Below are 137,986 nucleotides of genomic sequence, written 5' to 3' on the forward strand. Positions count from 1 at the left end.
AAGGGGGTCTCAGGGACCCAGGTGCTCCAGAAGCGAGTTGGGCAAGCAGGCTGGCAACCCCACCAACAGGTACCAGGGTCCCCCACCCCTGGAGTAGACCCCAGGGTGCTCGCCAGGCACTGCTGAGTGCCAGCATCCACTTGGTGGCTCATGTGGCAGAGACAAACCCAGCCCCTCCCCTCACTGTCCAGCAGGAAAAGCAGTGGGACCGGCAGTAACAAGAACACCCCTCACGCATGCTTGTCCCCCGACATGGGGTTCCCTGTGGCACGGATGGGGGGGCTCCCCACAGCATAGTGAGGAGCCCAAGGCTCCCAGAGTAGAAACAAGTTGCCACAGGCCCTTGGTGAAACCTCAAGATTCAAACCCTGAGGCTGAGCCCCACCACTCACCTTGAATTTACCAATCCCGATGACAGGGACTGTTTTGCTGAAGCCCTGCATGTACCCCGATTTGTTTCTACACCCCGCCCTCCGCACACACACCCCGGTCCCTTGTATGAAATCAGCAGTTCTGTCTGGGAGAAATGGTCCCTGAGGCTCCATGAAGAGGTCATTTACAGGAAAGGCAATGTCAGGACCCCACTTCTGACCTGACTGCAGAGCCATAGCTGCCCCCAAACCTGCTCCGGAAGTCTCTGTAATTAGGTCGTGGGCGAGCGCTGTCCGGAGACGGGAGGTGGGGTCAGGGCCTCAGCCAGTGGGCCTGCACCTCTTGCCCCAGGGACAGCTGGAGAGCGGACCTCGGTGGACACTGGACCTCGTCCCTGCCTCTCCTTTTAAGCAACAACGGTTATAATTTCAGCATTCTGAGGAGAAATGAGGTCCACACATTTTCTCTCTTGTTCTTTTCTCATTCACGCTGAAGGCAGACTTGATTGCTGTGGTGGGAATGCAGTAACTCAAAGTGAGAATGTCTAGGCAGGGACTCGGGGCCAGCTTGAGTCCCAGTGCATCCGTCAGGCTGGGCCAAGTTATGCTTCGTAACAAGCCACCCTCAACCCTCGTGGTCTGGACAAGGCTAGCTTCTTTGCTCTCACTGGGTGTCCATCCCACCTTGAATGAAGCCTATTCATCTTGGTGGGCAGGGACCCAGAGTGACGAAAGCTGTTGCTGACATATAGCTCCCCCCTGTCACCATCACTGCTGGCTCTTCAAGCTTCTGCAGGGCAGTGATGACCACCTCTGACCTCCTAGGGTCGAGAGGTACATCCCTGCCTAGCCTGGAGAAGGAGCCTGCATGGCGTTACCTGCACTTACTTAGCCCACTCTGTTCCTAAGGAGAGGGGTATGGCTGGAGTGGGAGCCCGAGGGACCCAAGAGGACAGGAACTCCAGGACACACACACACACACACACACACACACACACACACACACACACAGGCCCACAGACGGGCGTGAAAGCGGCTTGGCCCCACAGGGGCCTTTCACTTGTGTACCCATGTATTTGTGCTGGCTGAGGGTGGGGAGGGCGGGGGGAGGGGCGGGCAGGCCCCTGGGTGGCTGGCTTCCCATCGCAGTTTACAAAGCCGGCTGAAGAACTTGGAAGCCTGAGTCTAGGGGCCTCCACCATGCACCAGGCCGGCATTCGCTGGGTCAGGAGTTTGGAGTACATCACAAAGGCCAGGGGGCCCTCACCACCGAAGCATCCCATGCCACTCTCAGAGTTTGGGGATGAGATTTAGGACTGGAGATGAGGGGAAGGAAAGTGGCTCCATAAAACAATGACGGGCGTGGGGCCGATCAAGGAAGCCCGGCTTGTGTTTGAAGCACATTCCTCAGCCCAAACGCAGAAATAAAAAGTGCTCCCTTGTCTGCGAGCTGGAGAGACAGCAATATGATGGGGTAACTAGGACCAGATGGGCTGCGAGAATTTCCAGAGGCCTTTTAGCATATGAGACAAAATAGCCTCTCACACGCACGCCACAACGTTGTCTGGCTGTCTGGGTATCAGTTACCCAACGGCCAGCCTGGTCTGTGCACACACTGGAGGCCAGGGAGGAGGTGGGTTCCTGGTGTCCCCCCCTGCAGGAGCGCCCAGCCAGCCCCCTCTTCCCTAGGGCTCCCTGTCCAGGCACACACCTGCAGCCTTACAGCTCGGGAAGGAGCTGGGATATTCCAAAAGCTACCAGGCCAGACTGGCTCACCTCCTGATAGGAGGGGAGCCCAGAACTCCCCCGACCCCCCGACACACACACACCCGACGGCAGGCAGACAGCCAGGTACCTGCCAGGCTCTGAGGAGCCCAAGACCCTGGTTCCACATGGTGTGCAGAGCTCGGGCACAAGGGGACAGCTGAGGCCCGGGGTGGCCGCCAGCACAAACCGAAGCTCTGACCATCCCAGATCCTTCCCTGAATCCCAGGCAAACGGCACAAGGGAGGCGAGAGAACTGGGCCAGGAGCCTTCCACGCTAGCCCACGTCCGCTCAACTCCGTACCTGTGTCTTGAGAGACACTCCAACTCCAGCTCCCAGAAGAGCACACAACTGCCCTGCCTGCCCCGTCCAGGACGCCCCTGCCCCAGAGAAGAACAGGCTGGTGGGTGGTGGTGAAGCCCCCCACCCTGCCAGTCAGCCATGGTGACTTGGGTGAGTTCCCAGCTGTTACAGGGCAGTCATGGGCCCTGCCCTGCTGGAGGACAGGGCTGGATTTTCCAGATTCTCACACTGACCACACCAAGTGTGAGGGGTCCCTGCTTCCCAGAAGCCTCCCTGGGCCTCACATTCCCCGTCAAACCATCTGACTGCAAAGAGCGAGTGCAAAGCCCGGACACCAGCAGGCCTCCTCCTGGACGGCTGGCCGCAGCCCCCAGCGCAGGGTGGCACAGATGGTCTCCAGGGCAGCTGGCTCCCACTCTGCACATGCCAACCTACGGGCACGCCGCAGCGGCCCACTGCTTTATTAAAAACCATCACTTGGTACTTTGAAAATCGCAGCTGAAAGCCAGCCGGGCCTTCAGGAAGCTCAGTTTTCCAGCCAAGCAGCATTTCAGCGGCCCCAGCCCTTGCAGCCTCTGCTCCTCTCCACCCCCTGCCCGCTCCTCCCCTCCGCTCCCCGTCTCTCCACCTGGCCCTGCCACCCCTACTAGGGTCCAGATGGAAAACCGTAGTGTCACTGGGGCGCTTTACCCAGCTCGGAGGGACAGCGCCAGCATGACCAGTCACCAGCACATCACCCCGGCTTTTCTCACAGGAGCCGCCATGCTGTACTTGGCAAATGCCAAGCCGCTGTCATCCCATTTTACCGAGGGGTAAACCAAGGCACAGGGAGGCAGTCACCCGGCCAGTGAGGGGGTGGGCGAGGCTGGGCTGTCCCCTCACTGACCATCAAGTGACAGCTGCTGTGGGGTGGCAGGGAATCCCCGGGCAGGGCCAGCTGGGCTGAAAGGATCCCAGTCCAGGGCAGTGGCTTGGAGGGCCCGGACCCCACGCAGAATGTTTGGCTGAGGGAACAGAGGCAGACGGCCCAGAAGTCTTCCTCCAGATCTGCCGGGGAGTCCCGCTAGGCAGGGAGGCCCTGCCCACACCAGCCTTTGTTTATGCCCTAGACGTCTGGGTGGGTCCATTCTTTCCCGTGCCTGCCCCCCTTTCCACTGGGTCTCTGTGAGCCTGGACTCCCTGGTGTCCCAGTGGGGGGGCTGCACATCTGGACACTGCTGCTTCCTGCTGGAAGGCTCTCCACCTTGCTACATGGCAGGCAGAGCCCTAACTCCTGAGACCCTTTCCCCAGGCCCTGGCAGCTCACAGCCAGCTGTGCGGCTAGGTACACGGAGGCAGCTGCCCCAAGTCAGGTCCTGTGCTCTGTGAATGTTAAAACTTTATTTCCTGTAGTTCTTGGAAGGCAGGGACTGTTCACTGCAAGAACACACAGCAGCCAGTCCAACCACGCTTTGCGACTCTCTAGGGCAGAAACACCCCACGACAAACTGTCCCAGCGGGGACCTGGAGTTAGAGAGAGGACCTGGCAAGGGGATGACACTGTGCAGTGTTAGAGCCACGGGGTCTGGCCTAGTAGCTCAAGATGTGGGGCCGCCGGTGAGCCCCCGGCACAGGGGGCATGAGAGACACCCCGGAAGCAGGGAGAACCCCAGGTGGTAACAACACAGGCCCTTTGGGTGGGCTGGTGAAGGCTGACAGCCTGGCTGGCCTGCTTCTTCTCCCCTTTTCTTCTGTTCAGGAGGGCAGGCTCGCCCTGCTCAGCTTCCACAAGGCCCCACAAGGCCATTCTCCTCAGAGCGGTGTGGAGGGCAGACATGCCTGGTCCATGGACAAGAAGAGGTGGCAACTGGATACCTCGGGTGAGGGCAGTGGAGACCACAGCCCCCAAGCTGCTCCCCTCCCCTACCTGGCTAGCCCCAGCTGTCAGGAAGCCCCTTCCAGGGCCACATCACCTGCAGACCTTGGGGGGCTACTGGCCCCCTCCAGACTTTTACCTGCCAGGCCTTACTTCCTCTGCCCACCTGGTCAACTGCCTCCTCCAGTACCAATGCCAAGAATTCTTCCCCTAAAACTGCCTCCAGGACCCAGCAGGGGGACTGGGGGGGTACATGAGTGAACATCCTCAGGACCCCCATCCACAGCAGGCCTGGGCCTTGCTTTATTGCAGGGCAACCCAGCTGAGAGAACCCCTGAACTGCTTTCCAAAGGCCCCCACATCCGACCTGGCGCTTGCCTGCTGGCTGGGAGCTCAGGGCCCACTGAGGCCGTGCCCGGAGCTCCCGCCAGGCTTACCCACACCAGCCCTCGGAAGGAGGGAAGGCCCCTTCCACACCATCAGAAAGGAAGAGATGGCACCTCCTCTACTGGACCTGTTACCCGGACACTCCCACGGCCTTCTCCACAGCTGGGGCCAAACCTGTTCTCCTCCAGGCACGGTGATCTACCCACCATCCCACGCAGAGGCTTTCCTGGAACTGGCTCTGTCTTCTGCCATGCCAAGAAGCCTAGAGAACTTGGCAGCCAGGGGGTTAATGGAGAAACAGCCAGGCCCGGCCCTTCCTGCCCCTCCTGGCTCATTGGTGCTGCCTCCGCAGCCCCAGGAAGTTAGACAACAGTAAGCAGCGAGGGCAGCCCGTGAGGGTGGAGGCGGGCAGGGGCGCTGAGCAGGCCCGGCGGTCAGGGCACAGCGCAGGGGAGCAGTGGCGTGTTGGAGCTCTGCGCGGAGATGCTGGGAGCCTCGGGGCCGATAAGGCCCAGGTCATGCAGGTTCAAGATGGAGTCTGCGATGATTCTGGCCGTGCGTTTCTGATACCCACCCGACGTCACCATGAGGATGGGGATCTGGTGGCCTCGGACTGCACGGAACACCAGTTCATCCCTCTTCACGATGCCCTGTGGGAATGGGGAGGGCAGGCTCAGACAGAAGTCACCTCCCTCCCTGTCCAGGTCCACCCTCTGCCGCTGCTGAATCCCGAGCACCCTGAGCCCAGGGATGACCCAGGGCCAGCATGCACCCCTGGGTGAGGGACAGCCCCAGGGGCCCTCCTGAGCAGGCTGCTGGACGCACCCCCGGGCTGATGGACAGACCCCCGAGGCGGTCCCCCTCCAGGATGTCGGTGCCTGCGTTGTACACCACCACGTCGGGCAGATGCTCCTGGAGGGCCTTCTCCACGTTCCTCCCCACTTTACTCAGGTACTCCTCGTCCTCCGTGCCCCAGTCCAGCTCCACCTTCCGCCGGATGGCCTCTGGGAGGGAGACACGCGCAGGAGAGCGAGGCCCCGTCAACGTCAAGGCAACCAGGGCTGCCAGAGGAGCCGCTGCCGGGCGGCGTCAGAGCCACTTCCTCCTGGGCACGCTCACGCGGTCTGAAAGCGCTGCCCTTGAAGGGGCTCCACACACCTCCTTGGTGGTCTTGAGGAGCCCCAGCCAGGCTCCCCGGGGAGGCTGTGCTCTCAGAGGCCTCTGCAGGGCAGGCGGGGAGCAGCTGGGCGCAGGCCGCTCACCTTTGGCCAGTCGGTCTCCGGGGTAGATGTGGCGGTTGTACACATCCATGATGTACACACGCCTGTCCCCCATGAAGTCTCGCTCGTGCCCGTTGCCCTGAGGAAGGACACGGCTGTCACTACTGCAGGTACCTCAGGACCCAGGACCCCCACACCTGGGGCATTTCCCACCTGCCCTAGACCCCTGGCCCCAGGGCCTCTGGATGGCCCTGCCACAAGCACAGCGTGAATCTTCTGTGGAAACTGAGGCAGGATTCCTGGCCTTGCCACTCTCTATCTGCAGTGGAATTAAGTGGGCCAGGAGTGAGTGAAGTAAACCGTGCAGGCCTTGCATGTGCGTGTTATGACTGTGTGAGTGGCTGTGTGTCTGTATATGCCTGGCTGTGCGCTCTGAGTACATGTATGTGCACATGTGACTACATGTGATTGTGTGTACATGTGACTGTATGTATGTGTGCGTGCATGTGTGAGAGACTTGGTTCTGCGGCTCAGTGTCATGTGAACTTGGAACAGGGTCCACGGCATGCAGGGGGTGCGGGGCCCCCGAAGCCCACTGCACCCCACAATCACCAGAGAACCGGCCCTGGGTTTAGAGTCCCGCAAAAGAAGCCTTAATGTCACAAACTGGCAGCCTCGAGGGGCCTGAGAACCCCGGAACTGCGCCTGGGGGCAGATCCACAGTTGTACAAGCTCGGGAGACTCACAGGAGGAGGGAGCTGCCGCCAAGGCCAGCCACGGCTGGACTGGCCATCACGGGAGGGGCACTGGGTTCTAGAACCACAGGATCCCCTTCCCCATGGCTGCAATGCAGCCTGAGCAAAGCAGGAGGCAAAGGTGGCCACCACGGGAGCCCACGGAGGGCGGGGGGGCCCTGGGGACGTGGAGGGGGGGCTTCATGGGACACGCACCTGATGTGCATCCAGGTCAATGATGGTGGCCTTCGAAACGCCCTCTACCCGTTCAAACAGAAACTGCCCGGGGAGGAGAAGAGACGTGAGGACGGCACACAGCGAGGGGGGGTCACACCCCCCTCGGCCTGCAGGCCCGCGGGGAGACCCCGCTTGCCCAGGGGTGAGGGGGTCTGGAGGAGAGCAGACCCTGGGGCACAGGGGACTTCTCCCCTGCTGCAACTTCATTCCCCAAACTCGGCCCCCTCCTTCAAAGACAAAGGCCAGAGCCCCTCCTCCAGGAGCCTCCCTCCCTCCTCTGCCCTGCCTGGACAGGGGTGCAGGATGGTGCTGGGGCCACCTGTCCAGCTGTGACCACACTGGCCGGAGCCCCACTTCCTTTCTTTGGGGCCCTGGGGAGAACTCGGGGCGAGCTCTTGGCAGTGAGGCCGCACATGCTCAGACACACCTTGATGGCGAGTGTGATGTCCGCGTAGGCACAGAAGCCGCCACCTCGGTCGCTGGAGCAGTGGTGGAAGCCGCCCCCTGCGGAAGGGAGGATGGGGCACTGCTCAGGTCCCCACCTCCTCCAGGCTTCCAGGCTACCCCGAGGGAGAAGCACCAGGGCATGCCACACGGGCCAGTTCAGAGCCAGGGCCAGCTCTCCTGGAGAGCCCAGCATGCAGGCCACAGCGTCCACTCACAACCCCCCACAGGGAGCTCGCGATCCCCGCAGCAGAGAACAACTCCTGTCCCACCAAGCAGGTGGGAGGGGTGGCCCAGAGCCGGTCTGCCTTGGGCCCAGGGTCCGCTGGGTGGCTGGGGTGTCTGGGGAGGGTGTACTCGATTGGACATGGCTGCCCAAGGCAAAGGGGATGGCTGTCCTCCTCCAAACCTGAGATCAACCTGAGCCTGGACCCCAGAGGCCTTTCCCTGGCAGGCCTGCCAGCCAGCAGGAGTGCAGACAAGGGACATGTCTCCACCCACAGGCAGAAACCATGCCGACCGGGACAAGGGACGGCCTCCACCCACAGACTGCAGGGCTGGGCTTGGTCTCGGCTCGCAGAAGCCTCTCACAGCCAGAAGAGGATGAGGTCATCACCAATCTCAGAGGGCACCTAAGCTGCTCAGACTCAAGCACCAGCAGCTCAGCACTTGCCCAGGGCCACACGGCCAGGCGACGGCAGAGCCAGGACTCAGACCCAGGGCCCTCTCAGGGCCTGCCTCTCAACCTTACCCACAGTGTTTCCCAGGGTGGAGGCCCCCGGGCCCTCCACGCTGTGGACAGAGATATGAATCACTCCTTTGTGCAACAAACTATCAGACCACCACAGTAGGCCAGACGTAAACAGGCCGTGCCAAGCAGCAGGAGAACCGGCGCTGGCCATGCAAGCTCTCAGAAGAGCCAGAGGCTTCAGGCTCTCAGGCTCTGTGCCGTTCCTCATTGGTGAGATGGCCTGATGACAATTATGCAGCTCAAACCAGAGGCTGGGAGGGGAGGTCTGTGCACCTGTGACACGCTGAGCTCTGTGAGGGACAGTGAAGGGGACACGGTGTGTACGACCCTCCCAGGAGCCCGTCTTGTGAGACTAGACTACAAGAAGTACCTCTTCAGGCCCCCTGAGATGGTGGTATGGACCCTGAGCACTGACCTGGGCCCTGGATGCAGGTGGTAATCACTCCACACACAGGAGGGAAGACGACTGGGAGGGGGAACGGGAGTCACTGTGCGTGGGAAAGCCGGGCTGGGAGCCGTTACAAGGTCCCACGCTGGATGGAGACACCAGGAGGCTGCAGGCCCACCTCGGGCCTCCTCCTAAGGAGTCTAAGGGGCCCTGGGGTCCTCTTGGCCCTCCCTTCCCCAAGGCCCCTTCCAAGCCTGCCAGACGCCCTCAGGTGTATCCACTCACCTACATTGATGGCCCAGCCTCGCTCCACAGCCAGCTTCCCTGCCTTGGAGACAAGCAGAGGGTGAGAGAAGCAGGCAGCCAGTCCCTTCTCTCACTCACGGACCCTTCCCCTCGCCCAGGAGGGTTCTGGCCGGCTCTGGGGTGGGAAGAAGCTGCCAGGTGAGGTACAGGGGCCCTCACCCACCAGCACAGCTGGTCAGTCTAGCAAGCCAGAACCATGGCTGGCCTAGGAGGCACACAGCTTGAGGCCCTCTGTGACTTGCAAGAAGTGGAAGAAATTCATTCCAGTGACCTGAGGACTTTAAGGTGGCGCTCAGAGGGAAAAACAAGAGCATGTTTCACCATGGAAATACGGTAGGCCTGTTGCTGTAGGAATACGTAATTTGAAGTGAGTGGCCCAACGCTATTTTCACAGTGGGTTAAACATTCCTGGGTTGTGCTCAGTTTTACCTTTGAGCCCCAGGGGTAGAATATGCTTTGTGGAGGGGGACCTGTGGAGTTGTGTCTTATATACCAGCAAATACGGTAACTGTGCTGCTGGCCATGGGGGAAGAGCCAGGAATTCCCGATTCCTGCAGAAAGGTTCATTGTTGGTGGGTCTGGAGGAGTATCTGGGATTGTGCTAGACTACCAGAGGGAGGAGGATGGGCACTGCAGGGCAGAGGAGGGGCGTGTGGGGAGGGCCGGGCCCCAGCCTGCCTACCATGATGGTTCCTCCTGTCTGCGTCCGCAGCGGTCTCAGCACCTTCCTCTGCACCAGGAAGTTGGGAAGGAAGATGACAGGTGGGATTTCAGTGATGGTGGCAACTGCAAAGGACCACTGCAGAAGGAAATGGAAGGGAGCCCCGGTCCGGCCTGGGCAGGGCTCAAGGGGCCTCTGGGACCCCTTCTGGTCTGCATTCTTCTTCGTTTGGAAATAAGAGCCCAAGCCACCCCAATACCCACTGGGCCAGCCAAGCCTTGGGGCTGGGCAATTCCCCAGCGCTCGGGAAGCACTCGGCTGCCCTCTTGTGCCCAGAACAAGGGCTGCAAGTCAGGGGACAGACCTAGGATGGATGGGGAGACCCCTAGTACAAAAGGCCCACTGGAGCCTGGAAGGAGAGCCTCTCAGTCCCCTTTCCCCGTGGGGGATGGCCTCCAGCCACCATCTCTGCCCCCAGTGCTGGGGGTCTACAGAGCATCCAGACGGGCCAGGAGCAGGGCATGCCCTGCAACCTCTGGTCCACAGCCCTGGACAGATCCCACCTGAGGACGCCACAGGCTCTCCTGTGGCCCCGGCAGAGCAGGCGGGACCTGGTGACACTCCCTGGAAACAGTCGGGGCCTGCCAGACCATGCCAGGCAGACATAGGATCCTGCCATGCTGGGACCTTAGCAGGGAGAACAAGCCGGCAGAGCTGATGTGGGCATGGGAAGCAGGTCAGACAGGACTGAGAAGGCGTGTGAGGAGACAGGGAGACGGCTGGCAGGTCTAGGGGAGGAGCGCCCCCTGCAGGCGAACACTGAACAGGAGTCAAGGTAGGAAGGAGGAAGGCCAGGATGGAGAGAAGTAAGTGGGCAGAGCTAGGACCAGTCAAGTGAGCAGTGGAGAGCCGCACCCAGTGCTGTCTTTAGGGATGGCGGGGGAGATAAGAAGCCAGGAGGCTGAGATCTGAGGATCCTGGCTCAAAGCTAGCCTAGGCAGGAAAGTCCCCAGGAGACTCTTATCTTCAATTAACCACTCAAAAGCCACAACTGGAGCTGTGGCTCAAAGTGGTGGAGCACTAGTCTCGAGCACAAGAGCTCAGGGACAGAGTCTATACCCCTGAGTTCAAGCCCTACCAAAAAAAAAAAAAAACAAGACAAAACCAAACAAACAAGAAAAAATGTACTCATTATCTGACGTATGCCACCATATCCCCTCGGTACATCACTTTTACTATTAAAAAAAAGTTTTAAAAAAGAAAATCTAGAAACAAGTCCATATTTTTATCCAACCTGATTTTTTACAAAGATTACGAGAACGCCCATTGAGGAAAATTCAGTCTTTAACAAAGGACGCTGTGGACACTGAATGTGCACAAGTCTACAAAGAGGGGAGAGGTGGGAAGGAGGAAGGGCGGGAGGGAGGGGAGGAGGGAGGGGAGAAGTTGGGCTTTCATTTCATACCATATTCAAAAATTAACTTCAAGATTTATCCAGACTTGGAAGCAAACTGTGGCTCAAGTGATAAAACACCAGCTTTGAGCAAAAAGGCTGATGAGAGAAGGAGGCCCTGAGTTCAAGCCTCAGTACTGGCACACACTTAACAAGACCGACGATCAAGACTGGCTCGCAGCCGTGGCTCACACCTGGCCAGGCCCTGTCACCAGCAAGTGCACTGCGTTCTAGTCCATCAGAAAATGGGTGTGGCTGCTCTGGTGCCATGCTCACGGGCCCTTGCTGCCAGACGTGTCCTGAGCACTGGCTGCGCACAGAGTGCAGGGACACACTCTCGAGTGCCACATACACTGCCCTGCTCCTGAGGGAGCAGAAGATAAGGACTCAGTGCTGGCCTTTGCACACAGTAGGTGCTTAAGACGCCCCTTGCATGCATGTGTTACCTTGCAAACAATTCCACCTTCAATCATGCATTAATCAGCTGCAAAGGCCATTATAGTGAAAGACCAGAATGGGGTGGGACAGAATAGGAGAGCCAGGAAGGGAGGGCACTCGTGGTTGTAGCCTGAGTGTCAGGAATACCTCCCCTCATCCCATCTATGGTACCCAGAACAAAACCCACACTCCTCCCACAACCTGTAGGCCTGGAGTGTTAACCAAATTATCGTGTGCCTTTCGCTCTGGCTGCCATAGAGTTCAAAGGCACATGTGCAGCTCAATTGGTACCTGTGAATCCCTCTGTGCTGGCATGTCTAAATTCTGCCCTTGACCTTGATTTTCTACTGGGGACACTACCTGTTAGTGCATTTGAAATTATTTTTCTTATTACAGAATATACTCCTGCCAGAATAGGGCAAGGGCCAGGCAAGACATGCAGCCTGCCCTGCAATTTTCCCTAAGGTCCTTCAAATAGGGGGTGGGTGCTAGAGGCTATCCCCTCACTCTTGGCTGCATCCTGTTCTGCTCTGACCTTGCCTTGGCTCATAGACCCCAGCCCCACCCACCCCTCACCCTCAGGCAATGTGTCATTCTGACCTGGCCCCTGGGCTGTGGACTCCCTGGGCCCCAGGAAACCAGGGCAGCCAGTGCCAGGCGTTCTGCCAATGCCTCACACACCTCTGTCCCCGGGGAGGCAGGCAGCACCCTTCTCCTGGTAATCTTCCAGGAGTTCACAGCTTCAGCTGGAACTGCCAGCGTCGGGGATGGGTGGAGGAGGAAGAGCAGAAAGCATGGCCGAGCCCTGCAGACTGGATGGACACTCTGGCAGAGCTTCCTCCAAGCTTGGCCCAGGTGAGCCTCAGCAGACACAGGCTGGTTCCGGGCCATTGAGGGCAGGGTGCAGTTAAATTCCGGTACCCACTGGGGATATGCCAGGAAGCCTGGGGACAGAGAAGCTGTGCACACCAGATGCCGTCCCCACTGGGGAAGGCTGGACGCTGCAGGTTCTGATAACCCCTGTGCCAGTTCTGGCCCTCACCCACAAAAGGATAAATTGAGTGTGGGCCCAGGGTGGGCGGGCTCCACTGAGCCCCGAAAGAGAGTGCAGCTCAGCCGCTGAAGGCCTGGTTTAGAGCGGCAACTCGAAGGAATCGGGACTGTCTCCTAAGTATGTGCGTTTTAAGTTTCTCTTGGAAGGCGGGCGGTCTGGTCACGCGGGGCCCGCAGAGCAGCTCTGTGGAGGACACCCACCCCAGGTACCTCCTTCCCAACTGCTCCGATAGTCTCCCCGACAGACCTGGGGGTTCTTCCAAACCAGTCTTGAGCCCAACCATTTCCAACCAATCTTTACAAGCAGTCCTTAGGACTTAAACTGGAGTCCAGTATAAAAACAGGCCAATGTGGTCATCCAGACAGGGCTCGGGGAGGCTCAAAGTCACTAAAGCAGAAGCCCCAACCTCCCAGAAGATGCTGCCTCCACAGGGGGCCAGGGACACCATTCCCTGGGAGCAGACGTCCATGTTCCCAGCTGGCTCCCTCCCGCTCCCACCCATGCTCCCGGCTGGCTCCCTCCCCCTCCCCTGGCCGCTGCCCTGTACCTTCAGCTCGTTGAGGTAGCGCCTCGTGTGCACCACCAGCAGGTCCTCTTCCGAGGCCTCCCGAGCCTCCACCAGCATGCTGTCCACCAAGAGCTTCTCCTCTGGAACCACAAAGGGTGCTGCTGTTTCCCTCTGCTATCTCAGGGCCAGGCCCAGCCCCAGCTCCCCACCACCCACCCCTCCCACTACCTCCAGGCTGCAGGCGCCACCTCAGTAGCCCCAAGCCCAAGGCCAAGTAGGCACTGCTGGCTTACCAGCCTCCCACAATGCACTGCCAGCCAGGCCAGTGGATGTCGGCCAGGCCCTCGGGTCCAGGACACTGACTATCAGGCTGCCCATAGCCACCAGGTGAGCTCTGGGGCAAGTGGATGGCTTCCAGGGGCAGGCGACACGTGGTCACCATGCAGACTCTTCCTCACACTTCTGCCTACACCTGGAGCCTCAGTGACCTCTGTACAGCCTGGCCCACCCTTTGCTCACCTCTCCTTATAAACAAAGGACAAGAGCGGCCAGTCCATGGCTGGCAGACATCAGGAGAACCAGGGCTGACGTACACAAACAGGACCCAGCCCCTGCTGAATTACTCTTGTTTTCATGGCATTTCTTTCTTCCTTTTTTTAATCATAGCCTTCTGTTTAAAGCAGGTAAAACTGCCTTTTCCCACTCAGATTACATGATGTTTCCTTTTAAAACCAGTTTAAATTAGTTTTTAAAACAGAGGCAGGCAGTAACAGTGTGCAGTAAATAATGGAGCAAGTGTGTGAGGGGACAGCCAAGCCCCAAGGGAGACCAGCAACGTATGCGTGAGAGGCCTGCATTGTTCCCACGCTCCTCACAACACCATTTTTGATGAAGAAGAAACGGAGGCCAAGAGCAGGCAGTGTCTTCTGTCACCACGAGGCTAGACCAGAATGCTCTGCATCCTCAACACATCGCCAGCTTCCCTGAGCTGTGACTAGAAACCAAACACGGCAGATCAACCGGTCCCAAACATTTCCCACATATAGATCCAGGTGGGGCACCCCTCCCATCACACCCCATGGAGGCCAGAGCCTCCAGCAAAGGGCCAGCTCCTTTCCTGGGTTGGCATCCTCAAGCCATACAGCCCCACCTCCCTTCCACCTCATTCTCAGAGGAAAGAAGGGAACAGACACAACTGTTGGCTTCTATGAGCATAAGTGGAAGACAAGGAACCCCTCTGGGGAGCTGCTGGGAGATGCAGAAGCCCAAGAAGGGCAAAGGAGACAGGGCAGGAGGTGTGTATTTAGGAATCTCAGGCAAGAGGCAGAATGGTCCCCTCCATCGTCATCTGCTATCCCTGTTCCCTCCTCTTCATCTTTTTCTTTAAGTGCTCCCTTTGCTCACTACTGTAAATGGAAAACCAGCATACCTTGCTATAAATAGAAGAACCAGGAATGAAAAATACAACAGAAGCAAACCATGTTATTAATCTCTGAGCTGACCCTATTTTTTTTTCAAGATGCAGAGCCTACCACGTGCTGTAGATCTGTAGAAGGGAGATGGGCTTAGGTGTTAAAGATGGACTAATACGAGGCAAAATGTCCTCCCCGCTGATCAGAAGGGGTGCACTTTTAACACATGCAGTGCTTCATTCTATGTCCAACAACACTTTCCACTTCTGCCACATAAGGGACTCCCGATGCAGGGAAATCCCTCCCCAACTCAGACCACAGGTGACTTGATGTGTTCCTAGCAGGACCATTGGAGCCATACCCAAACATAAGCCAGGAATCTTGGTCCCCCGAAGCTGACTTCCAGACTAGAATCCCACGTGGTAGCTGGGTGGCTCTGGACACGTTCTAATTGTTCTAGCTCCAGTTTCCCCTATGGGATAATCAACAGGAACAGACTCTCCAAAGGGACACTGGCCATGTCCAAAGTTCAGCCTCCTTGTGTACATGTGCCAGTCGTGAAGCCTGAACTCAGGCTGAGTGCTGTCCCTCAGCTTTTTAAGGCTAGCATTCAACCTCTTGCGCCACAGCTCCACTTCTGATTTTTTACTGGTTAACGGGAGGTGATGAGTCTCCCAGATTTTCTTGCCTGGGCTGCCTTTGAACTGTGATTCTTAGATCTCCTGAGTAGCCAAGCTGACAGACATGATTATATACCAGTGCCCGGCCTTCTATGCCCAGCTTCCACGAGCTCTTCTTCTACTGGGCCTCTGGGGCAGAGGCAGGACACATGCCCACTGTGACAGGAACCCGATAGGAACCGAGACACATCATGCTTCAGAGTCCACCGCAAAGATCTTGTTGGGTAGGGGGGTCTGCCGCTGGGGTGAGGGTTCTGAAGCTTGTGTGGAGATGAGTGTGGGAGGACAGGGGGTGGGGAGCCAAGCAAGCCAGCTGCCAGTAAGGGCTGGGAGTGGAGGGAGCTTGCATACCTTTTAGGAAATTAATCACCTTGCCCCATTTTCCAGCGTCGAAGGGGTGCAGTTTCTCCAGGCCCATGAAGGTGATGTTGTAGCGAGGCGAGTACACAATGGGCCAGCGGTTTTCTGACACATGATGGTACAGCTGGGTGACGTGTGGCCTTCCGCGTGCACGGGACAGACAGGAAGCCCTCGGTGTGGACGGAGGCCTGCCCTCCCCCTCCAGGATCCTCACCGAGCCCGGGCTGCCCTTCCCCGACCGCCCAGCCCACCGGGGGCGCCCAAGGTCACCCGGCGGGCTGGAGGCGCGTCCGGCCCTCCCCGAGGCCCGCCGCTGCGCCCCGGCTCCGCGGCGCCCCGCCCGGAGCTCCTCCACCCGGGGCGGGGAGGGGCGCGCGGAAGGCGCTCGGGGAGCGCAGGCCCCGCGTGCCGCCCGCGCCCCGCGCCCCTGCAGCGGCCGCACAGGGGCCACCCCGGTGCGCTCCAGCCACCCCACCGCGGGGCGTCTCCCAGCCGGGGCCCCAGCCGGGCGCCAGGCCCCCCGCGCGCCCCCCGCGCGCGCCCGAGCTGGCCAGCACCTGTCCGCCGTGGGCCGCGCGCTCGCTCCCCCCGCCCACGAGGACCCCGGTGTCCCCCGGGACTGGGCCCAGCGCCCCAGCCCGAGCCCGGCCCAGGCCCCGCGGCACTCACATCCCCGGGCCGGCCCTCCCAGCGCTGGCCGAAGCTCGGCGACCCGGAGGGTGGAGCGCGGCGCGGGCGGGGGGCGGGGCCCTCCCGGGACACGCCCCCAGGCCTCCCTGGCGCCTCCGCTGGGGGCGGGGCCTCGGCAGGGTCGTCACCTCGCGTCCCACCCCCGCGCTGCGTCACAAGACCCAGGAATTCCCAGCCTGGCTCCCCCGCCGAAAAAGGCCACGCCCCCACAGCCCATCATGGCCGAAGACCCGCCTGCCTCAAGCCAATACCCAATGGGATGCCACTTGGCTTAGCAGGCCACGCCCCTCGGTGGGCGGGCCGCATGGGTTGCGCCTCGCTCGTCGGGGGTGGAGCCTGCGGTGTCGCCCCGCCCCGGGGGCGTGGTCAGCGTCGCCCCGCCCCACGCTGCCAGTCTGGGTTTCGTCTCTCCTGCCTGCAGCTGCGTGGAAACCAGAAGCCAGGACGCGGCTCTCCTCCTCCTCTGAGGCCGGCTTAGGGTAGAGCCGGGTAATCTCTCCGTCCCAGCCCCCCACAGGCGGAGCAGAGGGACAGCTGAGGGGCGGGGACTGCGGAGCCCCGAGGCCTGAGACAAGGGACCTCTGTTGGCCCGGCCAGCAAGCAGAAGCAGCTGACCAGAGGCCTGCCAGGGCCAGGAGCGGGCGCTGGGGCAGCTGGTGAATGGGGGGCTCTGTGTGCCTTCCACCCCTGACTGCCCCTGACTGCCCCGAGGCTCCAAACCCTCTCCTACCAGGGGTGTACCCCGAGACTCGGGCCTGGACTGAACACGGCTTAACCCAATGCACCATTTTCTGGGGACCCTGTCCCCCCCCTCTCTGTGTGTGCAGCTCAGTCACCCCGAGGTGAGTGGTTTCCTCACCATTGTGAAGTAATGCCACCTGACCCTGGGCTGAAAACGTGGAAACCACCCGTTAAACGGGCCTTTCCTCTTTCTAAGTTGCCGTGGGGATGGAGCTGAGTAACACATGCTACAGGCATGTGTATGTGGTGGGGCCACTCTGGGTCCTGCCTTTGGGGGTGATGTGGGAGCTGGGCCCCTCCTCACCTTCTCCTTTGTTTCCTGATCATGAGCTGAGTTTGCTGCCCTGCCACAGGCCTCAAACCACAGCCCCAACAGATCGTGGCCTGGAGCCTCCAAAACTAGGAGCCAAAATTAATCTTTTTAATTTTTTTTTTAACTAAGTGGTCAGCTCAGACATTTGTTATAGGGATGGAAAGGTCACACACGTGGCCAGTGAGGCGCAGGGTAGGAGTTAAGAAGAGGAAAAAGTCTCTGGTGTTCTGGGCAGTCTTGGCCCAGTCAGCAACAGGAGGGAGCTGAGCTTTCACAGTCTCCTCCTGTCTCTTGTATTTCCTGCATTGGCAGGGCCTGTCACCAAGGAAACCTGGGCCTAAGTCCTAGCCACATCTACCCACTATCTGTACCCTAAGGGAAGGAACTAGTCTATCCTGGTGGCCAGGTAGTGCCCCCCTCCCCCGCCAGAGCTCCTGCCTCCACCATAACCCCTGGTGCAACCTGTATAGGCTCCTGCCTTATCCTCAGGGATGTTGACACACTCAGTGGGGTGACTCATCCATGCTGGCTCTCAGCTCCTGGCATCCAGAGGCTTGCTCTGCCTATGAAGACTAGTGCTCAGGGAATTTCAGGGCTGTGGAAACTCATTAGTGCACAAGGCTGCCAGCAACAAACACGACACATGCTCCCCCAGCTGCACCAACGGAGAGAGACATACACCCCATAACTGCATATACCACCTCAGATGCGCGCGCGCGCACACACACACACACACGCACGCACACTGCCTGCTGTTTTGTGTTTGCCTTTTAAAATCTAAAGCCCCTCTTTATAGATATTGCAACCTCATCAGGACCTGATCTACTGCCACTTTTTAATGGCTGTGCCACATTCCATTGTGTGGCTGACTTTTGTCCCATGCATTTCTAGGTTCTTTGCTCTCAGGATGCCTCACAGGATTCTTGGTGTTGGGCATCTGGCCATATTTCCACGGGGTCTGGTAGAGATAGCTAAAATGTTCTTCCAAAAAGTAGTGTTACTTCAATGGGAGGAATGTCTGTACTTGTATTTATTTTGCTAATATGAGGAGTGCGGAGTCCTATGTGTGCATTTAAAAATATACTGATATGAATAAAAAAACAGACATTCTCAAAATATCCACGAGGAATTGGTGCCATGTAAACCCAAATCATGTAGGTACATGTCCCTTCCCTATTGTCACGTAGAACTTACCCACATCCTGCCATGTACTTTCAGTCATCCTAGATGGCATGTGATAATCACAGCATGTCAGTGCTCTGCAAACAGTTGTTAAATTCTGTAGTTGTTACATTATTTAGAGAATAGTGGCAGAGAAAGAAAAAGTCTGTACATGTCCATTTGCCAAAGCAAGCATTAAGGTTTGAACTCAGGACCTTGCACTTGCTAAGCACCCACCCGTTTTTGCTTTGGTTATTTTTTCAAATAAAAACTTACTTTTGCTGAGATCAGCCTAGATTTGGATCCTCCCACTTCGCACGTAGCTGAGATGATAGGCACATACCAGCATACCTAGCTTCTTCATTGGTTCCGATGGGCCCTCGAGAACTTCTTTGCCTGGGCTGGCCTCAAACCATGATCCTTCTGCTCTCCACCATATGAATAGCTGGGATTGCAGGCATGCACTGCTGCACTTGGCACAGGGGCAATTTTAAAGGTGTTTATGGGCAGTGTTTGGGTTTGAACATACACTGGTTCTTCTATTGTAACCTCAGAAATAAAAAAGTTTAAAAGCAAAGCCAGGCTCATTCCTGCATTTCCAGCTACTAATGAGGCAGAGATTAGGGTTTGAGATTAGCCTGGGTAATCAATAGACTGGACATGGTATAATGTGCTGTAGCCTAGCACATGAGAGGTGTACATAGAAGGATCAGAGTTCATGCATACGCTAGCATACACATGAGGCCCATCTGAAAAATAACTAAAGCAAAAAAGTCTGCCTAGCACCTGCCTAGCAAGGACAGACCTGAGTTGAAACTCAAACACTGCAAAAAATAAGGTTCTGAAGCCAAGGCATTAACTGCTTCATTTGTCTGTTGGTCCTCTGTGCTATTAATCTGGGTGGTACGTGGCTGGTGTTGACTGGACAGCAAGGGGTCAGCCTTGGCTGGGATGCCTTCAGGGTTAGTATTCTATTAACCTGTACCTTTTACATTGCTGCAAACAGCTAGCCCCCAGTAGGATTCCACAGCCACAGCCATCAAAGGCTTTTCCAGGTTTCTTCTCAAATTCACTCCCCTTGATTCCATTCACCAAAGCAAGTCACATGGTCAAAGCCTACAGCCAGTGCTAAAAAGGGGCATTGCTAATGTATGTGAACACTGGGAAGCAGGAATTACTGGGGCCCTCCATGTTTTGTTTTGCTTTGCCTTGTTGGTCGTGGGGTTTGAACTCTAGGCCTGGGCATTGTCCCTGAGCTCTTCAGCTCAAGGCTACTGCTGGAACCCTGGAGCCACAGCACCACTTCCAGTTTTCTCGTAGTTAATTGGAGATGAGTCTCACTGACTTTAGTGCCCAGGATGGCTTTGAACTACAATCCTCAGATCTCAGCCTCCTGAGTAACTAGGATTACAGAGGTGAGCCACTGCGCCCAGCTTTCTTGTTATCATCTGTCACTAGCTACATACTCACAGACTGAAAGGTGATCTCCATAAAAACCAGCCTTGGACCACTCCTTAGCCAGAGTAGAAAGGATGTCTCATGGAGGCTGCTAACTTCTGCCTGCAAGAGACTTGGAACCACACCGAATCCTGGAGTGTGGGTGCATCCAGAGAGAAGGAAGAGGGACATCCTTGAATTGTCAGCTTAAGAGACATGAGATCTGGAAAGAGGAATTAAGCTGGAGTATCATGCACATGGACACACACACACAAAGCTTCTAGACTAGAATTTAAATCTACAACTGAGATAATAATACTTGGCCTGCTGTTGAAAGTGGAGAGGCTAACAGATGGGAGAGTGCAGAGGAAATTTTTCCAGTGTTGAGGGAAGCAATTCTCCCGCAGTGTGAGGTCCGCGGGGTACATTAGTACCGGCCGGCCCGCTGGCCTCATTTCATAGCCCAGGAAGCAGCAGCCTGAGTGCTCTTGCAGGGTGCTAATGCCCAAGTGAACATACGGTTCTGCCACACAGTGGCTGCTAGAGTGTGCTTCAGACCATCAAATTATTTCTTAATTGGAGCCTCCTGCTTAATTAGCTGCTTCCTGAGCCTGTGTGCTCTCAGCAAATCCCAGTCTGCACCGCCATCTCTAAACTGCTGTGGCCTTGCTTCAGTTTCCTGTCCGGAACGACAGCTGGGAAGGGAAGGGCATGCAGGCCACCTTGAGAGAGAGGAAGCAGCTGCTCCCCTCAACCAAGAGTGACCTCACAGGGCTTCACAGCCAGTGGCGGGGTGAGCCCCAGGGGTCAGGCAGCAGATGTGCTGGTAGCTCCCCATGTCTCTTGTTCTCTCTGGACCTCGGTGACCAGGAAAAGTCTCTTCCAAGTGGGCACTGGTGGCTCGCGCCCATAATCTAGCTCCTCAGGAGACTGAGAGCTTAAGGATGGAAGTTCAAGGTCCACCTGGGCAGACACATCTTTGAGACTCTTATCTCCAATTAACCAGCAAGAAAGCCAGAACTGGAGGCATGGGTCAAGTGGTAGAGCACCTATGGTGAGAAATCAAGAATGCAAGGCCCTGAGTTCAAACTCCAGGAAAAAAAGGGGGGCACAGGTGGAGTGTAACATTAACTGTTAACTCTCAAAGTTCTCTCAGCTTTCCATCACTGTAACAACACCAAAGACAATGAACTTATGAGACAAGGTTTAGTTCAGCGCATGGCATGGATTCAGCTAAGACTGAATGTTCTGTCTTTGGACTTAAAGGTAGTACATCCTAGTGAAAGTATGTGGTGCAGACCACTGACAATGTAAGCCCCCAGAGCCCAAGGATGACCCCACCCCACCCCACCTCACCCCCAGTGAGATGGTCAGGAGCAGGTGAAGTAATTCACCAGTAGGCAGATAATATGATGCAGCATCGTTTATTCATTTAACATAGCTTAGTAGCCTTGACACCGTATTCTAGTTCCCATCTTCTAGTCCTAATTGTCTAATCCTAATCTGCCCATCCAGCTCACCCGCTGGACTCACCGCTCTGACATCTCTTAGCCCCAAAGTGGAACAGGGCCTGCCCGTCAGATGTTAGACGCAGCTCCAGTCCTGCCAGGGTGTGAGCTCCGGGGCCACACGACGACGAGTCTCCATCCTCGTCCCTCTTCTCGGGCAAGGAGCAGCTTCTGCATGGCCAAAGATCCTCGAACCACAGTCTCGGTGAAGGCCAGCGGAAGTGCTGCTCCTCGTTCTGATTCCTTGGTTTGTATTGGTCCCTGCTCCTCTCCGGCCCAGACTCCTTCGTGCTGGATTTGGATTGGTGACATCTTGGATTGGTTGCTCGGTCTGGATTGGTGACACCTTTTGGTCAGTGGTGCTGAGATGTGCTGGTTGCTTGCTCTATCTATTCTGCTTAGGTGTCTGGGCTCCTATGATACTTCATCTTGTAAGCCAGGCTCCTGGTCGTTTCTATGGTTACAGTCACACGTGTCGTTACATCATAGTTTATCTCCCATGTCCATAAGCCTTTAGGTACAAGTTTGTATTGGCAATATATTTCTTCATTACTGTATTTCATTTAATTACTCTACTCTTCTCGTATTACTACATCGCTATTTTATATCATATTCATTTAGCATTCACAATACGTTCGTCATACACCATTTTCATATTGATTACATCCATCATGCTGATATTTTCATCCTATTAAATGCTCACAACAAGGATGAAGCTTGCACTACATGGGCCTTCGAGGACGGTCAACCTCCAATGATAGGAGGTTAATTGAGGGTATGGACTACACAGTTCCTAACTCCCACCCACCAAAGGAAGGGCCTTGTCTATCCTCTTGACCTGTTCTTCTCGTTGCTGTCTCCAGGTGGCGCTGTGGACCAGCAGTCCTGCAGGGCGGTGAGGTCCCTGGCTGAGCAATGCCTTCTGCTCTGGTCCTGGGAGCGGAGCCTGCCCCTGGGGGCAGCCAGGGTCCACATCTACAGCTTTGCTACTTGGTGATGGGCTGTCACTAACTCCTGTCACAGGCATCTTGTTCCAGTGGCTTGTTACAGAAATGGTTTTGCTAAATGATCCAAAAGAAGTCACTGAGTGCCTCTGCTTGGGTGAGTAACACACATACACACACAGCCTCTAACTTCCAGGAGGGTGGCCTGGTGGTAGGGTACTTACCTAGCATGCCCGAAAACTCTGGATTCAATTCCTTGGTACCAATTACACAGAGGAAACTGGAAGTGGTGTTGTGGCTCAAGTGGTAGATCTATGGCTGTGAGAAAGCTCAAGGACAGTGCCCAGGCCCTGAGTGCAAGCCCCAGGACTGGCAAAACAACAGCAGCAACAACAAACAAACAAAACCTCAAGAATTAGCTGGGCACTGGTGGATCATGCCTGAGACAGGAGGATCGAAGTTCAATTAGGTATGAGTGTCCTATTTTTTTTTTTTTTTTGCCAGTCCTGGGCTTGAGCTCAGGGCCTGAGCACTGTCCTTGGACTTTCTCAAGGCTAGAGCTCTACCACTTGAGCCTCAGCACCAGTTCCAGCTTTTTTCTATGTATGTGGTACCGAGGAATCGAACCCGGGTCTTCATGCATGCTAGGCAAGCACTCTACCACTAGACCACGCTCCCGGCCCCGAGTGTCCTATTTTTTAAATAAACTTTTCTATCATCTTTATTATGTTGTCTTGCCTGAATTCTTTTCTTGCCAGGTATGAGGGCCAAGGTTAAGTCAGCTGCCCTAAATTCCTGGTAACATATCTGGTGCTTTGGCTGGGGATTTACGGATGAAGTATACCTTTTTCTGACTTGGACTGACAGAAGGGTAACAGTATATGGAAATAATCACAAAACTCCTTTTGTACATTTAATATGCAATAATACTAATGATAAAGCCTAGTGTCTGGTAGTTTTAGTATATTTAAAGTTGTGCCGCTGTGACCACTCCCTGGTATTAGAGCATTCTCTTTGACCAGTGAACCCAGTCTGTCACTCACTATCATCACACCCGTCCTGCCCCTCCCCTCCCCATCCTGCCTTGGCAGCCATCCACCATTCTCTGTGGAGTTGCCCACTCTGGCATCTGGCAGACATGGAGTCACAAGGGATGTGTTCTTGTTTTCTTTGCTGTCAAGGCCCTGCCACATCATCTCAGGGACCATAACTTACTTTATTGTCCAGCAGGACCCCCCCCCATGCCATGCCATGCTTGCAAACCCATTCATTTGCAGACCTAGCTCCACCTCTAACTTTTTGGTGGTTAATTAGAGTAAAAGTCTCTCAGACTTTCCTGCTCTGTGTGGCTTTGAACCCTGATCCTCAGATCTCAGCCACCTGGGTGGCTAAGATTACAGGTGTGAGCCACAGGTACCCAGAATAGCAAGAATCTTAGTTATACCACAGAAACCCCAGTGTGCCGACACGGGGAGCTTCTCCTAAGCCCCCTGGAGTAGAAATGTAAGGATGGTGTCCATACACCCGCCGCCTTCCAACTAGAATGAATACATTCTGTGGCACATCTGGTCTCAAACATTTTCAATAATGGCTACAGACCAAAATGCTCCCAGAAACTGGAAGAACTAATTTCATTTCCCACAGGTGAAAGTCTCCCAGTGTTTGCCCAGGCTTGCTACAGTCTCACTCATGAAGATTCTTCATAAACAAGAAACACGCACGAACACACACACACACACACACACACACACACACACACACACACACACCCTGCCGTGTTTCTGCGACTTCCTTCTGTGTGTTGGCAATTCGACCTTTTTTCTTCTTGGAGAGTGAAGTTGTCCATTTCTTGTCAGCACCAGTATCTTCCCCAGAGAACAGCTTTGTTCCGGGTCACTGTGTGTTCTCCATGCCACTGACACCACTGACCCCCCATAAGAAGAGGGTCTACAAGTTTCTGGATCGTGTTGGGCTGATATGTGATCCTGTGCTATGATTACCCTTCCTTCTGGACATTAACAAAGCATTTCCTCCTATTTAATCCCATTGTCAGTTCTCTGCAAACGTTAGGGAGTGTTGGCTCTGTGTGTGTGTGCGTGTGTGTGTGCACGCCCGCGCGTGCGCGCGTGTGTGTGTGTGTGTGTGTATGAGATTCCCTTTGCCCGTGCACTGCACCCCTCAAGATCATATTCACATCATGATCTCCTGTGTTGTTCTGGCAGCACTGGATTTTAACTTGGTGGGGCAGGCACTTTTACCACTGAACCATGCCTCTAGCCTTCTTACACTGTTTTTGTTTTGGTCAGTCACAGGGCTTGAACTCAGGGCTCGGCATTGTGTGCAGGCTTTTTTGTTTTTGTTTTGAGATAGAGTCTTCTTCCTGCCCAGATGTGCAACTTGACTGTGCTCTGCCGATTTGGGGTTTCCTATAGTAGCTGAGAGGACTCAACTTCTTCCTTGGAGATGGCGTTACATGGGTTTCCAGCCCAGGGTTGGCCCACAACCACAACCTGCCTCCCGAATAGCTAAGATTATAGGCCTGGGCCACTGGCAATCTTGCTAGTAACTCAGTACCTTTCTCAGGCCCACAGCCAATAGGTAACGGAGCCTGGACCTGGCTAGCATGCATACAGGGTTTTACTGTGAGCTGTCTAGGTGTGGGTGGGGGACTCAGCCACTCTGGATATGGCAGTAAAAGTGGGCACTGTCCATGAGGTAATCTACAACTACACAAATGGACTCAGCGTTAATTTATGGCCATGCGCAGACAGAATTAAACAATGTTAGAAGAAAGTAAAATAGGGGCTGGGAGTGCTTGCCTAGCGTGTATGAAGACCGGGGTTCAATTCCTTAATACCACACACATAAAAATGCTGGAAGTCGTGCTGTGGCTCAAGTGACAGAACACTAGCCTTAAGGAAAAAGCCCGAGGACACTGCTCAGGCCCTGAGTTCAAGCTCCAAGACTGGCCAAAAAGAAGAAAGTAAACTACACACCCCTAAAAAAATCCTAGTATAAATTCTAAAGCTGCAGCTATGTTTTTACCAAATCTTCCCCCACTTCCAGTCCTGGGCTTGAACTCAGGGCCTCAGGCTCAGCACTGTCCTTGAGCTTTCTCAAGGCTATAGCTCTACCCTTTGCTCACAGTACCACTTCTGGCTTTTTTTTTTTCTTCTATGTATGGGGTACCAAGGAGTCGAACCTGGGTGTTTGTGCATGCTAGGCAAGCACTCTACCACTAGGCCAAACTCCCGGCCCCTTTACCAAATCTTTTTTTTTTTTAATCCTGATAAAATATACCTAACAAATTTACCATCCTTTTGATGTATTTTTTCTGATCATGGAGATGGAAGTCTGGGACTGGTCATTGTCTTGAGCTTCTTTTACTCAAGGCTAACACTCTATCACTTGAGCCACAGCACCACTTCTGTCTTATTTTGAGTAGCTTATTGGAGATGAGTCAGCCTGGCTTCATGATCCTCATATCTCAACCTCCTGAGACGCTAGGATTGCAGGCATCAGGTGCCAGTGCCCTGCTACCACCTTATTTTTAAATGTATCCAGTTCAGCATTATCCAGTATTATGTTCATATTGTTTTCTGCTGGGAACCAAATAGCGGTTACTATGACATCCAGAAACTTTTAGTTTCTGTAAACTGAAAGAACTTAGTAACTGTAAGACTCTGTCTATAAATTGAAAGAATCACCTATTGTTTCTACTACCCCTTCCATGACGACCCAAATGCAATATTCTGTTAAGCAAAAAAGAACTTGATTTATGTATCCTGTTTAGCAGAACAGGTTGACCACCTCCTGACCTCCCCCTCCCCAGGTTTGTTTCAGGTATGTGTTGTATAGAGATAGTTACTAAGCAACCTGCTTGCGTCAGTTACCTTTCTGCTAAACATATATATTCTGCTGTGCAAAAATAAAGATTGAGACCTTGATCAGAATACGGTCATGGTTTTCCTCCTTGTGTCTGGTTTGTCTCTCTCATTCAGGTCTGCTCCTCCTCAGGCTCTAGTTGACAAACCCCACCGGCCGGGGCAGTTTTCCAACCAATCTCCTGATTTTTTTTCTTTTTCTTTTGCCAGTTGTGGGGCTTGAACTCAGGACCTAAGCATTTTCCTTGGACTTTTCTCAAGGCTAGAGCTCTACCACTTGAGCCATAGCACGACTTCCGGCTTCTTCTATGTATGTGCTACTGAGGAATTGAACCTGGGCTTTCGTGCATGCGAGGCAAGCACTCTACCACGAGGCCAAACTCCTGGCCCTCTCCTGATTTTTTCAAACTCTCCCCCCATTAAGGAACAACTCTTTCCCTGCTGACCATCCAGCCCTTGGCAATCACAATTCTGTCTATGGATACAAAGATTCTGAGAAGCTTGGGCAAGCGGAATCATAGGTGGTCACCCTTTTATGGCTGGCTTCCTTGGCTCAGCCTGGGTGCGTGAGGCTCAGATGTGCAGAACTCCTAACTTTCCACTGTGAGGCTGCCTACCATACGTGTGCACACGGCAAATCCCCGCTTGCCTGTTTGTGGATGACCCTTGATATTCTCTACCTTTTGGCTACTGTCAGTGACTCTACAAATATTTAATCATGCTTTCTGTCCTTGAGAGAAAATCTCCAAAGGTGAGATTTCTGGCTAAAAGCCAAGTATGCAAAAGGCCCTCAAGTAGCATTGTGGCTGTAAATATGCAGGGTTCTCGTCTTGTAGAGATCCCAATGGAAGGAGTTCCGAATGAGGCAGTGGAAGACTGGCTGCAGAAGGGGCAGAGCAGGCCATGGACTGGCCACATCCCGACCTCTTGTCGTTAGTCTACTTCTATAACTGTTGGAGGCTCTTCATTGTAAATTATCCTCCCTCCTTCACACCATGGAAGATGCAAATTGGGAATTAATCCAGGCCCTGTGCATGCTAGGCAAGTGCTCTATTTCTTGAGCTAAGTCTCCCAGCCTATTTGTTATTTATTTGGGGACAAGGTTTCACCATCTCTCTTTTCTGGAGCCAGCCTCAAGCTCTCAACCCTCCTTCCTCAGCCTCCTGAGCTGCTAGGATTACAGATGGACCCTAGTTCAGCTAGGAAAATGATTCTGGAAAGTTACTAACTTGTTCCTAGTAGGAAAAAGTTAATTGCCTTTCCAGTTCTCTCAATCCTGACATGCTATAGACTGATTGGTGGGGCTGGGTCTTGTGCTTGGCATCTTCCAACTGAGAGCCCTGAGGAGGAAGCCTTGGACTCTGAAAGGTACCACAGGGCGCTAAGCGCAGGCCCCGCCCTGAGTCTGCATCAGGAAACAGCAGGTTGGTGTAAAGGGCTGGCATCTCTGTTTCCTTTATTTATTTCATGGCTATATCTATTTTTATTTTGGCAACAGACTGGTTTTCTATTTATAGAAATCGTAAATCTTGCATCTTAAACATTTGCAAACACTTTGATTTAGAGACAAATAGGAAATAACAGTGCAGGTGGTACTCAGATATTGTAAAATTTTTTTTGGGGGGGTGCTAGGAAATGACAGAAGTTTGGGAGGCACTGATAACAGCTTGCAGGAAATATTTCCTTATTTTATTTGTCAGGGAGACAAACTGTCTTCCACCAGTGTGTCATTTCTCCTGCACCCGAAGGTCTCTGTGCTCTGGGGCCAAACAGTCTGCTAGGCTCCCTTCCTCCTCCCAGGGAGACAGTGAAGAGGGTCCAGTGGAAGGCAGGAGGGTTTGTTAGGAGTCATTTTATGTATGGATGTGTTGTGACTCTTAGTTTTCCTTTCTTTGGGCTACCTGTCCACTCATGTGAATGCCTCTTTTTGATAATTTACTTGCCATAATTTGCAACCAAGATGCTTTACCTTAAAATCCATGTTACTGATTTCTCTTTGATAGGGGATCTGGTGCGACAGGGACTCCAGAGGCCCGAGTGGTTTTCCTGACTGGCTCACCTTCAGGCAAGGGGTATGGCATCTGCGTTTGCTGGAACACACGTGGATTGTGTATTATCCGCGGAGCTCGCCGGCTGCCCACAGGGAAGGGACTGATCTTCTTCAGCCCTCTCACTCGAGTGCCTGTGGAGAAATGAATCAGAAAGGGCGGGGGGGGGGGGGGCTCAGTGCTGGGACAGCTGCTTGGCTGTGTTGAAGGCCCTACCTGCTCCAGAGGAAAAAATAAACGAAACGCCAACGGAAGAGCTGGGTTCACCGCTGCTCCGTGGAGGCAGCCGCACAGGCGGGCGAGGGCGGGCGCTGAGAACCCCACGATCGGGCACGCGCGTGTGGGAGGATCAAAGCCCAAGCTCGCCTGGGCAGAAGGCGAGAGCCGGTGCCCGGGCCCGGCCGGCAGCGTGGGGCCAGGCGTGGGCCCCGCCCCGGGCCCCGCCCCCGACCCCACCCTGCCAGCCCCGGGCCCCGCCCCGCCCAGGGCCCCGCCCCGCCCGCCCCGGGCTCCGCCCCCGACCCCACCCTGCCAGCCCCCGGGCCCCGCCCCGCCAGCCCCGGGCCCCGCCCCCGACCCCGCCCCGCCAGCCCCGGACCCCGCCCCCGCCCCCCACCCTGCCAGCCCCGGGCCCCGCCCCGCCAGCCCCGGGCCCCGCCCCCGCCCCCGCCCCGCCAGCCTCGGACCGCGCCCCCGACCCCCACAACGCCAGCCCCGGGCCCCGCCCCCGACCCCACCCTGCCAGCCCCGGGCCCCGCCCCGCCAGCCCCGGACCCCGCCCCCACCCCGCCCCAGGAGCCCCGGGCCCAGCCCCCGCCCCGCCAGCCCCGGGCCCCGCCCCCCACCACGCCCCGCCAGCCTCGAGCCCCGTCGCCGACCCCCACCCCGCCAGCCCCGGGCCCCGCCCCCGACCCCGCCCCAGGAGCCCCGGGCCCCGCCCCCGCCCCCGCCCCAGGAGCCCTGGGCCCCGCCCCCGCCCCCGCCCCAGGAGCCCCGGGCCCCGCCCCCGCCCCGCCAGCCCCGGGCCCCGCCCCCGCCCCCGCCCCAGGAGCCCTGGGCCCCGCCCCCTACCCCGCCCCAGGAGCCCCGGGCCCCGCCCCCGACCCCGCCCCAGGAGCCCCGGGCCCCGCCCCCGACCCCGCCCCGCCCGCCCCGGGCCCCGCCCTCGCGCTGTCACCTGCCGGCCGGGCCGGGCGCGCGGGCCGAGGCGCCAGGGGGAGCGCGCGCGGGGGCGGGCGGGCGCCGGGTCGCCTGAGGAAAGCGCGGCGCGGCCGGCGGGGATGGCGGGGCCGGCGGGGAGGGCGGCGCGGGCCCGCGGGCCGCCGCTGGCGCTCTGGCTGTGGCTGGCGCTCGGCCCCTCGGCCGCGGCGGCCAAGCTCAACATTCCCAAGGTGCTGCTGCCCTTCACGCGGGCCACGCGCGTCAACTTCACCCTGGAGGCGTCCGAGGGCTGCTACCGCTGGTGAGGCGCGGCGGGCGGCGGGCGGGCGGCCTAGCCGGGCCTCCGCGGAGCAGGTGCGCGGGCGGCGCGGGCGGCGCGGGGCGGGGCGGCGTGCGCGGGGCCCGGGGAGCCCGGGGAGCCCGGGGCGCCGGCCGGCCGCGGACGCCGCGGGTCTGCTCCGGGCCGGGCCTCGCGCCTCGGCGCCGGGCTGCGTCGGTGGAGAAGCCGGTGTGGGGATGAACGGGAGGGGGAGGAGAGGCCGCCTCGGGGACGCGGCCCGGCCCGGGCTGTGGTCCAGCCCTGCGGAGGGCGGCGGGGGCGGGGTGGCAGCGCGAGGCCGGCGCGGCGGCGGGCGAGGGCCGATCCGGCCGGGCAGGCGCCCCGCCCTTCCCGCCGCGGCCTGGCCGGGCTGAAGCCAAGTGAGGTGCGACCACGCACGAGTGGGTGTGTGTGAGTGTGTGTGTCCGTCCGTCTGTCTGTATCCGTGTCTTGTCTGTCTGTTCGTCCCTCCGTCTGTATCAGTCATGTCTGTCTGTGTCTTGTCTGTCCGTCCGTCTGTCTGTCTGTATCTGTGTCTTGTCTGTCTGTCCATCCATCCGTCTGTCTGTATCTGTGTCTTGTCTGTCTGTCCATCCGTCTGTCTGTATCTGTGTCTTGTCTGTCTGTCCATCCGTCCGTCTGTCTGTATCCGTGTCTTGTCTGTCTGTTCGTCCCTCCGTCTGTATCAGTCATGTCTGTCTGTGTCTTGTCTGTCTGTCTGTCCATCTGTCTGTCTGTATCTGTGTCTTGTCTGTCTGTCCATCCGTCCGTCTGTCTGTATCTGTGTCTTGTCTGTCTGTCTGTCCATCCGTCCGTCTGTCTGTATCTGTGTCTTGTCTGTCTGTACGTCCATCCGTCCGTCTGTCTGTATCTGTGTCTTGTCTGTCTGTCTGTCCATCCGTCCGTCTGTCTGTATCTGTGTCTTGTCTGTCTGTCTGTCCATCCGTCCGTCTGTCTGTATCTGTGTCTTGTCTGTCTGTCCATCCGTCTGTCTGTCTATATCTGTGTCTTGTCTGTCTGTCCGTCCATCCCTCTGTCTGTCTGTATCTGTGTCTTGTCTGTCTGTCCGTCCATCCATCCGTCTGTCTGTATCTGTGTCTTGTCTGTCTGTCCGTCCATCCATCCGTCTGTCTGTATCTGTGTCTTGTCTGTCTGTCCGTCCATCCGTCTGTCTGTATCTGTGTCTTGTCTGTCTGTCCGTCCATCCATCTGTCTGTATCTGTGTCTTGTCTGTCTGTCCATCCATCCGTCTGTCTGTATCTGTGTCTTGTCTGTCTGTCCGTCCATCCGTCTGTCTGTCTGTATCTGTGTCTTGTCTGTCTGTCTGTCCATCCATCCGTCTGTCTGTATCTGTGTCTTCTCCGTCTGTCTGTCCATCTATCCCTCCATCTGTCTGTATCTGTGTCTTCTCCGTCTGTCTGTCCGTCCGTCCCTCCATCTGTCTGTATCTGTGACCTGTCCGTCTGTCCGTCTGTCTTTGTGGTCTCCGAGTATTAGCTGTGCTCACATACAGGGCGTCCCGGCTCAGCCCCCCGGCTCTCTGACACCAGGTGCACTTACTTGTGTTTTGGGAGTCTTGTGTGTCCAGTCCAGCTTGCTCTGCATGTTTTGTGCATTGGCAAGCCTTTGTCTCTGGTTTCATATCGGAGGCTAAACTTCTGAGGCCTTGTCTTTCTTGTGTGGGCAGATGGTCGTGCCTGGAGAAGATGCTCTTTCTACAGAGGGGGAAGCTGGGTAATAAAAACACATTTCAGGTGAATCCCTGTGGATGTATTTGTGTGCTACTTCCTATGAGAGTCTGTGGAGAGAATAGGGAAAGGAAACCTGCCTCTCAAATGGCCCTTTGTCTCTTTCTTGTGTTTCTGAGATCCATCCCTCACACTTTTTCCATACTTTTTTCTTTTCCGCCCCCTCCCCTTTCTTTCTCTAGTTGAACTTTGTTTTCTGAAAGGAGATAAGCAATGTGGACACTTTTGTTTACTTGATAGGAGGACGGGGAAAACCACTAGTCTCCAATGCATCACTGAAGTGCTAAGAACCTAATGTATTGAGTGCGTGATCCTTCGTTTTATTGTAAACGTGACTCCTTAGCTAAGTGCTTTAGAGGTTTTTTAGTGATTGCTGTTTTGCCTTCACAGGAAGATGTTCTATCAATCAAACAGTAAAAATGTTAGCATTATTTTTAGAAATGCTGTTTATTCTAGTGCAATCATTTATTGCCTTAGTTTTGAAGACTCTCCTTTGGAGATTTTGAGTTGATAGACAAGCTCTATCCTGCAGTCACAAAATCCTAAGAGGAAAAAAAAATCTCTTTATCTGCGAAGTTCATTGTTCAGTCTCTGAGATGAAAACAAAGATCCTGGGGACTTTTGTTGTGGCATTCCAGCTGTCCTAAAATCACTGTGTGTTGGAGCCAGTGGCTTCAAAGTTATTCTTCCTAGTTCTTCATTTGTAGTATCAAATAATAAGACACTTTCAGGTCAGGGAAACTATAGACATCATCTAGAGCAAACCGCCCATGTGTGAGCTGGGAAGGCCCAAACCTCAGACAGAGAACTGATGGCCACAGGGTCCTGTAGCTTACTGACAGAGAAGCATCTGTCCAGGTAAGAGCTGCTGGGAGGCCTCCCATCTACCACCACCTCCTCTTCCCCCTCCTCCCCCTCCTCCCTCTCCTTCCCTTCCTTTCTACTTCCCCCTCTTCCCCTTCTCCCCCTCCTCCTCAGACCAGGGGATGTGCTCATTGGAGGTCTCCTTATCCATCTCATTGGCCACACTAATTAGTTCGTCCAGCTGTATCCAGCCAGCCAGCGTTGCTGGCTGTGAAACAAATTCCTGATTTGTTTAGGTAATGTGCTCTATTGAAAACGATTTGTAAAGTACATTTTCATTCTTTCTTTTTGAAGGCATGGATTCACATGCAGAATGACACCCTGCAAGGAACTTGAGAGAATAAGGAAAGGGAAACCTGCCTCTATCCTCTATCCAGTGTAAACCCCAGCACCATTTTGGTTTTCTTGAAGAGCTGGCTTCCTGGGGGTGATGAGGGAGGTACCTTCCCGAGAGACAGGTCAGGGAAGTTAGGGTGAACGAGGAGGTTACTCTAGAGAGAGGCAGGCCATCCACTGGACTCTGCCATGAAACTGTACTGCGGACTGCCCTTCCTAGTGCAAGCCTGACCCTTCTGACTCGTGTTCGCCATTGGCTGTCCTTGGGGAAGGATGCCATGCTGCCTTCAGGCCCCTCCCCTAGGCACCGCACCCACTGTAATTGGCCTGCTTTCTTGTCTCCTAAGCTGCTTGATGTGTTTGCCAGGCTTGGGCCCAGGCCTGAACATACCTTCTCTAATAGCGCAGAAGCACTCAGCCAGGGGGTAAAGGTGCTCAGTCAGAGCTCTTTTTGGGTGGGAGTCTGTTACACATAGGTGAAAAATATAATGGTGAGTCTTTCCTATGAGCTGGATACTACTCAAGGTCCTGGGGATGCGTCAGAGAAGGAGCAGATGGTGTCCTGCTTTCACAGAATGTTGATTGTAGGAGCTCATTAGGAGGCTGCAGGAATAAGTGTGCAGGAGACAAATGCCGTGGGACACGGTGGTCAGGACACACACGCTGGAGTCCAGCTGGAACTCGAGTGGGCCTTGCTGGAGGAAGTTGCAGGTTCAGAAACCGTGGGGTGGGGCTGAGTTCATTGGAAGAGCTCACAGGAAGCAGCTTGGGTGAATTTGGGGTGAGGCTTAAAGAGGTTGTAGAGGCCTCGGCCACATGGGACCTTGTGGGCTTTGGTGAGGGAGCAGGAAGGGGTTACCAGGTCAGGTGTTAGGTGGGGCTGGGTAGGTGCTGGTTCTCCGGGGCCTTGCCCTTTCCTAAATGCCCTTGGCCTTGAGGGCAGCCTGTATGTATCTGAGGCTCCCCCAGGACTGACCATGGCTGTAGGGTGGACCGGGACCGTGCTCAGCTCTCATCCTCCAATAGGCTGGCAGCAGAGGCCGGGAAGTGTCTGTTGACTGAGTTGAGCTGCCACTGGAGTTGTTTCCTTTGTGGGTTCCAGCAGCCTCTGGGGGGTTGGAGATGGATGGGGTGCTACTGCACTGCAGACTCTGCCTCAGTCTCCATGCAGGGTGGTTTCTGTAGGGGCATGGAGGCGGCTGGACTGTCACCAGCTTTGCCATCCTGGTTCCTTGCACAAGTTTTACTTCTCTTTTTTTTCTCAGGTCTGGCCTGACCTTCTGGTACCCTGGGTCCCTCTGGCCCTGCCCAGCTCTCCTGGGTGCTGGAGAGGCAGCAGCCCTCTCTCAGGCACCTTCTGTGTGCCAGCCTGAGAAAGTCACCCTTCCCTGTTCACTTGCCTTTCGCTGGGGTGGGGATGAGACCCCTGGCCTTTCACACGCTAGGCATGCACTCTTGTCTACAGACGTTATCATCAGCTGCCCCCACCTCTCCATTTGTGAAACTGAAACTCAGCATCCGTTAAACCCAACTCCCTGCCCACTAACCCAGCGTTTCCTCCTTTCTTCACACTTGTGAAAACGAGCCTGTCTTCTGAGAGCCTTTGGGGCCCAAGGATATCTCTAACTCTGGGTGTCAGAACACTGGATGCATCTGGGCGTTTGGCAAACCACACACATCGTCTATTTCCAGGCGTCTGTGAGACTTCTTGTTAAATTGGTTATTCTGAATGGAAAAATCAAAAGAAAAATTACAAGTAACACTTGGATGTGATGGGACTGAGGAAATTCAGAGGGCCGCAAGCGGGTATTAGCTTTCTGTCGCCATGGTAACTGATACCCGAGACACAACTTAGAGAAGCAAAGGTTTTCTTGGTGCATGCTTTCACAAGTTTCCGTTCCTGTTGTTTGGCCCAGATGCTTTGGGCCTGTGTCTTGACATCGCATGATGATAAGAGTGGGTGACAGAAGTCAGTTCTTCTCATGGTGGCCACCCAGGGGCCATGGCCTTTAGTTCTACCCACTGCAGCTTTTGGTGGAAGGACATTTGGTGTGTGGACCCTTGGAGGGTTGTTGGGGACTCACCTCCATGTCCTTTTCCTCTCATTTCTGCCCTGAAGTGGGCCTTTTCCAGAATGTGCTGCCTCTCACAAGCCAAGCCGAACGGAGCTAAAGGCCGTGGACCAAACCTGAAACCGTGAGCCAAAACAAACCTCTCCTCCTCATTAGGTGACTTCCTCATGTGTTCTGTTGCAGCCGTGGAGAGCTAACACATGCAGATTTCAAGTGGCTACATTAAAGACCCCCTCCACCCCAGGCCCAGTGGTTCCCCAGAGTAGGAGGGGTAGATGAGATGAATGAGGGAGTCCATGTAAGAGTTACCATGTGTCTGAGCAACAAAAGTGGGTAAGGATGAGTCCTGGCCAGAGGGCCTTATGGAAGTGCAAGGGATAGATACCATAGCAGAGGAAAGGAGGTGGAAGAGCCGGGAGCCAGGAGAGGTTTCTGAGCAGAGGTTAGACTTGATATGAGATGGTTTCAGCTCCCACCAGGGGTCCAACCTTAGGCCAGTAACTTCACTCCTTTACCAGTGGCTCTGAGAACAGCTGTGATTAGATGGTGAAGGGGCTTTATTATTACTACCACTGCTTATTGTTATTATTATTTTATTTACTGTGTCATTCCTAGGTTTGAAATCAGGTCTGGGTACTGTCCCTGAGCTTTTTTGCTGAAAGATAGCACACTACCACTTGAGTCATAGCTTTATTTTCAGCTTTTTGGTGATTAAATGGGCTGGGCTGGCTTCAAAGCTTGCTCCTCAGATGCCAACCTCCTGAGTAGCTAGTCCAGTGCCTGGTGGAGAAGGGGGTTTATAAGGAGGGCTTAATACCAGGGGTTAAGGGCAGGCCTCGCTTGGGGAAGAGGATAGACAGGTTCAAGCATGAGTAACCCCAATTTTGAAGGGCACGCACTCCTTTTTTGAGAAAGTAAAGTTCGAGTGGTCAGAATCATACTGGACTGCAAACCCCCCTCTTTTTCCTAAACTTGGGAGCTGTGACAGGATCCTTCCGTTTGCTACCTCATCCAGTCCACCCGGACCTTTGTAGTTAGACACTGTTTTTAATTCTCGTTGTTTGGAGAAGGAAATGGAGGCCCCAGGAAGTTAAAATGGTGGCACAAGGACACGTGGCTGGCTGAATGGCAGCCCCCTGTACCATACCTTACCTGCTGCTGAGAGATAAATTGAGGAGGTCATGCTCCCCGCCCCCCCCCCGGCTCCTGCTATCCCTGTTATCTCTGCACTGTACCCTGGTTCCCAGAAGAGACAGGTACTCCATTCTGACGTGTGTTTCTTGCAAGATGGTGGTGAAGAGGGAGGCGGGGTAATAGTGTCAGTTACTGGTGGTGTGTGCAGGAGGAGACATGCCTCCCGGGTGAATGATGATTCACTTTATCTGGGCAGCCAAGAAGCGCTCTCAGCAGAAAAGCCACCAGAGCCAGGCTCTGTGGAATGTGACACTGTCCACATGCATGGGGCAACGCCTACAGACCTGGCATCTGTGGGAGCAGGTGGCAGCGTCACTGGCCAGCCTGGCTGCAGGCCTTGTCTCTCTGCTTGGTTAATGCCTGGCTGGCTGGAAAGTGTGGACAAGCCGGCTTTGGATGGCCCAGAACTTCTAGCTTTATGATGGTGGAAAGTGTACCCATTCAAGCATTCTGCTTTTCACCGTCAGTGAGGTGTTCAGTCTGTCACACCAGACACTCAGCACTTGGTTATAAAACAGGCTTTCCTGGGCGAGAAGCTTGGCGTAGTGGTAGAGTGCCTGCCTAGCATGCATGAAGCTCTGGGTTTGGTTCCTCAGTACCACGAACATAGAAAAAAGCCAGAAGTGGTGCTGTGGCTCGAGTGGGAGAGCGCTAGCCTTGAGAAAGCCCAAGGACAGTGCCCAGGCCCTGAGTTCAAGACCCAGGACTGGCAGAAAAAGAAAAGAAAAAAAAAACAGGATTTGTGTTAGGTGACTTAGTATCACTGGCACATGCCTCTCACCTGAAGCTTCCGAGGAAGTACAGGGCTGGTGCAGTAGCACTTGCCTCTTGTTTCAGCGACGTGGAAGCTCAAATGGGACTGCAGTCCTGGCAAGCCCAGGGGTAAGTCGAGAACCAATCTTGAAAATACCAACTCAAGAAGGGGCAGCGTGACTCAAGTAGTAGAGCTCCTATCTAGCAAGCACGAGGCCCTGAACTAAAGCTTAGTATTGCAACAACAACAGAAAAAAAAAACATGCAGAACAAAGAATGATAGAATGAATGCCCATATTTGACGTGAACCCTCGGTACTCAGGAGGCAGGAAGAGGTCAGATTCAAAGCAACCCCCGGAAGTTAGCAGTAGCACAGACAAAAGACAATCTGGGGAGTAATTCAGCTGGTAAGAGTGCTTGCCTAAATTGTTCAATCCCCAGTGGTACCGAAAAAACAAGACAGAGGTGGGCAGGCAAAAGTCCAAGAGAGGGAGAGAGAAAGAAAATTAGCTTACATACAAAAGTAAACTTCCTTTTCCCACAGTCTCTGCTTTCAGTTTGGAACATACCTTTCCCCTGTACTTCTAATAAACACTTGATAATGTTCTTTGCTCCCTCCTTCCGACATTGGACTTGAACTTAGGGCCTCATGCTTATTCAAGGTTGGAGTTCTGCCACTTGAATCATACTTCCACTTCTAGTTAGTTGGAAATAAGAATTTACGGATCTTTCTGCCCAAGTGGGCATCAAAATTTAGCTCTCAGATCTTAGCCTCCTGCATAACTAAGATTACAAGCTTGTGCCACCAGTTCCCGGCTATAATTTGTTACAACATTTTTTTTTCTTTTTGGTACTGAGAACGAAACCCAAAGCCTCTCATACATGCTAGAGAAGTACTTGCTGAGCCAAACCCCACCCCACTTTATAAAATGCTTCTTTTCTTTAACAAGGCTTTTCCAAACTTTATTTTTAATTATTTTCTAGGATTCATGTTTCCAAGTGTCTGTAAAACTTTCTTTTCTTCTATAAATGTCTTTAAGTAGTTGTGCAAAGGGATTTCAGCTCAACATGTCCGTGTATGATATAAAGTGCATTTTTATCTTATGAGGAAGGCAGAGCAGGTGGCAGAGGCTGAACTGCAGAGGAGGGCATTTAAGTTCACTGACACATAGCTGAACCTGCAGACCTCAGTGGTTCTTCCATACCCCTCAAAGCTGTAAAGCTAAGGGGCCTCAGAATGTCCAAGGAGGAAGTAAGCCATCCTTCAGAGAAAGCTAGGGTGAGCGTCCCTTAGTCAGGGCAGGGTCTACACAAGAGAAGAGATCCCTGCAGAAGTGAGATTGGGTAAAGGGGAAGTGCTTTGGTCTTGTGGGGGTCCTGCCTGCCTGCCTCGTCTGCTGCTGCTGGGTCTTCTCAGGGCTTTACCATTTGTTTCAACCCCTCTGTACAGAGCTTAGTGGGACTCATGCCCCAGTCCTATTTTCTGAAGGTAGAGATGGAGGCAGGAGGATAAAGGTAGGGCTTTTATCTTATCTGCTGGCTGCTTTTATTGCTCTGTTATCAGCTCTGGGAGCTAGGAGGATGGATTGATTTAAGATTATTAGACTACTCAGCACCTCCCACTTCCCAAGATTGCCCTTTGGCTGAGTTAGAAGATACCCACTATGCCCCTGTTGAATGGAACACGGCTGCTCCAGGAAGCCAGGCACAGGTGGTCTGAACCCGTGTGTACCCCAGGTCCATCCTCCGAAACCTCATCGCCATGGTGATAGTGCTAGGCCCTGGGAAGAGGATTGTGAAGGTCTGGAGGGCGGGGTCCTCTGGATTGGAAGTAATGCCCTTACCAAGAGGCTCCAGGGAGCCCCCTGCCTGAGCGAAGGCCGGGAGAGGAGCTGGCCGTGGCCTGCACAGCAGGCCCTTGGTAGATGTCAAGTCTGAGGATGCCTCACTGGTGGAATAGGGAGGCAAAGATAGTGAAATTGATGTTTGAAGCCCGTGACTGACGAGTCATGGCATGTGCCTGTCCTCTGCTATAGGCAAGCCCAGTGGCTGGGCTTGGGGTCACACTTGTGATCTCAGCCACAGGGGAAGTACAAATAGGATGATGGTGATCCGGGCTGACCCAGACACAACAGGAAACCCTACCTCACAAATCGCCCATGCACAAAAGCCTGGCAGAGTGGCTCAAGTGCAAGGGCCTGAGTTCAGTCGTCATTACCACCAAATATCCATGTGTGGGTGAACAGGCAGAGCCCAGAGGGCTGTTCAGGACAGTGACGCCGCTCTGTATTCTATTGTATGAGAGGGGACATCTGTTGAGCATCAGTGGCTCAGGCCTGTAATCCCAGCTACTCAGGAGGCTGAGACCTAAGAATCACAGTTCAAAGCCAACCCAGCCAGGAAAGTCCATGAGACTTACCTTCAATAAATCACCAAAGAGCTAGAAGAGGAGCTGTGGCTCAAGTGGTAGAGATCTAACCTTGAGCAAAAAAAAAAAAAAAGATCAGGGACAGCACCCAGGCCCAGAGTTCAAACCCCAGGACCCACATAGACCAAACCAGCTGTGTCTTTGTCTAACCCAGAGCCTGCAGCACCAAGGCTGAGCCCTGCGTGAACTGGGGTGGCTGTGACCTGGTGGTGTTCATGCACCACAGCGCACAGTGGTGATGTGGTTCGGGCCTTTCGTCTCCTGAGCTCACTACCAGTTCACAAGTAATGAGAGCAGGGTTTTTGGAGATGGGGGTTATGCATTATGCCAGGCCACGTGAGGACTTCAGTGAGATGCCCCTGGGCATCCACCTCCCCATTGTGGGTGGTTGGGGGGGCTTAGTTTCACTGGGGTGTTTCCATCATATATGTATCCAGTGTACCCTGACCAAACCTTTGCCCTCTGTCCTTCCCTCTTAGCCCCTGTGGCTTTAGGCCTTCTTAGAGGCCTGCAGATAAGGGGGTCTAAGAAACTTCCCTATCTGTAGAGTTGAGGCCAAGGCTGTTTCCAGGTGTGGGGTCTCCTGATTGATTTGCATTGGGGGACTCTGTACAGGCACTCATTTCTGCAGCGTGCACGTGGTCTGATCGCGGGGCCTTGGCTGGCCCTGTTTTCTCCTCTGTGTGTGAGGCTGCTCACTTCTATCCTGTGTTTGAATCCAAGTCAGAGCCGCAGCAGGAGAGCACGCTCTGGCTTCCAGCTTGGCTGCATTTTGCAATGTGTATTTCTACTTCTTGCAGGTCGTCTACCCGGCCAGAAGTGGCCAGCATAGAACCACTGGGCTCCAGTGAACAGCAGTGTTCCCAGAAGGCCGTGGTGCAGGCCCGACTCACCCAGCCCGCCCGTCTAACCAGCATCATCTTTGCTGAGGACATCAGTAAGGCCTGGGAGTGCCACGGCCTCCCTGGGAGCAGGGGGACTGGCGGGGAGGGAGCCAGAGCAGCGTCCTTGCTGCATCCCGTCCCTGAAGCTGGCTTTGCGAATTTTTAAGTGCTTTGTTACTCTAGCTACTCTTAATGGGTATCAGATTGCACTCAAGAAAGTTGTCCCAATCTAGAAGTCCACTCTTTTCCTTCCTGAGTTTAACTTACCACATTGTGGTGTCCATGGAAGACTGGATCCAGAGCCCGCGATACCACACTGCACAGTGTGTGCACAGAGGCTGGGCAGACTCTCCTCAGGTCTGGTCACCCCCCCTGTACGCCGCTAACACACCACACAACGAAAGTGCCGTGGAGATGGCTGCTCTGTGTGGTTTAGAGTATATGGCAAGAAAATGTTGGAAGCTAGAGTGTGACTCGATGGGGGAGTGCTTGCTTAGCCTGTACAAGACCCATCCCAATACTATCCATGCCCCCCCCAAAAAAGTGAAAAGCTTTACATACAGAGGCATTTCCTTCCTGAATATCACTCCTTCTTCCTCTTCCTCTTCCCACTTCTCTTCCACTCCCCTTCCCTCCTCTCCTGTGCTAGTACTGAGGTTATGCACTTGCTTATTATTATTATTATTTTTATTTTTTGATCGTCAGTCATGGATCTTGAACTCGGGACCTGAGTGCTATCCCTGAGTTCTTTAGCTCAAGGCTAGCATTCTACCCCCTGAGCCACTTCCTGTTTTCTGGTGGTTAATTGGAGATAAGAGTCTCACAGGGTTGGCTTTGAACCATGATTCTCAGATCTTATCCTCTGAGTAGCTAGTGTTATATGTGTGAGCCACCAACACCTGTTTTGCTTTTTTGCTCAAGGCCGGTGCTCCTTGAGCCGCAGCTCTCCTCTTCTTTCCGTTTTCAGCCTATGGTTGGTTGAATCTCCACTGTGGAGCTTGCAGATCCACAGGAAGGACTGACTGCACTCATCAGACAGCACTAAGTGTTGCCATGCTTCCCTCCGCCCCAGCTGACGTGATAGTTCCCATTTTACCACAGAATTACTACCCTTGTTTCTTTTTCACAATGCTGGGAATTAACAACAGGACTTATGTATGTTAATGAAACGCTCTGTACCACTGAGCTATACTCATAATTCCTGCTGTAGAATTGTTTTTAGTGCCAAATAATATTTGTGCGTGTGTATGTGCGCGCACGTGCCTGTACTGGGACTTGAACTCAGGGTCTGGGCACTGTCTCTTAGATTTTTGGCTCAAGGCTTCATCACTTGAGCCATACCTCCACTTCCAGCTTTTTAGTGGTTAATTGGAGATATGAGCCTCTGGTTTCCCACTCCAAAAAATATTCTTAACAGGAGATAGTCGTGAAAGCATTTCCTTATATTGGGCATTTAAAGTATTTTCAGATGTTTATTTCTACATTTATAAATACTTTTCTTTGGCCACATTGGGGTTCAATCTCAGGGCCTTAAGCTTGTCAGGCAGGTGTTCTAGGCTTTCATTGTATTTCTAGGGTCTAGCCTTTTTTCTGGGCTGACCTGGATTATTGTCTTCCCCTATTTACATGGTAGTTGAGATGACAAGCCTGTAGCACCACGACTAGCTTTTTTTTTTTTTTTTTTTTTGCCAGTCCTGGGCTTGAGCTCAGGGCCTGAGCACTGTCCTTGGACTTTCTCAAGGCTAGCACTCTACCACCTGAGCCTCAGCACCACTTCCAGCTTTTTTTCTATGCATGTGGTACTGAGGAATCGAACCTGGGTCTTCGTGCATGCTAGGCAAGCTCTTTACCACTAGGACAAACTCCCGGCCCTACGGATAAATATTTTTATAGAAAGAAAAATTTGGCTCTTTTAGTTTGTTTCTTCCCTAGTATCACTGAGTCATAGCATATGAGGCCTCACTGTGTTCTGACCCTATAGTCTTTATACTCAGGTAATCTCCTGCCTCAGCTTCCCAAGTAACTAGTTGGTTTGTTGTTTGTTAGCTTTTCACCTGGGCTGTCTGTGAGCCATGATTCTCTGAATTTCTGTCTCTAGTCGTTGGAATTATGAGTGTGAGCCACCAAGCCTGGCTGTGATGGTGTTTCCTTGGTCGCTCTCTTCCGTGAGGCCCTGGAGGTTGGGCAGGGCTGGGTGCTGTCCTCGGCGCTGACCTCTCTCTCTCTCCTCCAGCCACGGGCCAGGTGCTGCGCTGTGATGCCATTGTTGACCTCATCCATGGCATTCAAATTGTCTCCACCACCCGAGAGCTCTACCTCGAAGACTCCCCTCTGGAGCTGAAGATCCAGGCTCTGGACTCGGAAGGTGACTGCCCTCCCTGCCTCCCATAACCTCTGCTGTGGCTGTGGCCGCTCTCTGTGACCAGTGATCACACCTTGGGGCAGTGATGAGGAGTGGGCGAGCTGGCTGGGCAAGCACGCTGCGGCCCACAGAGCTCTTTCTTCTTGGCTTCCAGGGCTGGTTTGGTTTCCCGATCCATTGTGAGCGTGTGTGTGTGTGTGTGTGTGTGTGTGTGTGTGTGTGTGTGTGTGTACACATACATGTGTGTACGTGTGCACCGGGGGACGCCTTGGCCCTGGGATGTTGCTCTTCCCTTCCTCATTACTTTAGAATAGGAGAAAAGATTTATTTTGGCTCAGTGGTGTACAGATGCTATTGCTGCAGGCCTCTGCTGGCACAGTAGTAGATCATGGCAGGCCTCCATGGCAAAAGACGGCAGTTCATCTCATGGAGAGCTTTCCTGGGCATGCCCAGTGACTTAGCTTTTTCTTCTGTCCCACCTCGTAAGGTTCCAGGCTTTTCAGCAATGCCACAGTCTGGCAACTAGATCTTCAGTGCCTAGGCTTTGGGGGACATTTCAAAATCCAGGCTGTAGTTCCTGGTGTTGAGTGCCCTGTTACTACGACTGAGGCCACATGCACGGTGCTTGTTTTCAAAAGCGTTTCCTAGTTGTCACAGGCCTTGTGGCTCTGTCCACCTGGATGAGCTGAGACCCCGTGCTGCCCGCCCCACCCGTGCAGGAGCCTTGGAGGTTTCTCCCAGCGGGCCTCTGTGCCTGCCCAGGATGAGATGCCCCCCTGCTAACCCCTCTCCACCCGTCACGGCCCTGCCTTTCGAGAATGGCACTTCACTACTTTGTCTCATCAGGTTTAGCCCTTGCCAGCTAGAATTGAAGCTGCTTCTTTATTTTGGCTGCTTCCCTGTGCGACATTGGACTTTTGGCCCAGTGAGCACCTGGGACGTGTTTACTGTTCTGTGGCCCTCTGGGGACCGGGAGAGGGGAGCTGTGTGTCCTGGTTCATGCCAGCGCTTCGCTGACAGGTTAGCAGCCCTGCCTGTGGCACATAGGAGATAATAGCAACTGTTCAAATGGGAAAAGAAAAATGGGGGCACAGATTTCCTGAAACCGTTTGCAGCCCTGCTCCTCTCACCGACTATGTCCTGCTCAGAGCCTGTTTTGTGGGCAGGGCTTCCTGTCCTCACATTGCAATGGTCTGTGTGTCTCCACCTTGCCCACAGGCCCAGCCCCACATGGGTGGGGCCCAGGCTGGGTTTCTGCTCAGCCGCTGCTCTCGTGAAGTTTGTGACGTTTTCTTTGAACGTGTTCTGGTGGCACAGTGACGCGCACGCTGGCCACATGGAGTGCCAGTAATTCAGTGCTGCTTCCTGAGCCCTCCTTGGCTGGCAGGACGGGTTCTCAGCCAGGGAGAACCCCTCTCTCAGCTCCCTCTCTCCCGATGTCCTGGGTGTTGCCTCACCTCTCCTTCCCTGTCCTTGGCCTCCGTTCCTAGTGGAGGCCTGGATGAGGAGGCCGGGTGCACGTGCCTCAGGGAATGGTAGATTGAGCTGGGTGCACACTGTCCTGTAGCCATCCTGACCAGGCCTCCCCAGAGGTCACCTCCGACAGGAGACTGCTGATGGAGAAGGTCTGGCATAAGGGGAGGCCAGGAGCCTGCTGCTGGCTGGCTTGTGTGTCCTCCTGTCTCAGGGCATGGCCTCCAGGATACTCTTAAAATCTGTTGTCGCTCTGTACTACCCTATGCGCAAGGGAGCAGTCTCCCAGCTGACCCTGTGCCCACATCTAGAGCTGATCTGGGGCAGCAAGGAACTGTGGCAAGGCAGAAGTGCCCATCTGGAGAGGCTGAGCCAGGTGTGGTCAGCAGGGGGAGCCCAGGAGGGACAGGAAGAACCAATGAGTCAGGCCCCGGTGACTTCAGCGGAGAAGTGCTCTAGACAAGAGGGTGCTGTAGGTCAAGAGCAGAGCCAGAGATGATGAGGTTCAGGGGGAAAGCTTGGGTTCGAATCCCAGTGCAGGCCTCATAACCGTGACTGTGGTCTAATGCTGTCAGTTCTCCCAGCTTCGCTTCTCCTTCCAGAAATGGGGTGCAGAGGTATACAAAACAGTATTGTTTCTGCAAGTTCCCCTCTTCTCTCCCGTGGGCCCTGGGGCGTCCACTCCGGTGCATGGTACACGGCTGCCCCCGCCCCATGTTCTTTTACAGGGAACACCTTCAGTACACTGGCGGGGCTGGTCTTTGACTGGGCCATTGTGAAGGACACAGAGGCAGACGGGTTCTCAGACTCTCACAACGCACTGAGGTAGGAGGTACTCTGGCCCAGCAGTGCCTACCCAGCCATCTTTGAGGGGGAGGGGGTGTTCAGGCATCCATCATCCCTCACTAAGGAGCCCTGGAGACTTCCCGGGGCGCCTGTGACATTTGCAGTGACTCACAAGGGGGGAGGATTTTCTCTTCCCCCTCCCCCCACAGGGGCACCTGGCTGCGTCTGTACTGCGCTGCAGTATGTTGTGGAGAAAGGGGACAACACAGATGCCAAAAGGCTGTCCTGGGATGGAGGGACACATGTGTGGCCACAGATGGCCCGCACTTCCTGGAAGGCAGGTTTTACCTGAGAGTTTTCAAGCAGGACAGGCGGCACCCCCAGCGCAGGGTATGCAGACAGACGCATTAGCACACACAGGTGTGTGCCCTGTGTGTGGACTCCTGCTGTCTGGTCACCCTTCCACACATCTCTGCCCCGCCTGTTCTCTACCACAGACATGGAGTTGGAGATGCTGAGCTTCTTGTCTGAAGTGGGTGTGTTGTAGGTCCCTGTAGATCTGCACTAACATGGGAAACGCAGTTCTTCGTCAGACATTAGCTAGGCAGAATACAAAGTTCAGTTTCTGAGAGGCCAGAATTTGGATTGACCTGGTGGCTAGAGACCCCATGTGTTGGACAGAGCCAAGACTCAAGATGCTAAGGCATGCTGGAACAGAATTGTCCTTGATTTTCATAAAATGCAGTTTGTGCCACCTACCACAGTGGAGAAGAAAGTAAATCACAGTGTGGCACGGTGTCTGGCTGATTCTGGGAATAACAGAAGTCTGTCCAGCAGATTGCTCCTTTGGGGAAGAACACAGGCTCACTAGTAAACTGAGGGATGCAGAGAAAGACTGTATGGTAGGAATCTCTGTATGGTATTATGGTAGTAAGCTCTGCTTACGAGCCTGCAGGCGAGGAAGGGTCCACCACAGCCCTCACTTCTCCTAGAGGAGCTCGTGGGCGTTACTGACTGCATCTGGCTGGCCCTGGGGTCTTGGTCCTGCTGCTTCATTTCCCATGTGGAATAAGCATATAGACGAAGCTGGAGTCTCAGAATCCAGGGTGGATCTGACTGGGCTCCTGCAGACGGAGCCCAGTCAGGCCTGACAGAGACGGGAATTGCAGCACCTTGTTTCGAAATGGTGGGATACCCTACTTACTGCAGGGGCCAGCACCCAGGGGAGGCCCAGCAGACTGGAATGTTGTGTTGCCTTCTGGGGAGTCTTGGGTCAGGTCTGATGACGTGTTCCATTTCTAGGATCCTTACTTTCTTGGAGTCTACATACATACCTCCTTCCTACATCTCAGAGATGGAGCGGGCAGCCAAACAGGGAGACACCATCCTGGTGTCTGGAATGAAGACGGGGAGCTCCAAGCTCAAGGCTCGCATCCAGGAGGCTGTGTACAAGGTGGGCCTCCAGGTGCTGGGTCTGGGCGCCGGGCCTCTGGGTTGGCTCAGGTCAACTTTTCTCAGGGCCTTGGACAGATTGCACTGAGGAGGTGGCTCTGGGGTGTTTTAGGCTTTCTCATAGGTTAGGCTTGTTTGAGCCATGGCACTGGAAAGAATGAGGCACCTGATGTCACTAATTTGGGGTGGGTGCGAAGAGGTGTCACAAATCATTAGTCGTTGGTCAGTTCTGAAGGAGGTCCCAGAGCAGCAAGATTCTTAGTACCTACCTTATTTCCCACAGGCATTCCCCCTCCTGTGCAGGACACACCCGAGCGCTAGACCCCCGGTGTCATTCTCTCCCTGTGGCCTGAGACCGGCTGCTCAGTGGTCCCTTCTGTCTAAACCTAAGTCTCCCCACCTCCTGCCCCCAGCCATCCCATGGCTTCTCAGCCTCTCCCCCACTAACTCAAAGTGGGAGATGTTAGTCAGTGCCCTATTTTCAGAGGACTGGGGCAGAGGGCAGTCATCCAGATGCAGCCCTAGCCAAATGCCTGCTTAGCCAGAGTCCTGATTCCTTTCTGCTTTCCAACAGTTAATGTCTGCTCAGCCCGTGCCTCATGTTAATGGTGGCCCTGAAATCTCCCTCATTCTGGGGCATAGCAGGAGATCTAGGGCCCCTCTGCTGTTCCATGTAGCAGAGTGACAGCAAAGAGATGTTCCATTCTGCGGACATCTATTTAGTGTTTAAGTCAGTAGTTTGGAGACCGGGAGAATTTGGGCCTAAAGCATGTTATTGGGGCAGTCCTGCAGGGCTGTACAGGTAGAGTTTGCCCACCTGTGGGACTCTGGGCTGGGAATCTCCCCACTACTAAGCAAAACTACAAACTCACTATACTCCCTGCCTGCCTATGGTCAGGATGTGCCTCTCCCTGCCTGCCGTGCCACCCAGAACCTGCCACACAGCCTAAACGCACGTAAAGTGCTGGGAAGGTTTCAGTGCGTAAACGTAAGATATCACATCAGGCTCAGAGGAGAAGCCAACCATCCAGAATGGGCCTAGGCATCAGGGATGCGGAAATGAGTTTACAAGAGATGCAAAGCTGCTCCAGACCCACAGAGCAGCAATCAGCTGCACCCTGTCAGTAACCGCATCTTTACGTTTCTGCCGATAGGAATTCTTTTTTGGGCCATCAGTTTTCTATATCTTAGGAAGCTCTCAGAGCCCCTGGACAACTCGCCACCTGGGGTGTTAGACAGGAGGGCTCAGAGTCTTCCGGTCTCAGTCGTGGACCTGAGGAAGAGGTGGGAGTGAGAGGTGGACAGGAGAAGGCGCTGTGGAGTTGGGGCTGAGGATGCATCAGAGACACGGTGGGTGCTCCCCCTTTTCAGGCTGTCCTGGAGCTCCCCCACCTCCCCGATCTTGGAGCTTAGTGAGGTGAGACTTGAGCTCCTGGGGCCACCACCACAGCTATCACGCCTGACCTCCCACTCTTCTCTCTGTGTGACTGCTGTTATCTTGAGACACAACACGCATAGCATACAGCGAGGGTGCATACGTTCTTGGCAGTGAGCTTTGAGTACGTGTCTTCCAGACCCCAGGGTGCTCCTGGGATTTGGGGATCTGAAGGTGCAGGGTTCTGGGTGAAATCTTGTTTACTCACCCTTCCCTCTTCCATTAGGAATGTACTGAAAGTTATAAAACAAAACTCTGGGCGCCGGGAGGTCCGGCAGCGGTAGGATACTTGCCTAGTGTGCATCGGGCCCTGAGTTCCATCCCGAGCACCTCAAGAAAAATATGCAATGAAGAAGTCTCTTTCTCTTGCCCATATCCCCTGTCCCCACCCCTGCCTCCACCTCATTTCCTCTCCTTCTCTTTTTGCTAAGAATGTCCGTCCTGCAGAGGTCAGGCTGCTGATTTTGGAGAACATCCTTCTGAACCCAGCCTATGATGTCTACCTGCTTGTGGGGACTTCCATTGAGTACAAAGTGCAGAAGATCAGACAAGGGAAAATTACAAGTGTGTGGTAACTCGGGAATCGTGGGAATATGTCCTTCCTTTTTTTATTGTGATAAAATACATGTAAGGTTTGCCATGGTGGGCATTTTTAAGTGTCTAGCCTGGGGCACATTAAACAAGATAATTAGTCATCATAGTTCAACAGAGCTTTCCCCTCTTCTCACACTGAAGCTGTCCTCCCTGCACATTAACTCCCACCCACTTCCCAGGTAGCTGTACTTAGGGACTGCCAGTGAATTTACCTACTCAATCACTGGATTCCTCAAGTAAGTGGAATACTGCAACATTTGTTCTGAGATTGGCTTATTTCACTTAGCACACTTTAGAGGTTCATCCATGTGATAACTTAGGTCAAAATGCCCCTCCTTTTTATTGCTACATAAAGTGTGGCATGTTAAAAGGCCAGAGGTCACAAATATTATAAAGAACAATTTGTAAAACATTGCTATGACTATAGCAGGTAGAAGTATTCTGATTAGAAAACATAAATTGGCTAGGTCTCCAAGTTTCAGCCGCATGCCATTGTAGGGGGTCTAGAACCTGCTACAGTTGTAGCAGTAAGTAGGTGTCTGGTAAGACATTCTGAGGATTGGGGAGAGGGAATGAAAAGGCAGTCAGGCTCTCTGAAGTGGGACTCTGTCCCTCCCTCCCCCTCCGCCAAACAAAGCACCCAAGGCCCTGTAGTTTATAGATTTTACTCTTCCGGCTTTCAGTTCTGGAAGTCGAGCTCTGGCTTCCTTTTGCAGTCCTCTTGATGCCTTCTTGGCAGCAGAACTCACATTGTGAGAGAGGCATCCAGTTAGATGCAGGAGCCAAGCTGGTTCTTGAGGTGGCCTTAATCTCTTCCGAGGACAGTACCCCTAGTGACCCTACCAATGTACACTAGACTCTGCCTCTTAGCGTCATCATACTGAGGACCAAGCTTCCAGCACGGGAACTTCTGGGATCATGTTAAAACATTGAGACCATTGCAGACCACGAAGACCCTTCTGATCTTGACTTTCTCTGTCATTGGTTGTTAGAGGATGAGAGCAGAGAAGGTTGGAAGTGGCGCTGTGGCTCAAGGGGTAGGGCGGTAGTGAGAGAGAGAGAAAAAAGAGAGAAGGTACTCATGAGAACATAGCACGGGCCTGAGGCCTCTCTGTTCTGTCGACATCAATCATTTCTTTTCCTTCTGTTTATTGATTCTCGTCTTGGGCATGCTAGGTAAGTGCTCTGCCAGTGAGTTACCTCTGCTGCCAACAGTTGCCATTTGTGTCAGCAGTGCTCATGGTCTCCCAGTAAGATGATGAAGAAGATGGGTTTTATAGAACCTGTTATTTCCTAGGGAGTATCCTCTATCTTAGTTCAAGTTAGATGAGTCCCTTTTCCACAAAGTGGACTTGACATTAGCATGGCTTACACTGAATATGGTCAGCATGGGTCCTCTGTGGTTATCAACCCAGTACCTGGATCCCAGTGGGAAAGCGCTGACCAGAGCCTTTTGGGAGCTCGTGGCAGGCAGTACCTGAGAGACTCATTCTGATACCTTGGATGCAGACGTGAAGATCCCTTCCTTCAGGGATGATCAGAAATGTCCAGTGTTGGGCACTCATCAAGAACTTGGCAATTTGACCAGTGGCTGTCATTAACGTAAAGCAAAAGCAGCAGCTATGGCAGTCTTCAACACCCTCACGGATCACCGCTACAGATGTGGAGTGTCAGCCCTGTCCACAGATGCGGAGAATAACGTTAACATGAAAAGTGCTGAGAAAAGGAAGTAAAACACGTGATGCAGCTACACTAACAGCAGAGCCCTGAGATTTAGGGCTGAAGGGTGGGGGGCACATTTCACATCTTTCCTTCTCTCCCCTTAGCCTCTCTGTTTCTGGTCTGTGATTTGTTTGCTTGTTTTCCACAGAACTCTCAATGCCTTCCGATCAGTATGAGCTGCAACTTCAGAACAGCATCCCAGGCCCTGAAGGAGACCCTGCCTGGCCTGTGGCTGTCCTGGCCCAGGGTACGTCCAGAGTCACCGCAGTCCAGCTGGGACAGAGCAACCTTGTCCTGGGCCACAGGAGTATCCTCTCTGCTGTGTCCCATAGGTGTGCTGTGTGTCCATAGGTGGGTTGTTTTTCTTCCCGAGCCTCTAGTTGAGTCTAAAAATAGTCCATCTGAAAATCAGAAAGAACCTAAATAGCAGCACTGCTGAGTGGAATTGCTCACCTCGGTGGTGACTCACCGAGAGACTCCCAGAGATTAGTTGTGGGGGCTAACACTAGTTATTCCTGGCATCCGGAAACTCTGCTGCCCGCAGCCCCACCAGTGGAGGCAGCTTCCACACTGGCATGCTGGTTGCTGATGTCCCAAAGTAGTTTGTGTGCCATGTGCTCTGGGGCCCCTTTCTGAGATTCCACATTGAGGGAGTAGACAGCGCAGTGAGGCTTAACTCTGTGAAATGTCTCGGCTGCAGTTGGCTGAGCCCAAGGTTCCCTCCCGTCTTCTGAGCCACGTGAAGCCTGCACAGCGACCAGGCCATGCGTCTCTGCATGGTGGCTGGTCTGCCTAAGCCAGGCCGCAGCTGCCAGATGCTTCGCTTGTGCCAGATGTTGTCTTGAGTTGTGACCCTTAATGAAGACGTCAGGTATCCGCATGCAGGGCGCCTCCAGGCTCCCCAACAGCACCATCTACGTGGTTGAACCTGGGTACCTGGGTGAGTAAGGCCTCCCGCTGCTTCCTGAACCATTTGCTCGTGACTGTAAGTTCCAGAAATGAAAAGCCAAAAGCAAGGGCCGGGATGTGGCTTAGTGGCACGTTGCTTTCGCAGTACACCAGGGCCTGGACGCTGTCACTGGCGCTGAAAACAAACAAAAACAATGAAGAAGAAAGATAATAGCTCTCACACGGATTTCCAGTACCCACCCACCCTCCTCTCCATTTGTCCTGGAATGGGGGAGTGGTGGAGGGCACTGCCTCTTGGCTTGTGTGCCAGGGCTTTGTGCAGACTTGGTACAGTGGTCAGGCCAGTGCACATGGGCTCTGACCCACATGGGGGAGGCCTCTGAGAGAGGAGGGGAGACCCTGCAGCACTGGGGGGCTCGGGCACAGGCTGGGGCCAGGAGCTTCAGCCACTGCAGATAGAGACCCCGCCTACCTGCATCATGGGAGTTCTGGGGCACCCGTTTCCGGGGCTGAGGTGACTCACCTGTTAAGTACACTACCTGGTGCAGTCAGGACAGCCGTTACCACATTTGCATGGTCCTGGTGGAGGAGAGCCTCTCCATGCCGACCTGTGTTGACAGGGCACAGGGAGGGGAAGGCACAGGGAAGGAGGCCTTTTCTTTCTCAGGAATGTCCTTGGTGCTCTCGGCCTGCCTGGCCTGTGCTGGGTCCCGGGCTCGGGGGAGTAGTCCTAGCCTCTGGGTCTCAGGAAAAAGCTGTACAAGCCATCAGTGGAGGGCAGTGTTGTGGAGTTCATAGTCGTGAGGACAGACCTGATGTGAGTCCAGTGCCGTGCCAGGCACGCTGTGGGATGGGCATCCAGGCAGCGGAGCATCATGGGGACAGGGAAATCTGTGGCTTCCTGTGTGGGAATAGGACAGAACAGCAGAGCTGGGCTGGCAAACACACCCGGGTGCCATGTTGCTACAGAGCACAGCCTTGCTCAGGACGGACTCTGGCTTCACGGTGCTTGGGCAGCCTGAGCCAGGCATGGGTCGTGGTCTCTACAACTCAGAGAACTGCTCAGATTCTCAGGGTCAGGCTACTGGTAGGCGGCCGGCCCCACCGCTCTGAGAGGCCAAGGAGGAGCCTGATGGGTGGATGTGGGTCCCCAGAGAGAGAGAACTTGTCACATCCCTTTCCTGCCCTGGTAACTTGAGAGCTCACATCCCGTGCTTGCCTGTTTTAGGGTTCACAGTTCACCCTGGTGACAGGTGGGTACTCGAGACTGGCCGCCTCTACACAGTCACCATTGAAGTGTTTGACGGGTCCAGCAACAAGGTCTACCTGTCTGACGTGAGTGCCTGTTGGGGCTCTGGTCGGGGGGAGGGTGTGGGTTGTGTGCAGAACAGCTCCACAGTGAGGGTCCCTGCCGGGAAGTGTGAGGACGAGGCTGCAGGTGCCCGAGGTTCCCCAGATCTGTGTAGACGTGGTGACGGGCAGGCTGTGAGCCTACAGATCTTCAGGCCCACCCCAGCTAGCTTCCTGGGCCGGGGGCCGTGTGGGGGGATATGAAGGTACCGTGGCCATTGTGTCCTTGTGACAATTTCCAGGACTTGAGGAAGGGGTCTTTGAGGCTTTGAAGGAAACCAGGTTCTCTGCTTTAGGCTTCTTTGTCTTCATCTTGTGGAACAAAGACTAGAGTGGTCACTGTTTTATTTGAAGTCTCTTGGGGACTCAACATCTCCATCACTCCTCTCACTCTGTGTGTGTGTGTGTGTGTGTGTGTGTGTGTGTGTGTGTGTGTGTGTGTGCGCGCACGCACGCACGGACGGGCCAGTTCTGGGGTTTGAACTTTCTCAAGGCTAGTGCGATACCATTTGAATCATAGCACCAGTTCCAGCTTTTCTATGTATGCATGTGGTACCGAGGAATCGAACTTGGGTCTTTGTGCATGCTAGCCAAGCACTCTACCATGAGGCCAAACTCCCGCTATCGTGCCACTCCTTATCTGCTAGTTTCAGTTTGAGGGTGTGGGTCTAGGTAAGCTTCCCTGAAAAGACATGGCAGGGTAGAATGGGGGGCCAGGCCATGAGGCCACACCGGAAGGGCAGCTGGGAAGGGGTCATAGGCTAGAGTAGAGCTAGGTACCATGGTTCATACCTGTAATCCTGTTACTTGGCTTTGTTAGGCTGGCATGCTGTCACTCGAGCCATGCTTCTAGCGTAATCCTAGTTACTTAGGAGGCTGAAATCAGGAGGATTTTAGTTTGAGATCAGCCTGGGCAAAAAAAATTCCTAAGACCCCAATCTACAACATTAAAATCTGGAGGGCAGGGTGACGCATGCCTGTCCTCCCAGCTGTGGTGAAAATTGTCGATTGGAAGGTCATTGTCCATGCTGGCACAGGTAGAAAAGAGATATTCTGTCTCAAAAAGAACTAGAGCAAAAAGGGCTGAGGGAGTAAGTTTAGACCAGTACCCAGTTCTCTGTGCCAGTGGATAGAGAACTGGTCTGGAGCTTTGTCCAGCCTTCCATCTGTCCTGGAGGGCTGCTTGGCCTGGCCCGGTGTGGTAACGTGCCTTTCCATCCCCCAGAGGCCGTGATTACCTCTTCCTGCTTGTCTTCCAGAACATCCGCATTGAAGCTACGATTCCTGCGGAATTTTTTGAGGTTCTCTCATCGTCTCCAAACGGGTCATACCATCATGTTAAGGCGATACAGAGGGGTCAGACGACCATCCATGCAGCCCTCACCTCTGTGGTAGACCAGGCAAGTTCCAGTCTCTCCTTTTCCATTCATTCCCTTAGGCCCACATAGTCCACCCCTCAGGGAAGGCATGTCACCCAACAGGGACAGGAGCCCAGGCTCCACCTGTTGACAGCAGAGGGCCTACCCACCTGGGCTCAGAGGCCAGCTTCTCTAGGTTGCCCAGGCCTGGGGATGGGGGCTCTTGTTCCCACTGAAGACAGAGCGCCCCTTTCCTTCCCTCTCACTGACCTTGTGAAAGGGGCCTGTGTCCTTTAGGAGTGGGGATGGACGGTGTGTCCATCTATGCTCCAGCCAGGCCACCGGTCAGTCACCTGTTTCGTCTGTTCAAATCGTGTGGGCACATTTCCCTTTCTCCACCCTGCAGAATCCCCTCCAGACCTGTGTAAGGCAGCAGTACACATAGGAGAGGACACTGTGTCCCAGACAGTGACCCCTTAACACTGCCACACAGCACCGGGATGGGAGGTGACCCCCACTGCTTCTCCATCTTAAAGAAGACAAGCACATCCGTCCCGTTGGGTGGCCTGAGGATTCAAGCCAGCGGTGTTAACAGAGTGGCTGTTAGAGAGCCACATGCCGCCACTGCCTGGCATCCTCTCCACACTCCACCAACGCAGCCCTACCTTTGTGCCCTGACTCCCAGGGGGCGGGGTGTCTGGGAAAGACTGCTCCTGATCGGGTTGTCATGGTAACATGGAGCCGGTTCATCCCTGGCAGGATGGAGGGGTGCATGTGCTACAGGTGCCTGTGTGGAACCAGCAGGAGGTGGACATTTACATCCCCATCGCCCTCAGCCCCAGCATCCTCACGTTTCCATGGCAACCAAAGGCTGGCGCGTACCAGTACACCATAAAGGCATGTGAGACCCCATCTCTGCGCGTGTCTTCCTTAGCTTCTGTGGTGTTTTGTGGCTTTGTGCATTCCGTTGTTTTACTAATGATACTTTCTAGAGAGACAAATGGCTAATCAGTCTTCCTGATTTCTTTGTTTCCATCTTAACAGTGTAGTCAAAGTTAATAAGGGAAGGAAATGACAGCTCAAAGAAAAGACTGTTGAGTTCCATTTAATCATCTTTCTAAATCATAGTGGGTTATTTTTTGTTTGTTTCATTGTTTTTGTTGATCATGGAGCTTGAACCCAGGGCCTGGGCACTGTCCCTGTCTCTTCTGCTCAAGGCTAATGCTCTGCCACTTTGAGCCACAGTACTTCTTCCAGTATTTTGTTTTGTTTGGGTTTGGGTTTTTTTTGGTTAATTGGAGATAAGAGTCTCATAGACTTTCATGCCTGGGCTAGCTTTGAACCATGATCCTCGGATCTCAGCCTCTCAGAATAGCTAGGATTACTGGCGTGAGCCACCAGTGCCTAGCTGTAGTGTTTTGTATTCTTTTTTTCAAGCAATATGAATACTTAGAAAAAGCTGGCATTTGAGGGAAAAGTATCTCCAACCCTGCCACCAAGTGTTGCTCACCGGTGACCACGGTGCCACATGGCACTACACAGCAGGGACTGACCTCAGATGGGGCCTGGCCCTGTGGTCAGTCCAGTCCTACCACTTCTGTGCTCTACCTGAGTAAAGACAGGGCTCTGCCCATACCTGTTTATCTCTCCAGTCAGGTGTCACCTTCCTTGTGTTGTGGCCCTTGACCTGGAGAAGCAAGGGCTGTCATGTGGTTCTAGCACACACTCAGGAGTGGCAGGGTGGATGCTGGGAGCTCACGTCTGATCCCAGAGGCAGGAGTCCTGCAGGGGCCTCTGAGGCCAGCTTGGGCTCTGGGAGACACCAGTGGGTTCTCGGGCTGTTGTTACAGCATGTATTTGTTTGTGAGTCCACAGAGCATAAGGGCCAGAGACGAGAGAAGATGAAGTGGGTGAGCCCGAGTGAGAGTGGGCATGCCTGTAGCATGCATGTAGGGGTAAAGCAGGTGGCTAGCTGATGGGTGGTCATCTTTCTTCTCAGGCTCACGGGGGCAGTGGGAACTTCAGCTGGTCCTCCTCAAGCCACATGGTGGCCACGGTCACTGTCAAGGGCGTGATGACCACGGGCAGTGACACTGGACTTGGTGTGATTCAGGCCCATGATGTGCAGAACCCTCTGCACTTTGGTGAGATGAAGGTGAGATCTTCAGGGCCAGGACAGCTGTGGGGAGGCTCAGATTGGGGCCCCAGCTCCCTTCTCCCCAGGTCTCAGTCCTCATTAGAATTGCCTTCTAGTTCTCCATCCCGTGCCTGGTTTGGGCAATGCCTAGTTTGGCCCTTGAGTGGTTCAGGGACTCTAGGAGCAGGGGAGTGAGTGCTGCCCCCAGAACAGAGCCTGCAGTGCAGTGAGGGAGACCTTCCCTAGACCCAGCAGCTGCTCCCTCCCTCTCCTGCCCCAGACTTCACCTGCCCAGACTTCTGCCCAGCACACAGCTAGCCCTGTCTCCATGTAAACCCAGGGACTTCTACCAGCCCCCACCAAGCTGCCACCTCCTGTTATTGGGATGTTCCAGAAGCCTCCCTGCTGGGCACCCCCGGTGGCTTATGTGACTCAGAGATCAGAGGCATGGGCGCCTCTGAAGTCTCAGCTCTGTCCCACAAATCTAGGCGTCCTTTCCAGGACCCAGGCTCTGCAGGAAGCTCCTCCCCTCCCCCACTGCAGCCACTTTGTGCTCTGTAGCCTCAGCCACAGAGCACCTTCCCTTCTTCACCCAGATGTTCTCCTTGCCCTTCACCTGGCTGCCGGTGACATGACACTCAGATCTGAGCTTCTGGTGGCTTCTCAGGGAGTTCTTTTGGGCCGCTCGTCCCTGCACCTCCCAGCCCCAGCTCTGTTCTCTCACTGAGATGTCCTCAGTGTCCTGCCCAGGGAAGCGTTTGGTGACCTAGAGCTGCGGGGCCCTCCCTGCGTGGGAGGACTGACGGCCCCCGTCCTCTCCTGCAGGTGTATGTGATCGAGCCCAGCAGCATGGAGTTCGCTCCGTGCCAGGTGGAGGCAAGACTGGGGCAGACCCTGGAGCTGCCCCTGAGGATCAGCGGGCTCATGCCTGGCGAGGCCGGCAAGGTGGTTGCCCTGAGTGACTGCTCCCACTTCGACCTGGCGGTGGAAGTGGAGAACCAGGGCATATTCCAGCCACTTCCAGGTAAGGCAGCTCTGCCGAACGGGCGCCAGACACTGGGTCTGGGCCAGATGGCCTTCCTTCCTAGGACGGGCATGGGGCTGCAGCAAGGCCAGAGCATATGAATGGCACCTATGCCCTGGACGCCATTGGCTCCATGTGACATGTGGCGCCTCATCTGCCCTCTCTGCCGTGGTTTGCAGATGTCCACAGCAAAGGTGATCTGAGTCGAGCTGCACCGCAGTGCCTTTCCTTGGGTGGAACACAGCAGGCCATCAAGGTGCATCGTGCACAGATGTTTTGTCCCGTGCCGTGTGACCCTGTGGCATGCATGGATCATACCCGTCTTTCTTCCTTGCTTACTCAGGGGCGGTTCTGCAGGCACATCCCGGGCCACGCCAATCACCAGCTGCTAGTTAGGTGATGTTGGGCTTGTTGCCCAATCTCCGAGCCTTCATTTCTCCATGTGTAAAGGGGTGGTGGCCCTCAGCTACTGGAGGGCCACACCTGGATAGCCAAGACAGAAATCCCATGAGATTAAAGTTCCTCTCAGAAAGTGCCACCAGTCTCGCTGCCATGAAGTTGCGGCATCTTGACTTGTGTGTTTGGTCCAGATTGGGTAAAACACATGTCATGGAAACCTGCAATTCTAGTCACCGTGGACAAATGAGACTTTAGGCTGGAGCAGTGGGCAGTGTCTGTCTGTGAGGCCCACTGCGGGGCCTGCTCGGCCCGGGGAGCAGAGTGCAGAGATGATCCTCAGGACAGACAATGAGCTTCTCCTCCACGTTGAGAGTGGTCAGATTCATGGAGACAGGAAGAAGCAGAGTGAAGGGCACCAGGGCCGAAGGAGGGGAGAATCGCTGAGTTATTATTTAAAGGGGTAGATAGAGGTTGTTTTATTTCTTTAAAAGATAAAAACTTAAAAAGTGTGAAATTTATAGGTAGTTTACCAGAATTCAAATTTAGAAGTTCTTTTTGAGTTAATTAGGATGGGTGAAGCAGCAGCGGGAAAAGTACCAGCTGCTGGTGGCAGTATGGACTGACGCGAGCATTTCCGAGAGTGACTTGGTGATAAGGATTCAAGCTGCTGTGAGCACGTGGAACTTGTCCAGTGGGCCCTGTCCAGGTGACACAGCAGGGTGCTGAGGCCTGTTCTCACGGGACGGCAGGCACCGTCCCCGTCAGTGCAGCAGGGTCCCAGCCAGCCAGAAACAGCCAGCTGTTCTGCTTATGGACATGTGGATCAAGGACATACACCATGAAGGTGTCAGGGATCTTAGAGCCAGCACTGAGCCGAGGAAGCCACACACACTGGAGCTTGTGCTCGATTCGGAGCAGGGAACAGGACCAGCAGTCCTGGAAGCAGTCCTGGGAGAAGTCGGGGAGGGACTGGGCTGAGAATGTGGGCGTAAGCATGGTGATTGTGCATTCTAGCAGGCCTTTTACCTCTGAGGGATGCCACTAGGCCTTATCTTTTTTCCTTTTCTAAAACACTTGAAATCTGATGGTGTATGGAGGCTAGGGTGAAGGAAGGGCTCAAGGCTTGATCATGGTGACCACGTGACTCTCCTGTTCTTGCAGGAAGGCTGCCTCCAGGGTCAGAGCATTGCAGCGGTGTGAAAGTGAGAGCTGAGACCCAGGGATCCACCACCCTCCTGGTGGGCTACACACATGGCCACGTCCACCTAAGTGCCAGGATCACCATCGCTGCCTACCTGCCTCTCAAGGTGAGCAGAACCCAGTCCTTTGCTCCAGCCAGCCCTTCCTTCCTTGCTCTGTGTTCGGGGGCGGGGGGGGGACGGGGGGAGGAGGAGAGACGGGGCACATTGTTTTTAAGTGCTACCATTGTCCACATGGCAGCAAAAGAAGATGTTTTCCTGGGCTGGGAGCATGGCTGAGTAGTAGAGTGCTTGCCTAGCATACATGAAACCCTGGGTTTGATTCTCTGGTACCACATATATAGAGGAAGCCAGAAGTGGTGCTGTGGCTCAAATGGTAGAGCACTAGCCTTGAGAAAGCCCAAGGACAGTGTCAAGGCCCTAAGCTCAAGCCCCAGCTCCTTCATTTATTGGAGACTCCCAGGATACCTTTGACTTACTTGCAAAGGGCCTTTTTAGTTTTCTTGAGCACCTGCCATGTGGTAGGGTTCCAGGTGCTAGGTACAAAAGAGTCCTGAAGGCTGGTTGTGCAAGCCTGTACACACCCAGTAGGAATGGAAGGGATTGCAACAAAGCTAAAAGTAAGTAAAGTGAGGGACAGTGGTTCAAACCCAGTAAAAAAACAAAAGTAGGGAAACAGACTGCCCACTGTTAGGCCAGCATGGACCCCACAGCCCGTGTTTCTCTTAGTCATCTGCTATCTTGCCTTTCAGGATTGTTCTTTCATTATTTCCTTTTGCGTGTTACTGAAAATTAAACCCAGTGCCTCACGCACAGCTGTCTGCCCACTGAGCTACAACTTCAGCCCTGTTTATGTTTTATTTTAAGAAGGATCTTCCTTGGGGAGGCGTGAGTCAAGCAGGAGTAGACCTTGGGACATTTCCCAGGCTATCCTCGAACTTGCTTCAGTTTAGTTCTCCTGCTTCCGTCTCCCAGTAACTAGGATTGCAGTTGTGTGCCACTGTCTCTGGCTAGGTTTCTTTTCTTTTACAGTGTGGGATTTGAACGCATGGTTTCATGCTCGTTCAGCAGGTACTCTACCACTGAGCCACTGCCTTTTAAAGCAACAAGTTAGTTAGAGTCAAGTCCGTCTGTGTTTTGCATTGCAGCACTTTGTCAGAAGTGCATTAGGGACCTATACAAGGTGTTGTTTCATGGCCACCCAGCTCTCTCCGCCCCAGCCTCCTTGTGAGCCTGAGGTTGTCGCCCGTCTTAACCCTGTTGTGAAGCTGCGTCTCAAGAGTTCCTGGTTTTGAGGGCTGCTGGAACAGTCAGGGCTTTTCCCCGACTTCCATGAACACAAATTGATTTCTATACACACCCCACCTGGTGGAGTGGGAACTTGTTTCCAAGATCCCTGACCCCATGGGATCTCCCCAACAGCCCTGTGGGTGCACAGATGTACACCTGCAAAGAAGATAGAGAGCTTGTGTGGCCCCCGGCCGCGGCCTTCCCCAGGGCCGCGGGAGGACACAGTTCCTGGATGCTCAGAGCACTGCGCTCTCCTCCCCCTTCTTCAGGCTGTGGATCCCTTGTCTGTTTCCGTGATAACCCTGGGCTCCTCCAAGGAGATGCTGTTCGAGGGAGGCCCCCAACCCTGGGTCCTGGAGCCGTCCAAGTACTTTCGTAACATCACCTCTGAGGACACCGGCAGCATCACTCTGGCGCTTTTGGGGCCCCCTGCCTCCCGGAGTTACCAGCAGCACTGGATCCTTATGACTTGCCGGGCTTTGGGCGAGCAGGTAAGTGGGGAGCCACCCACAGACCCACCCTGTCCAAGGAGGAATGGAAGATCTATTTAGCTCCCAGTAGGGCCTTGAGAGCCCCTCCTGTGGGACCCCACTTTAGAGGTGGGTGACTAGTGCTCAGTGAAGGAAGAGGGCTGAGTGAACACCGAAGGACGCAGCGGGTGAGGTAGTCGGCCCCCCAGGACACCCCAGCTTCCACGGTGACCTCCCCTTTCTTCCTTTGTCTGAGATCAGGACTTGAACTTGGCACATGATACTTCCACTTATTAGCCAGTGTTGTACCACCTGTGCCACGCCTCTTCCCTTACACCTCTAATTCTGCAGCAGCCACCAGAACACCTCTCGGAGCAGACAGGCATGGGGGCTCCAGGCTGCTGTGTAGCACAGATGAGCCATCTCCTAGGAGTCAGGTCCCCGACTCCTCCTTGGGTCCTAGGAAAGCATCCTGCAGTCTGCCAATTTCCTGCCCAGGACTGGTCCAGAGTGCAGCCCCCTCCCCAGTCTTTTAAGTGCTAAGAAAATGCCCTCCTGCCCGTGAGCCCCTGGCCCCTCTCAGCCCCCTGAGGTTCAGGTGTCATGGTGCTCATCCTGCAGAAGGGAAACTGTCGTAGCTCAGAGAGCAAGAGACTTAACGTGGGTGTCCGACTGCTCCTTCCCTGCCAGGTCATCGCCCTCTCGGTGGGGAACCAGCCCAGCCTCACCAACCCCTTCCCCATGGTGGAGCCTGCTGTGGTGAAGTCTGTCTGCACCCCGCCATCCAGGCTCACCCTCACGCCCGTCTATGCCAGCCCCCAGCTGGACCTGTCCTGTCCCTTGCTGCAACAGAACAAGCAGGTGGTGAGTGTGGCTGCTCACGGGAGCCGGGTGGCAGAGTCGCTGGGTAGGCAGGAAGCCACTGCCGCGCTCAGCCTTGAGGGCTGGTGGTGGTGGCTCCAAGCTCCTCGCCCTGACTGGGCAGCCAGTCCTGCCAAGGTCAAGGGGTCATGTGTGCCTTGCGTGAGGCGCTCCAGGGCGGGAGAGGTGGACGCCCGCAGAGTGTAGCTGCAGACAGTGCCTGGCTTGTCTGGCTCCCAGCTTCGTGGTGGAATGACCATGACATCTGTTGGAAGTTTGGGTTCAGATCTTCTTGGGGGCAGATGTAGGCTGGCCTGTTCTCTTGGGCTCCCCAGGCCCCGTGCTGTGTAGCTGTAGGTTCTCTCCAGCCCCCGGCTCTGGTGCACTGCCCTGTCACTCACGCTGCTTACTGCAGACTCCGAAGGCGGAGCGCTCTGAGCCGGTTCAGAAGGTTGGATATGTGGAGACTCTTCCAAAGTCCAGAGTGCTCCACTGGCAGCCCTGCGGGACACCAGACCCACTGTCTCCCTCTGCCGTGTGCCTGGAAGGTGTTAGACCCTGCTGGTGCTCAGGGCCCGCCTGCTCTGCGGACTTGCGAGTGTGGTGGGAGCAGGAGTGCGAGTATAGAGAAGTGAAAGCTGGGGGGAGAGAAGTCTGGGAGGCCTGTTTGACAGTAAGGACATGTGGCGTGACCTGCAGGCTGGGCCCCTTCCCAGGACATCCAGAGCCCTGGCATGGAGTGTGTCCTGCTCAAGGTGGGAAGACCCCCACCAGCCCTAGCACCCGCCCCTTCTCCGAGCATGGCAGCTCTTCCAGACCAGGCAGCTCCATCACAGGCAGCTCCAGAGTGAGAGCGTGCTCAGGGAGCCACAGGGACTCAGAAGGCCCACAGAGAGGAGAGGAGAGCTGCTGGAGCAGAGCTGAAGCCGGAGGAGCAGAGTAGAGAGCTGGGGGGCGGGGGGGGGGGTGAGACAGAGCCAGAGAGGGACGGGGGGGGGGAGAGAGACGAAGAGAGGGAGGGAGGGATAGAAAGAGAGGGGGGAGGGAGAGAGATGGGGGAGGGTGGGAGAGGGAGAGAGAGGGATAGGGAGAGGGGGAGAAAGAGAAAGATGGCCTTCTCTCCACTCTTCCCCTCTCACTTAGACTTGAAACTCCATGGATCAGCGTCCTGAGCTTGTCCCCAGGCTGCCCTGGAAGGCTGGGTTAGAAGTAAGGAATTTGCGAGTCTAGCCTCAGAGCGCTGGCTCCCCTCACCCCCGCAGAGACTTGGCAGAAGACGCACTTCTGCTCCTCTTCAGCAGGAGTGGGGCGCACACTCAGAGCCTGCAGCTGCTGGAAGCCAGCATTTACCTGACTCAGCCCTGGCATTTAGAGCATGGCAGCAACAAGCCTCAGATCAGTGCATCCAGGCAAAGACTTTCTCCTGGCTCTGCTACTGCGGCTTCTTCTTTCTTTCTTCCTTCTTTTATTTCTTTCTTCTTCCTCCTCCTCCTCCTCCTCCTCCTCCTCCTCCTCCTCCTCCTCCTCCTTCCTTCCTTCTTTCTTCATTGTTTCGTTTTCATTTTTCAAATCCCGGGTCTTGAACTCAGGGCCTGGGCACTGTCGTCAGTCTTTAGCTCAATGCTAGCTCTCTATCACTTGAGCCACAGTACCACTTCTGGATTTTTCTGAGTAGCTTAGTCTGTGAGTAAGAGTGTCACAGCCTTTCCTGCCTGGGCTGGCTTCGAACCAGGATCCTTGGATCTCAGTTTCCTGCATAGCTAGGTTTACAGACATGAGCCACCAGCACCGGCTCCCTTCTTCCTTCTTCCTCCTCTTAACCACTGGCTCTGAAACAAGAGTCTCACCTGGACCTGGCTGGGTCTTGGATCTAGCTTGGAGTTGTGTCTGGGCTGCAAGCGGATGTTCTGCCTATGGAACGGGGCTCCCCAAACTGGCTTGCTCATGTCACTGGTGGCAGAGGGAAATAATGGGCCTTAGATGTAGAACTGCAGCGATCCATCAGTCCTGGGGTCCTGAGCTGTGAGGCAGCCATTCAGGCATGACCTCTGCAATTTATGGTCTCATTAGGGGACCTTGAAGAAGATAGATTCCCATGGTGCAGGCCGAGTGCAGTATCAATTTCATTTTATAGCTCTCCTAACCCAGGGGCCACCCAACACACACGGCAGAGTAAATTATGGCAAGGTGAACCACCAGAATAGAGTCGATGGGTCAGAATGATGGCGTGGAGCCTGGCTGACCCAGCCCTCTGGGCCTTCAGTGTTCTTCTCACTGTGCTCGAGGACCCGTTGTGTGCCTGGGGACTGACCAGTCAGCTCAGCACCAAGGAGGAGCTGTACCACAAGATCCCTGGGTTCTAAAAGCAGACCCACAAGGTTGCACCCCTAAACCCGCGTGCCCATGGGCAAGGCAACACCTGCTGTTTAAAATGGGGCATAGTGTTGACTCCCTTCTTGGAAGGGCACTGATTTTTCACCCAGGGTGTTTCTGGAAGAGGGGTGGGATATCTAAATAGGTCTCTCAGTCCCTGTGCCCCCCCAAGACCCCCAAAGTTGTGCCCTGCCTATTGGTGAAACGTTTGGCTGCTCAAGTGGTGCTGCCCTGCTGTCAGGAGAGCAGGTGGCGTGGGGCGGGGTCGTTGGGGTGAAGGCCTGGGGCCCAGGCACTGTGTGTCAGGACAGTCTTTATGAGTAAGTTCTTCTCTAGCTAGCAAGATACTTGCATCTCAGGTAGGCTTGGTGATTCTGCTTTTAGTCAATTATCTTTGTCCTGAGACTTCCTAGATCTCCTTTACCGAGTGATTTTCTTCCCTGGGCCCTTGCTTGCACCCCTCAGCATGGGAGGGTCTGCCCCACCTCTGACTCGAGAGGGGCTTTGCAAACCTTCCTGGCCCCAGGACGTGTTGAGTGCTTTAGCATTTTACCTTCGTGTTAAAACGCAGCGGTTGTCACGGAGGCAGAGATGTCTTAAGGACAGCAGGGACAGGCAGGGGGGAAATAGGCTGGCTGGGGTAAGCATCTTGGAGTAGGGGCTCCAATCCTAGTGACACTGGAAGCCAGACCACCTTCAAATGAGGCCGTCCCAAGTGTTTTGGTGCCCGCGGGTCACCCTCGGGCCGGGCTGCCCATACACTGCAGTGCCCTGTGGCATTTCTTCCTCCTCTTGGTAGGTTCCAGCTGCACTGCACACCCCTCAACCAGTTGTGACATCAAAAGTCACCTCTGTCCATTGCCAGAGGCCATCTAATGGTTGAGAGGCCCTCGTCCCCCAAGGCCAGTTTAGCAGGGGGCTGGGGCAGCACTGTGGTGGCTGGCAGTAGTGAGCACTGGCTTGTGATTCATCCCCGCTCCCTCGCAGGACCCTGGGCCCACAAGGCAGCCAGCTGACTTGAGGACAACTCTGCAGGCAATGGCCAGGCCTGGTCCTGCATTTGGCCCTGGCACCTGATGTTTCCCTCCTGCAGGTTCCAGTGTCCAGCCACCGAAACCCCCTGCTGGACCTGGGAGCCTATGACCAGCAGGGGCGCCGGTTCGACAACTTCAGCTCTCTAAGCATCCAGTGGGAGTCCACCCAGCCGTCCCTGGCCAGTATGGAACCTGAGCAGCCCCTGCAGCTGGTGCCTCGCGAGGATGCGAGTGGCCAGAAGAAGTTACACGGTGAGGCTGCTTGATCTCAAGGGCTCTTGGTGGCAGGGCGAGATCAGTGTCCTGTGGCAGGCTCGTGTGTGTCGGCACTCCTCTTATCTAGGGCTCCCTTCATCTGTAAGGAAAACACAGGGTGCGGTGTGAGCTCGTGTCCTGCACAGACACGAGAGGGGGAGCGAGAGTCTCACACCCCAGAACACCCTTCGAGCTCTAAGACCTGGGCCATGTGGTGTTTGCTACAGCATTCCCAAACTCCTCCCGATGCCCAGCACGGAGCCTGTCTCTCCCAACTTATCTGCAGAACCCTTTGGACCTGAAAAGTCTGCTTGGGACAGACATGCAGTTTCTATTGGTGCAGTGTCCTGTGTACAGAATCGGAAGTGCAGATAGGCGGGTGAGGAGGCTCAGAGCAGCCATGGAGCTAACACGCCCGTCTCCCCTCCCTGGACCCAGGCTTGCAGGCTGTTGTAGTTCACCAGGCCTCTGGAACCACCACCATCTCCGTCACAGCTTCTGGCTACCAGCAGTCCCACCTCCGCGCTGCCCGAGTGAAGCAACCGGTACCTTCTTGGCCCAGCCGTGCGGGTGGGGTCGGGGCAAGCCCCTGTCAACTCCCCTTAAATGAGGTGGAGCCAGCATGTACTGGTGGGAGAGGAGAGGTGGTGCCAGGTTTTAGGGGACCTGGGTGCCAGGACAGGTTGCCTCAGGGTCTCTGGGGAAAGCACTTACCATGGGAACAGCGCTGGGGAAGGTTTGCCCTTCCCTGCCTTGATGGCTCCATCCCTCCCCGTGGGCGCTTCCTTTTGGTGCTCTAGTGCTCTCTGCCCTGCGGGCTCTGGCCCTGGCATGCTCAGGGCTTCCTTTCCTCCAGCTGGCTGCCCTGAGAGCCCCGGCACGCTCAGCAGGGACGTGTGAGGCACCTGTCTGTCTGTACACCCCATAGTGTATGCCACAAGCCAAGAACCTGCAGCATCACCGGGTGATGCCATCTTGGGGACCCAGTCATGTGTGCAGTCCATGACTGACGCACTGCTGTAGAGATGGGCAAGTGGCACTCTTATTCCAGTGACATGTGACACGTAGTGCATTGTATGCTACCAAGTCTTCCTTGAGACAGCTAAGACGGTGCTGTGGCCCCCACCCGTGCCCCAGACGGTTGGTGGCTTTGCTGTTGGCCTTGTCCTCCTCTGGGGTGGCGCCATTTGCTGTGCTCCCTGTGGGTCAGGTGCGCATGACTAAGCAGGACCATTGCCCACCGCCTGCTCTGGCAGGGGACAGGGCCACCTAGAGTGCTTTCAGGGTGTGGGCCCTCCCGTGAGGCTCGGGAGCACCCAGGCGCATGGGCGTTGGTGGATTAAACATAGTGAGTTGCCCGGAGTCAGTCCAGGACCTGGGGCGTCTGGTCCTGCTCTTCCTGAGGGGTGGCCAGGCGTTGACCCCAGCCTTCTGGATCTGATGGTGTTGGCCTCACCCCTTCAGCACGAGCCTCCCATGCCTGTGTCAGCCTCCATAGAACTCATCCTGGTGGAGGATGTGAGGGTGAGTCCAGAGGAGATGACCATCTACAACCACCCTGGAGTCCAGGTACGGCCCTGCCCTGTCTGCCAGAGACCCAGCAGGGTCCCCTGCCCTCCAGCACCTGGCCTGACCCTCTCCACACCTCCCCCTGCAGGCGGAACTTCGCATCACAGAAGGCTCTGGCTATTTCTTCCTCAATACGAGCTCCGCGGATGTGGTCAGGGTGGCCTACCTGGAATCCCAAGGCATCGCCACGGTGAGCTTGGCTACCTGCCTCCATGTCCGCTCTCCTTCTTCCCCCGGGCCGCCTGTGCGCCTGGCAGATGGTTCTTTCAGAAGCTCGCAATCAGCTTGGCTAGGCTGGGTGGCACAGAAGCTTGAGCTCTGCGCTGCCCCTCCTGGTCCTGCCCCATCTCCAGTCACCTCAGCTGGCTACCCAATGGTTTCCTTTCAGCCAGTCTTTTCATTAGGATTGAAATTTAAGTCCATAAGCAGCACTAGAGCAACCATAAAGAAACTTGAGCATGCGTGTATCTGTAAATATATCTATAGATAGATAGATAGATAGATAGATAGATAGATAGATAGATAGATAGATTATATATACATATATATGTGCATGTGTGTGCTGGTATTGGGGCTTAAACTCAGGACCTTGTGCTCTTGTTTAGCTTTTTCATTCAGAGCTAGAACTCTTATCACTTGGTCCACAGCACCACTTCTGACTTTTTGGTGATTAATTGGAGATAAGAATCTCAAGAACTTTCTTTCCTAGACTTGTTTCAAACCACAATTCTCAGATTTCTGCTCCCTGAGCAGCTAGGGTAACAGGTGTTCACCACCTAACCTACTTCCATGTTTCTTGGCCCTTTCCTTGTCTTGCTGATAAAGAGTGATGCCAATGGAAACGTTTAGCCTCTTGTTTTGTTTGATTTTTAAATGGTATCCTGAGATTTCTTTGTCCATATTGCAATGTAGGCTGCAGACTGTTTTCGGCAGTCATTTGTACTTAGCATTCTTTCTTCCTTTTTCTAATATTAGTGATGCGATTGTTCTCTCACATGAGCCACTGTGTGAGGTGGTTGGGGTTTTTGTTTGTTTGTTTTGTTGTTGTTCTTTTAGTTTGTTTTCCAAATAGGGTTGTATATGACCAGTGACCTTGAATCACCACTTTCTACCTTCATCTCCTGAGGAGCTGGGTCACAGTTAATGTGCCACCACACCTGCCACTGTTCCTGATGTGCTGGGTTATTGTAAAGTCTATTTACTTTTTTATATTAAAAACAAACAAAAGGGCCAGGAGTTTGGCCTAGTGGTTAAAGTGCTTGCCTAGCATGCATGAAGACCCGGGTTCGATTCCTTGGTACCACATACATAGGAAAAAGCCGGAAGTGGTGCTGAGGCTCAAGTGGTAGAGCTCTAGCCTTGAGAAAGTCCAAGGACAGTGCTCAGGCCCTGAGCTCAAGCCCAGGACTGGGAAAAAAAAAAGCAAAAGACAGCATATTGATTATTATACAGCCATGAAAATGGAATCTCAGTCCCTGCTCACATCTTTTGACAGTCAAGAAGTTTATCCGGGTCGGAACACTTCCGATTCTGTGGCACTGATAGGTAGTCACAGGCTAGTATTTCTGAATCACCTGGACTGGTCATTGTGACTTCTTTCTCTTCTTTGCCAGTCCTGGGGCTTGAACTCAGGGCCAGGGCACTGTCCTTGAGCAAGAGAAGCTCAAGGCTAGCACTCTACCACTTGAGCACCACTTCTGGCTTTTTCTGTTTATGTGGTACTGAGGAATCGAACCTGGGGCTTCATGTATGCTAGGCAAGCACTCTGCTCCCAAGCCACACTCCCAGCCCTGCCATCCCCGTTCCAGGATTTTTACATTCTATTTTTTTTAAAGATTAGTCTGTCATTTTCTTGTGATATTGTCGTCTGTCTTCAATAGACAGGCAATACTGAATTCATAGAATAAGTTGGAAGTGGGCCGGGAGTTTGGGCTAGTGATAGTGTGCTTGCCTAGCATGCATAAAGACCCAGGATTGGTTCCTCGGTACCACATACATAGAAAAGCTGGGAGCGGTGTTGTGTCTCAAGTGGCAGAGCGCTGACCTGGAGGAAAAAGCCCAAGGACAGTGCTCAGGCCCTGTGTTCAAGCCCCAGGACTAGGGGGGAAAAAAGAATAAATTGGAAATGTTTCTTTCTCTACTTTGGGAAGAATTTATGTAGAATTGAGAGTAATTATTCTTAAGCGTTTGGTAGAATATTAATCAGAGAAGGCACATGGATGTGAGCTTTTCTTCATGCCGGGTTTTTTAAATTGCTAATTCAGTTTCTTCAACTTGTCATGGGATATTCAGATGATTTATTTATGAACTTCTGGTAGCTAGGACTTTATCCATTCTGTCTATTCTGTCTCATGTATTGATATGTCAGCTCTCGGTTGCTGTGACACAAGTACCTGAAATAAATAAGAGAAGGAAAGATTTATCTTGGCTCACCGTTTCAGAAATTCAGTTCACAGTTGCTGGCTTGTGATTTCAAAAGTTCAGTCCATAGTTGCTTAGCCAATGGTTTGGGCCCGTGGTGTGACAGGATATCCCGGTGTAAGTGCATGATGGAGGAGGCGGCTACCCTCAAGGTGGAAGGACACTCTGCCAGAGGAGGGGCCTGTCCCCCTCACGCCTAGGCCTACTTCCTCCAACATGCTTCTGCCACATGGCCACACAGGCTGGAGCCACAACACGCAAGCTTCTGGGGAGCAGTCCGGGTCCAAGCTGAAACGATTGGCTTTCACTTGTCCTGTTCTCCCCAGTAGTCCTCATTACTCCTGTCCATTCACCTGTCCTGTCCTCTGTCCTTGCTAGTCCAAGTAATTTGTGCCCATTCTCTTCTCCATGGGTCATAATAACTGAAGGTTTGTCACTTTCGTTACTGTTCAAAAATCAACTTCTGGTTTCATTTGTATTTTCTGTTGTTTTCCTCGTGTCTGTTCATTTTCATTCTCATCATTATTGTTTCATTTCTTGTTTCGAGTTTACTTTGTTCCTCCTTTTCCAGTTTCTTGAAATGAAATAAAGGGTTTATTTTCTATAAGGGCATTTACTCATTTCCCTTTTGATTCTGCTTTAGCCTATCTCCTAAACGGTGCTGTGCATATCTGCTTTTTCATTCGTCTCATTTTTCTAGTTTAAGTTCCATTAGGGGTATGTGGTTTAGTTTCTACATATTTCTACTTATTGCATTATGCTTTGCTGGTCCTGGGGTTTGAACTTAGGGTATAGTGTTTGCTAGGCTGGTGCTCTGCCACCCAAGCTGTAGCCTTTCCTATTTGTGGCCGTCTCTCTAATGACTCCTCCTCTCCACTCGGTGTCTGGGACACCTGTCTTGAGCCGGGGGAAGAGTAGCTTGATCCCAGCCTCTTCCCAGACGCCACAGGAGGTCGGCTCTCGTTGGTGCCTGTGGGCGAGGGGGACGAAGGGGCCCCACCTCTGTGGAGCACGGCCTGCATCTGGACCTCAGCTGCAGGTTGCTGGGCCAAGATGAGGAAGCCTGGCATTCTCCCTCACTCCCAGGCACTCCCTGATGGAGCCGGGCGTGATGGAGCCCAAAGGCTGACCTCCGGGGTCCCCACCCCACAGAAGGGGTAGGGGTGGGTCTTGTTTCAGGCATTGCTGACGTCCATCTTCTCAGTTTGCCTGATGAAGCCTGGCTTCATTCTCTGTGCGCACTTAGAGCCCTGTGCAGAGATTTTCAACAGGTGTGCGTGTGTAGTGACGTCCCCTGACAGTACCGTGCCAGAACGGGGAAGGGCCCCTCTGCCTTCTTTCCTTTTAAGATCCAGTGGCTTCCTGTATCATCCTAGCCAGTCTTGAACTCCAGGGCTCAGGTGTCCTCCTGCCTCCACCTCCTGACATCTGAGGCTATAGATGTGTGCCACCATCCTGGCCCCTAAGTGTTTTCATTCCCTTTATGAAAAGAAAGGGATGACGGTCCAGCCATTCTTCCCACCTCGTGGGTAGTGCCAGAGACGGGCGCCACTCCAAAGGGAGATCAGGCCCAGGCTTTTCCTCCTGCCTCATAACTTGCAGGAGGGGTTTCATCGTGTGGTTTTCTTCTCGTGCCTGTACTAGGGCTTGAACTGAGGGCCTGGATGCCGTCCCTTAGCTTTTTCACTCAAGGCTAGCACAGCTCCACTTCTGGCTTCTTTAACTGGAGATAGAAATCTCACATCACTTTCCTGCCTAGGCTGGCTTTGAACCACAACCTCAGATGTCAGCCTCCTGAACAGCTAAGATTACAGATATGAGCAAGGGCGGCCTGGATCCCCACACACCGCATGCTTTTCTTGCCTTGCCCCACCCCCATCCCTGCACCCCCTGTAGTGGAGTTTGAACTCAGGGCCTTGAGCTTGCTGGGCAGGTAACATACTGCTTGCGCATGCCCAGCTTTCTTGTGCTTTCGTTGTTTTTTGATAGGGTCTCCTGTGTTAGTCTGCATACTCTGGTCCTCCTGCCTCTACAGGAGCGTCACGGTGCCTAAGTTCTTTGTCAAGGTCAGGGTCTCACTAGCTTTGTGCCCTGAACTGTGGCGCTCAGCGTCTGCCCCTCTCAGCAGCTTTGCTGAAGGCTGAGTCTGTGATGGGTGCTCACGGCTTCCTTCACAGCGCTGTTTCTGAAGGACACATTTACACTTTCCTTTGGCATTTTCCAGCTGCTAATTAGCAGCACTCTCATTTCCCTTAATCACAGAGACAAGAAAGCCCACAGCCATTCTCCTCGCAGTGCCTAGAAAATGCTTCTTTCTTTCCTATTGACTTGCATGCGGGACATAAGAATGGCTCCTGGGAGGGGGGGCGGGGCGCTTGCCCACACTGCACCCCAGGCTGTGCAGGCCTGTGATTAGTTCTGCTTACACAGCCCCCAGAGTTCTCCACAGAGGCCTTTATTTCATTTTCCACTGGCATGCACAAAGGAGTGTTTACCTGATTTAAACTTACTGTTTATTTTTCTTCAACAATTCCTCTCCTTTCAAAGTAAGTCCTCTGAGCCGAGCCTAGGCCATTATAAGAGCTGAGGAAAGGGGCATGCTGTGCGATGGGCATGCTTATCATGTGCCCAGCTCTGAGGTACAGAGGTGATGTGGCCACGGGGCAGGTTGGCTGTGTGTGCTCTGGCGAGCCACGGTGGTGTTTCCTCCTTCACGTGGCCATTGTCATCGCGGGTGTGTTAGGGGTGAGGCACACAGGAGCTGGAGTTGGGGTGGTCTGCTCGTCCTGTGACGGGTCTGCAGGTAGTGGGCTGCAGCTCCAGCCTCGCTCTTAGGGAGCCGGCAGGGCTGATTGGGGCATGCAGAGTCTTGGCCTGTGCTGGCCTTTTGTGTGAGCTGCCGCCGTCCCCTGCAGGCTGCAAGGTGAGCAGTTAGGGGTGCAGCTTACGACGGTCTCATGTGGAGGCTCTGCCCACCCCATGACACTGACCTGTCCACTGGAGGAAACAAGCTGGTGGCTCCCCCGATGTCCAGAAGCATCAGTCTACATGTGGTGTGTCCACATAGCACCTGTCAGGGGACAGATGAAGTGTGATCAGGGCCCGGGAGGGAGAGCTGAGCTGAGACAGACAGGACCTCGGGGCCTGCCGAGCTCTAGCCGTCATGGTTTCTTAATGAGCAGTAATGCATTCATTGTCTCCAAATTGACAGGACGCTCCCCTGGGCACAGCATTTGCTCACATCCTCAGGTGGCACTTTTAACACTTAGACGTGAGAATTTCTTTAGGTGTGGTCACCCCCTTCCCTGCATCTCATAAGCATTCTCCAAATGCCTTTGAAGAAACACTTGGGCCCAGGCACTTGGAGAAGCAGGGCAGTGTGATCCTGCACAGTCTACTGGGGTCTGCCACTTGGCCGCTAGCTAGCAGCCAAAGTGGCTTCAGAGCCCTTCATTAAATGCTTGCTACGGGTGAAAGAAGCTGATGAGTGGGGCAGGACCTCTCCAGAGGCAGCCTGACTGCACCCCTTGCTTCTGTCACCCAGAGGGGGTCTGGGACCTCCATCCTCTGGGAAAACAAGCAGAGGAGATAATTCCCTCTCCCCCCACCTCCATTCTGTCTGTTTAAAATGTATAACCATGCAATTTCCCCAAGTTATAAAGGCCAGGCCCGCTCCTGACAGCAGCTGCTTCTGCTCGAGCAGATCCCGGCAGGCTCTCCCTTCGGCTTTGCAGGCAGTGTAATAATCATCCCCAGGAAAGCCAGAACCCGGAGCCCACCCCACACCCACTTCTCAGCCCTTATTAGTGCTGGCTGGCTGGCTGGCAGCGGCAGCTCCAGTCCCATCCTTGTCAGGTTGGAAGGTGTGGCCTTCAGGCCTGCCCCAGCTGTGTGGATGTGTCCTCCACCTCGGTCATACTAGCAACTGGCAGCCTGGCCCCATTCTCAAATTCAGCCTGTTCCCAGCATCTGCACACCCAAGCAGTGTGACAAGTGGTAACAGATTCCTAGATGGACAGGACATGCGAGGGCCACGCCGCAGCCCGAACAGCACGCAGGGGGCGGGTTGTTGGGGTGGAGAGTATTTGGAATGTAGGGCCTGGGTTGCTACATGAGAGGCTAAAAGGCTTTGAAATGGGATGTTAGGAAGCTGGAAGACTGGAAAACACTAGCTTGGATTTGTTAGTTCACTCAGAACATCTTAAGAGGCCACCACTTCAAGCCAAGCTGGAGTGATGGAGGTGAGCCATCTCTCAGGGACGCACACACCCGCGTGACCTCTCCGGGCCGACCGAGGTGCTCTGATCCCGAGTCCACACTGGGGCTTCTCAGTGAGAGCTGCCTTTGGAAAGCCGCACTGGCCCGTCAGCCCTGACTTGCAGCTCCCTTGAGGCCTCGTGGACTGCCGTGCCCTTCTGTCCCCAGGCCTGCAGCCACAGGCAGCCAGGACAGGCCATGCAAGCTGGGTTTCAATCCTTACTCTGCCTCCAGGTTGCTATGTGTTCTAAGGCCGCGCATGCACACACAGAAACACACACACACACACACACACACACACACACACACACACACACACAGCAGTGCACACTGTTAAGATGATCAGCGAGGTCTGCCCCAGCACCAACACTGCATTCCCAGACCCTCCTGTGGCAAGCAGAACTCAGCATGAGAGGCGAATGGGACACTGTGTGGGTCAAAGTTCCTCTCGATCACTCCTTCCACATGCTGGCCTCCAGTCTCTCTCCCTGGGGCTGCTCATGGCCCCACGGCTGAGTGACCCTGCCTGTCTCCACCACACAGGTGCAGCCTCTGCTCCCGGGCTCGTCCACCATCCTGATCCACGACTTGTGTCTGGCCTTCCCTGCCCCAGCAAAGGCTATCGTTCACGTCTCAGACATCCAGGAGCTGTATGTCCGTGTGGTGGACAAGGTCAGTGATATGGACGCCCTCTCTGCTGATCTGCAGAAAACAGGAAGATCAGTGTGGCCGCAGAGGCCATTTCTCTTGTGCCCCTGACCCCCAGAGTTACGGGGAGCTGTGGAACTCTTGCCGTGCTCCACACAGGCGGGGTGGGCTGAGGTCTTGCGCTCCACTTCCTCATCCCTGTTGACATCAGCGGAGCTCGCCTTCAATCCTGCTCGAAGCTAACTCCCTTAGCCCTGGCTTGGAAGTCCCCATCCTCCAGTGCCCGTCGGTTTCTTCCGGCCAGGCAGGTGCTCGCTGCCCAGGGGTCCCCCCAGGACATAGGCCCAGGCTCCTTTGGGATTGGAGTAGTAAGGAAGAAGCCCACAAAACTTGCTGCTTTTTGGAAAATGGAGACTAGACCCAGGTTTCTCTTTCTTGTAAATGAGAATCTTTAGACTCCTGGGTCTAAGGAAACGAAGTCTAGGGCTCTGGAGGGATGCGCTGGGTTCCTGTTTTCCAAAGGTGTGTGATGAAAGGGAGGGTGTTGAAGCAATTTTGATTGTTTCTTAAAAGTATTACTAACAGTCTCTACTTAGCCTAAATATTCCTCTGACAATCCTTTCCCTGGCAGATTTGCTAACTAGATTTCTATTTGTTTCTTCATAAAGCATTTTTTTTGCAGCCTTTATTCCCTAAAGTTCTTGCTGTGTGCATTATGCACATCCAGATGCAAGCTGTTCCGTCGGTGAACACTGAGCTTCTTTCGTGTGCCCGATGCCCCAAGCCGTATCTTGTTTCCTTAATTAGGTTGTTACCCTGTTGGGAGCAGGAAGTGGAGTGTATGCTCTCAGCATCCTGAGCCACTTCGTATATGGTTTTCATTGTTGGTAGACTGAGTCCAGAGATGACTCATCCCCAGTCCCTGGACCTGGGTAGAAGGTTGTTAATGCTGTCTGAGGACGCCCTGGACACAAAAAGCCGTGGGCACCGCAGAGGAGGAATTGTCCACCCAGAGGCCACCTCTGAGTCCCTGCCCCCGTGACACAGGTGGAGATCGGGAAGGCCGTCAAGGCCTACGTCCGAGTGCTGGACTTTGACAAGAAGCCATTCCCGGCCCAGTACTTCAGCTTCATGTCCCTGAAGCTCAGCGCAGCCTCCCAGATCGTCACCTTGGTGTGAGTTGTCCCAGGGGTCAGAAGGGCATCTCAGGACGGTGCTGGCCCTGCCAGAGCCGCTCCACTTTGTCTGCATCGGAAGAAGGGTTCTAGCTCTCCCCTCCATCTCAGGGCCCTGGATGAAGCCCTCGACAGCTACACCGCCACGTTCCTGGTGCATGGCGTGGCCATTGGCCAGACCAGCCTATCTGCTAGCGTGACAGACAAAGCTGGACAGCGCATCGGCTCCCCCCCACAGCAGATTGAAGTAAAGCTGGCCCTTTGGTCCCTCGTGGGGTCGGCCCCAGTGTGGGAAGGGCTGGGAGATGTTTTTTATTGTGTTTGGTTGGGAAATTCGATGGAGTCCAGGACACTGCCATGGAAAGGTCACATTAGCCAGTGCCCTCTCGTCATAACGCAGCGGTCACCAGTCCCAGGGGCCTGGGAGCAGCACAGGAGCAGAGCTGGGGCGGGGGTGGTTTCACTCCCCTCTCTGGGCTGCCCTGAGGCGGCCAGTGCTCTAGAACACGGGCGGGGAAGGCCAGCAGCTCTTCCCGCAACGCAGCGGCCACATGCAGGTTTGGCGTATGTACAGAACTTCTCGGCAATCAGGTCTAAGCCCTAGAGAAGGCCTGCTCTGGGGCCTGCACAGAACAGTGGTGGTAAAGTTAGTCCTAAGTGAGGGGAGCTCTGAGACACACACACACACACACACACACACATACAGAGGCAGCTGGTATAGAAAAGTCTTTATAAGTCTTTATTTATGTCCATAGAAAAGTAGAAGTATTTCCTGAGTGGGAGATGTTTAGAAGTGAGGGGAGAGGATGCACAGCCATCTTCCATGCGCGCAAGTGTGGGGCGGGCCAGGCCCCCAGGCACTGCTTGTCCTGTGGTTTGGAGCCATCAGCCGAGAGCAGGTGCTCTAGTTCCAGGGGTTCTGGAGTCTGAATAAGCAGTTATAAACAGCAGAGTACACCGAGAGTGCCTCAGAGCACCAGCTAGCGGGGGGGATGCAGGCCCCACAGCTGGCCCTGGCTAGTGACCCCATCCTGTCCTCAGAGGAGTGGCACCCTGTCCCACGGGCGCCTCGTAGGAAGTGTGGAGCACCCATGAGGCACAGCAGGCATCTCCCCTTCTCGTGTCTCCACACTCAGGTCTTCCCCCCATTCCGGCTGATACCCAGGAAGGTGACGCTGATTGTTGGGGCCACGATGCAGGTAAGGACCAGAAGGTCACAGGCCCCTGCAAGGCTGCTGCCTGCCACCCTGGTTCCAGGCGTGCCACCCAGTGGGGCTGTGTCCCGGCCGGGTGGAGCTGGGCAGAGGTGGCAGGCTCTCCATGGCGAGAAGGGCTGGTCAGGAGGACAGGTGCTCACAGTGTCGCTGTTTCTCCCCCTTCAGATCACTTCGGAGGGCGGCCCCCAGCCCCAGTCCAACATCCTCTTCTCCATCAGCCATGAGAGCGTGGCGGCGGTGAGCGGTGCTGGGATGGTGCGCGGGCTCACGGTTGGCAACGGCTCTGTGTTGGGCGTTGTACGGGCAGTGGATGCAGAGACTGGCAAAGTCATCGTTGTCTCCCAGGTATCCTCGTGTCATTGGGACCACCCAGAGCCAGGAAACTAGGGGTGGGCAGGCCTGTTTCCAGCGGGCGGGACTCCCCTGCCTGGGGCAGCCCCGCTGGTTCAGGTGTCCAGACTCTGAAGTGTCTTCTACTTACTGTCTCCCTGGTTCTTCCAGCTGCCCTGGGTGGGTAAGCACCACAGTGCCACTCCCCCCCAGGGACTCCCCGGTGGTGTCTGGCATCTTGGGTGTTTGCTAGTGTCCCCTTTGCAGGCAAGCTGCCTGAGGGCCCAGCTCCCAGCTCATGGCCAGTGTGTGGTAGTCCTGAGCTTTGATCCAGTGAGGCCCAAGAGCTCTGGGTCTGTGTGCACCTCTTTTTCCTACAGGAAGAGAGTGTTGCCGTGAAGGGCAGGGGTTGCTCATGGCTGAGACACCAGAATGCGAGGCAGTGTATGCCAGTTCATAGCTGTGCGCCGTAAGCGTGGCTTCAGAACACAGAAGTTGAGACCTGCATTTGCACTTCCAGGAAAATGGTCAGCCAGAAGTCCTCTGTGCTGTCCTCACTTCTTTCAAGCTAGCCAGCAGCTGCCAGGCCGAGGTACAGGGGTCTCCTGCCTGGAGACTCCCTGCCTCATACCAGGGGTCGATGCCAGGCGGGTGAAAGTCGGTCTCCAGTTGCCCTTTCCAGGGTGGGTGCGCTTCAGTAGAGAGGAAGGCCCCAGAAGAAGCCGGCCTCGGCTTCAGTGGCTCCCCTGGGCCCCCCTTGTGGCTCATTCACAGCTAACTGCAAACCTTGTGGATCTTGAAGACCCCATCTGGGACCTGGTCCATCCGCCTTTCCCGTGAGCACCAAGTGCTCAGTGCTCAGAGCAGCAGCCCAGCACCCATGGAGCAGGCAGACACTGCCCGCCACTCCCTCATCCCCAGCATGGCTTTGGTCTGACATTGAGTTCGTTGATTGGCATTTTCAGCATCTGTCTCCCAAAATCCCAGTTTAAACCACAGACTCTGGATGGCAGAGGCAGCTGCCCAGATTGTGTGTTAGCGATTTCATGAAGAAAGCAAGAAAGTATCAAGCGTGGAAAACTTTCCTGGAAGTAAAATGCAGGACCCTACAAGGCCTGGCTTATTTCTCTCTCTACAGTTAGGGTTGTGCTCCGGAACTGGCTCTTTTCCTCCTCTTAGAGCCCTGGTGGGGTGACTGAAAGGACAGCTGGCTGGAAGCTCAGCCCTCCCTTCACTCCCGACCCCTCTCTCCTTGTGGTCTGGCCTTGCTGGGCGCCTTTCCTTTTAGTCCTCCCATCTAGTCAGGGGGAGAGCTTCTAGAGAAAGGGCCTCGTGGTCCTTAGCAGAGGGAGTGGCTGGGCCCCAGCTCCTCTGAGAGGAGTTTCCTTGAGCCCAGGCTGGTGGGGCTCAGTTTGCAGCTCCGCTCCCCCCCACATCTGTTGAATGTGCAATCTTGGCCAGATGCTTCCAGTTCCCTTGTCCAATCCAGGTCCCACAATCCGCACCCAGGGGCTGAGGGACGGTCCACCTCTGGCAGGAGGAGGCTGAACAGTGAGAAGAGAAGGAAGGGAATGAATGCTTACTGGGTGCCCAGCTTTTGCCCAAATCCCAGGCACAGATGTAAGCTGAAGTGCAAAAGGGTTTTCTTAGTTCCGGTCTTTGTGGGTCCAGCACTGTGAAGGAGAGTGAGTCCTTCCTGGAGTAGCTGACTCAGAGCCCTGAGCTTGGCTAAGAAAGGCAGAGTCTGCTCTCCTCACCCTGCGCCCTGCGGCTGAGTCAGAGACAGATAGGCTGGATTATGGCTTGGGAGATTTTAGAGACCCGTCCCGTGAGGGTGTCCAGGCTGGAGAGTGGCCCCTGGGCTCTGCTCCCAAGTCTGATGGCAGCCAGGGGCAGGGAGGGGACCAGCTGTGGGGAAGTAGTTGACTGGCTGCCCCAGAGCCAGGCATCTGGGCTGCTCGGTGGGATGCCCACCCAGGCTTCCCCTGGCACGGCAGGCAGCCTGAGGCCCGGCCCTCTCCTAGGACCAGGTGGAGGTGGAGGTGCTGCAGCTCCAGGCCGTGAGAATCCGTGCACCCATCACGCGGATGAGAACGGGGACCCAGGTGAGGCTGAGCCTGTGGGCTCTGAGTCGTGCTCAGGGCACAGGTCCTTGTGCTGGAACCAGCTCCCCCTGTTCTTCACCTCTGAGCCCAGTTTTCAGTGACTGCCCTAGGTCATAAGGCTGACACGATCCTTTTGTGCAGAGCAATCATCCCCAGTTCTGTGTTTGTGTCCTAACTGATGCCTGTTTCAAGGCACTGTCACCTCCCCACAGCTAGGGTAGCACCTGGTATGAGACAACAACTTATGGAGCTGCGGCACTTACGTCAGGACGTGTGTCCTGTCTGCTCATCCTGTTGTGTGTTCATAGCAGCTCAAAGGTGAGGATCAGCGTCGTCACCATGCAATATGAGCAAATTCACGTGCATAGGTGCAGAATGCTGTCCCGGGTCACATAGCTGTGACACCTGTCCCTTGGTATCTGAGGATTCTAAGACTCCTCATACCTGTGCCCACGCTCCTGTGTGTGTTGCTCCATCTCAAGTGAGCTACAGCGTTCATCTTACAGTGCACGCCCAGTAGTTGTCACAATATGTGGCCTGGGAAATAATGGCAAGAAAAAAAGCATATACAGGTTCATTGTGAACAGCCCCCCCCTTTTATTTGACTGTGCTAGAGACTAAACTCAAGGCCTGGTGTCTGAGCCACCCACCCCTAGTCTTTTTCCCTTTGTATTTTTGATCCATGACTGCAGAACTTGAGGATAGCACAGGTAGGCGGTAAGTTATAGAACTGGGAGCCATGGAGCTGTGTTTGCTGTGCCCACTGACAGGCAGACAGGTGTCTCCAGAGACTAAAGGAGTACTTGGGCCCCGACACGCTCACCCCGTGGCCACAGTCCCTGCTAGGTGGCTTGGAGATTTGAGGGCAAGGCAGTGTGGGCTTGCGTTCTGGACAGGCGCTTGCAGCCATGCCCGCCCCTAGCTGGGGAGGGGCTGGTTCTACTTCTGGTTGAATTGGTTGCTTCTTCGTCAAATTTCCTAGACTGCACTGTGTCCTGGTCTAGTTTGGAAGACTGCACAGAATTGGCCAGAAAGCTTTGGAGGGGAACAAGGAAGGGGCTGGGCAGGCTGAGGGGGAAAGCCAGGCACAGGACCCATGGTCAAGGGCCTGACATTTCCCCCAGATGCCTGTCTACATCACCGGGATCACCAACAACCAGAGCCCTTTCTCTTTTGGCAATGCTGTGCCAGGCCTGACCTTCCACTGGTCTGTCACCAAGAGGGACATCCTGGATGTTCGCGGGCGGCACCACGAGGTAACCTCCTGCCATTGCCTCACACGGCACCAGTGCCCATTCCTTCTCACCCAGAGATGCCCTCCCAGGCTCCACCGGCTTCTCCCTCACCTCCTGCAAGCGGGCTTTGCAGAGATGAGTCGTGTTCTTTTTGCCATAACGAAGTATCTAAGACTAGGTGCCTTGTGAGCAGCTTTGAGTGTGGTGCGCTGCTCTGGCGAGGGCCCTGGCTGCCTTGATGACAATGTATGTCGGGGTGAGACAAGAAGCCAAAAAACATGTGGAAAACAACCTTGCGCTTTGATGGTGACTCACTCTGGAAGGAACCTGCCGGTCTGAAAACAGCATGCGCAACCACCTAGCTCCCGTGCAGGAAGCCCTACCCGGCAGGCACCGCCTCCTCGGGTCCCCATGCTGGGAGCCAGCTTCCAGCACGGGAACCACTGGAGGCCAGGCTGCACGGGGTAGAGCAGTGAGCAGCCTGGTGAGAGGCTGACAGTTCCAGAATCTCACCAGGGCCTTTGTTTCTCACCTGCTTTCTGAAGCGATACTTAGCTGTCTAGGCCTTTCTTGGGCTTCATCCCAGAGGGAAAGCTCCCTCCTGAGACTTCCTGGGCCAGAAGGGTTGTGTTGAGTGAAGCCCCCAAACAGACAAGGACTTATTGGGGTCGCCCAGCAAGCTGCTAGGGGAGCAGACTATAAGCAGCGGGCAGCTATCACAAAGTCCTAGTGGGCGTTGGTGTGAAAGGTCTTTTGTGCCTCATGTGTGGACAGTGGGGCTGGAGACCTGGGAGGAGGGAGGGCACAGACACAGGATCTCTGGAAGGCATCTCCCTCCGAACCCTGTGGAACTAGGATTCTGTCCCCGGTGGTTCTGGACCCTCCCCTGGAACGGTGTTCAATGTCTTCCCCAGGCGTCTGTCCAGCTCCCGGCGCAGTACAACTTTGCCATGAATGTGCATGGCCGTGTGAAAGGACGAACCAGGCTGAGGGTGGTGGTCAAGGCTCTGGACCCCACAGCAGGACAGCTGCATGGCCTCGCCAAAGAACTCTCAGATGAGATCCAAATCCAGGTACCAGGGGGACCGGAACTGCATGTGAGAGGAGACATGGGCGACCCCTGCCTTCCCGGGGCCATCGGGTCCATAGCAGTCCCGGGGCTGGCGTGTCTAACTGCAGTCCTCAGTTTTGGGGGGAAGTAGGGGAATGTATCTCAGTCTGGTGATCGGAGGGGCAGACATGGGGTAGGGGTGTGCTGTGGAAGTGACAATGCAGAATGGGAGGACTTACAACATATGCAAAGGCCTGGGAGCTGAGAATAGCTTGTAGTGCTTCAAAAAAATCATCTTGAACCAATCCAAAACAAAAGAAGGAAAAGAAACTTTGGCCCCGTAGTGCTGTCTACTCAGCCATCGTGTCTCGCTAGGAATGAGGAAGACACACAGATATGTCCCCTGGTTCCTAGCCTATCTGCTTTTTCTGATCATATTTTGGGTTAGCCTTTCCCTTCATGTCCCCAGGTACCTGGCAGGTACCAGCAACAGTTTGTCTCTTCCCAGCAAATGTGAGGTCCCCTTCACATTTGCTGTTGGGGAGAAGCAGGTAGATGGACTGGACCTATCTGGTATTCATAGAACGTGAGGCTCATCCTCTTCCTTTTCCAGGTATTTGAAAAGCTGCGACTGCTGAACCCTGAAATAGAAGCAGAACAAATATTAATGTCACCCAACTCATTTATAAAGCTCCAGACAAACAGGTACGTGACTCAGCGCTTGTTTTCAGCGAGGCTGAGGAGCTGCTCTCGCATCCGACAAGTCATTTGTCACAGTTGTCAGGAGCTGTGGGGGCTTCCTGGGAGTCTTTCTGTGCTGCGGCTGAGTGGGCAGAGGGAGTGGGCAGTCTCCACATCCCCTCTCCCTTCCCAGGGGCATCCTCAGCTCCCGGCCTTCTCCCTGCAGCCGAGAAACAATTTTCATGCTCACTGCGGAAGGGCAGTCTCTTAAGAGGAGAAAAACTATAAACTTGGCGGTGTTAAATTTTTCAGTGCCCCTGTGTTTTTAAGACTTGTCACTCAAAGTGTAGCCTGTGAGTTGGCTGCATCACTGGGGACCACACTGACGTGCAAGTCTTGGCCCCACCTCAGACCTGCAGTGTAAAAGCTCCCCCTTAGCAAGCAGGCTAGAGGTGGGGTGCAGACATAATTCCTACCACTCATCTAGGGGTACCTTTCCCAGTAACCTCCTGAACTGAGCTGGAATAGCATTTGCCTACTGGGCTCTAGGTCACACAAGGTCCATTCAGCGAAGAAACCAAGGCCAGATACTGTGCCAGGCTCTGAGAACACAGAAGCGAATGACAGGCGAAGCCCAGGAAGGGGATGCAAGGAAAATGCCCGCAAGAAAGTCTTCACAGCAATGTGGGGAAGTTGCTTAGCCCAGGGGTCTCGAGCGTGAGTAGCTGCCCCAGTTGTGGAGAGGAGTTGGTGAGGAGTGTCTGAGCAGAGGCTGTGACACTGAAACTATCCAGGGAGGAAGGCAGCCACTGCTGCCAGGGCCTTGGTTCCTTTGCTCTTACTAAATGCATAAGAGCATAAAATGCTACATCATTTATCTCCTGCAAATCCCTTTCTTAGCGGGAAGTACAGTTTTTGCCCTACTCACACGGTGAGGAAATAGGACAGGCTAGGATGTGCCTTTCTCACAGCTGAGGAAAAAGGCCCGGAGAGGAACAGCCCGCACACAGGTATGGGCAGGGGGTGTCAGGGTTCCCAACTCAGAGCCCCACGCTCTTTCCGCTGTGCCAGGCTTGCTGAAACTGTCACAGAGTGTTGGCCTCCCAGCCTCTCACTGGTGCTGGTGGACTCGGGGAAGTTAGGCTCCCGTGGAGGACTTCCGAGGTGACGGACAGCAGAGCGTGTGTGCACTGCAGGGTCGAGATTGGGCTAGTGTGTCTTCCGGAGCAGTTGTTGGATCTTGATGGCTCTGGGCCCGCTCTGGGCATCTGTTAACACAGACCTGCCTTGCTCCCCACAGGGACGGTGCAGCCACCCTGAGCTTCCGGGTCCTGGATGGGCCTGAGAAGGTTCCTGTGGTGCACATGGATGAGAAGGGCGTCCTGGTGTCCGGCTCCACCATCGGGACGTCCACCGTTGAAGTGATTGCCCAGGAGCCTTTTGGCGCCAACCAGACCATCATTATTGCTGTAAAGGTATGGCATGTTTCACCCTTTCTGGGTGAAATCTGAGCGATTCCTAAAGTCCTTCTTAGAATTTCTCCGTCAGGACAGAGGTCCTAGGCAGATCCTGAGCATGGCATCCGGTGTGCTCCAGGCGCTGCCATGCTGAGTACAGTGGCCCACTTCGCAGACATGGAAACGGAGACTCGGGGCAGCTCACTTTGGTTTCTGAGGGTTGCTGTGTTGTCTGCATAACAGACACTGCCCTACTCAACTTTGCCAGTGGGCTTTGGACTTGGGAGGGCCACTCTTTTGTCCAGGGAGTGTTATCTCGAGTTAGGGTGGGGTTTTACTGCTGTTTATGCAGCATACAGGTTCAGAAATGGCTCCCTTTCCTTCCTCCAGCCAGCGCACCTGAGAAGCCCAGTGTCCCAGTGGAGATCTTTCTTTAAGAATCAGGTCCCCCAGAGACACTCGATGGTCTCAGCCATGTTTCTGCCGTGTGACGAATGATCATACTTCTCTGTCACGGCATTGGGCTTGCCTTGCCATGAGTTCAGCCTGCCTTGTGCGGAGTGGAAACCTTATCCACTCTTCACGACCCTCAAGTCAGCTGGCCACAATTGTTCCTGGGCTGTGGACGCCTCCCCGAGTGTGGGGTTCTCGAAGAGCCTGGCACAGCCAGCCCCGCGCCGTGCAGCACCCGGCCTGGCGCGGGTCAGCCCCACGTGTGCGGTGTCTTCCAGGTGTCTCCGGTTTCTTACCTGAGGATCTCCATGAGCCCCGTCCTGCACAGCCAGCACTCGGAGGCCCTGGCTGCCCTTCCGCTGGGGATGGCCGCGACCTTCACCGTCCACTTCCATGACAACTCCGGAGACGTCTTCCATGCTCACAACTCAGTCCTCAACTTCGCCACCAACAGGTGGGGGTACTTTTTGCTCATAGGAGGGCTGCCTGCCCTGTGCCTGGATTCAGTCCGTGGTAGAGATGCAGCGACAACCTGAGAGGTAGAGCCAGGAAAAGATGTTACTTACAGTTCAGATGGTGCCCGCAGTGCCAGGCAAGGAAGCACCAGGGTCTGGTCAGAAGACAGAGGTGAGGGACAGGGAAACATAGCCCCACAGCCCTGTCCCTGTGTGCCAAAATGGTGGTGGGTGAAGGTGGCCTTACCGGCAGGAAGCAAAGCACATGGTGGGGACTGGGGCTGGGTATTTGTCATAGAGTATTTGTATGGCCATGAAAGAAAGACTGGGGAAATAGAATGTTGGCTTTCGTTTGGCCTATTATCAATGGATGTGGTTCATCGATTATAAAACCTGTAACAGTTAATTAGAACAAGACAGATGGGCCGGCCCTGCTGAGGGACGAGCCCAGCATGCTGAGCTCTCAGATTCCACATCAGAACTCAGTTGTGACAAACCACAGAAGCCAAGCCGTTTGCCAGGGCCACACAGCCAGGATCCATTCAGCTGCAAGTGTGGGTCACTCAGGATTGCTCTTCATGAACCTCTCCCGACGTGAGGGTTCCAGGCTGTGGCTGCGGCCTGGCCTGCCGAGTGTCAGAGCGCTGGAGCACTGGCTCGTGAGTGCGCCCCCAGGCCAGCAGCGCCAGGGCTCCCTGCAGTAGTTGGGAGGTATATTTACAGGGCCCAGTGTTTGGTGGGAGTGTAAAGCTGAACGACTGCCCTAAGGGGTATAGGCCAGTTTGGGGACAGAGCCACAGCAGTCCCAGGAGGAATGAGTACGGCTAGGCTGGGACATCACTACCCTGTTTCAGGGAGTGGATGGCAGGGTGGCACAGCAGGGGCTGTCTCTCTGCAGGTCGTGCCCTTCCTCAGCCTCGGCTTTCCTTTTTAAATGTGTGTCCGCGTCCTGCTATGGGCTGGGCTTCTGTCCTGGGAGGGTGGGGGCCTGGGGGGGTCTGTGTCCACTCGGCAAAGGATGCCGGCTGCACGCCCTGAGCTGAGTGGAGCCTGCCGCTCTCTCCTGGCCTAGGGAGGACTTTGTGCAGGTCACGAAGGGCCCCACCAACAACACCTGCATCGTGCGCACCGTCAGCGTGGGCCTGACGCTGCTCAGCGTGCGGGATGAGGAGCACGTGGGCCTCGCGGACTACGTCCCCCTGCCGGTGCTGCAGGCCATCTCCCCAGAGCTATCCGGAGCAGTGGTAGTGGGAGACGTCCTCTGCCTGGCCACTGTTCTCATCAGTCTGGAAGGTGAGAGGGAGGCTGAAGTCACGGTCGGTCAGCTCTCCATGGTGGGGGCTCACTGGGGAGGTGCTCGCACCCTGTCTTGGCCTGCCTGGCAGTGCAGAAATGTATTATCAGCCCCTGTCCTGGACTGGCGCTGACCGTTTTCCGCTGCTGTGAAAATGTCCTGAGTGCTTGCTGGACGACCCAGTCTATCCTAGCTGTAAACGCTTGGAGTGGCTGTGCAGCTGGGAGCTGAGCAGGTCATTTTGGTGGATTGTGTGGTCAGTGGCCATCGTTCTAGACAGGTGGGCAGAAAGTGGAGACGGGGCCAGTCCAGCCACCGTGGTGCCACCCTGGCCTCCTGTAACTCATGCACTTACCTGCTTAGTTTTCTTTTCCATCAAATCCCCCTCTTTTTTTAACTTCATTAATTCATTTTAAAAGGAAGTTAAATACTACCTGAAGAAAAATAATCTGCCACAACAGGAGCGTGATTGTTGAGTTCTTTGATTGCATTTACTGTGTCATGTGATTGACTCTGAGATCAGAAGTGCTGTCTGGCACCGAGCCTGGCGTCTGCATTCTGGTTGCTGAAAGGAAGTGACAGCTGTGGGCTGGCTGGGCCTTGAGGGCAAGAGGCATGGGGACTGGTGGAGCAGCACCCAGCCTGGCCAGGACAGGGCGGGACGCCTTCGTGGGAGAATGGTGGGTGATTCCAAGCCGGGGTTTGAGCTGTAGCTTCTGAGAGCAGCTATAGGAGAGCCCAGATCCCGAGGCAGGCAGAATGGGCTCCCTCGGGGCCAGGGAGCATGCCCGTGGGGCGGTGAGCACACAGCGGCTGGCACACTCATCCACCCAGCCAGGCCTCGACTGGAGATGGGTGACATCTGGCTCCTTCTGCAGGTGTCTCAGGGACCTGGAGCTCCTCAGCCGACAACATCCTTCACGTTGACCCCAGAGCAGGTGTGGCCGTGGCCCGGGATGTCGGGTCTGTGACTGTTTACTACGAGGTTGCTGGGCACCTGAGGACCTACAAGGAGGTAGGACTGAGGAGTGGCCAGAGGCATTCACGGCTGAGCCATCTGTGGGGTATGGCTGAGGCTCCGGGGGACTGGCTCAGGGACAAAGCTGTGCAGGTTCTCAAGTCCCTTAGATGCGATAAACCTAAGAGCCTCCCCTGCGTGCTTTCAGTCCTCTCAGGACTACTGGGTTCCTGATACAACCTGAATGCTAAACGAACCACTGGTACACTGTACTGTTTAGGGAATAAGAAGAAGCAAACCTATGCATGTTCAATACCGATGCCCTATTTTCCTCAGAATATTCCTGACTTGATTGGATTTGATCTGATTTGAATGTGAGAGGTGGAGCCAGCGGTACTGAGGGCTTGCTGTCCCTCGTGATTTCTTGTTCTTTCAAAGCACCTAGCCTCCTGCCAGAGCCTCAGCCAGGTGGGGATGGGGAGTCCGTGGGCCCGGGAGGAGCTCCTGCCGCCCTGTTCTTCTCAGCCTCCTTTTCCCATGTGCTGTGTGATGGCCAGAGGCAGCCTGAGGGTGTGGGGTTGGCCCACCTCCCACTCGGGGAGCCGGTGGCACCCAGCCGCAGCTGAGATTCGATGTCACCAGCAAAGTTAATCCCCCAGCAAGTCACCTTTTGAGTCTTTGTCGAGGCAAACAAAACTGTCCTGTCTTGTATTTATCTCCAGCCGGGAATGAATCGCTGAGCCAGTGCTGGCCAAGTTCCAGCCACGTCTCATGTTTAGAGCCAGCGTGTGCTGTATGGAACCCAGCAGTTGAACCTAATAGTTTGCATATTTAGTGCTGTGGCTACGTGTGTTGGGCAAGCTGGCTGCAGATAGAGGCCTGCTGTGATTCGTCAGGCTCCGCTCTCCCAGGGGAGCCTGCCCAGAGTGGGCAGAGACAGGCAGCGTGTGCGAAGGTGTATCCGGCCAAAGCTCGAGCCTGGGTGAGGAGGGCTAGGACACAGGGTGTGAAGGGCTCCACTTGAACTTGTGGGCAGGCTACAGGCCGGAGGCGCCGTGGCTGAGTGTGGCCCTGACGCCCATAAGAAGACCCCATCCCCATTTTTATGCCAGTCCTGGAGTTTGAACTCGGGGTCTGAGACTGGTATTGGTTCATCATCTGGGCACCGCCTGCAGCTCCTGGCTGAAGCCTGCCGAGGAGGTGGGGTCTCCAGCACGGAGGTGGTGGCAGTGGAATGCCTTGGCTTGGGTAGACGACAGGAGAGGGGCTGGTAGAGATGGTGGGTGGGGTGGAGTGGTGGAGAAGACCCAGCATGGTGGCCAGGAGGAGAGGACAGGAAGTGGTGGGCTCCTTGGGGTGGCAGTGACCCTGGGCCGAGGCCGTGCGTGGCAGCAAAGGCCTCTGGTGAGGCCAGGGGGAGACTGAAGCCCATCTTCAGCTGTGCCCCCCCCAAGGCCCTAGAACTTCAGGGCTTTGTGGGGAATGGCCTCCCTTTCTGCCTCAGGCACCCCCACACTGCTAGAACCTGCTAGAAGCAGGAGGTGCTAGTGCTGTTCCAAGAGAGGTGGCCAGCCTTGGACTGCGGGGCCTGCAGGACCCTTCGGGGGCAGGGTCACCACCCCTCACCCCACTGCCAGGAGAACCAGCCAGGAGATGGTTCCCTGGGCAGACTGGATTCTGGGGCCTTCATTACCCAGGCATTTGAGGCACCAAATGCATGTTGAGTAAACTGGAATGTATCCTTTCTCTTTACCACAAGATTAGTCAGCCAAATTCGTGGGCAGAGCAGAGACCGCAGCAGGAACTTAAATCCCCACAGTCCCTACCTTGGTGTGGCCCCCTGGGAGAGTTGTAGGAGTTGTGGCCTGCCGTTCAGTCCAGGTTTGACCAGCCTGGGCTCTCCCCCATCTCTGCTGCCCGCAAGGCCAGCAGTGAGGCTTTGAGTCCATCCTGTCACGTGGGAAGCTGCGTTGAGGTCAGCAGGTGTCGGGTATACAGTCGGTGCTGCCTCGCTCCCTCTGCAGATAGCAGTCGTCATGCCTCAGAGGACTGTGGCCCATCGTGCCCACCCTGCCCAGAGCAGCTTCCAGGAGGACACGGCCTCCAGAGTGACGGTCACCGTGGGAGACAGAAGTTCTAACCTGATTGGTACACAGGGGCCAGTTGTGGGCGGGGTGGGGCTGCAGGGAGGGTTCGGCTACCCTGGTAATTTGCTCTTATGGCTCTGGAGCTGGGACCCAGGCCGCTGTATGTGCTCAACAAACCCTCTGCCACTGAGCCACGCCCCGAGCCATGCTTTTCATACTCATTTACCCCAGTCCCAGAGAGCCTTGACCCCAGCTCCTCCATTCCTTGCAGCATTGTAGAGATCTGAGTCGGCCCCAAGCTGCACCACAAAAGGGCCCAGCAGCTAGACGTGGGCCTTCTGAGCGGGGAATGTGATTGCAGCCCTAGACGTGGCCCTTCTGAGCAGGGAATGTGACTGCAGCCCTAGACGTGGCCCTTCTGAGCAGGGAATGTGACTGCAGCCCTAGGCACCCGAGCAGAGCCAGCCGCAGTCCGCTGCCGTCAGTGCTGGGAACCAGTGACTTCGCAGACAGCTCCCCTGGATCTGTGTTTATAATTCCCATTTCCTAAGTCATGCATAGAGCACTCCACTTCACCCCTGCCCGGACTGCCCAGACAGCGGCTTCTAGAAATCAGTTCTTACAGAACGGTTGTTTTTTACTTTTAATTTTAAACAGTTTAACTGGTGAACTGAATACCACTGTCATTCTTGTGATGTCTGAGGCTTATTTTGTCGTGGTGCCATCTCCTCCCGCCTCCCTGCAGTGGCACTCTATGTAGCAGTGGGACCACTGCCTTTCTGCCCCAGGTCCCAGGTCCAGAGCACATGCTGGGCTGTCTGGAGTTACCAGCAGCCCCTCTTCTAGACAGTGTATCCTCCATGTTTATGATAAGACAAAGCAAAAACCTTTGGTACCTTTGCAGAGTGGGCAACCCAGGCTGGGCTCTCTATGTGGAAAAATGTGGGGTCATAGGTGCCGTTCCTGGCATGGCCAGCTTGGAGGCCCTGGCCCCAGGTCTCACCTCTCCCCACTTTTAGGAGACTGCTCCCCTGCCCAGAGGGACACCATTGCAGCCTTGCATCCAGAGTCTCTCATCAGCTGCCAGCTCCGCTTCAAGCAAGATGTCTTTGATTTCCCCGCACGGGACATTTTCACTGTGGAACCCGGGTTTGATGCTGCTCTCGGTGAGTTTGCAGGAACCTGAAAGTGCAGTGAAGTGCGGAGACCCCCTCTGCCACATGTCTGCGGTCACTCAGGCCCTAGGTTCGGCTGTCCACCAGGCAGAAGTGGTCAGGAAGCCAGCCTGGGCAGTGCCACCAGGCCCCAGGCTTCTCCAGCCCGTGGCCTCTGGGAGCATTCCTGTTTCTCTCTGGTTTGGATGCTCTGTGTCTGGGCAGGACAGAGCCCAGACACCAACCCCATGGGGCCTCAGCCTTGCAGGGCTCTGGGCATCACAGAATAATCCCGTCTACTCAACATCAGGCACGGAGGACGGTGCGGGCCCTAAAACCTGTTTACCATTAAATTGCCCTCCTTTTGGGCCAGTCCTGAGCTGCAGGGCCAGCCTGGCAGGCTTCCAGCCACAAAGCACCGTAAGCAGGGAGCCTGCAGGCAGAGAGTTCTGCGACGAGGGACTGGTGGGTCACTGAGAGAGTGTCCAGCCTGGACCAGGGGCTGTCGCAGGTGCTCTCAAGGGGACTCCTGGACGGGTGACTTCTCACCCGGGTTCTGGAGGCTGTCTAGGAGTTCCTCAGAGACTCGGGGAAAGGGAATGGCGTCGGCGTCCAGGTGAGGGGGGCACAGCGGACCCGTGTCTCCGCAGGCCAGTACCTCTGCTCGCTTACGATGCACAGCCTGACAGACAAGCAGCTGAAGCACCTGAGCATGACGAACACAGCCCTGGTGGTCGCTGCCTCCCTCTCGGGCAGCCCCCCCTCTGCAGACAAGGTTGCGGCTGAGGTTCCCTTCAGCCCCGGGCTCTATGCCAGCCAGGCAGAAATCGTCCTGAGCAACTACTTCACCAGCGCGGAAGTGAAGATCTTCGGTGCCGGGGAGGTTCTGGAGAACCTGGAGGTGGGTGGCAGCCGTGTGCCTGGGGCGGCGGGAGCTGGGTCAGGGTCCCGGTCAGGAAGAGGGGAGCGCAGCAACCTCGCCGTCTTTCAGATGAGAGCCTATGGTAAAATCCGCTGTGAGAAGGGCATGGGGCCCGGCCCGAGGGAAGGCCTCGCCCTCTGGGACCTGGTCCTGGCTGCACACCGCATTCCGGCCAGCTGGGTCTCTAGGGGTCTCCCTGAGAGGATGGGGGGGGGTGAAGTCTGCGCTGTGGTCGGCTGAGCGGGGCTGCGGTTCTCGCCCCGTCCTGCTCCAGGCATTCAGGTCAGCATTGTTTAGACTTTGAAGGCACTGGGTTGACCCTTGCCGAAGCCCCGAGTATGGACAGTGTTTGCTGGCTGCAGGCTGCCCCCTGTCTTGAGAAATGCCCAGTACTGGTCCCCACAGGCCCCTGAGTCCTGGGAAGGGGCCCCCTCTGCTCATCCAGACTCAGGATGGAACCTCCTTCCAGGTGAAATCGGGGTCCCCCGCTGTGCTGGCCTTCGTGAAGCAGAAGTCTCTCGGGCTGCCCAGCTTCGTCACGTACACTGTAGGCGTCTCAGACCCCACGGCCGGCAGGCAGGGGCCTCTGTCCACGGCACTGACCTTCTCCAGCCCGGCCACCAACCAGGCGCTCACCATCCCTGTCACCGTGGCCTTCGTGATGGACCGTCGCGGGCCCGGGCCCTGTGAGTCGTGGAAGAGGATGCGAAGGGAGCAGACATGGGGGGCAGGAGGGACAGGCCCAGTGTCCCCACAGCCCGGGGCGGGGGTACTGGAGACCCATCCAGGTGGCAGGTGGACACTGGCAGGCGTTCGTGCTTCCTGCTCCCAGGTCCACTGTCAGCAAGACCCTCCTCCAGGGCTCCTGCCTTCCTCAGGAGCCAGGCCCACCAGCCCTCCACAGTGGCTCCTCTCCCACCCCGTCACACCCTCCCCACTGCCTCCCTGCTTTGGGAACACGTGTGGCCCCCACCCAAGCCACCAGTGCCCACTGCCCCCTGCCTGGGATGGCGTTCCTCAGGCAGTCCCTGAGCAGCATTCAGTGCTGCCAGCCCGGGAGATGAGCCGTGTGGCTCACCACTGGATGTCCCTGTCCCCTGAGGGTAGACGCCCGCACAGGGAGAGCAGTGCTCAGTGAGTACCCATTGCCAAGCAAAGGGGATCATGGTTCTGTATCACTGGTTCGCCCCTGCCAAGGTCAGACTCTGTGTCATGCAGGCACAGTCCCCTGCCTAGAGGGAACAGACAAACGAGGGGTGTGGCAGGCCCCCTGACATGGCTGAACCCAAGGACAGAACAGAGTCTAAGGGGGTGACGGCCTGGCTAGGACCGGTTCCCAGGGAGAGGCCCACAGAGGACCTGGGGATGCGTGTCATGTGTGGGAGCGGGGGACTCCCATGAGCTGTGGGGAGGTAAAGTCAGCGGGCGGGGGCAGGATAGAGAGCCCGCATTACTGGTGCCCTGGCAGGTGGGAGAGGCCGAGGACTCTCCAGAGGTTGAACAGCTTTGAGCCAGAGGTTCCAGGCCCCACTGGTTTTGCATGGAGTCAGAAAGCCCCATCTGTCCATCCCATCTGTCCGTCCCATCTGTCCTCTCTGCGGCGGGCCCCAGGCTGGCGGTCTCTTCATTGCACGGTGTGCAGGCCCTGCTGGCCTGAGACCCTAGCACGGCATCACACGGGAAGAGCGTGCCGGCACGGACTGGGCCGGGCAGGCGGGGCTGGTTCAGACGTCCCAAGGAGGAGAGAGAAGAGCCCTTGGATGTCAGCGAGGCCATCACCCGGTCCTGGGCAGCCCCCACCCCAGCCCGGCCTCCTCTCAGGAGGGCCTGGCTGCTGGGTTGGGTGGTGAGCTGGGGGCCTGCAGTGGCCCTGGGCTCGTGCTGACTGGTCTTTGCACTGACGCAGATGGCGCTGGCCTCCTCCTGACCTTCCTGGACTCCTACCAGGTCATGTTCTTCACGCTCTTCGCCCTGCTGGCCGGGACAGCGGTCACCATCATAGGTGAGGCCTGTCTCGGCTCGGTGTTTGCGCCCAGCCTGCCCCACCTCCTCTAACCATCCACCCTGTGTGCCTACAGCCTACCACACCGTCTGCGCACCCCGAGATCTTGCTGCATCCCCAGTCCTGGCTCCCCGACCCAGCTCTCAAAATAGCCCCCACTGTGAGTACCTCCATCACAAGCACAGCCCAGTGGGGCTTCTGTCAAGGAGAAGGAGGCCTGGGCAGGGTGGCCTCGGGGTCTTGAACTCAGCTCTCGGTGTCCTGTCACTAGTCAGAAGGCTAGAGCCCGAGACAGTGCAGAGCTGGGAGGCGGGGTCACGGGCTCCCCATCCCTGACCCAGGGTGGGGTGGTCAGGAGCACCTCCACGGGGCCTCAGGCCAGGGTGGGGGTCCTGGGTGGCCCCATGAGGGCTCCCCAGATGGAGAAGCCCACCATCTCACTGTCCATTGTCTCCTGTGACCCTGCCACAGGACCCCTGTTTCTGCGGGTGACATAGACCAAACTGCAGTGCCAACTGCAGGGCTCTCTGAATCCCGGTTCCCACTTGAGGGTTTCCCGTAGCTTCTATCCCAGTTTTGGTGCTAGAAGCCCTGTCCTGGGAACCAGGGCCTGAGCAGGTGGACCACAGAATCCGAGTGGCTCATCAGCTGCCCCGGGCCTGGGGCAGGCTAGGACTAGCACAGAGCTCCACCGCTGTCCTAAAGCACTGACCCCTCCCCTGTGCGTGGACCCATCTCAGGGTCTTTGCCTCATCCCAGAATCTGCCAGAGCCCAAAGCCTGCACTGAAGTTGGGTGGTTTTGTTTGTTGGTTTGGGGTTGTGTGTGTGTGCATGTGTGCGTGCACGCACGCACACACACATACACACGAAATCTCATCTTGGATTTGCTTGCCTGGGTGGCATTGAGACATGCATGAGACGCCAGCGCCCTGCCTGCCTTGGAGCTCTCAGTGCAGCATTCTGCCCAGGTCCCAGTCCCGATATCGATCCCATCTATCGCCCAGGCCCTGTGGACAGGGGCTGCCATGCATTCCGGCACCCGGGCTCTGTGCTCTGGGAGCCCAGGGGGTGCGCTCCCACCATGGTCGTGTGGGATCTTGTGTAACTGTCCTTCCAGAGAAACCCTCTGCCCCTGAAGCCTGTCTGAGGCGGCATTCGGTGGCAGAAAGTGTCCTGGGAGGTGTCCCAGGGCCTCTGGGTGCACAGCTGGGGCGGCAAGGCCGTGGGCACGGGGGACAGGCACGCTGCTTCTCGTGCCCAGGGCAGGCAGGGTGTGTGCGGCGGCCGCTCACTTCCTCTCTCCTCCCTAGATTTGGCTGCCATCGCCTCGCCATTGCCCCCCTTGTCATCATCCTCATCGTCGCCCACCTCCTTCCTCTCACCGCCTCCTGGTCGCAAGGCCAGTCCTCCCTCGGGGCTCTGGAGCCCAGCCTACGCCTCCCACTAGCCAGTGTGCCGTCTCTGCCCACAGACAGCTCTGTGCAGCCGGCCGCCATGGCGGGGTCCTGTTCTACCCGTGTTGGGACAAAACCCCAGCCTGGGCCCGGCCGTCTCACCGCCCTCTGCCATGGCGGGGCTCTGGTCTGCATGGTGGTTCTTCATTAGTGGGGGGGACAGTCAGGCCTTCCAAGTCTGTCTTCGTTTCCTTCTGCGTTTGTCTGGCAACGCCGGGCTTCTCTGCTCTCGTGGGCGCGGCGTCTGGATTTCTGGACGTTGCGGCTGTGTTGAATTTCTGAGTGTGGCTAAACACGCCCTGCAGCGCCTGCAGTTCCACACAGATGAAGCCGTGACATCGCCGAGGGTCACGGGAGAGGGCCTGTCAGGACTGCACAGCCATCCTGGCCCCCACTCACTGGCAGCCCCAGCCCGTGCCGTGGGACCCCTCGAGAAGTGGACTTCGCTCCCGGTCAGTGGCTGCTGGAAAGTAGGGGGCCACGTAGGTCCCCGCCCCCACTCCTAGGACACCTCAGGAACACAGCCCGTGACAGCAGAGCCCTGTCACGAGGAAGATGCTGGAATCTGCCCAGCGGCACCGACAGCTTCCCCTGCTTCGGGCCATGGTGAAAGCCCTCCGTCTTCCACGTCCCTGTCCACGAGGGGTAGTGCGTCCTGGCGGCAGGGCCGGAGCGGTCACCGAGTCCCTCCCTGCAGAGACCAGGGTCGCCATGCAGTGCTTTTTTTGTTCAACTCCAGTACCTCAGCAGATCTGAGCCAGGCTGCTATGAGCGGCTCCGCAGCCCACAGGAGGACGGCCGCCAGCTTCCAGGAGGGGACCCGCCCAGCCCTAGTCCTCGGAGCTGAAGCCGTGGTGGAAGAGCTGTACCTCGCTGCCTGCTACTTGAACTTGGGCGGGAGGCTGGGGGCCCAGGGCCTCGGGGCCCGTGTCCTTGCTTCATTACTAAAGTTCTGCGTGGTTTCCTGAAGGGCTGTGGTCATTGCTGTCCTGACTGTCTCCCTGCCTCCCTGTCTGCCCGCTCCCTCCAGCCCGCACCTTGCGGCTGAGAGCCACTGCCTTCCTCCTGGCCACCTGTCCCTTCTGCTGGCTCCTCCCCCCAGCACCACGCTGCCCAGGCTCTCCACCCGTCCCCGCCCCCCCAGGCTGCTCCCTGCAGCTCCTCCCTCTCCAGCCCTGCCCTGGTTCTCCACTGGCTGCTGGCCCTCTCCCTGCTATCCTCTTGGGCCCTGCCTTCCCATGTGCAGTGGACCCCGGGAGACCACGCTGCCTCCTCGTCCCTGCTCCCTGAGTGGGAACCCGACTCGCCTGGGCTGGGCCTGCAGCAGACACACAATACCCACTGTGACTCCGCGGCCCCCGCGGGGTGCGGACACGGGTTCCCGAGGATGGCTACAGACAGGTCTGTGGCCACGGACACACAGGTGAACAGAAGTGACGGGTGGCTCCTGACCCGCCATCCCCGCCCCAGGGCCTGCGCTCAGCCAGGCAGGGCCTGTCCCCTCAGCACTTGGGCCCCCACCCCTTCCACCTGCACCCAGGCCTCCGTCAGACCTCCAGGCCACTGGACCCTGCCTGTTGGCTGAGTGCTTCTGCTCTGCTCTCCGTCTGTGACGGGCACAGCGGAGCCCACAGTCCTGGTGGGGGTGGAAGGGACTCAGCGGGAGGCCTCTACCACACATGGCAGGGCTGCCCCAGGACCCCACGGCCCTGCGCTCTCCACCGTGGTGTTCAGTGACTTGGGGAACAGCCCTGGGCCATGGCTGTCAAGCAGGCACCTCAGAAACAGCCTGGCTGCCAGCAGACAGGCATTGCCCCCTATCCAGACACGTCTGTGTGCGGAAGAGTGGAGAGGCAAGTCCTGTTTCCTGAGGACTGAGCACATCTCCAGCTCTGCTGCCCCCAGCAGGTGCCACCTCCACGCTTGGGGGCACAGGCCAACCTTCCAGCACAAGGCACACTGAACGCTCTTGAGCCTGGGAGTTACATACATGTATACACACACACACACACACACACACACACACACACACACACACACACACACACACACACACACACACACCAGCGATACCAGAGTTTAAACTCAGACCCTTGCATTTGCTAGGCTGGCATTCCCATTTTCCTCTGGTCATCTTTGAGACAGGACTGTGATCCTCCTACTTACCCTTTTTGGCATAGCTCGGGTGGCAGGCATGCTCTACCATGTCCAGTTCCTTTGAGATCTCTGGATCTGCTCTCCATTTTACTTTCTTTTTTGCGGGTCCTGGGCTGTACCACCTGAGCTAAAGCACCACTTCCGGCTTTTTCTGTGATTAATTGGAGATAAGAGTCTCACAAGCTTTCCTCCAGGGCTGGCTTCAAACTGTGATCCTCAGATCTCAGCCTCTGGAGTAGCTAAGGTTGCAGGCACATGCCACTGGCGCCTGGCCGCTGTTGGGAGGTAGTGGACTCCAGGAAGAGCGCCTTGGGTCACAGGAAGTGGGCCCTCCCAGGAGACCCCAGGCCCTGTCTCAGAGCACACCCCCGTCCTGCCCCCCCTTCCCCTGCCTTGTGCTGCGCTTGTCAGAGTCGGAAGGGCTGGGTCACCAAAATTACCCTTTTGTCTTCATAAGCTAGTCGTCTTCAGGTGTTTTCCTATAGTAAGGTGAGCTGACTGTACAGACACCAAGACCAGCGTGCCTTCTGGCTTGAATATCAAGGAATGATATCATTGGATCACAAAGACAGTGCCCATTATCAATCTTGTTGTTAAATTAGTTTGTGAAGGCTTGGAACGAATTTACACGCCCACCAGCTGGACGCCAGCTCTGTTTCCCTCTCTCTTGTCAACACACAGTATTGCCATATGTGTGTATTTATTTTTGTTGGCTTGGTAGCTGGAAAACAGCATTCTATGACTGATCCAAATTCCTTTATTGCTAGAGAAAATAAGCTTTGGGCTTGTTAATTGGTCATTTGGATTCTCCTCTGTGAATTGTCTGTTTTCCATCCAAATGTTTACTTTTTTAAGTTATTTCTTTTTCATTCCAAAAGAGATATTATAAAGTATGCCCTGCTGTGTGTTAGCTGTATCCGTTAGCTATGGCTGTGTAACAAATGACTTCAACGAGCCAGCATGACTCATGGGAGTGGCTGGCTCCCTGTGTCCCCTCCCCTCCAGGTGACAGGCCCTGGTGGTGACAATCTAGGTTCTAGGTTCTAGGTACGATAAAGTACCACCTCTCCATCACAGGTTGTCTACCAGCCTGCCAGCCATCTTTCCTTTCCTCTCCCTTCCTCCCTTCCCTGCCTCCCCCCTCCTTCCCTTTCTGACATTACTGGGGCTTAAACTTAGGGTTTTGCCCTCCTGCTTGGCTTTATCCAGGCTCGTCCTCTACCACTTGAGCCATAGCTCCACTTCCTGCTTTTGGTTTTTCCTGCATGGGCTAGCTTCAAACTAGGATTCTCCCATCTCCACTTCCTGAGTAGCTAGGATTCTAGGCGTGGCCGGTGGGCACGTGACATCTTTTCTTCTTGATTCGTACTGATTTGGGGCTCAGTCCCTGTCCCTGAGGGGAAGAGAGAAGTTCACATTTATCAAGCAACTAATGTTTGATCTCAAATGTTCGATACAAAGTATCTTCATCAAGACTTCATGAAGCCCACAGTACAAACTGACAAAAGATGCCTTATGTATGGATATTTTCTGTGAAGTACTCTTTCTCCAAAATACTGTTTTAGTGTTGGGCATTGAATGCTCAGTCACGCTAAGCAAATTCCCTACCACTCAGCTACCTCCTCAGTGCACCCCCACAAGGCCACATTCTTGAATCTGGGACTCTGTTCAACTCCTTCACTGGATGGATGGGGAAACTGAGGCCCCATAGCCACACCGGCCCATGCGTGTCAGGCTGTCATTCCCAGGGGTTCTGCTAGGACTCACTTCTTTCCCAAGGAGCCAGTTAGAGCCAAGATTTCAGCCACCAGTAAAACAAGTAAGCTCAGAGTGAGGGAAAAGCAAAGCAAAGGCTGACACCAGGGGTTTAGAGATTGTCTATTACTTTTAAGTTTTATGTTGTATGTAATTAGCAAATAAAATTCTGCGAGGATTTCATTAGCAGCCTCATCAGATGACCACTTTCCTTTGCTGAAATGAGTGCTTCAGTATTTACTGAAAGCCAATAAAGGCAATGTATAAGACCCAGGAAATCTGAATCCAAAAGCAAGGCCCACTGCTTCCCTGCTTTCTCCATGTAAGAGGCAGAGGAGAGCGCCCCCCGGCAGGCTGGTGACAGCAGCAGTGCCCTCTCCAGATGGCTCGAGCAGGCTGCCCACCTCCTCCACACCGCTGTCTCCTTGTCCGCGGAATGGTCATTATTGTCCGGCCTCCTCCGTAGATTTGCTGCATGTGTGTTCCAGATTGACTCGTCCCCCTCCGGCCTCGCCAGGCACCTGGGGCTCACGTCTGTCGGCCCAGCTACTCAGGAGGCTGAGATCCGAGGGTCACAATACAAAGCCCGCCTGGCAGGAAAGCCTGGGAGACTCTCATGTCCAGTTTACCATGGAGAGCCCGAGTGGCTCACCACCAGGCTTTGGCCTCAGCTGTCAGCTTCCCTGGAGGAAGCCGAGGTGCTGGGGATTCAGGACGGCAGGGGGGGGCGTGTCGTCGTCGGCACAGTGCATTCTTCAAGTAACCAACTGCACTTCTGGTTTGGCTTTCTCGCCTTGAAGGCTGGTGAAAACGTGTGCTGTCGCACATGACTTTTCCCATTGGTAGAATGAGTGAAGCCCACCTGATAAACCGTCCAAAAGTTCATATCATGAGCCGGACCTATTCTTTTTAATCAGCTCGTGTCATAAAATGCCAATCACAGTCAGTCCGCGTTGTATTCCATTCTGCTAAAGGTCTGGTAGTTTCTGCTTCCTCCTGCTAAAGATATGCCATTCCGTATAGGATGAAAACTTAGACACGTTGGCGTAGAAGGGTGATTCCGCGTTTGCTCTTGGAACTTCCAGTGGATGAGGCGAGGGCAGGGGTGTCTGGACGCTGCTGCTGGGGTCCCGACTGCCCCGCCAGCCCCTCCTCCTCCTGTGAGGAACTGAGGTGTCCCCGGTGGAGGCTGGCAGTGCATCTGCGCACCTCAACTCTGCTCTACCCCCCCCCCAATCCCAAGAGAGAGCAAACCTCAGAGGCCTCTCTTCAGAGGCCTCCAGGGGGGCTGGGGACCCGGGCTGGGGAAGCCCAGGCTGGCGGGCAGGCCAGGCAGGACGCAGGTTTCCCGGGGGTCTTGAGGAAGCAGGACTGAGCCTGCCGGTTCTCCTGGTGGGCCTTGCTTGCCTAATAGGAGAGCACCCGCCAGGACCCCAGGGACCCCGGGAGGAGCCGCGCCGGCGCCCACGTCCCCCTCTGAAGATGATTCATCCCAAGCAACAGGCAAGTCAGCCTGCCTCCTGCTCACAGGAGCAGAAACCTCCTTCTATAAATGGAGAGGGAGGGAGGGAGGCGGGAGCGCCAGAGTGGGGTTAAAATTAGAATGGCGTCTCTCAATGAGAAATGCAGTGGGTGCCTGAGAATCCCCAGTGGGCTTCCTGCAGACTCTCGAGGGCAGCTGGTCACCGAGTGAATATTTGTGGGCAGCAGGAACAGGCTCTGGCGACACTGGCGGTCTGTGCCAGGGTCCCTGGCTGCCCTGACTAGTCTCCAGTGACCTCATGCCTGCCTGCGCCTCTCAGGGCCTCAGTTTCCCCTGCGCACGGAGACAGACTCTGCCTTGGTGGAGATGGTAGAGAGATAAATCTAGCGCAGGATTCAGACAGATGAGGGCCAGGCCGGGGGAGACAGAGCTCGCCCAGAATCGGGGCCCCCCTCACCCGGGCACGGCTGGCTTCACATCTTCCCGTAACTCCTTGAGTGAATGCATGAAGAAAGACGGAATGGAGGCAGGCTCCCGGGTAAAGCCCTTTGCTGTGCGGCACAGCTATTTTCAGACCTCTGCAGGGTCCTCGTTTGGCATTTCTATGCTGTCACATCAGACATATTAAAAGGCACCCACATGCCTCATTAAATGAAATTTATGGATAGCTGTGGAAGAGTTGAGTTGAGATGCAATTGACTAGTTGACTAATGCTACGTTCTGCAGATATTTAATTAAACATTTATTCATTTTGACGGGTCGCTGTGGTTTTGTTTTCCTCTTCCCTCCCCAGTTCAGATACATTTCCTGATCCAGACCCGGGCGAGCTCCCTGCAGAGACGCCGCTGCGCAGAGACGCCGCCGCACTCCAGGGCGAAGCACAGAGGCCTGATCTCCGGCCTCCATCTGAAAGGGGGGTTGCATGAGACGACCCCTCAGGCTCCCCAGCCTGGGCGTGGACGGGCACCACGAGGCCCTTAGGCAGGAGGTTAGACCCAGGGTGTCCTCCCTTTCTCGGCTTGCATGACTGGAGCTTTTCCACCTAGCCACACTCCTTTGCCAGCCCAGCATTTTGCTGGGTTGTTTTGGAAATGAACGTCTAGCAGATTTTTTTTCTGCTTGGACCGAACCCTCTACATCGGCAGCCTCGACCAGCAATCCTCTAAATCTCAGCCTCCTGAGGAGCTAAGATTACAAGTGGAAGCCACTGTGGGAACCTGGACAGTGACCTTTTATACAAGAGCTTCCAGAGAGCTTCCTGGCTCTTCCATCTCTTCTTCCATGAGAGGCCCCAGTCACAGGCGCCATCTTGAAATAAGAGGGCCGTTTCTTGTCCATGCTGGACCCGTGGGCCACTCCCTTTTGGACTTCCTGGTCTCCAGAACAGTGAGCAATCCATTTCAGCTCATGGAAAGTGCCCAGCCCAAGGGGTGTTGACATCTTTGGAGAATGGACTGAGGCACTCGGGAGTCCTGGGGACGTGGACGGCCCAGCCTGGGCTCTGCCAGACTTCCCGCCACCCCAGCTGCCCGGGCAGTGAGTCCTGGGGGAGGTTGGGGAGGAGAGGAGGAGGAGCCTTGCTGAAGAGCTCCTGCCCTGGGGGGAGTATGGTGACGAGGACTCTGCCTGCACCCAGGAGGGCACGCGTCACCTCATTTAATTTCATGGCTCCCAATTCACTTAGCATGGCGGTGGCACCGTCAGGACAGGCTTCACCTGTTGGCCCAGCTCCGGGCTTGTGGGGGGCATCAGGAGAGAGCCACCGATCGAGTCCCTTGCAGGGTTTTCGAGGAGAGAGACCCTCCGCCGCCCCACACAGCCCATCTCCACCTGCAACCAAGAGAGGCAGCCTCTGAGGAAGAAGCCTCTAAGGGCAAGCCCGCTCCCCTCTCCCCACTTACCAGACCGCCTCCCATGCATGGCAAGTGATAAGGAGCTTGACGGTGTGTCCATTGGGTGAGAAAAACCTGAACAATTAGTATTATGAATTAAATTGCTTTTTACTGGACACATAATGACCTGAAAGCTGCTCCTATGAATGGAGCCCTAGGTAGAGACCCCAGGCAGGCGTACACTGTGTGACTTTTAAAGAAGACCTTACTGCCCAGCGCGGTGGCTCACACCTGTAATCCCAGCTACCCAGGGCGCTGAGATCTGAGGACAGAGGTTCAAAGCCAGCCCGGGCAGGAAAGTTCCAACTGATTACCAAAAGCTGGAATTAGCATGGTGCTTCAAAGTGGTAGAGCAGTAGCCTTGAACAAAAACAAGCTTAGGGATACTACCCAGGCTCGCTCAGGCCCTGGGTTCAAGCCCCAGGACCAGGTCTCCCTCCCCTCTCCTCCCTCCCCACCCCCCAAAAGGAATTGGAAGGAGCCACTTATCTGGCTCTCCAGCACCCCAGGAAACCCTGAAGAAAACACAGAAAACGGTCTTAGGGTACTCAGGCATGGCAACCATCACGAAGTCAGTGTTTAAATGTCCAAATTTGGGGTTCCAGTGGGGAAGCCTTCTATGAATGGGCTCTGTGTCCTTAGATAAATCATTCCCCTTCTCCAGGCCTCGACTTTCCCCACGGGTAATGAGGGATGGTTGGCCCAGTTTACTCCAGCTAGCGACCTCGCTCTTGTGAGGCCCCCTGGCCCCCTTCCCCTTGCTTTAAGGCCAGTCCAGTCCTCCACAGCTGATTGGTCCAGCAGAGTAGGCCAGCGGCCCCCCAACGAGTCTGACTCCTGATACTGGTGGGGCGCACGCAGGCTCTGGGGCTGGATCCACAGAGCAGTGCTGGGAGTGTCTGGAAGAATCAGCTGGAATCCAGTGGCTTGCTAGGATCCTTCTGGATCCTTCTGGACTTGGTGGTGATCCACAGGTCGTGACGTGCCCGCGTGGGCTGCAGGTGCCCCTTCACTGGGCCAGACAGGCCTGCTCAGGGTTTAAGCTTCGGAGCATCAGTGCTGGCCGGGACAGGATGCCCGAGACATTGCCAGGCTAAACCCAAGGGAGTGCTCGAGAATGCTTTCCTCTAGTCGGCACACACAGCTGGGCTCCCCAAGAAGCCTCTGGATCCCTTTTGCTCTTTGAGACCGGAGCTCATTCACTCTTGCCCAGGTTGGTCTTGGACTTACAGCCTGCCGCCGCACTCTTCTGAAGAGCTTCAGGTGCCAGGATGTGCCAAAAATGCCCAGGTACTGATCTCTGCCCTTTCACAGGGGAGTTGGGAGCATGCATATTTATTGCAGTTTTTGGTCCCTCTAGAGCTACTCAGCTAACTTACCTTATAGTTTCGATTATTCGTGATTTCATTTGTATTGTTTAGATCATTTTTCTTTCATTTTGTAGTTTTGTTTTTTAAACAGGAGAGTTTGCTGGCACCAGTGGCTCACACCTGCAATCTTAGCTACTCAGGAAGCTGTGATGTGAGGATCCGGGTTGAAGCCAGCCCAGCCAGGAAAGTCCATGAGACTCTAATCTCCAGTAAACTACCCAGAAATAGCTGGAAGGGGCGCTTTGCTCAAATGGTAGAGCTCTAGCCTTGAACACAAAGAGTGCTCAGGCCCTGAGGTCAAGCCCCAGGACTGGCAAAAAAATAAAAAATGTTTATTTGAAAATGAAAGGAAAGCCTTAGAAGAAAGTGGCAGGAACTAGAAACTCTGCATCTGGAGGAAAGGACTAAAAAGCTCTTTCATTTTGTAGGGTTTTTTTTGTCATTTAAAAATTGAATATAAAACATAAAAATAATTTAATTTTCCCTCTGAATTAATCTTTTTTTTTTCCAGTCCTGGGCTTGAGCTCAGGGCCTGAGCACTGTCCTTGGGCTTTCTCAAGGCTAGAGCTCTACCACTTGAGCCTCAGCACCACTTCCGGCTTTTTTCTATGTATGTGGTACCGAGGAATCGAACCCGGGTCTTCCTGCATGCTAGGCAAGCACTTTAACCACTAGGCCAAACTCCCGGCCCTGAATTAATCTTTCTTAACCTCTTTTCCCTTCCTCCTTTTTAAACATTTTAGTAAGTTTTATTATTCTGTTTTCATACATGCATATGAAGCATCTGGGTCATATTCCTGGGCTCCTTTCCCCCCTCCCCACTCACTCCTAAGTCAAACAGCCCTCAAGTGTTTATTCATTTCTTCTTTTTCTTTTCTTTCTTTCTTTTTTCTTTTTTTGTCGGTCATGGGGCTTGAACTGTGGGCCTGGGCGCTGTCCCTGAGCTCTTCAGCTCAAGGCTACTGCTCTATCCCTTGAGCCACCACCCCACTTCTGGTTTTCTAGTGGTTAATTGGAGATAAAAGTCTCACAGACTTCAGTGCCCAGACTGGCTTTGAACCATGATCCTCAGCTCCCAGTCTCCCGAGTAGCTAGAATTACAGGCGTGAGCCGCTGTGCCTGGCTTCATTTCATTTTTTAACTTTTGAGGTCCACATCTACACAAGATGACATGAAAGCCTATCTCTTTCCTTTTGGCTTATCTCACTTAAAGAGAAATGAGTTCCACTTGATTTCCTGCAAATGACATAATCCCATTCCTCTTTTTTTTTTTTTTGCCAGTCCTGGGCTTGAACTCAAGGCCTGGGCACTGTCCTTGGGCTTTCTCAAAACTAGCCTTCTATCACAGCACTACTTCCAGCTTTTTCTGTGTATGTAGTACCGAGGAATTGAATGCAGCGCTTCATGCATGCTAGGCAAGCAATTCTACCAGTAGGCCATGCTCCCAGCCCTTATTTGTCTTTTTTTTTTATTATTGAGTTGTAAACATTCTCTTTATGTTCTAGATACAAGTCTGCAATCAGATACATGATTGATAAACATTTTCTCCTATCCTGCGGGCTGTCTTTCCACTTTGATTTGGGTCATTTGCAGCACAAGCATTTTTCATTTTGATTATGTCCAGTTTACTTGTGTTGTGTTTTGTATCTTGTTGCTTGTGCTGTTGATTTCATGCATAAACCCCTGTGGTTTTCATCTGCGTTTTCCAAGTGATGATGATGCTTCTACATGCCTTTTGCCATTTGCACACAATCTTCGGTGAAATATCCAAATCTTCTACTCGTTTTAGTTGAGGGTTCCATGGAATGGCTGTGCACGTCCTCAGTGGGGTTTGTAGCTCGCAAATATTTTTTCCCATCTGTGGTTTGCTCTTCCTTTTCTTTTTCAGTCCCCAAAGTAGCTAGGATTACTCCAGCTTGCTGCTGAACCTGGCTGCCTCTTACTTTTATTTTGCTGGTCCTGGGGCTTGAACTCAGGGCCTCGGTGCTGTCCCGGAGCCTCTCTGTGCTCAAGGCCAGTGCTGGACTGCTTGGAGCCACAGGCCCACTTCTCGTGTTTGAGTGGATAATTGGAGATAAGAGTCTCATGGAGACTTTCCTGCCTGGTCTGGCTTCAAACTGTGATGCCCAGATCTCAGCCTCCTGAGTAGCCAGGACGACAGGAGGCGTGAGCCACCGCACCCATCTTCGTAGGATCTTTTAAAAAGCAAGCTCGTGGCAGCTGGGTCATGCCTGTCATTCTAGCTGCTCCGGAGAAGAGTTTGGAGGAGTGTGGTCTGACCCAGGCATTTTCTGGAGATCCCATAACAGCTGTCGTCGCTCCAGCTAGGTGGCAGCTGAGGTCATTTCTGTGGGATTTCTCCATTCCAGCAGTGAAAGTGTGGTGGTGGTGTGAACCGTCCCAGCCATGGCCACAAGAGTAAACAGGAGGGCCAGCCTTGCTCTGGGCAAACAAGCAAAACCAAAACCCCCAAAGTCTACTCTACAAATAACCAGAGCTAACAGGAGGTGCCTCAAGAAGTGGCACACTTGCCTAGCAGGCACGAAGCCCTGAGTTCAAATCCCAGAGCTGCTAGAAATAAAAGCAGCAAGTTTTTGCGTCTCTTCTTACGTCTGTCTGCCTCGGTTCAGTTTCAACGACGCGGTGCTCAAGTCGAGTGCTCAGGTAATCGGCTGCTTGGACTTGGGCGTCTTCCTGTGCACAGAGCAAGGGCGCCTTCCCTGGAGTCTCAGCAGAGAACGCGCAACACGCAGCCCTACCAAGGCAGAGGTATGGAGTGGGATGGGGACAGGGCGAGGGGTTCTGGTGGCTGTCTGGGAGACATTCTGCAGTGCTTCCAGGCAGGGCTAGCTGGGGGCAGGGGCAGGGGCGGGGGCAGGAACCGGGCACTCTGCCTGTGGCACAGCCAGGCACCAGTCCTAGAGTGCGAAGGTGGCGTGTGGGTGAAAGGCCAGGTCCTCGGGGGACCAGCCCAGGGTCTGGCGCCCTCCCCTGCCCCGGGTACTCAGAGACCAGTTCAGGGAACTCACTGTTGCTTGCCTCCATTTCCAAACGCTGGCGGAACCCATGCCAATGACCCCAGGGTGGTCTCCCAAAGTCCACGGAGGCCCGAGCTGTGGACATCTTTTTGGAAGACTTCTGGCAAGGCATAAAATGAGGAAACATCAGAATAGGTTTGAAAGGGTGTTGGCCTCTTTTAAGTGTCTAAACCTCAGAAAACGATATTTTTTATACTGCATGAGGAGCATGCAGTACAATGGTGCTTTTTGCAAGGTAGCTGGAAGGTTTATGAAGAGGACTCTGGCTCTGCAGGCAGGCTGACCACGGGGGTAGCATGTCCAGTGAAGCTGGTGCAAGGCCCTCTGTAACAAAAGATGTGCCATCAAATGTGAATAATACAGTTCTAGATGTAGCTAAAGCTTTCCCTAGAGGCAAATTTATAGCCTTAGAAACATTTGCTAGAAAATAAATAATGGCAATAAAACTTTAAGTAAAGAACATGACACAAAACAAAACACACAAAAGAAATAAGTTGGGTCCAAAGAAATTTGGAATAAAAACAGTATAAAGATTGATATAATCAAGAATGAGAAAACTTTAGACCCAGGAGCTAAGAGGTTGGTGGGGGGGGGAGATGAGGAGAGGAGTGAGGAGATGAGGATGATGAGGTGAGGACGGCTGAGGAGATGAAGGTTTCGAAATAAGGAGATGAGGAGATGGAGCAGGGGAGAGGAGATAAGGAGATGAGGAGATGAGATGAGGCGATGAGGAGAGGAGGAGTGGAGGAGAGGAAGAGATGAGGAGAAGAGGAGAGGAGGAGAGGAGAGGAGATGAGGAGAGGAGGAGATGAGAGGAGATGAGGAGGAGATGAGGAGGAGAGGAGGAGGAGAGGAGGAGATGAGGAGAGGAGGAGATGAGAGGAGATGAGGAGGAGAGGAGGAGGAGATGAGGAGGAGAGGAGGAGAAGAGGAGGAGGAGATGAGGAGGAGAGGAGGAGGAGAGGAGGAGGAGAGGAGGAGAAGAGGAGGAGGAGATGAGGAGGAGAGGAGGAGGAGATGAGGAGGAGATGAGGAGGAGATGAGGAGAGGAGAGGAGATGAGGAGGAGATGAGGAGGAGAGGAGGAGAGGAGAGGAGATGAGGAGATGAGGAGATGAGGAGGAGAGGAGAGGAGATGAGGAGGAGATGAGGAGGAGAGGAGGAGAGGAGAGGAGATGAGGAGGAGATGAGGAGGAGAGGAGGAGGAGAGGAGGAGATGAGGAGAGGAGAGGAGAGGAGATGAGGAGGGGATGAGGAGGAGATGAGGAGGAGAGGAGGAGGAGATGAGGAGGAGAGGAGGAGGAGATGAGGAGGAGAGGAGGAGGAGAGGAGGAGGAGAGGAGGAGGAGAGGAGGAGGAGATGAGGAGAAGATGAGGAGAGGAGAGGAGATGAGGAGATGAGGAGGAGAGGAGGAGAGGAGAGGAGATGAGGAGGAGATGAGGAGAGGAGGAGGAGAGGAGGAGATGAGGAGAGGAGAGGAGAGGAGATGAGGAGGGGATGAGGAGGAGAGGAGGAGGAGAGGAGGAGATGAGGAGAGGAGGAGATGAGGAGGAGATGAGGAGGAGAGGAGGAGGAGATGAGGAGGAGAGGAGGAGGAGATGAGGAGGAGAGGAGGAGGAGATGAGGAGAGGAGGAGGAGATGAGGAGGAGATGAGGAGGAGATGAGGAGGAGAGGAGGAGGAGATGAGGAGGAGAGGAGGAGGAGATGAGGAGAGGAGGAGGAGATGAGGAGGAGAGGAGGAGGAGATGAGGAGGAGAGGAGGAGGAGATGAGGAGGAGAGGAGGAGGAGATGAGGAGAGGAGGAGGAGATGAGGAGGAGAGGAGGAGGAGATGAGGAGGAGAGGAGGAGGAGATGAGGAGAGGAGGAGGAGATGAGGAGATGAGGAGAGGAGGGCGGGGCGGCGCAGCCCAGGGGCTCAACGCAGCAGCTCCTCCAGCAGGGGGCGCCCGCCCTCCCTCTCTCCCCCCTCCCCCCCCGCCGCCCCTCCCCGCCAGCTCCGCCAGCCCTCGCCCCGCCCTTCCGGCCGTCTCCGCCCGCACTCGCCCCGCCCTCCCGCCCTCGCCCCGCCCCCTCGCCTGCTCCGCCCGCCCTCGCCACGCCCCCTTGCTCGTCCTAGCCCCTCCCCTCGCCCCGCCCTCCCGCCTTCGCCCCGCCCTCGCCCCGCCCCTCCCGGTCGGCTCCGCCCCGTCGCCCCGCCCCTCGCCCCGCCCCCTCAGCGCTCGCTCGCTCGCTCGCGGCCGGCACTTTGCAAACTCCTCGCCTGCCTGGCGGCGGCGGGCGCAGCTCCGCGCCCTGCCGGCCCCGCGCGCGGCGGGCGGCGAGCGGGCGGCGGACCGCGGACCGCGGGCGGCGGCGGCGGCGGCGCGGGGAGCGGGCGGCGCCGAGGCCCCGGCGGGGCGGGAGCCGAGGCGGGGCCGCGCCCGCCCCGCGCCGCCGCGCCCTCCCGGCCGAGCCCCCCGCGCCCGAGCCCCGCCGCCCGCCGCGGCGGCCATGGCCGCGCCGCCGCCGCCCCGCCGCGCGCTCGCCTGAGGCGCCATGGCCAGCGGCGCCGAGCCCCCCGGCGCGGGCCCCGCGGCCGGCTACCTGCGCGAGCTGACCCGCATCGTGGCGGCGCAGCAGGAGCTGCTGGCGCGCCGGCGGCGGCGCATCGACGAGCTGGAGCGCCAAGTGGCGCGGCTGGGCCGGGAGAACGCCGGCCTGCTGGAGCGCCACCGCCGCCACCTGGCCGCCTGCGCGCGCCGCCCCGCCCCGGGCGCCGGCCCCGGGCCCCCGCTGGCCGCCCGGCGGGACAGGTGAGCCGGCCGGCCAACTTCGGGGCGGGCGGGCGGGCGCCGCGGGGCGGGGCGGGGCGGGGCCCGGCGGACGGGGTCGGGGTCCAGTGGGGTTGGGGTCGGGATCGGGGTCCGGCCGGGGTCGGGGTCCGGTGGGGTTGGGGTCGGGATCGGGGTCCGGCCGGGGTCGGGGTCCGGCCGGGGTCGGGGTCCGGTCGGGGTCCGGCCGGGGTCGGGGTCCAGTGGGGTCGGGATCGGGGTCCGGTGGGGTCGGGGTCCGGTCGGGGTCCAGTGGGGTCGGGGTCCGGCCGGCGTCCGGGCCGGGCCGGGCCGGCGTGGCACGCGCGCCCCTCTCGCGGGAGCCGCGCCTCGGACCCCTCCACCCCGCGCGGGCGCCGGGAGCCCCGGGTCGCCGGCAGGGGATTAGCGGCTATTTCGGACCGGGATTAGGGGCGCGGCGGGCGGGCGGGGAGCCCTCGCCGGCCCCGCTCTCCGGGACCCCGCGTCCTGGGGGCGCCGGCGGGAGCTGCCCCCGCCCGGAGGCACGCGAGGTCCCGTCCAGGGCGCGGACCGGGCCGTGGCGGCCGCCTTCCGTCCTCCCTTCCCGCAGCCCGCGTGCGCCCGCCGGGGCCGGGGCGGGACTGGGACCCGCGCCCGCCCGCGGGAGCAGTGGGGGGGGGGTGGCTCTGCCGCTCCGGGGACCCCCGTCCGCCCCTCGTCACCCGTGTCACCCCTGTCACTGGCCGGGCTGGGGTCCCCTGGCTCCCGCCTGGCGCTTTCCGCCCTGTCAGCCCCGGGCACCTGGCTCAGTCCTCGCCCGGGTCCGCGTCACCCTTTCCCCACGCAGCCAGACAAGCCTGCCCGCCCCGGCGAGAGCCACCAGCGCCCGGGCGCCCCCAGGGGACGGAGCCCCGGTGCCTCGGTCCTCGTCCGCCGTGGGGGATCAAGTAGGTGCGGGGACTGGGCTCTGAGAGGCGGCGGATGGCCCCACTCCAGCCACACCGCCGCCGGAGCCCTGGGGGAGAGGCCAGGGCATGGCCACGCTGGTTAGTTTAGAAGCCCCAGCTCTGCGTCCATCCGTCCATCTCACCCGTTCCCCTCCTCCCCCAGGGAGACCCTGCCGAAGCCTGTGTCACCTTTAAAAATGAGCATAGCGCCACCTTTGAGGGAAGCAGGGTGACAGCTCTGCCCCAGGGCACACACAGCCGGAGTGACAGGCGCTGTACCTGGCCGCGCAGACCTGGGCTGAGAGGGCCTCGCCGTCCAGCTGTGGGAATGGGAGCTGCTGGCCTGTCAGGAGCCAGCAGAGGAGGAGCAGGAATGGGGATTACTGTTGAGACATCGTGCCAGTGTGCCCGGGCCCCGTCATCTACACCCAATCCCGGTCCCAGCCTTTGGGAAGAGGAAGGCAGGCTGCTCTTCCAGCAGGAGAGTCCCGGTACCAGGCCCTTGGCGTCCTGTTGGCCCTCATGTTCTTGGCACCCGCGAGTGCTTTTTTAGAATGTGCACTAGACATGTCCCCTTCTCCCCTGTGGAGCAGTGATGGATCATAGGAAGAGCAGCCTCTTTGAAAGTGTTTGTTGAACACTATCTGTATGCAGGCTGCCAAGACATGAGAGGGGAGAGGAGAGAGGAAGAGGACACAGACTTGCACAAAGAAAGCAACCCTGCAGACGGAGCCTGGCCCAGGCCTTGTTCACACATCCCAGCCGGTTGTCCTGGGACACACCTCATCACCAGCTTTTCCTGAGCACACAGAGCTGCAATCACCTTAGCTGTCTTCAGTGCTTTTTCTGACGATCACAGGCAGACAGGAAAGGGGGCTTGGTAGATGCTCTGTGCAGTCAGGGTTCTTGTGTCAGTCAGTTTCTCATTTCCATGTACCAGGGCAGCCAGGCAGGATGGTGACAGGCAGGTTGGTGTTGGTTGCTGTGACTGAACTCCACTTCCGGGAGGTGTCAGGAAGGTGAGTCTTTAGCATGGCATGTAGATTTCCTTCCTGCTGGGGACTGGGTCTGTGCCTCACCCCATCCTTAATCACCGTTGGTACCAACTCCTAGACTTCCCTGCCTGTGGATGGAGACCCAGGTGCTGCTGGAGGCCTTGAAAACATAAGCTCTGGCCAAGCCCCTCCAGCCACTCCAGCAGGAGCCCCCCACCCAGAAGCCTTAAACTCCTTCTCAGAGAACCCGCTGACATGTCCCCATCAGTTCCTCAGCTGCGGAGGGGAAAGAACGAAGGCAGGAAAGCACTGCGGGATTCTCAGCGTCTTTGGTGACAGCTGTTGGTTTTCCCCTGGCATCCGTGGTTGCATCAGTGTGTGGTCGTCTGTTCTGGTCTACTGACTGCCCTCCTCCCGCTCCGGACTGGAACCTGTAGGAGCTCAGTGGCTGTTTGTTGAGAGGGTGACGCCTGGAAGGGGCCGGGTTGGTTGACTCTGGGAAGCCAGCTTGTCCTGCTGTGCGAGTGTCTGGAACTGAATCCTAGAGAGCAAGCATGTGTGTCTCCAGACTGCACCCGTGTTCTCGTTGCCTTCTACTCACCTCACTCTCAAGGCTCCTGCCAGGCAGGTGTGCATGGAGGGTGTGCCTTGTTTCGGCTGTGTGCTTTGGCTCCTGCAGGGAGAGCTCTGCAGGCCCACTTTCCCTCCTGCTGAGCGGTGTTGTCACGTGAGGTGGCTGTGTGGGGGGGGGGCAAAGGAGGGGATTATTCCTTCCAGACTTTGATCCTCTGAAGTTTCTAGGCTGAAGTAGATACCAGCTTCAAGTGGCCCAGTGGAGTGGCCTCCTCCCCCCCCACTTCCGGCCCCAGGCCCTGTCACATCACACATCTCCGGTGGCTCTGAGGTGTCCAGAGCCATTCAGTTTCTGTTGACTTAGCAAACAAGTGCTCTTCCCTGGGTGTGTGGTGACTTCACCATGATGTTGGCTTGTCACTTTGGGGACATGCGCAAGGAGAGCCATGAGAGGGGGTGGCCAGAGGAAACGAGGTCCTGATTGGCAATGGGCAGTGATGCAGAAAGACCTGCTTAGGACTGTTCTGTGCCTTATTCCCCCGGGGTGGCTGGCAAGTACCAAAGCTGGGATCGGGCTGGATGGTTGGGGAGAGGCTGTGAGGGCCTTGTTTTTTTTCTGATCTGTGAGTGTGGCTGAGAAACTGGTAGTAGGAGACAGTGATGCTTCCATGAACTACCAGTATTGTTGTTCCCAGCCGAGATAAAGCCAGCCCCTAGTGCCGGGAGCTGTCCCTTCATCGGGAACAAGCTGCACTCTGCTTGGGATACTCGTCCTGGTTGGACAAAATGTATTAAATTGTACGGGAGCGGGTAGGCCGTTCTTATTTTCCCAGCAGATGGAGAGTCCGAGCGTTTCTCTGACACTCTCCCAGCTGGCCGCCAAGCTAAGCAAATTATTATTTTACAACCTGGAAAATAAATCAGGATCGCTTCTTTATCTGCTGGGGCTGTGAAGTCAGGGCGGCATAGCGTGTGAAGTGCAGTGGACAGAGCTGTCTGTTTCCCATGTGAATGTTCGCCCTGGATTCAGGCCTGCTGTGCTCTGCAGAGACTTCAGGGCAGGGGCGTGTGACAGTGGGTCACGTTGAAGAAGCCTCTGGGGACATCAGCAGCTTTGGGCACCAGGATGGCTCTTTGTCAGCTCTTTTGTGTATGTATTGTTTTTCCAGCTGATCAGGTCATACGTGTTGCTTTCCTTTGGTACTGTATTTACTTTTATGAAAGAACAACACCTGGCCTCACTGGGGCTGTACACCGTTTTGTGCCTGTCGGGTATCTGAGCAATGGCCCCGGAGCTACCAAAGGAACAAACACAGACCAGCCTGGTGTTCAGCAAGCACTGGAACTGGAGGAAGAAAACTGACCCAACTGCAATGGCACCAAAGCTACCGATGGGGCTGCATGGCCATCGGAGTCCAGTGGGCTTTCAGCTTGTTCTGGCCCCCACTGGGCTCAAACCCAGGCCCCACTGGCTGTCGCCAGAATTAGTCCAGCTGTGGCCCAGGCTGAACCAAGGGATCTGGGTATGTGGATCGCTGGGGACGTTGGGCTTGGGACCCTTCCCTTCCCCGGTGCCTGGCAGGGAGCACAGATGCCACCAATAGCACTCCCTGGACACCGGTGAAACCTTGGGTTTGACTTCTGTCCAACGTCTCCACCCACAAGCCTTGGGCTAGCTCTGGGGACTTTCAGGCCCCCTGGTGACTGGCCCAGCCTCAGCCTCTCCAAGTCACTTACTCCAGGGCAAGTGAGGGCAGCTCCAGGAGCAGGGAGATGGGATGTAGGAATGGCTTGCGGTGCCTGGCACTGTGGGAACCAGTCAGTGAGTGGAAGCCCTGGGAGGGAGCGGTCGGGCATTGACAATACTCTGAGCATTGTTTTATCCCCGACATTTTCAAACATAGAGAGAAGTGAAAAGCCCCGTGCCTGGCAGTGCACTGCCTCCCCTTCCCTCCCGCCAGGTCCTGCAATTAGGTTTTGTCCTACTCGCTGTATTGTTGGCCTCTGCACCCTCGAGAGTGTTTCAGAGCCACGTGGATGGGGAGTGAGCATTTGTGGAGCACCTGCTGTGTCCCAGGGACCAGGAAGCAGACATGTGACTGCCACCACTGCCTCTGTCCCCTGTTCCTCTCTGTCCTCCATTCCTGGGCCATGGGCGGGCACGATGCTTGCCCTTGCTTGGGGCAGCGCCACCTCTGCCGTGGCATGGGCATAGGCGAGTGGGGTCACACGTGTCCAGGACCACGGCAGAGGGCTTGGCTTGCCATGTGAGGCTTTTGGGCAGGGAGTGGATGAGTGTATGGGCATTCTCACAGGCTTCTTAGAGGAGATGCCATTTGCACCGGGGCTGTAGGAATGAGGGAGGAAGAGGGGCTCGGCTGGTGGGACAGCACATGCAGCACGTGTGTGCACAGGTGGTGTTCAGGGGTGACATGTCTGTGAGTGGGAGAAGGTGGGCTAGGAGAAGCTGAACGGGCACAGGCCAGTCCCGGACACTTACCTTCCATAGGACCCAGGTGACAGCGCCTGGTCGGTTGCCTTCCCTGAGAAGAGGAAGGAAGAGATCAGCTTAGGCCAGAGGCAGAGGCTCCAGACAGGAGGCGGCTAGGCGGGTCTATGCCACCTGTAGTGGCTGCTGGCACAGTGGAGGGGGGTGTACTGGCCTCATGTTTACTTGCCACTGTCGGGGAGCAGCTCCAGAAGGAAGGCCAGGCTGCTGGCAGAATCTTGCTGTATCCCTCCACGGACACCAGCTGAGTGTCTCCTGGCCCTCGGTCAGCCTCTCTGGGCCTCCGTTTCCTTATCTCTTCGATGAGGTTCTCAGTAAGTCCTTAATGCGTGTTAACACATAACTTGAGTCTTTCCTCCTTCTTACTAGAAGTTTGATGTTGAAGAAGAGTCACGGAGGTTAGAATCAGTTTGGTTTGGGCATGTGTCTGTTATGTCATCTGTTTCTCTAAGCTTTTCGTGTATCTATAGCCCAGCTGATTTTGAATCCCACCCCGTGTAAAAGGCGTCAACTCCATCCCTTTAACCCTCTGTTTGCAGCCGTCTTCTTCAGTGAAGGGACGTCTCCCCTCCCGCACTCACAGCCCTCCACGTGCACACATTTTCTCATCTTTCTGAGGCTCTCCTTGCAGGCAGCTTCAGCTTGAGGTGAAAATCTCCTCCTCCTTTGGCAGTATGTCTAGGGTGACTTGGGCACTGCCCAGGGGCTGGCTCACAAGCTCGGTGCTGGGAGGCTGGGCTGGGGTCTCAGGTCCCTCTGGCACCCCCATTCCCTCATTTATTGGCGTGAGGACCAAGTCAGATAATCGGAGCGGAGGCATTTTTGTGTTGTAAGCTACTGTGTAAATACAGATCTCCTCCTGATCAGGAAAGCAGGTAGCCACGACTGCCACCCGACAGTAAGCAATAACAAGTGGTGGGGGCCCGGTGACGGCACCCTTGCACCCTTACTACCACCGTTATGTATCAGCCAGGCAAACGGAGGCACAGGGAAGGAGGCTTCTGGCTTGAGCAAGAATCAGCCAGGCACAGCACGACAGACACCAGAGCTGGCATCCAGACAGTTGTAAGGGGATCTTTTAGTCTCTCCCCATTGTGTTTAGACAACATACTTCATGTGCTTTCAGCGCTACGGTCTAACGGTCTATCCTGGGGAATGTTCTGTGCGCGCTGGAGAAACAGATATGTTCTGCTGCGGGCAACGAGGTCTAGGTGTGCCTTTTAAGTTGGTTTAGTTGGTATTAGCGTTTTTGTCTTCTATTTTCTTGTTGAGTTTCTGCCTAGTTCTGCACTTTATTTAACATGAGATATGGATGCTCCCAGCTATTACCTTGAATTGTTTATTTCCATCGGAGTTTGCTTGATGTGTTTTGGGATTCTATTACTTGGTGCCTATGTTTATAATGCTTTCTTCTAATATAAAATTTACTATAAAGGTAGTACGAAACTTCTTTGTTCACAGCATCCATATTTTTCTTCTACATCTCTGATATTAGTATAATTAACTCTCTTTTGGTTACTAGTTGCCTGGCGTATCTTTTTTCATCCTTTCATTTTCACCCGATTTGAGTCTTTGAATCTAAAATGATTCTCTTATAGGCGTCATGTAACTGGGTAATGTTTTTTTTTAAGTCTATTTTGTCAGTCTCTTTGCTTTTTGATTGGAGTGGTTTGTGTACTTGCACTTAATGTCACTATTAATGAGGTGGAATGTACAGATATCATTTTGCTGTTTTCTCCATGTATGGCATTTTTTTTTTTGCTCTTCTTCTACTACTTTTTTTTTTCCTGTAGGTTAAATGTTCTCTGATGCAATACTTTAATTCCCTTGTTTATTGTTGTTCGTATGTGACTTTTTAGAGCTTAATAAAACTTTAGAGACAGAACACCCTACATAGTCTTAGCTCAGTAGATGAGGAAAGGTCAGGAATGGACAGAGGATGTAGGCCCAGGGGCGGGGGAGCTGCCAGTCCCATGACCAAGGTGCTAAGCCCAGAGCTCCCCGGGGTTAGGAGAGGGAACTGTCTCTGTGGTTAATTATTAGAGGCCTGCTTCCACTTATGTGTACCCAATGAACGATACAAGGGGTCGGTCGGTCTTTCATCTACCCTTTCTAGATGCTTTATTTGTTGTGGTGTAGAAAGGATTTTGTCTTAACAGTCACCATTTAAGTCTGTGGTGCCTCGAGCACGTAGTCTTGGCTGTCTGGGGGGGTCCTGGTTAGAGGGACCCCGTCTCAGCAATGGCAGGGGGTGGGGGGGTGTCTGTCACTGCTTCAAGGGAAGCACAGCGGTGGGCACAGTGCTGGCCCCTCCCACCCTTAGTGGCAGAGGGCAGCACAAGAAGGAAGATCAAAGCCAGGCCAGCCTGGACATTAAGTAAGACTTTGCCCTGACAATAACCCGCGCAAAAATGGGCTGGAGATGTGGCCCACGTGATAGAGAGCCTGCCCTGCGGTAGGGAGGCCCTGAGTCTGATGCATAGCAGTGCCTCTCCCTCGCACAGAACCCATTTCTTACATCTCCAGGTGAGCAGGTTCCAGTTACGCCAGGGCGTGGCTGGTCTGGTCTGGAGGGTTCAGGCGGCCATCACTGGCAGCTGGCACTGATTCCAGAGGTGTCTGGAAGGCTGAGCCTCACCACGCTGCCTCTGCGCTCAGCGCTGAGGGGAGCTGAGCTTCCTTCTTCCTGGTAGTCCAGGGGGCTCTGAATGGGGCTCCTGGAAGTCCGGAGGGAAGCAGAGGCTCCTGTAGCTTGCCCCAACCAGCAGCAGATGAGGCCAGGCCAGGGGTGGGGAATCCGTCCCCAGGAAGGGCGAAAGTTTGCCGTTTGCTCCCGCGCGCTCTCTCTCCTCGCTCTTGCCCCTTCCTGGGGGGTGTTTGGTGGTGGGCTCCACGGTGGCCGGCAGCCCGGGTGTCGTGTGCGGAAGGCAGCCCGGCCCTTCCCTGTCTGGGGCCCTGTCTGTGCAGGGCTGGTGGGTTGGTCAGCTTTCATTCACTGCGGTAAGAGACCCAAAATATCATGGTCAAGAGAAGAGGGGCGTGTGTGTGTGTGTGTGTGTGTGTGTGTGTGTGTGTGTGGCTCGTGATCTTTCTGAGGTTTCAGTCCATCATTGCGTGGCCCTGCTGCTCCTGGGCCTGTGCTGAGGGAGCTGCCCGTGGCATGACACCTGGGTAACAGAAAGAGGGGGAGAGACCCTGCGGGGTGTGGGGTCTGCGGGGTGTGGGGCCTGCGGGTGTGGGGTCTGCGGGGTGTGGGGCCTGCGGGTGTGGGGTCTGCGGGGTGTGCTCAAGCCTTTAGCCTCAGCTCTTTGGGAAGCCGAGACGGGGAGGGTCATGGTTTGAGGCCAGCCTGGCCACCCAGTACCTGGATGTGGTGGCACACACCTGCACTCCCATCTTCAGGAAGCCACAGGGAGGACAGAAGCTCGGGCCGGGCCCCAGGGAAAAGTCTTAAGACACTCCAGCCCCCATCAAGGATGCGACCCAGAGACCCCCTTGGGCCCTACCTCCTCTGAGCTCCAGCCACTCTCGGTGGTGGTGGTGGTGGCCGGAAGGGCTGGCACCCACGGGGCAGGCACAGGACCCACCTGTGTCCTGGGTGGGCTCTGGGGCCCAGGAATGCTCGCCCTTCTCCTCCAGGGCTCCCTCGTTCCTAGCTGTATTTTTAACTCCTGCCATATGGCAAAGCAGCCAAAACATCCCAGGAGGAGAAAGAAGCCTGGGGAAATCTTGGCCGTGGCCGAGAGTCCTGCTTCCTCCTCCCCTCTCTCCCCGGGCTGAGCACATCCCCACAGCATCACCCCTGCTGGGCTGCTGGGGGACCTCAGGCAGGGGTGGGGGACTCTGAGTCCAGGCCCCCATGTGGGGGTGAGCAGCAGGTGGTGTCCCCTTCCCCGGCATTTCCTGACTCTTGGCTGCTCCCGTGCTTTCAGCTTAGGTAAAACATTGTCCAGGAAACTGAGTCCCCCAGCAAGTGTGTCAGTAGTGTTGGAGGTGGGGCGTTTGGGGAGTAATTAGGGTTAGATGACGTCACTGGCAGGGGCCCCTCTGGGGGCACTGGTGGCTTTATGGGAAAAAGACTCCAGTGTTGGCTCCGGTGTGTGAGCCCCCCCACCCTGTGTTATAATGAGGGTGGACCCTGGGCTCTGGTCTTCTCTGAGGGTGGACCCTGGGCTCTGGTCTTCTCTGAGGGTGGACCCTGGGCTCTGGTCTTCTCTGAGGGTGGACCCTGGGCTCTGGTCTTCTGAGGGTGGACCCTGGGCTCTGGTCTTCTGAGGGTGGACCCTGGGCTCTGGTCTTCTCTGAGGGTGGACACTGGGCTCTGGTCTTCTGAGGGTGGATCCTGGCCTCTGGTCTTCTGAGGGTGGACCCTGGGCTCTGGTCTTCTGAGGGTGGACACTGGGCTCTGGTCTTCTGAGGGTGGATCCTGGGCTCTGGTCTTCTCTGAGGGTGGACACTGGGCTCTGGTCTTCTGAGGGTGGACCCTGGGCTCTGGTCTTCTGAGGGTGGACACTGGGCTCTGGTCTTCTGAGGGTGGACACTGGGCTCTGGTCTTCTGAGGGTGGATCCTGGACTCTGGTCTTCTCTGAGGGTGGACCCTGGGCTCTGGTCTTCTCTGAGGGTGGACCCTGGGCTCTGGTCTTCTGAGGGTGGACACTGGGCTCTGGTCTTCTCTGAGGGTGGACACTGGGCTCTGGTCTTCTGAGGGTGGACCCTGGGCTCTGGTCTTCTGAGGGTGGACCCTGGGCTCTGGTCTTCTCTGAGGGTGGACACTGGGCTCTGGTCTTGTCTGAGGGTGGACACTGGGCTCTGGTCTTCTGAGGGTGGACCCCGGGCTCTGGTCTTCTGAGGGTGGACCCTGGGCTCTGGTCTTCTCTGAGGGTGGACACTGGGCTCTGGTCTTCTGAGGGTGGACACTGGGCTCTGGTCTTCTCTGAGGGTGGACCCTGGGCTCTGGTCTTCTGAGGGTGGATCCTGGCTCTGGTCTTCTCTGAGGGTGGACCCTGGGCTCTGGTCTTCTGAGGGTGGACACTGGGCTCTGGTCTTCTCTGAGGGTGGACCCTGGGCTCTGGTCTTCTGAGGGTGGATCCTGGCTCTGGTCTTCTCTGAGGGTGGACCCTGGGCTCTGGTCTTCTGAGGGTGGACCCTGGGCTCTGGTCTTCTGAGGGTGGACACTGGGCTCTGGTCTTCTGAGGGTGGACACTGGGCTCTGGTCATCTGAGGGTGGATCCTGTGCTCTGGTCTTCTGAGGGTGGATCCTGGGCTCTGGTCTTCTCTGAGGGTGGACACTGGGCTCTGGTCTTCTCTGAGGGTGGATCCTGGGCTCTGGTCTTCTCTGAGGGTGGACACTGGGCTCTGGTCTTCTCTGAGGGTGGATCCTGGGCTCTGGTCTTCTCTGAGGGTGGATCCTGGGCTCTGGTCTTCTCTGAGGGTGGACACTGGGCTCTGGTCTTCTGAGGGTGGATCCTGGACTCTGGTCTTCTCTGAGGGTGGACCCTGGGCTCTGGTCTTCTGAGGGTGGATCCTGGGCTCTGGTCTTCTGAGGGTGGATCCTGGGCTCTGGTCTTCTCTGAGGGTGGACACTGGGCTCTGGTCTTCTCTGAGGGTGGACCCTGGGCTCTGGTCTTCTGAGGGTGGACACTGGGCTCTGGTCTTCTGAGGGTGGATCCTGGCTCTGGTCTTCTCTGAGGGTGGACCCTGGGCTCTGGTCTTCTCTGAGGGTGGACCCTGGGCTCTGGTCTTCTCTGAGGGTGGACACTGGGCTCTGGTCTTCTGAGGGTGGACCCTGGGCTCTGGTCTTCTGAGGGTGGACACTGGGCTCTGGTCTTCTCTGAGGGTGGACCCTGGGCTCTGGTCTTCTGAGGGTGGACACTGGGCTCTGGTCTTCTCTGAGGGTGGACCCTGGTCTCTGGTCTTCTCTGAGGGTGGACCCTGGGCTCTGGTCTTCTCTGAGGGTGGACCCTGGGCTCTGGTCTTCTCTGAGGGTGGACACTGGGCTCTGGTCTTCTCTGAGGGTGGATCCTGGGCTCTGGTCTTCTGAGGGTGGACACTGGGCTCTGGTCTTCTGAGGGTGGACACTGGGCTCTGGTCTTCTGTGAGGGTGGACACTGGGCTCTGGTCTTCTCTGAGGGTGGACACTGGGCTCTGGTCTTCTGAGGGTGGACCCTGGGCTCTGGTGTTCTCTGAGGGTGGACACTGGGCTCTGGTCTTCTGAGGGTGGATCCTGGCTCTGGTCTTCTGAGGGTGGACCCTGGGCTCTGGTCTTCTCTGAGGTTGGACCCTGGGCTCTGGTCTTCTGAGGGTGGACCCTGGGCTCTGGTCTTCTGAGGGTGGACACTGGGCTCTGGTCTTCTCAGGGTGGATCCTGGCTCTGGTCTTCTGAGGGTGGACACTGGGCTCTGGTCTTCTCTGAGGGTGGACCCTGGGCTCTGGTCTTCTGAGGGTGGACACTGGGCTCTGGTCTTCTCTGAGGGTGGACACTGGGCTCTGGTCTTCTCTGAGGGTGGACACTGGGCTCTGGTCTTCTCTGAGGGTGGATCCTGGGCTCTGGTCTTCTGAGGGTGGACCCTGGGCTCTGGTCTTCTCTGAGGGTGGACCCTGGGCTCTGGTCTTCTCTGAGGGTGGACCCTGGGCTCTGGTCTTCTGAGGGTGGACCCTGGGCTTTGGTCTTCTGAGGGTGGACCCTGGGCTCTGGTCTTCTGAGGGTGGATCCTGGGCTCTGGTCTTCTGAGGGTGGACCCTGGGCTCTGGTCTTCTGAGGGTAGACCCTGGCTCTGGTCTTCTCTGAGGGTGGACCCTCGGCTCTGGTCTTCTCCACTTTTGCTCCTGTGCTCCCAGCATGTCACCTGGTCTCAGGCATGTAGGTGGCAAGAGGAGGGAGGGCTAAGCCAGCTGGAGTGGCGGCATCTGCCTTCATGGGGCTGGCCTGGCACACTGCCTGCTGGTCAGTGTGCCATGGCTATGTCACTGTCCCCAGAAGGGGCGCCTTCCATGCCCTGCGCCTCTCCCTCTGCCAGGAACCCCTCCCACACCTCTCTTCCTGCCTCTGGAGCCCCCGAAGCCCTGGCTTCCAGCTCAGATCCTCTCCCGGTTTAGATCCATCGCAGTGGTCTTCTCCTTTCAGATCTCGTATGTTCTTGTAGCCTGGCCTCACCATGGTTTCCCAGGTGTCTTTGTCTCCCCATTCTGGGACGACATGTTTCTGAAACTGTGACTTCACGTGGTGAGCGAGGGTCTCCAGAGTGGCACGTGCACACCCCGGCCCCGGACAGCTCTGAGGACAGGATGGAAAGGTGGTGGGGACCCCTGTTCCGTTTCCCAGCGCTGCTGTCCAGCTTCCTTCTGCTGGGCTCTTTGATGCCCAGATTGGTTCATGTTTCTTGATCATAGGACTGTGTGCGGAGACGTGGTTCTGGTACGGGGGCCTCATCAGGAAGTCTAGGATTGGCTAGGTCTAACTTTCAAGTGGTAGAGTGCTTGTCTCACGAGTACGACCAGGCCCTGAGTTCAATCCCCAGTTCCAGCTGTTATACAGAACATCGATAAATGTTCTTCTGAAAGGAAGTCTAGGATTAAGCCAAGCGTTGGGATTCGTGCCCCGCTACTGACAGGGTGAGATCTGGAGCATGGCGGCTCAGAGCCGGGCGAGGCGGAAAAGTTTTCGAGACTCCATCTTTACTTAGCCAGCAAAATACCACACTGGAGGCCTGGCCTAAGTGGCAGAGTGCCAGCCATGAGCAAGCAAGCCCAGTGAGAGTGGGAGGCCCTGAATTCACACATTCACGCATGCACGCGCACGTCCACGCCCGTCCACGCAGGTGCAGGGTTAGAGGGTGGCTCAGTGGTATAGCACTTACCCTGGCCCTGGCCACCCCAGCAGGGGGCGGGCCCGCCCGTCCTCAGCTCTTTTCCCAGGGGGTGGGTGGCAGTGTGCACCTGAGCACCCCTTGTGCTGGCCAGTCCCTTTGCACTAGTGTACCCCGCCTTTCCAGATGACGAAAAGGAGGCCCAAAGCGCACGGCTCTTGCCTAGGGCTGGTGTGGGTGTGGCGTGTGCAGCCCCATCCAGGCTCGGTGTCTGGGCTGTCCTGCACCTGGCTGAGCTCCCCGGCCCCCGCTGTGGCTGTGCAGGGCTGAGCGGGGGTGGCTTTCTGTCTGTGTGGCCTTCAGGGGGCTGGCCGCTGGATGTGCACCCGCATGCAAGGCTCCACCAGCCTGTCTTGTCCCCTGCAGACCCGAAGCTGTAGGGCAGGAGAGGCGGAGGACAGGTCTGAAGGTAGTAGGGCGGGATGTGGCGGGAGGATGTGGGGAGAGGGGATATGAGGAGGGGACGGGCTGGGGGGAGATGGGGGAGGGATGTGGGGGAGTGAGGGAGGGGACTGGGAGGATGTGGGGGTGCATGGTGCGGGGCCTTAGTGGCTGGTCACATTGAGTTGCGGTGACTTAGGGCACAGTGCCGGGCCGGTGGTGTCTGTTCCCAAACCCGCTCACCAGCCGGCTGGAGACCCGAGGGCTGGGGAGGGCCTGCTCGCTCCCTGCCTCTGGTCTCTGTGCCTGGTCTGTTTCAGCCCTTTGTCTCCAGTGGCAGGGCCTGAAGGGGCCGTGACCCACCGAGGGGCTGCAGGCTCAAGTGCGCTTGTCTGCGAGGTCGGCACCGGGAAGCCCGCACTCTCCGTGCCGCTCAGGGCCTGTCCTGTCTGTCCGCTGGGGGCTGCCGGGGTGGTCTGCTCCCCAGGCACCCTCTCTTGAGATGTGTGGGCCCGCCTAGCCCCGCCGGCTCTGAGGGAAGGGTTTGGTGGGACAGCACCCCAGCTGGGAGGCAGAGGGGCCCCCGGAGAGCAGCGCCCAGTGACGGGATCTGGGCATGCGGGCACTCCCTGTGCCCTCTTGGAGGGTTTGGCATTGGTCATCAGAAGGGACAGCGTCCACCCACGTTCACGGTTCTCCTCCCCACTGGGTCTCCTTCGCTCCCCTGGATTGCCGTCCGCCGCCTCCTCTCCCACACGGGAACTGGGGCTGCTGTGCCATGCCGGCTGCGTGGTCTCCTGGCCCCCTGGCTCGGCGGGGTCCCCACCAGCCATGCTGGGGCGGGGTGGGGCTCCGTGTCCGCGGGCAGTGGCTGTGGGCCTCCTTGCTCCTGTGCCTGTCCTCCTAGTCCCAGGGTCCCCAAGAAGGAGCTCCCTCTGCTGCGCTTCTTGGTGGCTGTGGTGAGCATAGCGCCCAGGGTCCAGAACCTAATGCTTAGGCTCAGCGGAATGGAGTGTGAGCCCAACCAGGTATCTGCCTCCTGGAGTCGGCCTCCCTCTTTTCTTTGGTAGGAATGGACACAGCACAGTGGAAATAAAGATCATATTCCAGCTTTCTAGGTAGTTATGGCTCTGTTGTGGTTACTAAGAAGCAAAAGTATGGCATACAACTTCTAGGAAGTGCCCTTAAAAAGTGTTTTCAGCTTTTCTCTCTGGCATTTTGTTGTCTGGAATGAGGGTGTGATGGCTAGGACGTCAGCAGCCATTTTGGCTTGTGAGGATAAGGAATTCAGAAGGAAACATGCGTGAATGAGCCTGAGTACCTGGTTATCCGGGTGCTCGGCTCTGCACACCTGGACTGTGTAGATCCCTGAACAGAGCCACGTGTGTCTAAGTCTCTGAAGGGATGAGAGCAGCGGGGTCCCCCTGGGGTCTCACACCCAGTGAGGTCCCAGGCAGAGGGTCTGTCCTTCGTGCAGATGGAGTCTTGTGAAGTACCCCCCCCCACGGTGTAGAGGCTGCAAGGCCTCGGGGACGGGCCCAGGGGCGGCAGGTCAGGTAGGGGACGTGGCTGACAGCAGCCTGGCCTTCCCAGAGGGGCTGAAGCCAAGGAGGGATAATTCTGAGAGCAAAGGCGTTCGGGCAGCCGCCTACAACCCCTTGGCCTTAGCCTCTACAGTGTCGCCAAGACAGACAGACTGACAGACTAACAGAGGGAGGCAGAGAGACAGACGGTAATAGAGACAGATGGAGAAATAGACATTGTGAGTCAGGGCAAGAGAGGCAGGGAGAAAGAAAAGGGATAGAAAGAGACAGAGCGGGAGGCAGAGGGACGGGCAGGAGGCCCAGAGAATCTAGAGAGGCAGCGGTGAGGAGCTCCCTCCTCTCCCTCCCCTCCCCCCTGCTCCTCTCCTCCGCCCCTCCCCCTCCCCCCTCTCCTCCCTCTCCTGAGCTGAACTCCTCATTAAGCACTCCTGTCTCCATTCACCTAACAAGCCCTCCCCAGCTCCTCTGCTTCCGCCTTCTCCAGGGTAGGAGAGGCCCTGCCAGTCCCCGAGCAGGGTGGGCGGGAGGGCAGGCCGTGCCACCACTTTTGAAGATGATGGTTTTGGAGGTGATCTTGTGCAGGTTGAGTTTTGAGACCCCCCTGAGCCCTGGCTGGGAGGTGAGAGACAGGCCAGGCCCGGGCCCTGGCTGCCTGCCCTCCCTCCTCGTGTGTGGGCACAGGCACGGCAGCAGGAACCCCGAGCCTTCTCTGGGCAGGGTGCTGCTGCTGTGCAGATGAGAAAACCAGGTTGAGTTTCAGGAGAGGAAATGTGACAGTCCCCGTGCTTGGGCCTGCGGTGGCCGGCACGGTGGCAGGGCCGGCGGGGCTCGCTGGGTCTGCAGCTGAGCTTCCAGGACAGTGTTTCTGGCTGCCTTGCTGGGGTCCCCCCTCCCTCTGCCCCGCGGCTCAGGAGCTGAGCGCTTTGGGCTATTTATATCCACTCCAGCAAATCTTTTGATCTCCACCCGTGGGGCGAGCGCTGTGCCGCAGCTGCCCTGGCACGAGGATTCGGATGCAGGGCCGCCGGGCACCGCTCTGCGCCCATCCTTCTCTCCTCGCCTCTGTTCTGAGGGCAGGGGTGCTGGCAAGGACTCCCACAGGCGACAAGCCCCTATTGTGTGTCGGGTCCCCACAAGGGAGAATGGTTTTCGTTTCCAGAATGCATCTGAGGGTGCCGGGGCTCACGTGAGGAATCGTGACAGTCCTGAGGCCAGCGCAGCTTGGACGGTTGTGATCTGAAGGCAGGCCAGGGCAATTGGTCAGAAAGATGCCAGACTAGAGGTAAGGCTCGCGTGGTAGAGTCCAGCCTTGGGAAGGTGAGTGAGTGAGGGCCGAGTTCAAGTCCTGGTACCAGCAGGACAACCACAAAGTTACCTGCTCACCATTTGTGAGCACCTAGTTCAGAGGTGTTACACCCGCTCTGTTCAGCCTCCTCCCTCCATCTCCAGAGGACGGAACCGGGCCCGAGTGTGCAGGCCAGGTTCCATCTTTGAGAGCTGCCCAACCCTGGTACCCTCCGGGCTGCGCCATGAGGACGGCCACCAGAAGCCACAGGAAAGTGGAAGGGCAGTGTTGTCCTTTGCGTGCTGTAGTACGTCCTGAAGTGTGGCACCTAGTGTGGCAGCTGTCAGAGTTTCCTTCCTTTAGACTTGTAGTCCTGCTTCACAACGTGGACCTGGAAGACACTTGGGCGCCCCTCCCCCGTGAGTGCCACGGCTCGGCAAGCCAGGAAGGTGCTGGGAGGGTATGACCTCCCTCCTCCCACATCACCCCCACCAGGTGGTACCATCTGTACTTACAGAGGAGGAAACTGAGGCACGGGACTGGCGGGGACAGATCCGGCGGGCGAAGCCAGTGTGTGGCTCTCACCTGGAGAGGCGTACTTTGGTGATGTTTTACTAATAAAATTCACTTTCACGTGGGGTACACTTGCGATCTTTGCCAGGAGACAGATCATGAGGCGTCAGGTTTGTGGCCATCTGTACTGGCTGAAAACCCTGTCAGCCAGTAATCGGGGCATGCTAGTAGATGCTTATCATTGCAGCTGCATGAGAAGGGTCCCAGGAAGACCTGGATCTGAAGCTAGCCACAAGAAAAGAGTACAAGACCCAATCTGAAAAACACCAAACACACAAGTGCTCAAGTGGTAGAGTGGCTGCCAAAGGAGCAGGAGACCGAGTTCAAGCCCCAGTACCACGCCCTCCTCCCCAGAAAAGGAAGAAAATGTATTTTTCTTTCTTTTCTTTTCTTTTTTGCCAGTCCTGGAGCTTGAACTCAGGGCCTAGGTACCATCCTTGGACATATTTTGCTCAAGGCTAGTGCTCCGCCACTTGAGCCACAGCACCATTTCCGGCTTTTTCTGTGTATGGGGTTCCAGGGCTTCGTGCATGTTAGCAGAGCACTTTACCACTAGGCAAAACTTCCGACCCTAAAATGTATTTTTGAATAGATGTAAAAAGGGAATGAAGTCTATAATTGTCACCTGGCTTTCTCCGTTACCATAATTTCACAGCTCTTATTCCGCCTCCGTCCGTGGCGTCTGTCCCTCACATGCTTCCAAGATCTCTGCGCAGATTCTACTGCCTGGAGGCCTTCCCCGCCCCAGCGCACACCCCAGCTCCTGCTCTCTGTAGTTTCCTTCTCAGCATGGATCCCCCACCCCACCCCACCGCTCCTGATGCTAATCTGCTGCCTCTCCAGGGGACATGGCCCGTGAGGACAGCGTTCTGTCCATCCTGCTCTCCCCACGGCCAGCGTGTGGTTCCTGGTTGGCCCTCAGAGCAGCCATGGGGTGACCAAGGCCTGTGACTAGTGCCCTGACCCTTCCCTGCTCCTTCTTCATGGCCTCAGTCCCTGCCCCAGAAGCCCGAGTCCCGGGATGGTCCACCCTTCACTGCCCCACCTGCCCTGGCCTCGCCGCAGCCCAGGAGCAGCTCAGCCTCTCAGCTGGGCCTCGCGCCCCGCATCCAGGACCCACAGTGAGGAGTTTCCCCACGGCTGCTCCTGGCAGCTTTGCTGACATCGTGTCCCCAGCTACAGTGTGAGGTGTCCCCCGGTCCACTGCGAGCAGTGACCACAGCTGCACCCTCGGTGCCCTTGGGGTGGCCGGCACGCTGATCACACCGCAGGGCTGGGGCGTCCGTCGCATCCGCCGGCCAGGGCCTCTCCAGCTCGGACTGCTCATTATTCTCATCGCCATGCCTGGCCGCTCTGCCCCAACATGAGGCTTGCTCTTCCTCTGTCCTTGCTGCGTCCTCACTCCACCGAGTGGCATTTCACCATTCACTGATGGCATTTGCATTCGTGGTTTGCCGTGGGCTATGTCTTCTTGTCCCCTGTGGCTCCCAAGGCCTCTGCCCCCTAGGCTGGGGAGGCCCCGCCCAGCCGCTCCCATCCCAGCCTGGGAGCCAATGACCTGCCGCGGGTGGGGCGTCTCCCTCTCTGTGTCTCCTTCTCCCTGGTTCCTGCTGCCTGAGTCAACAGGACTCTAGCCTGCCAGCTGGGGGAGGAGACACTCCCTGATCCCCGCTCCTTGGTCTCCTTGCTATACACGGAGGCCCTGGCCATTGTCCATGGCGAGTGCCACTGCAACCATTGTGGCCGTCACTGTCTGCTGTGTGGTGACCCTCAGCTCCTGAGGTCCAGGGACCGATAGCCCTAGCGCCCCTGCTCTGAGAGACTGACTTGTTTCAGGTCAGATCAGCCTCAGAGACCCTTCTCTTCCTTCAAACTTAGCTTTGAGCCTCCTCCAAGAAGCCTGTGTCACAGACCTCTGTCCCCTGGGTCTCCCTCTGTTGCTGACCCCTGACCCCAGGTCACCCTCCATCACTGACCGCTGACCTCTGGGTCACCCCCTGTCGTGGACCCCTGACCCCAAGTCACCCTCCGTCACTGACTTCTGTCCCCTGGGTCACCCTCTGTCACTGACCCCCGACCCTGGGTCACCCTCATCACTGACCTCTGTCCCCCGGATCACCCTCTGTTGCTGACCCAATCCCTGGGTCACTGTTTGTCCCTGACCCCTGACTCCTGGGTCACCCTGTGTCACTGACCTCTGTCCCCTGGGTGGGTCACCCTCTGTTGCTGAGCCCTGATGCCTGTCCACCCCCCCCCCCCCCGTCACCGTCACTGGGCCAGGCGGCTTTCTCTTTGTGGTGTCACCTCATCTGAAGGGCTTTGGGTCAAGGTCAGCAGGGGCTGACCTTGAACGAGGTCTCTGTGCCCTCAGCCCTCGTCTGGTTCTGAGCTGCCTGTGAGTGTGGAAGAGGCAGCAGTGGTTGGGCCTCTGGTGGCACTGGTTGGCCATCTCCATCTCGTGCACCTGCTCCATGGACGCAGAATCCCGCCTCTTGTTGGAGGCAGGCGGAGAGGGCGTTGAGACAGAAGCCCATCCCCGATTAATGCCAAATGTCACATGCTGGCTTGATGGTATTCAGCTGGGGTTTCTACATGCTGTCTAGTTACCCCTCTCCTGACCCCCCTTCTCCTGACGCCCCCTCTCTTGACCCCCCTCTCCTGACACCCCCTCTCCTGACACCCCTTCTTCTGACCCCCCTGATAACCCCCCTCTCCTGATCCCCCCTCTCCTGACACCCCTTCTCCTGACCTCCTCTCCTGACCCCCTCTCCTGACACCCCCTCTCCTGACCCCCCTTCTCCTGACCTCTCCTGACCCCCCTCCTGATCCCCCTTCTCCTGACCCCCCTTCTCCTGATGCCCCCTGTTGACCCCCCTCTCCTAACCCCCCCTCTCCTGACTCCCCTTCTGACCCCCTCTCCTGACCCCCCCTAACCTCCCCTGCTGACCCCCATCTTCTGAACCCCCTCTCCTGACCCCCCTTCTCCTGACGCCCCCTGCTGACCCCCTCTCCTGACACCCCCTCTCCTGACCCCCCTCTCCTGACCCCCCTCCTGACCCTCCTCTCCTGACACCCCCTCTCCTGACCTCCCTCTCCTGACCCCCCTCCTGACCCTCCTCTCCTGACACCCCCTCTCCTGACCCCACTCCGAATGGCAGTGCAGGAATCAGGCAGCTCCGTCCGTGCCTCTCTCGTTGCCTTCCAAGGATGCAGCCTCAAATGTCAGGCCAGGGGACACAAATGAAGACTCTGGGTTTGAGGGTGGCCACCCCCCTCCTCCCACCGCTTCCTCCCCGCGCGCCCCCACCCCCACCCCCAGCCAGAGAGGCCAAGCTGTTTTCTGCAACCCGGCACCTGGCCCGTGGCTGGGGCAAGTTTTGCTGGAATGACATGGTTCCTTGCAGAAGTCTCCTGCCAGCGACGACTGTTCTAATTAGTCATGTTTTGAAAGCAGATCTGCTTAATTGCAAGCAGTTCTAAATATTGGTATATAAATAAAGTCATTAATAAGTATAGACACAGAAAGTTCTCCCACGGAGTGCTATAGCCACTGGGCCTGTTGACCCCCTCTCTGTGGCACTGCGAAAGTTGCTGTTTTTCCCTCCTGTTTCTGGCACCTGTGGCTCACCAGAGGCGGTGGTAGATGGAGGACAGGAGCAGAGGGAGCGGGCCGGGCCCTGCAGACCTGCAGAGACCATTCCAGGACGGGCAACGTCGATGGTCAGTGGAAGCCCTGATGGCTCTCCTGCCGTTGTGGAGTTAGCATGCACTTAGTGAAAACAGTTATGTCTCGTTGACCTTAGGCATTGCAGCAGGCAGGGGAGACCTCCACGCTGCAAGGCTGTGGGAGTGCCGCCACCCAGAGCCTGGTGAGCACTGGCTACGTGCCAGCCTGGTCTAGCGGTGTGTGTCAGGTCCCTGTGCCTGCCTGCGGCAGGGTGGCAGGAGGTGACGCTGGCACGGCTCAGGGGCGGGGAGAGTTGGGATTTTTGTTTCGGTGGCTGTGGGAGGCCTGGATGCCTCTGTGGTTGTGGCCTGGGCTGCGGTAGGGAGGATGGGGAGGCTGTGGGGGAGGGGCGACCCACGCTGCCTGTGTGACCTCCCCTCAGTGCGGGGGGGGGGGGATTGTGTGGGAGGGAGGGCTGCTACCTCTTGCGGGCTTCTGTGCCCCCTCACTCCCGGGTGGCCTTTCCATGAGGGCCCGTGCCCGAGATCCCTATTTCTCCCCCCTGCTCCGCATCTCATGCGCCCGCCGGGTTTGCATCTGGGTTTTCCTTCCTGCCCCTTTCCGTCTGTTTCCTCGTGCATCCCTGTGTCTGTCATGAACAAAGGCCCACTGACCTTGGTTGAGTTGGTGGCCTTAATGCCTTTGGGTCAGTGCTGCCCTTGGCTTGGGGGGAGGGCGGCAGCTGTTCCCAGGAGGTGGGAGGGATTGGTGAAGGAATACCTCAGCTTGGGTCAAAGCTTGCCCACCCTGGAGGCTGGGGGCCCCACCCTGGGCTCCCCGGGAAGTGGGGAAAATAAGAAAACAATGTCCTGGCTGATGGTGGCGGAGCACAGGAGGTCCAGGTGCCTCTCCACTCGCCATGGGGTTGTACTCATTCCATGTTGGTTACTGAGCAGCACAGCCGCGGGGTCCCCTCCGCTGCTTGGCTGGCTGCAGGGGGGGCTCCCTGCCAGGGTCACATCCGGGAGGACTAGGAAAGCCTATCCCTAGCCTGGGAAGAGATCCAGAGGCAGAATCCAAAGCGCCATGCCCACCAACTGTGCGTTGCTCGCGCCATCATAAAGTTGAAAAGTTGTAAGCCAAACCATTGTACGTGAAAGGCCAGCCATAACTAGAGTTCTGCGGTTGTGTGGCATACGTAATTATAGGTGACACACGTGTACACCACGCGACTGTGCTTTTTATTATGGTAAAATGTCGCGAGCATCGAATTTAACCGTTTTAAGCGAGCCAGCCTTCAGTGCAGTGTGCTGACGTGTCTCGTCCAGCGCGTGACCGGCACATCCGCGTCACGTGACCACCGCCACTGCCCATCTGGCACTCGTTTTCATCATTCTGAAAGATGTTCTCGCCGCAAAGCCAGTGTCCCTTGTCATTGTCCCTTATCATTGTCAGTGTCCCTTGTCATTGTCAGTGTCCCTTGTCCATTGTCATTAAACGGGGGTCTGCCCGTTTAAGACAGGACTCCACGGCCTCAGCCCCTTAGATGCCAGTAGTGACCCCTCCCTGGGCCTGACGATACGAAAAGAATGCTCCTCACATTCCCATCGTCCCCTTGGGCTGGGTTGGAACTTGACTTCAATTGGGAAGCCCTGGTTTGAGAATTTGGAGCTCTGTGGGAGCAGATCCGTCATTAAACCATCACAAAGACTTTTCCGTGACCACTGACTGCGTGGGCCCAGCGCCAGCTGGGCCTTCTGTGTGCGGTGAAGCTCCGGCCTTGAGTTCACCACACGATGGGATTTGAGTTTAGAAATAACGCGTTCCTTTCAGGTACAAGGTCTCAGGTGTGGCCCCCAGCCGGGCAGTGGCTTTGCACGGTGGCCCCTGTCAGAGGCCTCCTGGCAGGAGTGCACTGTGCTGTTTAAATGCTGTCACGGGTGGGAGGTGTGGCTCAGCAGAACTCCAGCTGTGCACCACAAAGCTAAGCCAGAGTGCTAGGCCCCAGTCGAAACCCCTGCACTGGCATCAAAAAAAAAAGAGAGAGAGAGATTTAAATACAGTCACGGCTCACTTAGTGACAAAGACACATTCTGAACGACACGTTGCTGCGTGGTCCCTGTGCAGATGACAGACATGGGTGGGGTAGATCAGTCACTCCAGGTGGCCTCTTGACGTGACCCAGGCACGTCCTAAACCAGCAGCAAGGCCTTGTTTCTGTGCATGTGTGTGTACTCTAACGATACCAGTGCCCTCTCATGCAGGCACCCGGGCATTGGTGCCACACTTATCTCCACAGACAGCATGTCACCTCCGCCCTCAGGAGGGACGGCGTCACCCCATCACGTGGCCGCCGCTACCATGTCACAGTACCACAGGACCTTGTGATCCCCTGTGTAATCTCAGGGGATTTGTACTGTGGACACCAGGCTGTCTTCACACAGCACACGGCTGCATTTTTCGTTTGTCCTTTTCCCACAGGCGACAGCTGTTCACGAGGGCCGGGCCTGGTTTGGTCTATGGTGAATCTCAGCCCCTCACTTTCGCCCTCTGAAGCTGGCCCCCCACTTTCTCCTTTTGAAGAGGAGTTTGGCCGTGTCTGTGCTTAGAATCATGGCAGGTGTGTCTTCTTTGGCACAGTTGGGTCTTTAGCTGGAGGACTGGCGTGGGAGCCAGGAAGGGAGAAGGCTTTGGAGGCCAGGGCAGAGCCTTGCCCACCGGGCCCTCTGGCTGTTCACCAGGCCTCCTTTCCTTGCCCCAGCAGCTCCCAGCAGAGGCTCACGATCCAGCCGCCCCTCCGAGCAGGCCCAGGTTCACATCTGCTCAGTGAACACATGGTGTCCCCGGTGTGTTCCCAGACAGGCAGCCAATGAGAGGACTCAGAAATGAAGAGAGCAGTGAGAGGAAGCTTGAACAGACTCAGGTCCACAAACTCCTAGGTGGCTGCTTCCTCCTTAGAGCCACGCGCTGCAGGCAGGCAGGTGGGTGGGTGGCCGTGGCAGCCAGACACGTGGTCTTTCCCCCTGAAGACACCCTGTGCTCAGCGTCCGGTCCCCGCTGGACTCCGTTTCCAGGGCTGTGGATGTTAGGACCGCGATGCATTTGTAGAAGCGTGATGTTGGGTACCTGTTAGTCAATAAACCTGGCCTTTTAGTCTCCACTAGATGGGTGTTTGTTGGGTCTCTCCTCCCTGTATCATTTCCCCAGAAAATCAGCTGATTGGTAATTCAAAGAGAGTTGCTTAAGAGCACTATTTCGTTTATCGCCCTTGTGTGCACTTAGATTTTGAGTCTTAGAAATCAAATGCAGCCTGTTTCCTATCCAATGTTTTGATGGATAGATCTTTATGACAGTGGAGTTGGATGGCCTTCTCTGTGGCACGTGGACAAGCATTCGTGATGGTGTATTGACAGAGCTTCCCTTCACCTCCGTCCCTCCGCTTCCTGGAGTGACAGCACAAGCCAAGAGCCACACCCTAGCCGAGCAGCCTGGAGTGTGGACTGGCTGCTGTGGGGACCTTGCACTCTGTGGAGTCTGGTGCTCTGGGTACAGATCCTGGCTCATGGTATCAGCCTCGGTATCCCTTGGTGGTGACAGTCCTAGGAAATCCAAGAAGGGCATGTCATGCTTACACCCTGCCCGGGCCGAGGGAGCAAGGCTGCAGTGCTGTAACCATGGCAGCCACTAAGAGGCCCTGAGACAGGCTGGGCTCAGATGCCTGGGGGACTAAGACGCATATTTCAGAGAGGACGACTGGGGGAGATCCACCTGCTAAGGACAGCAGCCTTCCTGAGACAGGGACCAGAGCCCAAGGGGGGAGGAGCTGCCCTGCCCTGCCCTTTTGACAGAGTGCTGGAGGCGTCACCTGTCTATTCTGGGGACTCCCTCATGCCCTGTTCTCTGTGACCCAGGCTCCCCCGGAAGTCACGTCCTCCTCCCTCCTGTGCTCCTCTGTGACCCAGGCTCCCCCGGAAGCCACGTCCTCCCTCCTGTGCTCCTCCGTGACCCAGGCTATTATTTACTAGAGGAAATGTTTAATGAAAGGATTTGCTTAGAGTCCCACAGCAGGAGCTGGAACTTCTCTGTTCCATATTGGCCCCTAAGATGAGCTGGCCAGTCAACGTAAGTCAAATAAACCCTAGTAGAATGGTCACGAAGCCATAGCAGAATTCCTGAGAGGATGTAGAGCTCTCATCCTCTTGGGAGCAGACTAGATTGGAGAGTCCGTGGGAGTGGGGGGGGTGAGTGAAAACAAACCCTGCCCCCAGAGATAGCTGTTAACAGGAAAAGGAGTCTGAGCAAGTACCTGGGTCCACGCCAGCTCTGTGGTCTTCGGGCCAGCCGTGTTGCTCCGGGCAGGTGACTTAATGTCCCTGGGCGGTCGCTGATGGTTGTGGGTGCCCCCTCACTTGTAAGGGGGACCTGAAGCGTGCAGACCCCACGTGCGTGCTCTTGCCTGACACCCGCTCCCTCATTCAGGGGTGACCGCTGAATGAAGGGTGTTCGCAAGCAGCTGGGAGGGAGTAGGCCCGCTGTGTACACGTGTGCAGTGCTAGCTGTCACGGTGACCTCACAAGGCCTCTGAAGACACGAGGGCCTTGCCCGTGGATGGCTTCGTGGAGGGGGTAGGGAGAGGGAGGGCTGGGGGAGTAGAGCAGACAGGTTCTGACTCTGGGCATGCCAGTGATTAGAAACTGGAGGAGCCAGTTTGCCCAGGGTCTGAACATGGGGGAGGTCAGAGGTCAGGGGAGGATGGGAGACCTGAGGCCAGTGCTAGGGGATGTAGAATGCCAGCCAGCTCAAGGTCTCCTGCGCTGGGTTTGCTGTCTCCCTTAGCGTCGGCCCCGGCCCCACCCCCGCCCCTCATCCTGACTACCAAATGCCATCAGCATGCATTTGTGGATTCAGTTTCCATCTTGAACGTTTGGGGACACAGTGAAGCTTTAGATGGGGATTATTTCCCCCAACCTTGGTGACTCCAGGGCCCCTCCACAGAGTGAAGTGTGAAGTCTATGAGTGGGGCACGGTGGCACTGAACAGCCCCCCCCCCCAGCCCCACTCTGCGCAGATCTCAGTCTTGACCCAGAACTAAACACGGCCTGCTGTTCTCCAAATGCTCCCAGGGCCAGGGAGGCGCAGAGGGCACTGGGGAATGTCCCTGGGCCATCGCCAGCTCAGAGGAAGCCCTTGGAGCCCCCCAGCCCGGGTTCTGAGGGCCACCACCCAGAGGAGGGTGCCGAGAAGAGAGACTGTAGGAATCCAAGGCCCATCCAGGGTGCTGCTGCCTCTGTCTTTGGCTGTCCCTGGGCCCAGGTGGGGACTTGGCCTGAGGAGGGGCTGTGGCTGGGGGAGAAAGTCGCAGTGGGTGGCTGCAGAGTGGCTCTGCCCATCCTGGGGGTTGCAGGGAGGTATGGGGACCCTCCCAGAGCCAGCTTGGGCAGAGTCTGTAGGAGGGGAAGGTGGAGAGCGTGGGGAGCGGCCCTGGTCTCCAGGCCTCACCAGCAGGTTCTAAGAAAAGCAGGTGGCAGACTGAGGTCACCTCCTGCCACCCCAGCAAGCTCAGGCTTGCTGTAGGTGGGAGGTGGGTTCGGGGTGGAAACCTTTCTGGAAAGGCCTTTCAATGGCAGACGGGACACTTTCCGATCCGCTCTGCAAACGAGGTTCAGGAGAGGAGACATCCCCTGTGAGCCCTGTGGGTCAAGAGAGCAAGAGCTCGCCCATGAACTTGGGGTGGGTGTGGGGCCTCGGCGCTCTAGCTGTGTCTGTGTCTCCCGCTGTGTCTGTGCGAAGCCTGCTGGGGACAGGTGGTGTCTGTCAGGTTCAGGCGGGACAATCCGACCCTGCGTGAACGTCATTCACGCTAATTAACCAGCCATGCTAACACCTTCACGAGAAGCTGTTTGTAAACACGCATTATGCTAACGAGCAAAGCCTCTGAACTTGACAGAGCTGGAGCAGGAAGCTGGCTTGCAGGTGGGTGGCCTCAGGAACGTGGCTCTGGGTGGCAGGCCTCTGACCGTGGTGCTGATGGGTGGAGTGACAGCACCCAGCCCTGGTGGAGCTGGCTAGGTCTTGCTTGGGCCAACAGTGAGGTGGAAGGAAAGCTCTGCCTGTGTCCAGCCATGGCAGCTGGGAACATTGCTGACCCTTTGAAGCCCAGGGTCAGCGTGTAGCGGGAACCAAGGTGGAGGACAGCCAGGCCTGCACATCCAGCCTCCTGGCCCCGTCAGCCCCTCTGAGCTGCTTGCTGACAGACACCTGCAGTTCAGCCACGCCCAGCCCAACAGAGGAGCCCATGTTGCCCTGAGGAAGACAGGAAATGGTGGTTACTGTAAGCTGATGACTTTTGGGTCCATTTTGTATTGTAGCAGTGTAGTAACAGGTAGCTGATACACTCTCTGCTTCCTGAGGGCAAGGATTGCCTTTGTCCCCATAGAGGTTGTTTTGGTGGTTATGGGGTTTGAACTCGGGGCCTTGCTTGGCTGGTATGTTGCCGTGGAGTCATGGCCCCACACCTGTTTTGTTTTTTTTAAACTCTGGGCCTGGGCACCATCTATGGACTTAGCACTCTACCTTTTAAGCCACAGTGCTACTTCCAGCTTTTTCTGTGTGGTACTGAGGAATCGAACCCAGGGCTTCATGCATGCTAGGCAAGCACTCTATCACCAAACTACATTCCCAGCCCCCACTCCCGCTTTTCCGTGGCTGTTTTGAAGATTGTGTCTTTCCTACTTCCTGCCTGAGTGCTCTCCTGCCATTTGCCTACTTCCCGTCATTGCTGGCACAGGCTTAAGCCAGCACGTCCTAATCCTGTGGTGAGTCTTGTGGATTTTCTTGTCTGTCTGGTACCATGATCTTCCCGTTCTGAGCCTTCCAAGAAGGTGGCCTAGGACACACACACACACACGCACGCACGCACACACACACGCCATCATCATTGCCAGTGCCCTACCATTGGGCTGTGGGAGGTGCGTAGAGGTTTGCTGGCGGACGCTCTGGCTGGGAAGGACTCCTGGAGAGTCCTTAGCTTTCCTGCGTGAGGCCTCTAGCTTACTGTGTGTCCCTGTGCACGCGTGTATGTGCACATGTACACACATGGGGCTCGCAGTTGTGATGAGGGGCCTGATGAGACATGTGTGAAATCAGTCAACTTCCTCACCCACCCTCTCCGCAGCGCTTGTTGAGCGTTGCTGTGTCACTGTTTGCAAAGGCCCCGGGATGAGAGGTGAATTCACTGCAGATATTGGGGGAAAGGCATTATTCCAGTTGCTTCTGCACTTTTGTAGAGGAGTTATTTCTCCAAGTGTGAAAAATAATAGACATCAGTGTTTTTAATTATCAGTTTTTTTTTTTTAACTAACTAGCTACTTTTTTGGGACGTGACACTGTGTAGTGGAGTCAGACGGTGAAGGAGACAGCCAGGCAGGAGGGTGACTTGTTCTGGTCACAGAGGAGGCCACCACCAAGCCTGGGACCGAGTCTGCACAGCCTAAGTGTGCTGACAGAGGAAAGGACACTGGCTCATCGGGTCCCTGGGGGCGCGAGGCCCTCCGTGGGCAGACCGGTTTTCTCTGCTCTGTAGCTGAGGGAGGGCAGAGCTGCCACTCAGCCAGGAGGTAGAAAAGAGAAGAGTAGCCTGATCTCTGGACAGCTGTCCACTGTGCTGGATGGCCTCCCTGTATTAGTGCCGGGGGTGTGGGGCCAGGGGTACCCCCATCCCGACAGCAGCAGCAGAGGGAGATCAGAGCTCTGTGAGAGCGCCTCTGTCTGCGAGGGTCACCCTCGGCACCCAGGCTATTTCTGGGCCAGGCGTGTCTGCTACAGTATGGCTGCTTCTCTGTGCGACTCAGGCGGGGTGGGCCCGGGGCCAGCAGCGCCTCCTCCCAGCCATCTGGCTCCCAGAACCACCCACTGGAGGAGGCCAGAGCTCCTGAAAGTGTCTCTGAAGAGTGGCTTTCAAGAGGCTCTCCTGGCCGGGGGTGCGGCCAAGGGGCCTGTGTGCCCCGATGTCTGTGGACACGCCGTGGCTGGTTCCCGGGTGGGTGGTGAATATGGCTGTTCCCTTGATGGGACCAGGAAATGCCTACTGATTCTGGTGAGCTGGACTGGGTGAGGGGCAGTGAACCGAGCAGGAAGACCAAGAACCCGGATGTGGTGACACTGCTCAGAGGGCCAGGAGCCCTGAAGTTACCCAAAGCGGACGGGTTCTCCCACCCCTGCACAAGCACAGTGCACATCTCTTCCCTCCCCGCCCCCGCCAGGACACAGGACCCCAGCAGTCCTTGAGTAAATGACCACCGTCTCTCTAGAGGGCTTCCGGGCTGTCCTCTCTGGACGGCCTCTGGTCCTCCGGTCCTTCTTGGAAGGAGCAGCTGTGATGTTCCCAGCTCTCCAGGTTGCACATGGCTCCTGTGGGACTCTCCATCCTCTACTGGATGCCCACTTGCAAGTGTACACGTGTGCTGCAGGCTCTGCTTGCCTAGGGTGCTGTGGCTAATACAAGGAGCAGAGCGTAATCACCACAGGCCCACATGGCCCTGACCTGGGGTGTGCAGGCCGCTGGGGTCACTGCAACTGGACGTGGGAGATGCAGCTTGAAGTTGCACCTATTTCTGGATGTCTGTGTGACCCCAGGCTGGCCCGGGGACGCTAGCTGGGTTCTCTTGTGCTCTTTGCAGTCAGGGGGCTGGCCCAGAACTTGTGGAGGATGATTTTGAGAGCCAGCCAATCAGCAGGAGCAGGCATCACAAGTCAGAGGTGAGCGCAGCCCTGGCGTGCTCCAGTCAGAGATTTAAAGGGTTTCCCCTGTGGGCGCTCCTATCAGAATAGAAGCCCTCCCGCCCGCTCCCCTCCCTGGCGTCCTGTGAACTAGCTTCTGGAGCCGTGTGGGGAAGCCAGCGTCCGTGTCAAGTCTTGGGGAGCTGCAGCTCGGAGCCTCACCAAGACAAAAATGAGCACTTGGAGAAAGTGGAAGTAGAGCATCCATCCAGAACCACAGAGTGTGCCGTGCCCAGCCCACGGGCAGGGCGAGACAAACACCAGCCATCACTGCCGAGGACGGCACCGTGCCCAGCCTGGGGGGAGGACTCAGTCATGGAATCTGGACTGCACCATGGGTCGGCCTGCCACCGGGGGACCCAGCCTGGCCCCGAGGGCTGTGCAGCTGTGGACTGGCCACCAGAGCCACAGGAGGGGAGGGGCCCCCTCCGCTCCACCTTGCCCGTCGGGTGTGGCATGCTTCAAGGCCATCCAGCAGCCGGCACACGCCCTGGAAAACCACAGGGAGACCATAGCCTCTCACCTGGGTCACGCTGGGATCACCAGGCTGCCTGCACACTGTTGGCTGGGACTTGGGAAAGCCTCCACTGTTCACGCAGCCACGGCCACCAGACGGAGGGGTCACCTTTGCACCTCCTGGTGCTTTTTTAGCACTGAGGCTTCCTGGTGTCCACTCTTGGGTCAGTGTGGCATGATCCTGTTTGATGCCCATTTGGGTGGTTCCTTTAATGTGGTGACATAAAACTGCCCGTTGTAACCACTGTGGGGTGACGGGCCGCGAGTATGCTTATCACACTCTCCTGTTGAGCTGAGCCCCCGGCTTGCTTTTGAATTTTAAGGGTGTCAAATCATAGCTGATTCTCCGCAGTGAGGGGCGCGTGCGGGAGGGAGCTGGCCGGGCGTGGTCTCCCCATTCTCCCCATTCATGCCACCGCCCCTCTGATGAGTTAGTTCTGCTTGTGACCATCAGCCCCCCCCTCCCGCAATGTGGATTCATCGGAACTGGGTTGGAACACATCGGGTCACCAAGTCCCCAATCCAGCAGACACACAAACATCCGTCATGAACAATGAGGATATTCAGGACACACGTCGACCCCTTTTCTATTTCAGAAGAGGAAGCGAGACACTAGATCACTTGCGAGCCTGGACAGCAGCCCCTGGGGAGAAGCCGTGACTAG

At 56.0% G+C, this 137,986-nt stretch overlaps 2 protein-coding genes across 2 annotated transcripts; one reads left to right on the top strand and one right to left on the bottom strand.

Annotated features, from left to right (window-relative positions):
* Positions 1-4,329: 4,329 nt before the first annotated feature.
* Hdac11 (histone deacetylase 11) lies at positions 4,330-16,094 on the bottom strand. The gene is made up of 10 exons (XM_090323856.1): positions 15,997-16,094; positions 15,319-15,467; positions 12,915-13,015; positions 9,444-9,560; positions 8,741-8,783; positions 7,300-7,376; positions 6,852-6,914; positions 5,944-6,040; positions 5,507-5,685; positions 4,330-5,331 (listed from the first exon to the last, which is right to left on the bottom strand). Coding segments are annotated over exons 1-10 (1,044 nt in total). The 5' UTR covers positions 15,999-16,094; the 3' UTR covers positions 4,330-5,115.
* Positions 16,095-29,302: 13,208 nt separating this feature from the next.
* Positions 29,303-93,535, top strand: Nup210 (nucleoporin 210). The gene is made up of 40 exons (XM_090323976.1): positions 29,303-29,515; positions 39,729-39,865; positions 42,046-42,177; positions 44,376-44,472; positions 45,736-45,886; positions 47,752-47,884; positions 49,785-49,943; positions 50,508-50,576; positions 51,774-51,880; positions 53,155-53,295; positions 54,013-54,150; positions 55,253-55,408; positions 56,216-56,414; positions 57,975-58,120; positions 59,572-59,793; positions 60,463-60,636; positions 64,100-64,292; positions 64,734-64,840; positions 65,760-65,864; positions 65,953-66,054; positions 73,086-73,214; positions 74,238-74,365; positions 74,477-74,612; positions 75,502-75,564; positions 75,748-75,927; positions 77,937-78,017; positions 79,142-79,273; positions 80,167-80,325; positions 80,917-81,008; positions 82,285-82,459; positions 83,173-83,348; positions 84,422-84,642; positions 85,522-85,658; positions 87,626-87,749; positions 88,708-88,854; positions 89,493-89,743; positions 90,234-90,450; positions 91,671-91,766; positions 91,843-91,926; positions 93,078-93,535. The coding sequence occupies exons 1-40, from the start codon at positions 29,334-29,336 to the stop codon at positions 93,212-93,214; spliced, it is 5,715 nt and encodes a 1,904-aa protein (XP_090180102.1). The 5' UTR covers positions 29,303-29,333; the 3' UTR covers positions 93,215-93,535.
* The last annotated feature ends 44,451 nt before the right edge of the window (positions 93,536-137,986 follow it).

The sequence above is a fragment of the Megascapheus bottae genome, chromosome 33, assembly GCF_031878675.1.
Source record: "Megascapheus bottae isolate mThoBot1 chromosome 33, mThoBot2.hap1, whole genome shotgun sequence".
Classification (NCBI taxonomy): Eukaryota; Metazoa; Chordata; class Mammalia; order Rodentia; family Geomyidae; genus Megascapheus; species Megascapheus bottae.

Excerpts from the sequence above, each read along its gene's own strand:
- Hdac11 (XM_090323856.1), bottom strand. Across the intron at positions 9,561-12,914 it reads GCTACCTCAACGAGCTGAAG|TGGTCCTTTGCAGTTGCCAC; the intron begins GTACAGGGCAGC and ends TTCCTTCTGCAG. Across the intron at positions 7,377-8,740 it reads AGGCTGGGCCATCAATGTAG|GGGGCGGCTTCCACCACTGC; the intron begins GTGAGTGGATAC and ends TCCCTTCCGCAG.
- Nup210 (XM_090323976.1), top strand. The coding sequence starts at position 29,334 with ATGGCGGGGCCGGCGGGGAGGGCGGCGCGGGCCCGCGGGCCGCCGCTG. Across the intron at positions 89,744-90,233 it reads AGGTTCTGGAGAACCTGGAG|GTGAAATCGGGGTCCCCCGC; the intron begins GTGGGTGGCAGC and ends ACCTCCTTCCAG. Across the intron at positions 91,927-93,077 it reads CTCTCAAAATAGCCCCCACT|ATTTGGCTGCCATCGCCTCG; the intron begins GTGAGTACCTCC and ends TCTCCTCCCTAG.